Here is a 119654-nt window from a genome sequence, read left to right as displayed (position 1 = left end):
GGGATGTTCGGGCTGAAATGGAGGCGAAAGAGCTGCTTTTGCAGCAAGCCATCAACCATCAAGTGAAGCTGGAGGCTGATGCACAGTTTCTCCAGGGCAAAGAGGCCACCCTTCATGGGAGACTGAACCTCATGATGAAGGTAAGTGAAACTGTCCTGAATTAAATGTTTTCACTCCTTCAGAGGAATCAAAGCAGAAGTGGTGACGAGGCTGGATAACGTGTCTTGCTTTTGCTAGGAAGGGCAGGATTTTATGGAGAAGTTGTGAGTCACATCCATACTACACAATTAAAATAAGGATCTTATTTGCTGGCCAGGACATTATTGAACCCTCTTGGAGTCTGTTGAGAATGATTTGGCCCTTAGTGACACCTGAGCTGATGGCTGAGGCTAAAATTGCATGAAGGAGCATATAGTAGCAGAGACAAAGGTGTCCCTGTGCCTGAATATTATCTTGGAATAATTCGATTTGTTTGGGACCTTTAAAGGTTGTCTCATCCAACTCCCCTGCAATGAATGGGGACATCTGCAGGGCTGGAGCTGGATCAGATTGCTCAGAGCCCAGTTCTGCCTGACCTCCAAGGATGGGATATCTACCATATCTCTGGGCAACCTGTGCCAGTGTTTCATTATCCTCACTGTAAAAAAAAAAAAAAGCCTTTTTTCTTTTATCCAATCTAAATCTCCCCTCTTCTACTTTGAAGCCATTTCCCCTTGTCCTGTCACAGCAGAATCTACTAAAGGGTCCCCCCCCCTTCTTTATTATAGCCCCCTTTTAGATACTGAAAGGCTTCTACCAAATCTCCTCAGTGGCTTCTGTTGATGTAGTTATAGCATCACTGAAAGTGACTAGGTTGATCAGGGAGGTCTCCTTCTTCTCAACAACTAGCACAGACAGGTAGTTTTGCGAAGCAGAGGTCCAGACAAGCCTACAGGGCTGTCTAGCTCTTATTCTATAAAGCCTATGCCTCTGTCTGTTGTTTGGAGAGATGAGCCAATCCCCAGCCCATGTGGCATGCCACTGTCCTGCCCAAAGTGGGATTTCCTGTGAGCAGTGCTGCGATCACGTGCTGATGTGCTAGTAGTTCTGCAGCTGCCCACTGAAGGTCCAAAACTGATAAACTGAGGACCCGCAACGCAAAGAGAATCTTCTCTGCTTCTACTGCAGGAGAACACAGAGCTGCAAAACAAAGTCATGGAGATGGGTGAGAAACTGACCGCCTCTGAGATGCTGGTGTTGGAGCTTCAGAAAGAGCTCAACCTCGTTGTGAAGGACAAGGTAGCCTTTGTTTCTGTGTTGTGTTAAGTCTTCTGAAGAATTCTTCAAAAGGTTAATTTTTTTTTTTTTTGAAATTTGGTTTATTACAGCTCAGTTGTTGTGTTACCCCCCCCCCCCCCCGCCCCACTTTTGAATTCTGCATATTAATAACAACCTGGAAAAAAGAATTACTGTTTTAATTTAGGCCTTTCAGAGCTTGAAAGGAAGAAATTTGCAAGTATAGAAAACTATACAAATCTGAGATTTCCAAGTGAAAATTAGATGTTCAAAAAAATTTCTTCTTAACGAGTATTGAATAAAGGGTTTGTTGTTGTTAGTATTAGTAGTTGAAGCTTCCACTCCAGTGAGGAGCATGAAGTGGATCTGGAAGAGAAATGAGTCAGTGTGCTCGGTTGCTGGTTTGGGGAAGCCAGCCTGTCTGTAGTTAGGTGTCTCTGTCTTAAGAAGAAAGATGTTCTTTCCCCTCTTTCTGCACTTGACCCATCCCACTGGCATCAATAGGAACCTTTCTTCTGAATCTAGGGCTTTAGGACTGTGACTCCAGTGATTTTGTAGAGCTTCTGTCTCTCCACTTGGAGAGATGACAATTTCCTTGATGAGAAGTGTTTCCCTGTGCTTGTGCAGCTGGACCAGGAGGAGCCCCGCAACCCAGAGCTCCTGAACCATGGCAAATACTTTGCAGAGATTGTGCTGGAATACGAGCGGCAATGCCAGGTACCAGTGGGCAGCTCTTCAGCAATGCTGTCGCGATGCATACAGCTGTCATCTGCACATCTGTTGGGTGCTGCAGTCTGGGGCAGAGGAATGGGGCAGTGGTGAACAAAGTGTGAGGGAGTGGTTTTCCTTCTTGCCTTGCTCAGCATCCTTTGGCAGGAGGCAGGGCACAGCTATGCTCCTAGTAAAGGAACCTAATGCCTTGCTCCCACAGCTGTGGGAGCACAACTGTGTGTTGGTTCCCCTGCCAGGTTGAGGGGAATAGGGGTAGGTTGCAAATTTCACCCTTCCTGCTACCCTGTAGCCATGGACTGTTTTGTGTGGGAATCATGTAGTTCCTTATATACAGGCAGACCACTCCAGGCTCTGCTGTAAGGTATTTTCTCTTGAATGGGAAGAGAAAGCTGTGCTCCTTTGGAATGCATACCATCAGCCAAATTCTTCTTTTGTTTTTCCCTTTCTTTTTCTGTTCCCCACTTCACAACCCCTACAAAATTACTGGGCTGTGACAGAGAGTCAAGGTAAGCCTATCCAGGTACTTGGTGCGTGCACGGTCCTGGCATTGGTGTTGTGTGTGTTGCACCTCCTTCTCAGCACTGTGCTGCTGCCCAGAGCTTTGGCTCTCTGGGATGTGAGCACAGCCTCTGTCACCTTTCTATGGTTTCTAAGCAATGTGTGTCTCTTGCATGTTTTGCATGGCTGGGTGTTCTCTGTGTTGGCTCCTGATTGTGCAGTGTCCTGTACTTATTGCGTTGTCTGTGTTTCCAAGTGCTATGTGTGATTGTAGAGCACCACCAGGTAGAGATGGTGACTTACCAAATCTCTTCAGAGGCTAAAATCCGTGCATTTGCAGCAAAGCCATTGACAGATTCAGCAGATAGCTCCTCTTGAAGCTGTAGCTAAAGGCAAACATGCTGAAACGCTATCCAATATAGCAGTACTCCAGGTGGCACCAGAGGGCTGAAGATGCTTGGAGCTGTAATTTTTCCTAGGGCTGAGCTGTCCCAGGGTTGTTGATGCAAATGCAGCTGGATGGAGATGCCTTTGGCTTCATGCTGCCATGTGAGGCACCCAGCTGGGTGCTGAATCCTGAATGCTGGCAGCCTATGTCCTCCTGTCTGCTCTTCTGTTTAGAATGGAGGTTAAACAAACTAGGTGTACTTTTTTCTAGACCTGCTTAGTAATACTCATTAGTTTGGATTGGTGGAAGTTCCATAGCTCGTATTCTTATGCAGCCCATTCATTTTCTGGATAGTGTAGCATACAGGTTGTAATTAGATGTCACTTCAAAGTGGAGGGGAGACAGGATTCCTCACGCGCTCTTGCATCCGGTGTGGGATTCAGAATGTAAAGTGAAACAAGGGGGTTCCCAGATCCAGATGCATGGAAGTGGCTCAGTGCTCAGCGTGGTGTTCATCTGTGAGACTCTTTGCTGTGGGGTGAGACTGGATAATCTCCTGTGCTGCCTTTGGAGCGCTCTGCTCTAAGCAGGCAGTGGGACCTGTTTCATGCAGTGCTTCCCAAGAGCTCAGGTCCTTTTCACCTCGTTTTGTTCCCTCTGCAACCTGGGAACATTCTGTCCCAGTCCTGGGAAGCTTCACAGCTGCGTCATGGCCTGTCTCTGCCTCAGGTGCTGTGGGACCAGAATGGCGTGCTGCAAAGAGAGCTGGAAGAGCTGCGTCTTCAGCTGCAGGAGAAGAGGGCTGAGAGGGGGCTGCTGGCTGGAGGTAAAATGCAGGGGTGTTTGGGGCATCTCTGTTTGTTTGGCAAGAGCAAGGTTTTGTGCTGACGGGAGTAGTGGGAGTGTAGAGTGGCTGCTCCTGGTTTTGGCACTGGGCAGCCATGCAAGGGAAGAAAGGAATGATGGATGGTGAAGGAGCGACAAAGGTGGTTCCAACGTGTGAGCTTGTGGCAGCAACATGAGGACTTGGCAGCTGGAAACGAGCTGGCAGATTTTCACTGTAGAGAATGGTGAGGAAACACAATATAATTAAGTGGGATTGGAGGTTCAAGCTGAGCATTAGGAAGAAACTTCTTAGGATTGGCTGCCATATAGATGAGAGAATCTGGCTTTGGTGATAGTCTTTCTCTGAGCAGGAGTTGGATTAGAGAGCCAGAGGACTAGACTCCAGCACTTCACAGAGTGTGGGGCAATGCTAAGTATCAAGCACAAGGACAGTGGACCAAAGACTGTTCTCGCAGTGCATCTTTTTCCCAGTGTGCTCCTCTCCCAACCATCTGGTTCCCATTTCTGTTTGTGCAGAGACATCGATCACGACGCAGCAGCTCCAAGAACAGCTGCAGGACCTGAAGGTGCAGCTGGAATCCAAGGTGAGTTGTGGGGGGCTGATGTCCAGAATTCTCTGCACAGCTGCTTGGCAAATGGAGATGGGACATCTGTATTCCCATGCCCATTTTAGCAGTCAGGAAGATGCAGAGCCCTCATGGATGGGCAAAAGCTTTGTGAATGGCTCTGTCACCTTGCAAAAATTTTGCATGAGTTTTGCTTCTTACGTGGAACTAGAGATTATTTGTACTTTGCATTGTCCCTGTAAAATCAGCACAAGGACCAGAAGGAGAAGCAGCAATGTGCCTCCTGAGAGCATGGAAATTACCAGAGCTCTGTCTCCCTGTGCTTCCAGCACACTTTTAACCTGCTTGCACTAAGATGACAGTGTGAGCCCAGCCCTCTAGACAGCAGCAGGATAGATTATCCTGAGTTGGAAGGGACCAACGGGGATCAGTTTCCACCTTCACTTCTTTTTCTGCTGAACTAGAGGTCATGCATTCTTACTGGGTTTCCACTGCAGCACTGCAACTGTAAATCCTAAACTGCCACACAGATGACAGACAGTTCAAGGAGCACAAAGCTGCTTGCAGACCTTCTGCCTCTGTTGTGCAGTCCCATCTGTTGATTAGTCCCACCTCGGGTTTTATGATTTTTTGCAGGGAGCTGTGGAAAGCAGCAGCTCCTCACCACCACCTCTAGGGCAAGGGACTACTCTGCAGGGTGGAGGAAGGATGTAGGAGTGTAGAGATGATGCTTCTCCTTTCTCTATGGAGTCCCAGTGCTGCAAACAAGGAGAAAGAGAGAGGTGTGCTGACAGCTGGGAAAACTGGGGTCCGTTTATATTTGCTTCTTAAAGGCTGCTGTGTGCAGCTGTTTATTGTCCTGAGTTCACTAGGAGCAGAAATGTCTTGAGAGCCTCCCCTGCTGGGAGGAACCGATAGGGTGGTTCAAGTCAGAGTTACCAAAAGAGAGAGGGCCCCTCAGGAGCACAGTGCTAATGTCCAACCACTATTTCTTTCCAACAGGTAAACTATTATGAGGAGGAAAAGGAGCTAATGAGGAAAAACTTTGAAAGAGAGAAGGACAGCAAGGAAAACGTCAAGGCTGAGATGAGCAAGGTGGAAGACCAGGAAGAAGACCTGAGAGAAACAGTTTCAAAGTACCAGGTTGTAACTGATGTCATGAAAGAGCAAAAAGGTGTGGAGAGCCTGGAGCTGGAGGAGAGGTTTGAGATGGAGCCAGCCAGGGTTGAACTTCAGCACACTGTGGACATAGGGCATCCAAGGCAGCAGCTGAAGCAGGAAGGAGAAGAGCTGAGAACGCAGTGCAGGAACAGAGGAAGCCTCAGGTATGGTTGTGTTCTTTTCTTGGGTCTAAGTGAGCAACAGAGGGTGAATACATCCCCTGCCTGCACCAGAATGGACCAGGGAGATTTCTTATGAGTCTGGAGAGCTTCTTCAATTGGGGAAAAAAAATCTAGGCATTAGGGTGAGGATACAGTAGTCTGAAGTGGGACATCCGAACTCCTCTTACATGACTGCTTTTATTTGAAGACTTCAGTTTTCCTTTAGTGTTGTGCAGGTGTGTCAGAGAAAGTGCCAGCAAAAACTGTACCTAACAACAAAGAGGGAAACAGGATGGTTTTTATCAGTGTTTTCATATGATATTTCTCTTTCTTGGTCCTTTAGCAAACTTGCTGCTACTTGCTAGATCATTACAATCTGCTGTCTGAAAAGCAACAAAAGATGGCTTAAATTTTTCTGTTTGGCCAAAACAAACTCACTCACAGAAAAGTAAGGTAATCTGTGAATAGGTGATCATCCTCCTTTCCTGTGCTTGTGGTGCCAATTCTGCAACCTTCCTCGGGGTCAGATTGGCTTTGTGAAAGAGATTAAAGAGGAAAGTATAGGAACATTGTGGAGGAAACTGTTCATGCCTGCCCTGTCCTGCTTCCCAGTGCGCCCTACCACTGTCCCGTTTCCTTTTGCCTTGCTGTTTCTTTCTGTGTCTCCACTGCCTCTTTTCAGAATCTGAGACCCCTTTCACAATATGCAGGTGGACAATTTCTCTGTTGCTCTCTGTTATAGGGCACAGTGGTGTGGGAGCTTGCTGTAATATTTAGTAATTTTGCAACCTAAGGAATACTGTATCGTCTCTCCAGCAAAAATGTGTTCCGGGGCTGGTTGAGCTTTTCAAGCTGTGCCTGCCATGTGTGCTATCAAATCCAGGTCAGAGAGATGTTAGTTATCTTTTGGAAAAATGCAGAGGTTGAATATAATCAAAAGCAATAATGGAGTGAATGTCGGTGTGAAGGCAGCTGTAGTGTAGCAGCAGCACTGCTGTGAGAGGAAGTAATTTCTCAATGGTAAATTCTCCCTGCTGGGGAGCAGCGTGCCCAGGAAGGGCAGTGATGGGTCCAGAAGGAAAAGGACGCAGTGTCCCTGTGGAGGATAAGATGTGAAAGAAGGTAAATGGGAAGCAAGTCAAGATGTATCAAATGGTGGCTGTTAAGAGGGTGGAAAGAAAACAAGGTAAAACAACAAAAAACACCAGGATGAAATGGATATAATGTACAAATCACAAAGCTGAGGACTCTGGTACTGAAGGGATGATGTAGCTGGAGAGTTGCCCTCCAGTTGGAAAGGAGCATGTACCCAAGACTTAGGGAAATAGAAGAGCAACTCCTGTTGCAACCTCAGCATCAAAGGAATAGAGAAGAAATGAAAGGTGTTTTGATAGGCTGTTACAGATGTCCATTGCAGCAAATGGACTGCTCAATCCAGAAGCTGGAGCCAAAGCTGAATGCACTTGTCATGGAGAAACAAAATCTTGATAGACAAGAGGCTGTGCTTGGGAAGGAAATAGAGAAAGCAAAGATAGATTTGCCTTCACCCGGCAGAGGCAGCAGGATGTCAGGACATAATGTGATCTAGAGGGAGGTAGAGCAACATAGCAGCACAGGGGGAAACATGACAGTCAGGCTGTCAAAACGGAGCTGCAGAGGGAGAGGAGCAGACTGAAGCTGCAGCTGATGCAGCTCAAGGACTTTGTGCAGTAGTTGGAAAATGATCCCCAAACCTCAAGAGAGCGGTGGGTTTGAGCACTCAGGCAGTTTGCAGAACCGAGTGCTGCGACAGCAAAAGAAGACCAGATGTCTTGTGTAACACAGGGCTGCTTAACACGTTGGTCCAAGACACTGACAGCAGCTCTGTTCTGGCTTGCTGTTCCCTACATCTTTTCCTAACTGGGGGAGTGTGGTCAGAGAGCTGGGATGTGCTCACGTGGCCCTGGCTGACTGTGCACTTGTCTCCTCTGCCTTGTACAGCTGTATGTGGGTGTTGGAGATTCCACAGGAAGAACAGCATGTGAATCCTGATGTAAAACTGACTCAAAGAGCGGCTGCTGTGTGGAGTATCCTGCTAAGCAGGGGGAAGCAAACACTAGGCAGTGCACTAGTACTCCTTGCTTGCTTGGGGAGTAGAGCAAGAACTTCCCTGCTCAGCTCCTCTGCCTCTCACGTTGAGTGACAAAAATTGCAGTGCTGTTTTCCATGTTGAGCTAGATAGGCTCTTCTCCCATGTTCTTCTCTGCTGAGGAACATGGAGCCTGTAGGGATCTAGTTAGCACTAACTGTTGGACAGTACTGTGCTCTTTAACACAGGGCTTACCTGCCTTTCAGCAGATGCCAGTATTTGTGGCCTCGTGGGAGGCTAAAAGTAGAGAAGAAGAGGAAAGACAATGAGGCTGAGAGGTTTCCTTGCATTTGGTCTCATAGCTGGCACCCCTAGCACTATAAAATCACAAACAAGCTGGCTTTTCCTGACATGGCACTCAGGTGTTGGATTTGCCACCTGGTTATCCTGAAATGAAGTCTATGTATGTCATGATGGGCCAAGCCAACAGGTTTGCAAACAGATTTTAGTCAGCTGGAAGCCACATAAATTCAGCATCTTATGCTATTTTTCCTTATTCTCTTTTGTTTTCCTGCCGTCAATACTTATTACTCTTTCTCCACCTTTGACAGTTCTTTGATTCTCCCTCCACATTCTGCTTGAGCTACTGGATGGATATTTCTCAGAATTCTTTTGTTCTTCTTGTCCTCACAACATGGATGGGAACAGAGAAGGAAGACTGTGTAAGATGCAAAGAGCAAACTGGGCTTTTGTATGTTTTTTTTTGTATGGTGTGATTTTTCACATTTCTCTTTCTCTCCCTGCAGGGGAGAGCAGGGCTGGCTTCTGGAGGAGAACAGCTTGCTGAAAAGTCAACCTGGGAGACTCCAGGAAGAGCTGAGGGAGGCTAAGGAGGAGTGCAGCAGACATGACGAGTAAGAGAGGAGCCAGCTGTGGGAAGGCTGGCAAATGGGTGGATAGCTAATATTCGTGAAAGAGACTGCTGCTCAGGTGCATTTACCTGATTTCAGCTGTCCCAAGCTGCCTTTTGTTTGCTTATTTCCAAAAGCCAGCACTCTCACCACCTTCACTTCATGCAAAAGCAGCCAATACTGGATCAGGCTTAGCCAAAGGCTGGGTAGGCCAGAGGACTGGGTTCAGAGCTGCATTTGGAGAAGACACTGGGGGCAGAGATGTGCCAAGTGTGGAAAGCGTGAGATTCTTGTTTACACAAACATTTTTATCGGTGGCCAACTGCTGCCTTTGTAAGCTTGAGAAAGATACTGGTGTCTGTTGCTGCGTAATCAATGAATATTAAGGTGTCATAATTACAAAATAAACAAGAGAGTTAGACAAAGCAGATTATGATAACAAAAAGAGAGTAGATAGAAATCCTACCTGTATCCTGTGCTCACTTTCAAAACTCCAGCAGAGTGGATCTCCAGAAGAGATCCTTCCCCACTGGTCGCCCTGTAATCCACTGTCATTCTCCACGTGCCATCTGACTTTTGCACTGGCCATAGGGGGGAGTTGTATGGGCTGTGTGCAGGTCTCAATATTTCATCTCGCCCACCCGGGAGCCTGTACTGTCTCACGTTAGTAACGCGGCGTGGTTTCAGCAGGCAAACAGGCCCATGTTTTGCATGGCCTCTTAATACTGCCTGCACTGCCCAGACACTGATACATCTCTGTCCAAGTCTGAACTCTCCCACGGTTATCTGGAGAGCCAGACCCCATAGAATATCGATGCCCAGGATGTATTCTTGGACTGGGGCAATAGACATCTTGTACTCCCGGGGTGGGAGACGCCCAACCCCCAATTTTAATAGTGGCCATGCCACTGTGGAGGCAGCCAATTGTCCTTCTTTAGTGATCAGTACATCCTTGTTAAGTCCCTGAAAGTAATCTGCCATGTGATATGGGGAGATATTGCCATAATGCGTAAGGGACCCCATTTTTCAATGATAACCGCTAGTTTATAACAGGGAGATCCCACACATCCTGGGATCTGCCCTGGAATCATTTTCTCTAGAGGGGTATTGTTCTCCCCCTTGACCCATTTATAGAAATTCCAAAGAAAAGACATGATGTAAATTTGGCCTGCCTGGCTCGCCAAGTGTATAATCAATGAATATTAAGATGTTATAGTTACAAAATAAACAAGAGAGTTAGGCAGAACAGATTACAACAACAAAAAGAAGATAGAAAGCTTACCCCTATCCTGGGCTCACTTACAAAACTCCAGAGAGCAGATCTCCAGAAGAGATCCTTCCCCACTGGCAGCCAGCTCTTAAATAGGTCTAGAAGAGGTGCAGCCAGGCTCCACCCCTTCCAGCAGGGCAGGAGAATTGCCTTCACCTGTGCTCCTCTGGCTGACTCATGGCTCTCCTCAGGTGATCAATCAGAGGTTCAGGCTGTGACTCAGCAGTTCCCACACACTTGCTCAACCATAAACCAGGGAGCCAGGCTTCCCCACTGTACTTCATACTCTGAATTTTTGGTCTCTAACACTGTTATAGGACTTCAGGTGTCCCCACCTCTCTGCCCTGAGCTGAAACACCCACTCTGGAATCAATTCAGGACCATGTCTGTTTTGGCCTGGTTTGTCTCCTTTTCCAGACTGAGATCAGCTGCGTAGGTCCGCAAAACAGAGGTTGTGTTTGCTGCTTTCTGTTATGAAGCTAATCATATCCCTCTACCTGACAGGAAACACATGAGCAAGTTGAGCAGAGAGAAGGTAGAAAAACTGGCTGTAGCAGTAAAGTTGAAGAAGTCGGTAAGAAGCCATTAACAATAACTGACAGATTCTTGGATGTGGGGTTTAAGAGGACAAAAACTGCATGGTCTTATAGGGGAGGATGCAAATGTCTTATCTCAAGCAACCGAATCTAATCTTACTTGGAAGAAACTGCTTTGTTTTATAACTATCAAGGAGGGAAAAGATACGTGACAAAAGCCTGTGAAAGTCTTTGCAGAAGAGAAAGGTGGTACTTAATACATCTCTAAAAAGATTAGTTTTAAGCACTTGCTCTCATTCCCTGAGTTTCTACTCAATCCCAGTCTCAAACACTCACGCTCCCAAGCCTGTGAACAAGTGTGTGCAAAAGGCTTGGTCAGAATACTCATGTGATTCAGGATAGCAGGTTTTCAAGTACTCACCCTTTTTCTGGGACTCTTCCTGGCTAATAACAGCAACTTCTCTGGAAATATCTTCACTGTTTGGGTCTGTAATGGTGTAATGCTATAACGTGATGGAAAGTTATAATAACTGCAATAATAGCAAGGTGGCACAATCCTAGGCTGCAGTAAAAGAGACCAAGTCCAAATGCAGCAGCCATGGATGCAGAAATGAAGGAAGAAAAATTTTCTAACCTTTAGAAGGCTTCCAGCAGGCAGAGATCTCCAGCATGGTCACTTTACTTTCACTGCTGGCCCTTAAATGAGGTCTGGGAAGGGGTGGATCCTGGCTCCATCTCTTTCAGTCACTCAGGAGTATTGCATGCACCTGAGCTCCGCTGGGGGTGGTCCTGCCTTCCCACCAGGTGCTCAGTCACTGCTTCAAGCCCTGACTTAGCATTTCCACTACAGAACCATCATCTGCAACTGGGTGGTCCTTTCCTGACCCTTGCTGAGTCAGCTTCCATAAGCCTTAGGCCCAGGTAAACTGCACACTTTTCCTCCATTTGAAGAAAGCTATGTTTGTTACCTTCTTTTCCTGAGAAGCTAACAGGAATGAGGGGGCCGTGAGATGTATGCTGGTAGATGCAGGCTTCCTGCTGACACATTAACCACGGAAACTGCACCTTGCTCAGCATTGCTGCTGAGAGTGTGATGTCCCAGGAACGTCAAGGGGATGGTGCCCTTTGGTGTTGATGGAGGTTGCATTTGTAGCCCTTCTTCTATTATGATAGTCCACTCATACTGCACTGATGCCAATCTTAATATTTCTGTTACATGGCTCTACGGTCAGACCTTAGGACCCCCTCTCTTCCTTCCCGATCAACCTCTTCCAGGGTTGTAATCTGTGTAGGTTTTCCTAAGCATGAGGCTGTTCATGGCTTCGGGGCTTGGTTCAGGTTGGAAAATGAGTTCTGGGTGCACGCAAGGTCCTGTGGTGACAGCAGTGTTCCTATGTAGGGACCCAGCAGTTTCTGCTAGTATTCCCACTCCAAACCTTTGTGTGTGTTTTTATTTTATTTACAGAGTGGAAAGAGCAATGTGGAGGTGTCCCAGACAAACATCAAGGTGAGGAAGCTGAGCCATAAGATCCTGGAGCATGAAGTCGGCTGCAGCGCCAGCACTGGGTCCACCCAGCTGCAGAACCAGAGGCTCATGGAAGTCAAGCAAGTACAAGGAGTGGAGATGGCCATGAGGCCGGAGCACTGCCAGCAGCATGCAGCGTGTCGGTCAGAGATGGAGCTGCTCCGGCAACAGCTTGAGGCATCGCAAGAGGAAGTAGGTGCTGTTTGGTCATTGACAAGGTAGCATGCAGCTGGGTGGTCCCTGTGATGTTGGTGTTTCCCCACTTAGGGCTGTATTGAACACCTTCCCCAGACAGAAAAGACTGTCCTCTTTGAGAGCTACAAAGGAGTCACCCTTCTGCAGCTCCCAGCACTGTCAATCCGTGGCTTTGCAGGCTGCCTGTTAAGCCTACCTGTCAAGATTCTACTGGTCTGCTGTGGCCATGATGACATGAGACCTAGGGTGGAGGCTGAGTGTGCTGCTTAGCCCCTCCTTTTATGTGCAGCACACCTTCAACCTGTCCTAGTGCTGGCACAATGCTGTAACTGGCAACCTTTCTCTGTTGCAGCTCTTTGAAGCCAAAGCAAGCTTGAGTCTGGCTCAGACTCAGCATGCACTGCAGCTGCAGCAGGCCAAGGCACAGCTGAACAATGCGGTGCCAAGGAAACAGTTTGAACAGCTGCAAGCCAGCTTGAAAGAGGAACAGTGCAAGGTTCAGCAGCTCCAGGCAAACCTCCAGCAGCAGGCTGAGCAGGCGTGCAGACAGCTGGTCAGGACCCAGGTAAGCAGGGAGCTGCAAAAGTTCCCTCAAGGGTACCAGAGAGGGAGCACTACCAGCCTGGAATGGAGCTGTGGTCAAGGGCACCAGAGGATTGGATGGAAAATTCTGTACCTGAAAAATGCAATTGATTTTCAAGTTCCAGCTGCAGTTTTCATTCCTTATGAATCTTGTCACCAAACTGTGCTTGATCAGGAGTACACTCCACTTCTATTCATCTACCTCAGACCAGATACCTTGTGCCTAGAGGGCAGGAACCATTTAGGGAGACACTTTGTGTTGGCTTAGGCTGTGGAGAGAAAGCTTGAGCCCTCTACGTGGACATGCACAAAGCAGGCTGGCTTTAAATGTAGGGCACCAAGAAAACAAGGTGTTGGGTTTTAAAAAACAGACTGGTGCTGAACTAGGGAAGGTGGTGCTGGTCTTAAGCACTTCCCACCAAGCTCTTTGCATCTTGCAACACCTCCACTGCTCCCCCATTCACACTTCAGGGAGAGTGCTGGGACCTGGTGGGATGTATACATTACCTGGGACAGCCCAACATAACATCAGGATTTTGTTTCGTGCTGAAGAAAGAACATGAGCGCCTGTTGCAGGCAGCTGTGGAGCAGGCAGAGGAGTCGCAGTGTGACCTAAGGAGTGCTGAAGCTGCGCTTGCAGATGGGGCAGCTCGCCTCAAGGATGCACAGGTGAGTGCAGGAGGTGCTGGTGCCACTTGTCTCTGCTGGGCTGGGACTTCCGTGGAGGGACACTGAACCTTAAGCCTCCTGTCTGTACCGCAGGCTCAACTGTGCAGGAACAAACTGCTGATTAAAGATCTCCGTGAAGAAAACAGAGGGTTTGCAATGGCCCTGCAGGCAGCTGAACTGAAGCAGATGAACGCTGAGAAGAAGAACCACATGCTGGAGGAGCAGGCCTTGGCCTTGAAGAAGCTCATTGAAAAAATCACACCAGCATCTCTGAGTGCATGATGGAGCACTGCTATGGCAGCCTTGCTCCTGAGCCTGGCTGAGGTTTGTCAGGTATGAAAGGAGAAATGTGGCTGAGTAATCAGCTTTGTTCTCTCTGATCTTGCCAGGATTTCCCTGCGTAGAAAGTAGAAAATAGAGATGCTATTCCTTCAATGAAACTAGTCCAGTGGGTAGCTTAATTTTCTTGTTATAAACACCATCTTTGGTGCCAGTCCCAATGGCAGCATGTGCTGTTGTCTCAGCCATTCCCCAGCAGCTGCCATTCCCCAGGAGCTGCCTGCATCTGGAAAGCCAGGGCAGAGGGGGCTGCAGGTTTCTGCATCTGGTGTACTCCGAGTAGAAAGCTGTATTCTGCATTGTGGTATCAGTACTTCCTGCCATCTCCAGCCTCCTCTGAATTTCAGGTGTCTCCTGCAACTATTGCTGAACTTTTTTTTTTTTTTTTCTTCCCCTCCTTCCCTACAGTTCCTCTAGGAGACTCTGAACCTGAAGTTTCCCAAAACCTGAGCCTAGGATCCAAACTAACCTGCTGGTGGGTTGTTGCCTCTGCCATAAGCAGATCAGAGCATCTGAGGGAAGAGTCCTCTTCAGATTTCAATCTCCAAAGCTTGGGGCAGGGCTGGTGTCCCCTGTGCACCACCATACTTCAGCAAGCTGTCCTTATTGCACATTCTCAGGGAGAGCAGGAAGCATGGTAAGTAAAGCACAGCATTTCACCTTCCTTGTTAAGCCTTCACTGGCAAGCTTTCTAAGATGCCACAAAGCCAAGCATTCACATGAGCAGATAACAGATATATTGATCAGCCCAGGGTATTACCCTCTGTACATCATTACACCCTGCCTTGCTCTCTGCCAGGCTGTGAAAGGACTTGTGATTCTCAAGGGACTGTGGTGACTGCTACAGCAGAAAGACTAAACAAGCCTGACTGCAGAGTGGTGACACAGAGCCTGACAGTCAACATAGGCAAAAGGGCTTCAACATAGATCAACCTGTCGTTGGAATGAAAATAAGGGTGGATAAATTGGCTCTTAACTCCTAGCCTGGCAGTGCTGCGATGTTCTCCAGCCCTGCTTCTATAAGGGACAGGACAGGGACAACACCAGGAGAGAGCTGACTGAGAAGGCCTCAGGTCTATGGGTGATTTTTCTGTTGCGGAAGATGGCAGAGACTTCTCTTGTCTTGGGGCAGCCCTAAAGAGTAGGGCTATTGGAGAAGCTGGTAAAGATGAAAGCTCACACAGGGTGGCAAAACAAAGCAGGGAACACCTCTGAGCTACCCCTAGCTTAGGCTGGGAGCAGCAGTGAAAAAACTGCTTGGGCACTTCTCTGCTTGCATTCTTCCTTAAGCTACTGCTTTTTTTGCTTGTCAGATGGACATCAGGCCAGGAAAGCCTGTGGTCTTACCTAGAGCTTATGCTTTTAGAAGTATTATCTCTCAGCAACTATCGAAGGTGAGCAGCTCCACATCTAGCCCCAGAAAGAAACTCTTGGAGCTGACCTGATGGTTGAAGTTCACTGAGACACCTAATGACCTCCTAAGCATCACTCTGCACAGTCAGTCTGGGTTGAACAAAAGAGCCAGGTCAGAGAGCTGTAAAGAACATAACATAGACTCTCGAAGAGCTATTAACATTGAAAGCTGAAGCAGTTTTTTATTTGGCAGCTGTGGAACTCTCCCAGCTGGTCAGTCTCTTATTTTCCAAGGCACAAAGAACTGCTCCAAGCAAAACTGCATTCACAAACCCTGCTTGTAGCTGTGGTGCTTACAAGACACCCTCCACCCACTGCAGGACTCTCGGGCTTACTGTGTTACTGCTACGCACCCTTTGGTCACAAAGTGCTGGCCAATATGGTTTGCTTACAAGCTTGGAGATGATCTTTGTGTCAGGCTGTTATGAGGAGTTGTAGGGTGCTCTAAAATACTGAGGTGGCTGAAGTCCTGCACAGACCACCAAGCAAAGGCTCCTGTCCTGCACGCTTATGACAGAATGTGCTCCAGGATTCCTTGTCTGATTAACTGCTCACATTTCCAGCGGGGCAAGAAGTGCTGCACAGAAACACAGACAGATTTTCCCTGAAATACAGGCAGACTGGATTTGTTATTACATAGCCAATTCTGCTACATCACAGATCAGGCAGGGGTGAAGTGCAGTCCTGGTGCATGCAGACAGCTTGCAGCACACACAAGGGAGCCACACATGGGAGAACTGTGACATGCTGTGAAGCTGGGATGGGCAGGGCTATGTCACAAGAGTGGAAGGGAAGGAAAGGAACAGGAGAGGATTTAAACCTTGTTTTCATGTCACAGGTACCTGGCTGTTCTTCTTCAACAGGACAGTGGTGCCATCATCGATCTCAAATTCTCCATAGTCTCTCAAACACCGCACCTGTGAAGCAGAAGGGTAGCTGTGTCTGCAGCAGCACACCTCCCACAGAAAACATCAGACATCACTGCAAGAGACGCAAGAGTTATGGAGCATGTCTCTGAAGCGTGGACATATTCCTACCCACCTCACACAGCCCTGACTTGAAAATATAAAACCAGATGGACCCCATAGTCTGAGGGCCCTACCTGATGTACTCTTCATGCCTCTGCCTGCAAGATGAAGCACAGTGGGCAGAGCAGGCACTCCAGAGACGAGGGAAAGAGTAGCACTGCACAACAGCAGCATTTCTAGAGCCTCCTCACACATGTAGCAGGAAATGTCAGTCTGTTAGCAGTGAAACAGTTATAAAGAGCAGGCTGGTTGACTGTATGTTTTCTTTCTAAGAGAACACAGCACTTCAGCTACTGACTCCGAAATCATTTTCCACTTGCTTTTGCTTTGTTGTATCAATGGCATAAAATGATTTATAGTCTGATCTGTGAAAATCTATTAAACAATGACAAGAAAGCACCAACACCTAGTTAACAATGCTTAAGTGACAACAAGGTTTCTAATTGATCTGAAGAGGTCTTTAGAAGAATTAAATTGCTACAAACTACAGGCTGCAAGAACTTTTCACTGCCATTCAGACCACTCACCACTACTACACACATTTCCTGCAGACTAGTCATGCATTTGTCAGCATACTTTGTTCACAGGCAGCAGCCAGCACTCGTGCACTTACTTCAATGTACAGGCTTTTAGGAGGCTTTATGTCCTGTGTAAGGTCCAGTCCCTCCTCTCCTCCCACTGACCTCATGTAGGTAGCCAGGGATTTCTTGTACCGATTGAACCATTCCACCTGCAGATGCCAACAGCAGTCCCTCAGGCAGAGCCACACAGCTCATGCTGAAGGACATGTTCCTGATGGATGACACCTGGTTGGTTTGTGCTGTCACAGCTCTCCTTTGCGTACGAGTTCTTCTAAAGGGGGAAAAAAATAAAATCTATTCTGGGCACAGGGCAGTCTGGATTTGGGCTAGCAAACATGCTGACCAGCAGCTCTGTGCTTCAGTCTAGCATTTGACTGACAGCATTTGAAAGCAGCATGAGGAGACTAGGATGGTCAGACCAGATAACCTTACTGGTCTTCCCAACCTTTACGCTTCTATGAACAAAGTTCTGTGGGCTGTGAGTCTGATCTGATGAAGGCGATGATCCTTGAAGTGGTCATGCATCACTGGTACTTATCATGCATTTGGGATTGCATCCTTCAGGCATAAAGAAACAAACTGGTATTTACAGTAAGGCGCATCAGGTGTCTCAAGTTTATAGTAAAGGAAAAAGACGTAATGCTGTTCTGACTGTACTAAATCATTTGGGAGGAGTGAGGGAATACTGAGAGGGAAATAGGGTAACAGTTGAAAAGCAGGCTGACTCACTTCCTCGGCTGCCATGTGGAACTGGATGGCATTGGGCAGAATGCTTCCATACTCCCACCGGAGCGCCCGGATCCGTAGCAGCCGGTCGTACCTGGGGGGGGACACGAGTGGCAAACACGGCATCTTTGCTGATGCAGCGCCTGTTTGCCCTCGCAGCACTGGGCAAGAGCTCTGCTTAGGGCTCCCTCCTTCCTTTGAAGGATGCCGTTTTTGACCCGTTCATTAGTTCGAACTTCTCGAACAGAGGAGAAAGCCGGGGACGCTGCAGGCCGGGGCCCCAGCACGCAGCACTCACAGGTAAGCCACGATGCAGCGCTGGTTGCGGAGGAGGCAGCAGTGCCGAAACCGGATGAGGAAAATCAGATCCGTTCGGCCCGACTTCGCTTCAGACCTGGCGGATGAGGAGCCCGGTTACAGGGCGGCGTTACAGAGCTCCGCGGCCCCGCCCTCCCCATTCAGCTCCCACCGCGGCACTCACACATCCGCCTGGTTCCGCTCGTACAGCGTCCGCATCTCCTCCAGCACCTGCCGCAGCTCCTCCGCCTGCAGCACCGCAGAAGCCCGGTGAGGACGGGCCGCCCTCGGCTCTCGGCTCGCCCCTCGCCCCGCTCCCACCGCACTCACCCGGAAGGGCGGCAGCCGCCCGCCCGCAGCGCTCTGCAGCTCCCGCACAAGCCCGACCGCCCGCTCCCCCGCCATGCTGCCGTGCCGCGCGCGCGGGAAACTTGGCCGCCCCGCAGCCAATGGGAGCCGAGGGGCGGGGCCAGGAGGGAGGCCGCGGCTCCCGGGAACGGGGCTGCGGGGCGGGAAGGGGCGGGCGTTCGACGCTGGGAGTGGGAATGTGCGGGGAGGTGCGGTGAAAAGAGGCAATTAAATAAATAAAGGTGTGTGTATATATATATATATATGTATATATATATATTATATATATATGTATAAAACAGTCATTTTGAATTGACTTTTTGACATGCGTTTTTGAATTGAGTTTTTAAATTGCACTTTTAAATGCACTTTATCATTGGAACAAATGCAGTCAGCGTTTAAAATTGGACCAAATGCGGTTAGCAATATAATGTTTAGAATATAAAGGTGAACCTGTTTTCACTGCTCTTCTGTATGGCCTTCCCGAGGCTGGCCTCTCCCCCAGCCCACTCTGCTCCCGCTGCCTTTGGTCCCCATCCCATCCCCAGGTGCTGCCCAAACCCAAGTCAATGGGGGTGAGGAAGTGGGGGGCTCCTGCAGGTGGGTAGGACATCTGGCAGCCCGAGGCCGGGCACCCAGCCCTGTCCTGCTGTGGGCATTCACTGCCAGAACTGCATCTCTCCGGTTTCATGGGTCTCTACGTTGGCACCATTGGCACACACAGGCAGTGCTGGTGCTTCAGGAGCCCGTCCTGCTGAGCTGGGAAGGATCGCAGTGATCAGCATCCTTCTCCACTTCCACATCCCCAGTTCCATCGGTCCCCAGTTTGACCCATCCTCAGTTCCATCCATCCCCAGTTCCAGCTGCAGGGAGCCACTGGGTACAGCAGCCATGAGCAGGGGTGGTCGTTTGGGGGCAGCTCTTTGCCAGATTAGAAAACATAGAGATAGACAAAATGAATGAAGAATTTACAAACATCTATATTTTGTGTTAGGAAATGTGATAAAATTAGGAAAACGGCTGAAGACACTGATTTGTACAACTCTGGGCTACTTCAGGCAATGAGAGGTTTACATAGCACGGGTTTAACAAGATAAAGCTCTCCCACAAAGCACACAGGTGACAGACAGCTTGTTGGAACCGGACACAACACAGCACCAATACACGTGTGATGTGATGGACAGTGCCAGGCCATTCCCCAGGTGGGTAACATACAACCTCTGGATAAGGCAATTCTTAATTCAAGTCACAACATACCCAGGCAGCATGCAGGGAAAGTCATTTATTTTATACATTGGGATGACACACCTCGCAACGTTTCCATGTTATGTAGCATATAAACCATTCAGATAACATATATATATATGCTTTATATGTATATATATATATATTTATATATATATATATATCTCAAGTCAACAGTTGTCTTTACCGGAATAAAGATTATCTGTTTGTTGGCTTTTTTTTTTTTTTTTTTTTTTTTTTTTTTTTTTTGGTAAAAATAAAACTATTTGAATTCCCTAATTAACAAAATGCACAGTGATCAGAAACCCAGTTCTTCTCCCAGCTGCTGCCCATCCCCATCATGCCACGGTTGCAGATGCTGCCGGGGGCTCCATCCCACACACCCCACATCCCTGCTTCACCCCCTGCACCTCACACTGCTGCCTCCTCTCCACTACAAGTGCATGAGGAGCTGATCCCGACCCATTCCTTTGTCACCAATCTCTGGCTTTTTACCATCAAGAAGTTTTATGACTCTGCTCAGAAGCAAAAAACAAACCACCCGACCCAGTGACCCATCCAACCCAACCCCTCTGCCATACGTATCTCTGGTAAGGTGGGGTCTGATGGGTACAGATAAGGACGAGTTCCTGGTGCAACAAGTGTAAGGATCGCAGACGACGATGGGAGGTGATTTTCTAGCATTAAAAAGCTCTTTCGAGCAGAAACTCTGAGGAAGGATAATAAGACTCTTGTTTTGTTTTTGTTTTTGTTTTTGTTTTCCCAACAAAATAAAGAAATCTCTAATTTCAGAGCAGACGGATCTGGGCAGCTTCACCCCTGGTTAACCTCACACCCACCAGGCCCGGCCCTGACTTGAGGCATTGCAGATGGAGCTGCAAAGCCATATGAGCGTGATCCCTCGGGGGTGGTTTGGGGGGCCCAGCTCATCCCACAGGTGCTCAAACTGTGGAGGGGGCACATGCCCACATCTCCTCCCCTCTGCTGTGTCCCATCCATGACCCAAATGGTAAGAAGTCATCCTACATCTCCCTGTGCCTCCCTGTGTCCCTCTGCTCCTCTACATACGGCTCTGGTTAAAAAGGAAAAAAACAAAAAACCAAAACATGGGTCTTTTTTGTTGCCCTTATATATATACCAAAATAAAAGCAAGTCTTCCCAAGAGAGCAGGGAGAAAGGTGCTTTCACAATGACATTCAGAGCAAAGAGAGAGAAACGACGCTTACAGACCATTAAGAGAGCTATCTTTGGCAGAATATTTCAAATAAATTATTATTACAAATAATTTCCGCAGTCGTATGTTTATTTTGAACATGTCACTTTCAGCTATAGGGGTACTTGTTCACTACTCTCTATGAACTGGGAAACACCACAGATATAAAAATAGATGAGCTCAGCACAATTTCTCGAGGCTGCCACGACTGTCTCTGATGGTTTCAAACGACACAGAAAGCACAGGGTGGCTCTATGGCCATGTGTGGGACAGTCAGCCTTCGGTGGGGACGGGATGTGCGGCGTCACCATGGCTTCGGATGTGGCCTCGCATCTCCGGGTGCACTGCCCCATTTTTGGGCCAGGTCCCGTCCCCATGTCCACAGTCACCCCAAGGGATGCCAGGTTGTCCGGTGGCTGGCCTCCCCTCACCCCGCAAACATTTAGGCTTAAATACTTTGCTTTGTTTATACAGCATGTACAGAATATACAGCACTGGGTGATTGTTCCCCAGTAGACTACGAGCGTCTCCCAAGATGACCTCTTTTATCAACAAATATATATAAATCAACAGTCCGAAAAGAGTCGTACCAACAAAGAGTATGGCTTTTCAAATAGTGTAGCTGCATCGTGTGAGCTGACAAGGAACCGCGCGAGAGAAGAGATGGAGAGGCTTGAGCTGGGGGCTGCCCGGCATGGTGCGCCCACTGGGGCTCGGAGGGCTGAGCAGTGCTGTTGGGCTCTCCCTCCTGCCCCAGTGAGGTTCTGCCTCGCTGATGGAAGCCTCCGATGAGGCTGCAAGAGCTCTGCTCCTGAGGTGGCTCTACCATCATCTGGCTGTTTGTCCCAGCGTCAGGCTGGAGCTCGGAGGAGGGCTCCCCGCTATCTTCTCTCAGTCTGCAAAAAGTCCCATCTGGCCATGCTGCTGAGCTGCGGCCTCCTTGGGAAGCCTGAAGATCCGGGTTATCAGCAGAGCCCAGCCTCCTGCCGTGAGGCACCATGGGCTCAGTGCTCTGTGCAGGGCAGGAGCTGGAGGAGCCTTGTGACGAGGGTGGCCATTGGGGAACAAATACACATTGACTTGGGAAGGAGAGGGAAGCCACGTGGAACAGATAGGTGAGGATATGGGAGGTGCTGGCTTGTCTTTTTGCTCAGGGCAGCTCTCACTGCTCAGCAAGACCAGACCACCACAGAGCCAGCAGTCTATGAAAGCTGGTTTTACCCCCAGACCGGCCTGGGACAGGCTTTGATTTGGGCATAAAAGAGGAAATAAATCCAGCCTCTATAGAGAGGCCAAGGGAGAGCCCTGTGAGTGTCCCCCGTGTCCTGTGAGGGTCCAGGAGCAGTAAGGCTCGGTCAGTACTGAAGTTGCTGCAGCTGGAGGTCTCCCAGCAAAGACATTGTCTCAACCTCATGCTATCACCACGCAGCAGGACTGGGCCTTGATTGAGCTCTGCCCACTGTGATGTGGAGCCAGTGGGTTTTTTAGAACATTTAGTGCTGAGAACAGGCGCTTTTTTGATCTGAAAGAGGTGAAGTGGACCTTGAGCCCCCAGTTACAGTGTTCAGTTTGCTCTGACATGCTCAGGTGGGGAACAACAGCATGTGTGGGCCATGAAGACGTGGAAATTCAGCAGAAACATTGGAACTTCCAACACCCCCTGAGGGAGCGACAGTAAAAGCAATCAGGAAGGGCTCGGTGTGCCCGCCTTCTCCACTGCCACCTGGAAACATGCACGGTGGCCATCGCTTGCCTGGCCTCACGTCCAAGATGCTGGGGAGCATCGCTGTCACTGTGTCCCAGCCATCAGGTGCATCCAGCTGACAGTCACAGCATTCAGGTTGGGGACAGCCCCTCAATGGGGTTTCCAGCAGTGGAGGGACATAGCGGTGCTGCCCCTGTCCCCATGCCAGACATCCAGCTGGCAGCGCCTGTGTCAGCAGCATTCCCGCTCCTTCATGCCAGGGCTGGTGACGAGCTTGGCACCTCCGCTTCCAAAAGAGGGAAGTCTCAAGTCCTTAAAAGGTGAGGAATCTGGCTGTATTTATTGTCCCTCGGCGCATTTTGCAAGAATACAGAGGCCTCTGGATGCTTTCCTGCACAAGTCGAGCTTTTACAAGATAAACAGGCTTTCCCGCAGCTGTGCCTGTGTGTGTGGTTGGGCATCTTGAGAAGCTGGGGAGGCTCCTGGTGCTCTGCAAATGTGCTGCCTGGGATGGGCGCAGGTGCCAAAGCCTGTGGAAAAATCCTGCAAAGGCTTCTCCCGGAATTATTCCCTCCAGCATGAAGCTTTTCTTCTTCTCTCTCCCTCTGGCACACCGGCACACCGGCACTTTTGGGCTGGTAAGGTGTCCGACCCTCCTCCGCAGGCACACACATAGCCCCCAGTACTGCTGCTCTTGCTTCATACCCAAGCGTTTAAAAATAACCCTAACAATAACACACATGCTCCAGCCCTCTCCTCCTGGCACGCAGCAAAAATAAATAGCACACTGAATTCACAGACCACATCCAGTTGCTTGGCATAGTTGAGGCATGTGTCTACCAGAAAGGGTCTCCAGCCCTCCCCTGCCCTCTTGTCCTTGTAGGAAGTGAAAAACATAGGGAGAAAATCTCCCCCAAAACTGGAGGCATCCGGAGCCTGTGTGTCTCGAGGAGCGCGGTTTGCAGGGCAGAGAGGCATCATGCTTTGCACGAGCTCGTTAAGGATGCCAAAAGCATGCGGCTGGCAGAGTAATAGCATAAACAAGGCTGGCGTTAACTGCGTGATTTAGGCCGTGTCCTAAGCAAGCAGTGCTCCATCATCCCCGCTGGAAGGCTCTTTGAGCAGAACAGTTATTTACTGCCTCTTAAAACAGGCCGCTGCACAAGTCCCATTTGACTTGTTAATTACTTCAGTGAGTGCAGTTCATGGCAGAGAAGCGAAGGATGATGAGAGTGAAACACCAGCATCACCTTTCCGGAGATGTAATTACTGGGTCAGGAGAGCTGCTCTGCTCATATAGTTCAGGGCCCAGGGAAAGCATGTGGATGTGAGAGACTGTGCTCGGCTTAATGCTGCTGATGCTCAACCTGTGCTCGTCCTGGGGGATGCCGAGTGCTTGTGGGCAGATCGGGTGACACAAAGCAGCCTTGGATTTTTGGTTAGGAGGGCCAGGCTCAGTGATAGTGTTTGATCCTCACCCATGGGGCAGGAGCAGGCACGTGGGGGCCCTTGTTGGCAGCAGAAACACAACAAAGGCAAAGCGATGAAGAAATAAGAGGTGGGTGCCACGTACAGGAAGACAACAAGGGGGAAGGGGAGGGTTCTCCATAGAGAATATGCAGGAGCACTACTGGGTCCATGAGGAATCATTGCAAACTTTATTTGTCTGTGCATTGTGTACCATTGATAAGGATCATCACAATTAGTGGATCACTGCCTATAGTGGTGGGCAATACACACAATGAAAAATCAACGAAGGCAAACAAATGAAAATGAAGTCATTGTACATAAAGGTAATCACACACCTGAACAACCTGCATCTGTGTTCAATTCTTCCCTTAAAACAAACAAACAAACGAAAAAAAAAAACAACAAAAAGAAAACCACAATAACCCTTCAAAAGTGAGAAGAGGATTGACAAGGAAAAAAAATCTTCAGACTCCTGGAGAAACTCTTACAACAGGTTCACTGAAGTTCCTGCAGATTGTTCACAACGGATACAAATACCCCAGCCCAAGGGTTATGGTGCAGAGGTGCGTTCCAGCCAGGTTGGAGGAGCTCACCAGTGGATGCACATGAAGGGTTTGCCTGTCTGGGCCACTGGTATGGCTGGTGGGAAGCGCAGGTAGGGGACATCTCCCAGACTCTGCGGGCATCCTGAAGTGGCCCTGTTGTGCCCCTTCCATTGGTTTCAGAAGGAGCACGTGCCAGACACGTCTCTTGCTCTGCCTCCTCCCTGTCACCCTGCTCACCAGCCCCTCACCTCTGTGCCAGAGCTACGCCCCAATGTGGCACATGAGGAGAACTCCTTACAGCCCTTGTGCTGAATTATTCCAAATGGCTGTGGGGAAAGAGCAGCCCCAAGGACACGTCCTGAAACGAGGGCTGCCACTTGGCCTCCAAGGACACAGAAAACCTATGTCCGTGTGGCTGTTTTTGCTTCTTGGGGACACATGTACTGAACAGGGAGTGGGGAAAGCTTTCCCTCCTGTCACTCCCTGTGAAGAGGAAACAAACAACCAAAGAACAACAACAACAACAAAAAACCCAAACCTATGAGAGAAACTACACTAACTATAATAAATAAAACCTGGTGAAAAGAAAACACTTATATCAGCAATGCTCAACCCACACAGCTGGAAGGACTATCACTATAGGATGTTATATACAGGTAGGGGTCGTTTTGTTCATGCAAATGTTACTAGTACCATGACAGCATGCCCAGGGAGGGACGAGGTGGGACCTCAGCTCAGGACACCAGACATGTGGCTGCGTCCCCAAAGCACAGAGAACATGGGGAAAGGGGAAAATGGAGCAGGGAGAAAGGGAGGAATGCTAATTGTACATACGTCAAAAATGAAAAAAAAATAAATCAAATGATGAAAATGGTTGTGTTCTATCCTTAGGAGGCTCCCAATTTCCCCTTGTCTTCAGTCTGGTCTCTCGCTTCTTTCCAATAGGGCCGGAGGAGATGTTCCCAAGAGGCGAAGGCAGACGGAGGATGGTCGGAGGTCGGGACCCTTGCTCTCCTTTCCTTGCCCACTGTGTCCACTTCTAGCCAGCCATCGGCCTTCCCTGTGCCGACTCGCCCAGTTGCCTTCGCATCCATCCTCCCGGAGTCAGTGGGAGCAATGGGAAAGGGCTCAGGGGCTGCTGGCTGCTCTCACTGGTAGAGTTGCAAAGAAGGGACCCCTGAGGAGGGGTCCAGCCAACTTTGGGGTCCTGCCTAGTTCATAGGACTCTCCAAAGCTGCTTTCCATCAGCAGGTGTGTGAACATGGCAAATCTCTTTTATTCTTTCTCTGTTCATTATACACAGCATTATATCTATATCTATACCTATATATTGCTCTATATAGATACATATAGATATACATATATTTACTATCTCTGATTGTTCCTTTAGAAGCCTTTTATGTGGCAGTAGGCTTCCAGAGATGAGAAGAATATGTACAAGAGCCAGAGGAGGATAAAGAGTGAGGATGTGAGCAGCTTGGAAGTCCGCGGCCCACCTAGCTCACCTCCAATTTCGGGTCTCCTCCGGTAGAGCAGCACGCCCACACTGATGAAAGCAAAAATAGTGAAGAGAGTGACGGAGAAGGCCAGAGTGCCGGGTGAGACTTCAAAGGATTGTCCATGTGCTGCGTGGTAGATGGCCGCGATGGACCAGGCCACTCCGATGCCCAAGAAAACGTTCACAGCATTGCTCCCGGTGACGTTCCCAATGGAGGCGTCCGCATACTGGTCCTGCGTTGCTGCTACTTTACTGGCAAACGTGTCTGCAAAGGGAAGGTGGAGAGAAACCCTCAGGAAACAGACAGGTAGGGAGAGCTAGTGGAGGGTATCTTGGGGACAGATGCCACAAAGCATCTGGTTAAGGATACAGACTTGTCTACAAGCGTTCTCAAGGAAGGACAGTCAGGGTCCAGAAATTCCCAGGAAGGAAAACTCTAATTCCAGAAATATGGGGCACCTCCCCCAGTATGATCCTCAGATGCCCCATGGTGCTTCAAGCTAAGGCAGCCCTTCCCAGTACCACTGTGTATCGGCCTCCGGCCCACATGCACTGACAGGCTGACTTGGTTGGAAGAGCTTTGTGGGAGCCACAATGGTTTGTCTCTATCCATCAGGTCTGCTGATGTTTGTATTTGCATTTCTGTGTTTGCTTTAATGATTTCTCTCTAATGCCTTTTCCCTCACTAAATTCCATAGCCTTGTGCAGAGCCTAACATTTTGGTAATCAAGAGCTCATCTTTCACCCCTTTAGCAGGGACTAAAAGCCATGCAGATGTGTGCACATTTGCTGTTTCACCACCTCCAACAGCAAAAGATCTGTAATAAACCTGACTGGCCTCTTACACTGCAGACTTCGTGTCCAGTAGACCAGTGTGATGTTCCATAGGGAAGTGCTGGTTTTACATGCAAACCCAGGAGCCCACTTAGCACTGCACCATCTGTGAGCATCTGCTAATTCAAACAAGAAGCCAAATACATCCTAAAAAGAATTTCTCGCTTTCCCTTGTTTCCCGAAATGCCAACTTTTGTCAACAAAAACAGAGGGGAGATTTTGTATGTTGAGGCTATGAAACAGCCCTGCAAAACTCACACGTAGCACTAGTGCCAGAAGACTATAAATTGCTTCTTTCCTTTCCTTGCCCAAATCTGCTCTTCCTTTCGGTTCTTTTGATTCCCTTTTGGGCTTTGATAGTGCTAGGTCAGTTTCAAGATCTCTGAGCACTTAAGTGTTGATCACTGGAAGTCTAGGACTGGTGAGACTGAAGCAGGAGAGTTACAGCCCCTTCTCCGGGAACCAGACTGTGTCTGGTCAGCACAGTGGTATATGGCAATAGAAACTCATCTTTTATATCTCCCAGGTCAGTCCTCAGTCTCTGCTGTCTTCTGAAGCTGGATGACCTGACCAAGTGATCAGAGACATGTCTTTGAACATGTGTGCATACAGGGCCTTCTACAGCTTTTACAAAAGGCATTTCCAGCAGCTCCCCTTGGCTCAGTGGCCTCATCTTGATCAATCTGAATCCCATGCAGAAACGCCTGTACTGTGTAGCGCAAGCAAGCACCTGTTTCACCTGGGAGAGAATGTCAAAGGAGCAGACATTCCAAAAAAAGTGCACGATGGTCAACACTGGCAGCATTTTAATAAAAGACTGATTTCCCACTCTGAGAGCCAATGCTATGGAGGCTATTCAAAGAAATAGAGGCTTCACAGCCTTTGCAAGTGGGAAGACCTTGAAAGTATTTCCAGAGGAGTGAAATCACATCTTGGTTTATCCTCCTGTCTCATCTGAGACTGAAAAACAACTCCCATGTACATCTCCAATTGCCCCTCACTGGTCCTGCAGAACACAGCTGAGGACTTCGCTGGCTTTCCCAACCCAAACCCCGGACCAGACTGGGCAGAGATGGATCTTTCCAACAAACTCTGCTGTTGTCCTTACCTGGCACTGATGTCCCCAGTGCCACAAACACAACTGCAGTGACGGAGTCCTTCAAGCCGATGGTGCAGCCAAAGTGGGACGCCAGGTCACCAATGAATGCTGTCAGGATGCCAATCATGAGGATGGAGACAACGAAGCAGGCCCAGCCGTTCCAGTAGTCTGTTGGGGGCACGAAGGCAAAAAGGACCTTCCAGAAGACGGTCAGAAAGTGCATCACGTAATCAAAGCAGGAGGGCAGCTTCTCCTCCCCACATTCATCATCATCGTCATCTTCCCCTGGAGAGAAACACCTGCTTAGACTCACCCATGTTGGGGGAAGACAGATTTGTAGGCGTCAATTAACCCCACATATCATGACAAAGGAGCTATTGGGGAAAGATAATAAAGCAATGACCAGTCTGGGAAAAGTCCTACTCAGCACCCTGCTGGGTGGGCAACACTGCACACATATCGCTTGGCTTCAAAGTACTTTTGCAGTTCAAGACCAACATGTAAACATGGTTTCTCTAGAATAACTTGATGGAAAATCATGTGTTCGTTGGCTTTAAAACATTGCACTCACCATGGCAGAAGCGGTAGCAAATCAGGAGCATGGTATTATTATTTTGGCTAATATGAATAACCTATTCCTGTGCATTGTCGTGGATATAGGGAATTTTTTCAGCCTGGGAAGCTTATGCCTGCATTTTTTTGCTTGTTGCACAAAAGCTGCTACTGGCAGGATACGCTGTACTATGCTGACATTGTAATTTTGCAGCAGGTATTTTAATCCTTTTCCCAAGCTACTTGGCAGCAAGACTGCTGTGGATCTAGATCTTTAGGGAGATGATAAAGCAGACTGAAAAATGAACATGAGTGCTGCTGTCATAATGCTCATCCACATCTGTCTGTCATTTTGTTAAGCAGGAATAATGGCTCTCTTTTGAATTGCTGGCCAAATCCTGCTGAGGTGAATCAAAACACAGAGCAAGGCTGGGCAGTGACCAGGCAGCTCAGCTCACCAATTCCAGGATGTTTTTGCTTGAGGAGCTAAATCCTAGCAAAAATGTAGGGACAAACTTCTTTTTCCCAGATGCCAGGGAACGGGTCATTTCCACTAAATTATGCCACACTTATTAAATGTCTATTAATCATTCTGTTAGCACTGATGGTAGCTGTATATTCAAGGCACGACAGTGGTGAGGCTTTCACATAACTGCAGCCTTTACATGCGTCACAGAGATGAGATCCGAATACCAGTGATTATCTTTGCTTTAATATGGGATGCAATTAAATAATTGATTCTGGCATAGATTATTTTAACCATATTAGCTATGAAACCTGCAGCGAGGATTGTCTTGCATGATATGTTCATTCTGTATCTGAAATAATAGGAAGCTCTTGGCTGGAGGCTCTAAGAATAACTATGATACAAAAAGAGGGATGGCAATTTGAGGGGATAGCTGCTGCACGATGTCCTGTCCTCATTTTCAGATGCAAAGGGTAAATGGTACAGCCATCACTTTTAATTAATCTGTGCTGCGCAGAGTTTGCCCTGTATAGTAGAGCTCGAGGTAGGAAATGTGTTTCCCCACCCTTTTCAAAGCCAAATTATCCAGGTGGGCTCAGATTGCCTTCCGCTGTGTTTTAATCTAAGCTGGTTGATTTTGCCTTAATGCTTGCAGACACAGAACCCAGGGCTGTAACATCCAGCCACTGAGTTATAATGTCCCCAGTTGTTGAAACAAGATCTACCTTTCACAGAACTGGGGGAAGTACTGGGTTGCAGAGCCATAAATATGGCTGGCTGGAAGAGCATTCCTGTCCTGAATGCAGGGGATCAAGAGCAAATTTATGGCCATCAGAGGGGGATGCAGAGGCTGTCTTCAAGGCCTGTTACCTTGGCCCTTGCACAGACCCCACTGCAGGGAGCACCAGGGGCAGGGAGCAGTACCAATTCCTACCAGCACCATCTGTGCTACTCTGAATTTAAACACAGCATTTGCACCCCAAAGCTCTCTCACTGAAGTCACTTTTCCCTTCTGCCATGCAGTAGCAGCCTGGGTGTTTCTCTGCCGGGCACAACAAATACACTTACTGCAGGAGGTTTCCCATGCATCAGACAGGGTGATCTCACTAAAGGGTTTAATCAACTGCCTTATTTATGCAGACACTGTAAATAACTCTACCACCTGTTTTGCCTCCTCTTGCTCCACTATGATCCATATTACTGCTACAGCCAATCTGAGACATGACTGAGGTTGACTGTAATTCACCTGGAGCCGCAGACCAAACTCACCCGCGCTGACAGTAATAGCCTCAATAAACTGCTCTCTCCAGCTGTTTGTGCCAACCACCAAGGCCAAGTTTGTCTTCTTAATGAGCTTGTCCACCGTGTTCTGCAAATGGAGATGCAGAAGAGAAAATCAGGGCCATGAGGCTGGAGATGCTGGACTAAAACCCACCAGTGCTGGTGCTTACAGCTGTATGTTTATGGATAAAGCTTAGCAGATGCTAAGTTCACATCAAGTACCCCTGCAGTGAAAGCAAATGTAAGCATCAGCAATTCCCCTTATTGCCACTCATAAAGACCTTTCGAACCTGCTCACAGTGGGAGTTTGAGTGGTCTTGGTGGAGGTTTAACAGCAAATAGCAGTGAGATGCTGCAGCTCACGTTGTCCGTAACACCTTGGGAGGACTTTTTACTGGGCTTCTTCAAAGAACTGTAAATAACTGAAACTTGAGAAAGATACTGCCTGTGCGTGCTGCTCAGGAGGAGAAGTTCAGTGCTGCTGGAGAAGGCAGGAGATGCTCCTGGGAAGGCTTCACCACAGAGCCACAATGACTGCTTGCATTTAGGGTATCAGCCCTTTGCCATGGGAGTCCCACATCCGGGGGGAGCACTCAACCATGGTCCCACAACCAGGGACCACTCAAGACTGAATGTAAATAGAGTGCAAAGCATGGCTGTCATAGCAAGGTTATATTTGAAAACAGCTTGCTTGTATAATGGTGATCACAGACTGTCTGAGCCCTAGTGATGTCAGGAGCTGCCCTGCTTTGCTGTTATGCCATTAGCATGTGTTTGCCAACGCTGTGCAAACCCAAAAGCCAGAGGAGATGAAGGATGAGGGCATGAGATGTGAGCAGTACCTTGAACTCATAGGATTCCTCAATGATGACTTCAAGCTTGGTGTGCTCCCCCAGGACGGGGCGCCCCATCTCTGCAATTCGACGCTCTTCCTCCTCCTTGCTGGTCAGTGGCTGCTTCTCTTCGTTCTCCTCTGTAAAGCAAAGAGCCCGCCTGTGAGCCAGGCCCAGACGGCCACTCCCTGGAGCTGGCTTCCCATCAGCTGGTGGTCGGGAAGCCTTTGGGGGGAACATGAGCAACAGAGCAGGCAAGAAGAAGGAGGTCATGGAGCGATAGATAAGGCAGTTTTGCTGGGAAATGCTAGCAAAATTGGTTTGCAACTTGTCCAACCTCAGGAAGAGTTGAATTCGCCCTTTGGGTGGAGGAATTGTGTATTGCCTGGTGACTGCTGCCTCTCCTATGGGGTTGCTTGGGGGAACAAATTGCCCCTAACGCTGCTACAATTCCCAGCCCTTCAGGTCTATGATTAGCACATTTCCATCACCCCACTGCAACCAGACAGAGCCACCTGCAACCCCAGGCCTGAGATGGGCATGAGACCCTCCTGAGCAGGGCTTGACCTTGAGGGAGAGCAGCCTGGCAGTTGCAGAGCATGGGTTTGGAGGGAAGAGCTGGGCTAGCACTGTGTGAGGAGCCCTCTCCAAGGGCATGACTGGTCTCAGATGTGAGAGAGCTGGCAGTGACAGCACTGCAAAAGCCACAAAGCTGCTCTGCACCTTCGCTGACATCTTTGCAGCCTCAAGGCAGGGGACGTTCTGTCATTGTCCCTGTGCGGACCCCCACGTTGCTCTCTGCCAGCCCACCCTGGGGACGATCAGAAGGCCATCATGGTCCAAGGGGGGCCGGGTTTGCTGAAGAAATGGGTTAATCTGCCTGGGTCAGTAAACAAACACACCAATCAGTCTGTGTTAGACCCCTGGGTACCTCGGATGGTGACCACGGTGCAAGGAAGAGGATGCTCTCTAGCTTGTACCTTCCTGAAGACAGGTTTGCCTATCAGAGCGATCAACAGGAGATCAGTCGGAGGCACTGCATGCCCTGTGCACACCCATGTTGTGCTGTTAGTAAACTCTACGTTCTACTGCAAACGGGGTTAGCGTGGCTCCCTCCCGGCTGCCCCACTGCCTGCAGAGAGCTGCTTGTGGCCAGAGCCTTGCTATAGCCTCAGGCATCACTGACAGTGCTCCTGAGGGGCTGCTCTGCGGCCCGCTGGGCCTTTTCCCAACCATCATGTCCTGCCAAGGGCCTCATGCATAGCAGGCTGGGTATGCTATGAGGGGACGCGGTGTGAGCGAGGGTGGCCTCACCACCTGCTTACCCTTCCAGAGTTTCCCTCCAGGGTGGAACAAAAGCAAAGAGGAAACCAAGAGGAAAGAGCAGGATGAGCATACAGCCATTAGAAAGGGAAGGGGGAGGGACAGGGGGAAAGCAGAAATCCATACCTGTGATGGTGAAGCCACCTAGACAAAACCAAAAACAAGAGAGACAGAAAGAGAAAAAGAGAAAGAGAAAGAGAAAGAGAGGGTTAGCATCATCACAGCAGCCCTCTGCAGCCTACAGTGACATGGAGGTCCTTCCCTGCCCCATGTGGGGATGGGGGCTGATTCCTTACTTCTAGCTTGGGGATGGCATGGGGACACCCTGCCCAAAAGTATTTGTAATTCCCTGGCACCTAAAATAGCCTGCCAGGGGCCTTGGGGTGCTTCACTTCCTTCCCTGTCTTCCAAACAGGAGGTATCACCTCTTCCAGATGGGTTGGCCAATTCTGCTGACCCTGTCACCAGCCCACTCTATTTTTGCCATGTCAGCATAGGCGGCTATGGACTAGTCGTGGTGCACTTTCGTGGCCCGGGGTTGTTGGCGGGTTTGCTATGCCTGTTACTACTCCACTCCCAGAAAATGTTCTTTGCCATGGTGGGTTACTGCTCATTAACAATGACTTTTGGGCTTTATTCCAAAGGCTGATGGGGCATCAGATACCTGAGCTTACTTAAATAGTGCTGACCGCCCTAGAAGAGAATGTTGTGAGCAAGGAAAAATGTCAAACAAAATCAATCGTCTTCTGAAAATATGCAGACAAACTGGAAAAATGGAAAAGAAAAAGGAATGCGCGCTTACCAAGCTCATTCAACAACAGCGCTGTGAAGGAGACAGACAGAGACAAACACAGAAGAAGAAAAGTAAATGAATAATGAAATCAAAAGGAATATTCACAGAAAAACTCCAGATCCCAGGGCAGAGCTTTCAGATCTGTAAAACTGCAGGATACCATTAGTGTTGAGAGAGATGCACTAAAAATAAAGGAACGGAAACATTTCATGGGACTGTGGATTTAAAATAAAAATGACTGCAGACATGGGGTGGGTATGAGATAAAAGGCACACTCCCAAAATTCATTTTTCCCCTTTGAATCATATGTGCAAGATCTTCCATTGGTCTCGGGGGCAGTTTTGCCTTGGAGGAGGACACAACGTGTCCCATGTGCAGTGCGTAATGACTTTGACCTCTTCCAGCTGCTTTATGGGGAGCAAGAACTACTGCTGACAGCTGTGCTTCTAACATATGGAATGAGAGGAAAAAAGTCTGGGGCAAAGTTTGGCTCAGGGATCTGCTTACTCAACATTTGAGGTTTTTGAAATGAAAGAAAAAAGCTCTCCCTCGGTGCATAGTGGGTCTTGGCTCCCAAGGCACAGACCGCAGTGTGGCTACATGGCGCAGCAGTGACGTTTCAGGAGTGCTCCCATCTGCAGGTTGTGAGCGCTGCTCACCCCATCTCGCTGCCTCTTGTAAAATCAAGCACAAAATCTGGCTCAACAAAAAACCCCAACACAGCATGGCCAAAGCAGCAAATAGTATCCCTTTAAATCCTGACTAGCCTTTCAACTAGCTAGTTTGCAAAACTGAACATCTCTCAGCTACCCTCAATTTGTGACCAGGAGAGCGAGAAACTGATTTCTTTTTAGCCTGACTCCTCCTACCAGTTCACATAATGCAGCTAGCCACAAAAACCAGCTGGAAACCTGACAGAGAAGATGGCAAAGCTGACCTGCATGGCACCTGTTTGGAAGGGGAATCACTGTCAGATATTAGGCTGAAATAGCGTGGCATCTCCCTGCCTAGCATGGGGACTGCTGGGGACCCTCTCTGTCCTGAAGAGCAGTATGTGCCAGCCCTGTGGCTGCTGCAGGGAGAGCTTCCGTCCCAGAAACCAGACAGGCAGGCCAACCGTTCCTGCCAATTTGTTACAAAGGCTTTCATAAGGGACTGTTGTAGGGCAACTAATTATCTTAAGTAGCTTTAAAATTGCTTCTTGCTTGGCAACCAATAGCATGGAGGGTTAGCCTTGATGTTAATTTTTAGTTAATTTCTTGGGAGAAAAAAAAAAAAAGAAAAAAGAAAAAAAAAAAGAAAGCTTGGAAAACGAAGTGAGCCGTGTCTTTTCGGAAGGGTTTGTAGTTGGTTGAGAAATGTTTTTATTTTATGTAATGAAAGAGGAAATTGTTTTTATTATTCCTATGAGGAGCTATTATCCAGTGCAGAGCCATGAAACTTTATTTGAGTGTAACCTGATTTCTCCTGGATTGATTGCATCTTACGGCATTACCTGCTTGTGCCGTGATTTTGAGCTATTTTCAGACCCTAGTGCCAGCGTAGAAAAGACTGAAAAGACTGCTCTGGCCATGCATTTTACTTCAAGCAGAGGCTACTTTCATCTTCTGATAAAAATGATGCAGCATTGCTTGCTTCTGGAGGCTGAATTGATTTCTACTGAATTCTACTGGTTTTCTACTGAATTGAATGAAGCTGCAGCTGCGGGGTGGTGGGGCGATACGCTCAAAATGTCTGTGGGGGCTGGCGATGCTCATCGTCCCCTGCCTGGATACCAGGGGGAGCCCTTGCCAGCGAGACAGAGTCCCCCCCAAAACAAAAGAGAACAGAAAACAGAGTAAAAAGCTGCAAGGGCCAAGCTTCGAAGGAAGGAGGGCAAAACGGCCGGGAGCCAGAGTGCGAGGAGAAAGGAGTGTGAGAGTAGGGAGACACAGAGAAAAGCGGACGGCAGCGTCTCGAGAGCTGGTCTGGTGTTACTCTCACACCTTTCACTCCTCGTCGTAGCCACACCGGGTCCCCAAGCACAAGGAAGAAACTGCACTCTTTCTCATACTCCTCACGGTCAAGTATTCTAAGGGTAATGAATTTCCTGTGGGAACACAAGACAAAGGCAAACACATGATTGGCGTCGCACGCGCATGCAGTTCACGTCCGCCGTGGTGCCGAGATGGTTGGGGAGGGAGGGAAGCGGCTGCACATCCCAATGGGGCAGGCGGGGAAGGGCAGGAGCATCCCTGGGGGTTTCGGGGGGCTCCGCTCCTGCCCTTTTCCGCAGGCGCTGCGGATGTGAGCTCGGTGTTGCAGGTGCTAGGCATGAGTGAGCCAGACAGGGACACACAGGCTGGGCTCAGCCCCGGAGCACGTCCCCCACCTTTCTTCTCACTCATCTCCACCAGCCGGGGCTCCCCGATCTCTAGGTAGAAGGTCTTGTTTTTCTCATACTCCTCATCATCTATCACCTTGATTGATATCGTTTTGCTGGAACAGAGAAGAAGAAATAGAGATTCAAGAGTAAGGGGGGAAGAGGGAGGAGGGAGACAGGGAGAGGAGGGTGGAAAGGCCAGGAGAAGGAGGCTGCGGAGAGAAAACAGTGGGTTTGGTAGCACAGCTGGAGGGGCAGCGCAGCCGAAAGCAAAAGGCAGAGGCTGAGAGGCCAAGAGGACGAGCAGGGAGGTCCATGGGGTCAGGGTACCTTCAAAAACTCTAGGTGCAAGGCAGCCCCTCGATGGCTTACTCCCATTTAACCAGCCCTGGCACGGCTAATCTGCAGCAGTACCATTGCCTGTTCCATTGGGCTTTGTGGGCTTTGGTGGACGAGTTCAAGGGGGATGCAGCAGTCCCATCTGCTGCATCCTGCTAGGCAAAGCCCCTCTGCCTGGCTGACAGGTATTTGGCAGCAGAGGTGACGTTTTACTCTCTTTCACAGCAAACACTGCCAAGCACTCGGTGGAACAGCCAGGATGATTTCTTGTGCTGTTCGCTGTGAGTCAGAAGTGCATTAAGTTTGCCCTTCATGCTTATAATGAAACCATTTACTCAAGAGCAAGCAATGGCTGTGAAAAGTGTAACAGTGCAGCACAGTATGGGGTAATGGTATCTTAGAATGAATATCCGTAATAATTTGTTCTGTTTGTAATTATTGCTGCAAAGGTTTTGTACGTAGGAAAAATGGTTACCAAGCATGCAGCTGATCTTGCTATGCATTGATGAGTTAGAGGAAATTATTGCGTATTAAAAACCTAATGCTCTCAGCCAAGCTATCAGAGGACCTGACAGAATTAACAGAATGGCACTATTTCAGAAACATTACTCGCCAAATCAATAATTCTCCTGGCAACTCCCATTAAAATGCGTTCTGCACCTTCCCTCCACATATGAAACAAAGCCCTTCTCAGGAAAGTTAATTAAAAAAGCTGTCTTCAGCAATGCTGAGGGCAGCAGAGCCATCAAGACGTAAGCTTCCTATGGGTGTGCTCTGCCTTCCTACATGCGGCATTTCTGAGCCCTGCAAAATAATTCTCTCTCACAAGAAGAAACTGGAAGAAGAAAGCTGCTGCCAGTGCTGAGACTCAGCACCAACAGGACTTGAATATGGAATCTCTGGGCTGAATCTCCCATTGCCAGTAGGTGTTGCTGCAATGAAGTTTTCTGGCTGGCATTTCCAAGGTGTGAGCAAGTGCTCTGTGTCAGGCAGACACGTGCACTGCTCATTTTTTCTGCACAAGGCTAGGAGGAACAAATAGCAAGTCTGCTCACTGGATGCATTTCCAATCAGCAAAAAATTGCTGAGGCAAATTTGTTCCTGGGATGATACTGCAATCCCAGACAAAAGACTTTCCTTCTGATGATGTTCGAGACCACATCTGCTTGAGAAACAGCTATATGGAAATAAGACAGATTATTCTTAGAGCATGGAACATCTTCACTGCACCGCATTTTGCTTTCTGGATTCTGCAGAGCACCCTGAAACCCTCTCCATTGTGCCCCAGCTGAAGTCTCTGCTGGTGAAAGAAAGCACTTGCATCAACCTAGCCATTCGTGATTATTGCAGGGAAGCTGGTGCCATGAAACATCACAGACATTTAGTGCACAGACACTGTGTGCATGGAAGACGGATAAAACGTTGGGGAAATGTGGTTGGTGCCTCCTCTTAGCATTGCCAAAACCCATGGAAGCCATCTGGGCTCAGCATCCAGCTCGGTGTTCATACCAACAAAAAGTTGGGCAAAATGTTGCCAAGGAGAAACCACACAAGTGTCTGCATTTCTGTATCAAAAATTGCTTGTCCCTGAGTCTGTAGGCAAGGCAATCTCTGAGGGAATGATTTTCAGCGCATTTCCATGTACCAGCAATCAAAAAATGAAACAAATCTTGCAGAACTGCAGCTCCAGCTCTTCTTTCCCAAAAGGATTGTGTCTTCATACTCTTGCTCTAAGCCTGTGGTCTCCACCAGGATAACAGCATTCTTTTCAAATCATGCTGTTTCAGTCAAACTGCAGAGCTCTTTCAGCATAGCCTCCACACACAGTCCTTGGTCACTGGAGCTCATGGAAAGCTTCAGTACCAACCTCTTTGTTGGCAGTGCCCTAGAAGGGTAAGTACTCTGTGAAAAACCTCATACATGAGCAGGGACGGGTCCATGCATGATAAGTTAGCACAGACTGGCAGGAGCCAGATGGAGGGCAGCAGAGGAGTATTTCTCTGCAAGTATTTTTTTGACCAAGGCTACATCAGACTGTGGCGGCAGCACAGACGCAAGGAGCTGGGACTCCCACCTCAACTATCTCTGCCATACTTGTCTCTCTTGTGGGGTCAGGAGTGCCTGGTGGCGGCCTGCCTGGAACTTACATTCATTTTGAACCCCAATATGTGCACAGTCACTGGGCAAATCCTCCATGTGCTTGCAAAAATCCTGCTGCTCCCAATCTAGATGGTATCATTCAGTGATGTGAAATGGCACAAGCCCCTCTCATGACTGAGACAAGCACTGAACACAGCAGAGCATCAGCAATCGGCTCCAGAGAGATACAGGCAAGACGTGCTGGGGTATGGCCCCCAGAGCACTCGTCCTCCTTGACAGGACCAGATGTCCAGGAGCAGACATATGTCAGGTCCAGCATGCATGTCTGGCTGTCTGCTCAGGCTCAGCATGGAGAAAGATGGCTTTCATCACAGCACAACACATCTGTTAGCTCTCTTACAGATCCCTAGCAATGCCTTTTTAACACTGCTTTTGTTTTTTCCCTTTTTTTTTTCCTTCCTTCAAGTGAGAGGACAAGGCCAACTACCCCCATCCTTGGAGATGTGCAAAGCTTGCCTAAGCTACTGCTTGTGCTGTGATGGCCTTCTGAGCAGAGGTTAGACCAGAGACCTTCCAAAGTCCCTGCCAACCTTCACCCTGCTGTGCACCTAGATCAGAGATCTTGTGGCTAAGAAAGCATCACTGTGATCAGACCACATAACTAAGTGCTACATGTAGCCAGTCACGGTGTGCCCAGTGGGACGCGAAAATAAACATCTCTAAGTACAGCTGACCAACTGATACAGCAGTCAGCAGCTAGCTCGATGATAAGCACGTAGCACGCTTTTGCTGCGGGGACAGACACTTATTCCAGAATCAACAGAGACAATTATGTTCTTTTGCAGCTTGTCACCCATTCAACTTCCAGCAATCAACCAGGAGAGTTATATGTACAGACTGGAGGACTTCCAACTCCAGATTCATAACGACAACATCCAGGTCAGAGGGCTGTGATGTCCTAAGTCCAAATCCCACAGTAACTAAGCACTTCCCAGCCCAATGGGTCAGTGATGGCAGTAAGAGAATAACCACGAAGGATGCATGCTCTGGAGATGATGTTTTGAAAGCACATTTGCTGGGACTGTCCATTCCAGCCTGTGTTCTTAGACTACTGCAGAAAGCTGCCACGTTGATTTCTCATACATCTGCCTGTCAGCCAGTCACTTAATTAGTCACGGTTAAAGCTAGAGACAGCACGTGGCTGGAAATACTTCCTGCTTCATGCAGCTCACGTAGGTGCTGGGCACAGTGCAGAGGGGCAAGCATGGCACAAGGGGCTGCTGCAGGGCATGAAAACCAGCACCAGAACTGAGTACAACCAAAGCCAGTGGCTAAGGCCAATTGAACTAGACCTAAGCCATTAGAAGCAGGGAGCAGATCCCAATGCATGGCTGGAAATAGCCACCAAGAGCAAAGCAGATCTTTCTCTTCCCATCCCCACCTCCCCTTTTTAGCGAGCTCTCATCTGCCTGGAGACTGCAAGGGTTCAAGGCCCTGTCCGTGCTGTGAAAGATGCAAAGAGCCCTAGCTGCTCCTGTGCCTCCCTCTGCAGTGCACATCTTTTCAGACCCAGATGCTGGAGAACGTTTTTGTGCACTTAGCAGCTTCACTGCTCACACTTCTGACAGCTACTCGAGGAGCGAAGTTGTCTTGTTGCTGGGAAGTAAAAAGGAGGAGATGAGGTTTTTCTTCTACTAGTTGACAACAAAATTGCACCTGATAGCAAGAGGTGACAGCTCTGTGTGCAGACGCTCTAAGATGAAAGTGCTTATCCTGGCTGCAGTTGATGCACAGCTGGCAGTGGACATGTGGGAGGTACATGCAGTGTCTGCTGTGCCAGCGCAGGGACACCTGCTCCTGAGGGACAGAAGACGCAGCTGTGGACCAGAATGTACACAACTACTTATCACATGTGGTTTGTAGCTGTTACCTGGGGTCTCTGATGGAGGCGAGGGTTCATTAGGGTTTCTGTCCCTCCCATGCAAGGCCATGCTCTCTGGAGGCCTCTACCACCCAGCTGTATGGGGAGGGCAGCAGCAGCAGGCTATGATTCTGTGTAGAAAGACACAAAGATCGTGCAGCCCAATCTTGGCTCCATTTCATGCCAACAGACAGGAGATGTCCCTTCTGAGGAGTGTCAGTTCTCTGTCAGCTCTCAGCCACCAATTCAGGCTGCCTAGAGGCCATAAAACGTCTTCTGGGAGATTCTGAGACTCACAGAGCTCAGATTCAGCCTCTTCTCCAGATGCACAACCACTAAAAATCCAATGGAAGGCAGGGGGAGCCATTGCAATCTCCTCTAGCACAAGCATAAAGGCAGAGCAAAACCCCTCATCTCCTCTAGGGCAGGCTCAGAAAAAAGACATGCAGTGGTCTGTAGGGGCTCAGCAACTCTCTGTATCAGCAGCGTGGTGGCCCTGACTTTCCAAGGGACAGACCTGTGGGAGTCCTACAAAAACACACTGGAATAGGGTGGACAAGACTCCCAGAGCCTCCTGCCAACTCAAAGAGCACACATATGGAGTGTTACAGCACCCGCATGTCTAAAGAGAATTTGTTGCACATTTTTTTTTTTTTTTTTTTTCCTGAAGCATCCTCAGTGGTTTTGAGAAGGAGCAGGTGATCAGATCTGGAGGCAGAGGCTGTCCCTTCAGCTCCATCACTGGCAGTGCATGCATCTGCCCTATCCCTCTCGGCGTTGTACACTGAGTCAAGAAACGACCATCTCCAGCACTGCCAGCTTTATCCCAGCTGCACTACATGGGAAATGCTCAGTGAAATACCTGACTTCACTCATCCCCTATCTACCAAAAAGCAGAGAAAGCCCTTATCCTCAGATAGAGCTACAGATCTGAGTCATCATCCCACCAACAGTATGGAGACCATGACGGTGACCGCCAGTAACAGAATCATCCTTGGTTCGAAGATTTTTCCCACTTGAAGAATCTGATCTGAAGAGTTCCTTTGCAAAGACTGCCTTTGATCATAGGTGAAGGAGAGATATGAGACAGAGAGCACACACGGTGCGGTAAATCCGAACTCCCTGCTACATGCGTGCGAAAGAAAGCAGTTGCAAAAGTGGTCCAAGCTTTGCTCTTGTCTATTGCTCAAATCTGGAATGACAACAACTTGCCCAGGTGGTGAGAAAAGCATCTCAGGGCACTGATGATGCCACAGCTCTACTGCAAATGCTGGGGATGGACACTACACGGCTGAGCTGTGGGAACTAGACAGGCTTCCTGGCTTGCTACAGGTCCGACTCCATCAGATTTGAGCTCTGGCGTGCAAAGCTTGCAGGTGGTTATCAACATGACATGTACTTCTTTCCACTGGGCTAATTAGACCACCATGGAGAATAAATTGCACAACTGACTGGAGATGAAGGTCAAATAGAAATGGGAGCATGAGGGAGACAGGGGTGATGGCCATCCCTGATCCCATGCTGATGGGATCCCATATTTGTGTGATGCCCCATGAGTCACCCTTGCAGGGCCCTTTTCAGAACCGGTGCTTGCTTATCCAAAATGTCCGTGCTTGCTGAAAATTTGCCTGAAGCATGCTGCAAACATGACGTGGAGGGCAAAGGAAAGCCTCCCCGAAACTAAGCCTGACACATGCTTTGGGAAGGGTAAAGTGAGCAGATTTGATGAGGCAGCTCAGTTTGCAGGTCCAGCAGCCCAGATCTGAATGGAGCTGTACAGCCTAATGTCTGCAAAACGGTCAGCACACCAATCTGGCACTGAAATCTGTGAAGGGTGGGGAAACAATCATTTTCCCCTCATGTCTGGAGCCAAAATTTATTTGGCTGCTCTTATTTTCTTTGTTGCCCCGCACTTCTTTTTTTTTCCGAGAAATCAAGCTCGCTGAATCAATGCTTCTAAGAGCACAGATGATGTGTTGTCATCTCCCTGGCAGCATGAAACAACTGCTCCTCTGGCCTCAGGATGCGTTAAGTCTAAATGACAACACACAGCTCAAACACACAACGTTGGTCTGTTCCAGAGCATCGCTACTAGAAGAGCCCTGGCAAAGCCTTATCTGTCCAGCCCATTCCCCCACAGCCTTGTGGAGAGGAAAGACATGGCAGGTAGTTTGCAGGGGCAGCAGAATCAATGATTTCACATGCAAGGCTGAATGCTGCTATAATTTCTATTTAGGAAGGCTATATTGGGCAGGATTTGTCAGATAAGAAACACTGCTTTTCTGGGGAATCCCTGATGTTGCCTGTGAATTTTGCACTCTAGCTCATCTGCCAATGTCACATTTTGCAAAAAGCCATGACGCATTCTTGAGGTGCCCCAAAACAAGACCTGAGCCCTCAGTCACACTTAAAGGTTTCACCATCCCCAGATAGCTGAAGGTATGATCATCCCATGGGTCTGGACAAACTGGAGTTTTGCTGTTCTTTCACACTCCCTTAGCTGTGTACATCAAGAGGTGGTGAGCACCTGGCACAGGCTGTCCAGGGAGGTGGTAGAGTCACAATCCCTGGAGGTATTCAAGAAGAGAGCAGATATGGCACTGAGGGACATGGTCTAGAGCAGTCACAGTCATGGACTGATGGTTGGAAGTGATAATCTTAGTGATCTTTCCAACCTTAATGATTCTATGAGCTACCTTGTAAAGATCATTGGGTGCCTGCTGCAGGCAGGACCATGGGGACACTGAACAGGAGACATTCTGTCTACATCAATGTCTGGATCTCCAAGGAGAGCATCACAGACAGTGCAATGCAAGTGACAACGACTAGGAGAAAAAATACATTTAATGTGAATTTGATCAAAAACACCCCCAACAGCAATTGCTTAAGGCGCCTGGGAAAGCTGACAAGGCAGAAATAACTCAACCCCTGGCACTGCACTGCCTTGCCCATGCCAGCTAAAAACTTTCATTATTTCCAAAAAATTCAGCTTGTGCTGCAAGCAAAGGGTTGAGTGCCCAGGGCTCAGTCTAGCCCAATACTCTTGCTGCATATCAATGCTTGCAAATGCCATTTCTAGGAAACCTTCAGAGTTCAGAGCCAAAAGTTGGTACTTTACCTCTTCCCCAACCCCTGGTTGTTCTCATATACATTTTCCCCAAGAGAAAGCACTTGGAAACTCATTCAATTGCTTCTCACTTCTCCCCATATCTGAGCACATAGAAGCTTTTCTTTACAGGCAGGTTCCCTTTACAACAATAATTGCTCCGTTCTTCCAATAAATGCTTGTTGACCTTCTCTGTACGCGCCTGGCATAGTTGCCATGACTATGCTCCTCAAAGGGAAGACACCACTCTTATCAAAATGATTTTGGCACTCCTGAGAATGAATTTCAATGAGCAACAGCCAGCAGAGGGGACTTCTCTGCAGCCTTATAAATTATTTAGCAGACTTTGCTGCTTTTATGCTGAGTAAACAAAACAGAGAGCAGCATGCCAAATTGGGCAGCAAGGCTTCAGCACCAAGAATCAAGGCTGAAGGAAGCCCAGAACACATCTGCTGTGCAGCTCAGTGCTGCCACTGCAGAGAGGTAGTATATAAAGGTCAGTAGTGCTTCCCTCTTGAAAGGTACCTTTCAAACTTCCTGGCATGGGTTTCCATGGGAGGTGTGCATCTGGCTCCTGGTGTTTGGTGCCAGCCCAAAGATCAGCCCCTTTGTTTCAATTTGGGAGATGGAGGCATTCCCCACAGACTTTTGGAGCGACCCAAACGCTCTGACAAGAAGTGCAAAAAGCATTGCACCATCACTACTTTTATCTTCTTTTGCCTGGTGATCAAGCGAGTGGCTTTGAGAGTGGGAATGTGCCCATGGTTCTGCTGTGCTGCTCACACCAGCGTGCCTGCTGCTCTTAACAACTGTTCAAACTTAGCAAAACGTGCGTGCATGTGCACACACACAAGCTGCTGAGCAAAACACCTGCCCTGACTTGCGTGTGCACGTTGATGCAGATGTGATATGTATCTGCAGCCCAGCACAAAGCAAACATCCTACCTCCTCTCCCTGCTGGGGCTCTGCAGAAGCTAATGGGCTTCTGAGATACAGAAGAGCCTTTTGATCTTTTATGAGCTTGTCAGTGAGTGTCACATTGAACTTTTATTAGGAGAAGTTGTAAGTAATTGTGTGTCAAGGAAGGTTCCGATGCAACGCTCCTGTTTTAGCAATTGAAATGACTGGCTGCAGGGTGCCCACATGCTCCAGCCTCCCTTGGGCCATTCACCTGTGCTGGTCCAGACCCGGCTGTAAAAAACACAAAGCCTGTGGGCATCAGCACACGAGATGCTGTTGTACTGCAGGCTTCAAATTCCAGGGATGCTCATTTCTGAAGACAGGAACCCCATCCCTGAGCTTCACCCTGGTGCTGTGCAATGCCATTTCTTCTCAGCCTTATCAGACATCTTCAGACCTCTGGCAGCTGCTATAGCAATTGGTGCTCAGCCCCTCAGAAAGGCATTTCTGAAACTGCCACAAGAGGATCAGAGGACCCTCATGGCCTTCCTGGACTTGAGACAAGTGAGACAAGACTTGTGAGGGATCACATGGACAATTTCAAGAGCCACCACTTGCTGACCGACATGCTGTTGATTTGCTGCCAAGTAAATTAAACTGTGAAATACAGCCCTCTCTGTTGAAACTCTAGGTATGGAAAGTCTTTTTAAAGAGACATCACATCTCCTGAAATCCCCAGTGATCAGTGGGGTTAAAATCTGCGGTGGGAGCACTGAAGCAAACGTTTGCTAATAAGAGCATTTCATTGGGAGACCTTTCATGCCTCCTCCTGGCGCAGAGATAGGCAGAAGGAGGATGAAAGAATTCTGCTTTTCCTTCCCGTTACCAAGGAGACTGTTTAAACAAAGCTAAAAACAAGAGGAACCGGGTGGCCGAGGGGAAGGCGAGCATGGAGGAGCACGTGAGTGCTTTGTCACTGCTTGCTGCAAGCCCTGCCAGGGGCTGTTCCCCTCCTCGTGGGGGAGAAGCCTGCATTTCAGAGTGCATAAACCTGGGTGAAGGTGTAAAGGAATATTTTAAAATGGCAACATAAAAAAGTGCCTAATCACAGGCTGCTCTTTGTGGCCAGCTCAGCACCTCCAATCACCATCTATATGCCCAGACGGTTGATGGATGTATAAAATGCTGGATGAAAAATCCTACTCCATGGAGGCAGATGTGCTGCGTTGCTCCTGTGACAGTCAAAAGCCTGCAGCTAAAGCCCAGAAGACCTTTTGCAAAGGCAGGGCTTTTCCAAGCCCCACATACTGTATGCCCCAGCCCCACCTGGAAGCCATGACATGAGGTGGAAGTGGTGATTCCCCCATCATTAGCAGAGGCCAGGGGCTGGTGGGCTGGTTTCCATCCCGCTGTGAACCCCCTGCTTCAGACATCAGAAGGGAAATGGTTCCCAGATGCATTTTCTCCATCTGATGCTCGTCTCTTATACTTGCTCATCTGCACGACTGAAACCCTCAGGGCTTTGAGATTCAGGCAGAGCATGCCTGTTGTTACACCTGTCTGGGACTTTCTATGGAAATTTTGCCAGACTTTAGCTATTGAGATGGAAACTTTTCATGTGGGGTGGCCACTGCTGAGAGAGTTACAAAGAGCCATCTCACTGAGTGCTCCTTGCTCTGAAGGCTCAGTTTAGGGAGAAATAAGCTGTTTTGCCCATGGATTTTTTTTCCCCAAACACCGCACTGAGTAATTTTCTCCTTATGCTTCACTGCAGAGAATGAAACTTAGCAGAAAGCTCTCTCCAGTGCTTAGGATATGCCAATCCCATAAAAATTTGTTTAAATTAGACTGAGTTATAAGACTCAAAAAACTTTGAAAACACGTAGGCTCCTTTGAACTGGCAGCTCAAGGTCTTGGAAGATTTCATCTCCTCTGGAAATGCTCCATCCTATCCCAGGGCCAACCTGACATTATAGATGCTGTGCCCTCAGCAGGGCTTTCCCTATGTCTGGGAGTTGCTGGGGAGTTCTGGCCATGACCAGCTCTCCCTTTTCTGATCCTGATCCTGAGCTCGACTCTGCAAAAGCCAGAAATGGGACCACGTTCCAACATGCCCCTGGGTGCAGGAGGGACCCAGGGAACAAGCGGACAATTTAAAACAAGATCTAGAGGCACTCAAAACACCAAAAGGTTGAAGAACATGTAAGGAGTGTCTTTGGGAGCATCTAGCCTGGCTCTGCAGTGGGAACTGCAGGAATGGTTTGGAAAATGTTGGATGGAAGGACAGAGAGCAAAGTTGCCCAGAGCCCTCCTAGTGCAATGGCTGGGGTGAAGGCAGGCAGAAACAAAGCTGTTGTTAATTGCCTTTGGTGATAGAAACCAATGTTGCTGTCAATCACATTCACATCAATACCCACCACCTCAATGTGATACCTATTTTTTGACTGACTCCCAATCTGACCATGTATGTGTTTATTTGTTACAGCCCAGTAATGATCCTCTAATTGTCATAGACAGCTGCAGCTCCAACTTTTCACTAAAGCTCACCTTTTTAAAGTTATTTAGGTGTTTAAGGTTAGCTTAACCCTAATCACAACCACTGCTGCAGGGCCCAAGCAAGGCTAGAGCTTCTGGCCATGCGCCTGCAGCTTCCAGCCCTAGCCTGAATCAAAGAACATGCTTTTTCTTTTTTTTTTTAAAGAGAAGGAACCCTTAGTAATCATCCTTATTGTTTGCTAATTCAGAGCTGCCAGAGAGCCTGGAGGATTATTTTGTGCAGAGCTGTAAATGATGCCCCATGATAATGATTGCTTTCACTGATCTTTGGAGGAAAATTCCAATTTCCAATTGTGAAAAAGAGATTTTCCATTTCTGTGCCTCAAATAAACAGCTTCACATCCAAAACCTAGCAGATAGGCTTCAGAAAAGTGTGTTTCCAAGCTCCCAGAAAGCCAGACAGAAATGCCCAAGGTGTATTCCAAATGGATGACGTGCAAAGGGCCTTGCCAGCACAGCAGGGAGCAGACTCAACCTCCAGCCAGCTGGGTTATGTCCCTGCTACACATATGGTGCCCCACATAGAGCAGGACCATGTATATTTAATGGGCACTTGCACACACACAGCCCAGAGAATCAGGCAAAGCTGCAGCAGCCTCAGATATGCATAGCCTTGACACTGGATTGTGTCGAGAGGGTGATGGCACAAGCAGAGGAAACCTGTTTGCAGGGCTATATCTACCATGAATTTTGTCCTTTATTAGGTCTCAGTTATTCACTCTATTATTCATGAGCTCAGCCTTGTTTCCTCAAGAGCTAATCAGGATGAGTAATTCTGGGACGGCTGCTTTGTCAGTGAGCTGCTCACACTGACTCCCCGCCTGTTGTTCCCTCAGACAGCGATCTCCCTGAGAAGACAGGGTTAAGCTCAGCAGGGTTTTCACCAGTCAAGGGGGATGTTCAAGGCTGGATTTATGTTCACTCCTTGGCTTAGGGCTTTGCCAGCTGATCCAAATGTGATCCCAGTCTTAATAGCAGTGCCCATACAAGCACAGCAGTGCCTGGCTGCTCCATTCCTCACTGCCTTCATGTGGCCTTGAGGGAGTCAGGATTTCCATCCCAGGGAAAATTAGCAATATCCAGGCAAATCAAGACCAGCTGTGAAAGTCACTAGAGCCATTGGGAAATATTCAACCAGCCCATAGGGTTTCCCTTTTTCTAGCTTGTTGATAGCTACAGGAAACACACACTTTTTAAAGTTTTCATAACTGTGTTTCAAGAGGACTCATCAGCCTTATTTATTTATTTCTCTTGGCCCTGCCATCCCCATGAAGCTGCCTGGAAGTGAGGAGACATGGCCTTGCCACATTTCAGACTGAAGCAGGCTACAGGTCGGCAAGCCAACGAGGAATAGCATGTGAGTTAAAAATATACATTCACATATATTTGCAATTATTCTTTGTGGCAAGGGTTTGGGAATTTGTTTTCTTGCTTTCATTGGGTTTATAGACCTTTCCAGATTTGATACTCAAGGAAACATCTTTAGTTGCTATATCCAGCAACTATTATGGCATTTTGATTTGCAGTGCAACTGGCTATTCCAGCCAGCGGGCTCCAGACAGTCCATGATAAACAAGAGGAACAAAGCTGGGAAGAGAGCTATGTGGAAGATTTCTTTGTGTGGTTTCTAGCTGTTTATTTAACAAAGATCTTTGCACAGGCTAGATTCCATGTATCACTGCAGCCCAGACTGATGTTGGTCAGTGCGTGCTTTCAGGCTGACTTTTACCACTCTTTCTATGCCGTTGGGTTCAGCTGTGCACTCACATCACCGCTGGGTTCATCCTGTTCTTCCACTGAAAGAACCCAAATGCCTCAGAAAAAATTAAAGTTTCCAACTTCAGAGCTGGCTGTGCACAGCAGAGATTTGCACCGATTTGCATATGATTTGCATTTCATCTCTAATCACTGCACAAATGTGCGGAAAATACTCTTTTAATCATCTGACTGTGGGCCAACCAAGTAACCTCACTCACAGCTGGGAGCTGGCTCTCCCCTGTCACGGCATCAGCAGTGGGCAAGCCAGGCTGCTTAGCCCACAGCCACAAAGCCACCCACCCAGCATGATACACTGAGGTACAGCACTCATCCCAGATCTCTGCTGTCAGACAGATAGATGTCTACAGAGGACAGTGCTCAGGCTGACCAGAGGCCAAACACTGTGATCAACCCACTTTCACAGCAAGGACGGTCTCTCCAGCTCCGTGCAGTTCCTTGGATGTATTCATAGGCAAACCAAGACTCATCGATCAGCCAGGTAGTAAGCTGAACCCCACTCATGCCAGCACTTGCAGAAAGGCTATATTTCCTCCTCTAATCTCAAAAACAGGCCAGTCTGTTACACCTTCTAGAGGTCTGCTGTTAGGTCAGGACAGAAGATGGCAGATTCTTATCCAAAGAGGGAATTCCTGGGGAAGTGCACTGTGACCTGGTTTCTGTTGGGCAGAAATGGATGTTTGTGATCCTGAGGCTGAGATATTCAGCAGAGATCCCAGCTCTGCTCATGACCCACTGTGTGAGGTCTCAGGAGGATGAGTTAGGACAACAATTTCAGTGCAGTCTTTGGAGGAGGAGGATACTGAAGTCACCCAGTCAAACTGGCCCAGTGCCCGGTGGCCAGTGTCACCCCAGTGGGCAACTGGCCAGTTCAGCAGCTCTCTGTAAATAATGCGCCTTTTTGATGAAAGTACTGAACTGGATCTGGATTCCTGGCCCTAACAAATTCAAATTAACCACGGTCTGACTCTAGTCTGTTGCTATTTTCAGCCTCAAAAAATGATCAGACCATGGGCTGCCCAACTCCCTGGTGGTGAATCCTTCCAGCATGGTTTGAATCAGAAACTGATTCAACACCAGCAGCCCTATTTCTGTTACTCTACTATGTTCATGATGCTGGTCTACCTCTCCTTCCCTCAACATGCCCATTCTGGGCTGCATTTCGATTCATGTGGATGCCTTTGGGCACTGGAAGATGGGTTCCCCAGAAGCTGCTTCAGAGTAGCAGATGGCTGATTCCCTGCGAAACTACCTGAAAGTGCACAAATCCCCCCCATATTTCAAGGCATACTTGAAACTTGAGTTCAAGATGCTTGATTCAAATTTAGGAAGAATTTCTTAGTGGAGAAGGTGAACAAGCATTGAAATGGGCTGCCAAGGGCAATGGTGGAGTCCCCATCCCTGGAGGTATTTAAAAGATGTGTGGACATGGCATTAAGGGACATGGTTCAGAAATTGGACTTGGCAGATCAGGTTGATGGTTAGAATTGATGATCTGAAGGTTGTTTCCAACTTAGATCATTTTGTGATTCTCTCATTCTCTAAAAATCACTCAGGTCAAAATGGAAAGGAAGATGTGATGGACCTGAATTGGCCAGGAGGCAGAAACAGCTCATCAGCATTGGATTTGACTGAGCACTCTGGTATGTGCTGGCTGAAATGTCCCAGCCCGGCTGGTGGCACAGGAAGGGCTGCTCACGTCAGATGTCCAAATCTGTCTGCAAAAGTTATGTCTCGCTGGGCTGAAGCCAAGTAGATACAGCCATGGCTGCCTTTCTCTTAACACCTCCAGGGCAGCTATGCCAAATGCCTCTTCCCAGATAGGTAGGGCACAGCAAAAGCAGAAACTCACTGATAATGGAGGTGTGAAAACCAGCACTGAGCTCATGCTTCACAGAAGTCCTGCAGGACTCCTTATCTCTCCTGCTCCATGACAGCAGCCATAGAAGGCTTTGGAAAACAGGTTACGGGTTTTTCCCCTCTTGTGGTCCCCAAAGAAAGATGAAGTCTTTAAACATCTAGGCAGTTATTACTGCTCTGGCTCTGCTGCTCCCCAAATTTCTGACGAGCAGAAGAAGAGGATTAAGTTTTGGTCTGGAAGTCAAAATTCGCCCCTGCTGAAGACCAGGCATCACTTGCCACCAGATCTGAAGTGGCTTTGGGAGCACAAATGGCTTTTGGCACCTTTGGCACCACTTGTGGTGCTAAGCTGGCTCTATTACATCTCCCAGACATAAAACCTCCTTGCCCTGAAGGAACAAGGTGCTAAAAGAGGGTAGATCAGAACAGAATTCTTCCTCAGATATTCTCTTTATGACCCAAAAAAGGTAGTTTACATTTTTATTAACAATGATGCATTGCTCTATTATTCCAGGATGCATCTAGAGTACTTTACACTATCATTTAAATGTCAATTCATTTATAGTCTTAGTTTCTATGTTAATAACATAAGGGTCATAATGTTCCTACCAGTATCTTCATCAGATTCTTGCCAAAACGAATCTCACTTGTAAGGGAGCAACTTCACCATCCTAAATGCTTTCCTTTTCTCCCCACTTGAACGCTGCTGCAAGAGACCATTAGATCACAAAATTACTCGGCCTTCTGTCCCCAAAAATAACAACCAAACGCCTTTCCCCAGTTGAAAGGCGAATTGTGGGATTCCCATTGCTATTTCACCGCCCATCGCAGTTTCCAAGCGGATGGGGTTCAGCTCCACCAGCTAACTGCAGAAGGACTCAGCTATCCCCCCCATAGCCTGGTACTTTTAGAAAGACATGGATGACCTTGAGATGCATTGCAGGATGTTTGTGTTAGAGGCAGCTTCTGCCGCACTGGGAGAACTCATGGAGTGACTTTTCACCAGATCTCTCTGCTTTTCTCCACATTCCTCCATGCTTTCAGCATTGAAGGAAGCCTCTTCTCCAACTGCATGCACTGTGTGCAAAACAGGGCTGGAGCTGGCTGCCAGGAGGTCTGGCATAGCAAAACCTGGGGGCTCAAGGAGGGATTATCATGCGCCTGTTGCGCGTGTGGGACTTGATGTCCAGCTTAGTTAATGCCTGCTTAATCGCTCCTAAGCCACTCTGTTCTGAAAGAGTAATAACAATAATAGAAAACCCTCTTTAGTCTCTTTGCTTTGCTTTCCTGCTTGTAAATCCCAAGGCCTTCAATGAAGCATTGTCACTGCTCAGTGAACTTAACCTACAAAGATCCACCAGTGATTACATCTCTGAAAATAGATTTTATCCCTTCTCTCCACTCTCCCTTACTGATCGACACGCAAAAACGCTTAGTGATTGTTACTTGGCAACCATGGTAAAAATGTACCACAAGTTGCTCAAGAGGATGAAATCACTATCATGAAATTTCCAAAATAAGTACCATAATACCAGAACTCTTACTCCGAAGAGAAACAAATATCTCCCTTCCTTCTTTACTTCTTAAAAAGAAAAGAAAAGAAAAGAAAAGAAAAGAAAAGAAAAGAAAAGAAAAGAAAAGAAAAGAAAAGAAAAGAAAAGAAAAGAAAAAGGACATATGCAAGAATTTTTAATTGGCAATCTTGTTTTCCCTGTTGCTTCTTTGTGAAGCAGGGACTTCATTCAGCTGATTTTTCTCCACTAACATACATATTTCCATATCTATACGAGCTAGCAGGGTTCAGGAAAGTACATACTCTCTAAGTATGATCAGAAATGTACCACCGTGGAGGATGTGGGTGGGCAGGAACCTCTGAAGCCCTCTGGTCCAACCCTTGCTCAAACTCAACCTCAAAGCTTGCTCACGGTGCTCACATATGTCACCATATAGGTGAGTGCACACACAACCATATGGGATATTTTCCAGGCTCTCAGGAGCAAGCCCAGACCACATCATAAGAGGTCAACCCCCATGAGAGTGCATTAAAGCAGATATCACAAACAAGAGCAAAAACTGAGATGGAAATCAGTTATTGATTAATCTCTGCCTGAGCCTACAGTTGTCACATGCCCAACTCACATCGCCCTAAACCCATCCATCCTTTTTTGTATGCCTCAGCTCCTATATTTAATGCCAAGTAACCCCTGGAACTACAAAAAAGAAGAAAAAAAGAAAAAGAAAAAAAAAGGAGATGCAACTTGTAGGAGATAATTTTCCAGTTAATAAATATCTAAGCTTTAATCTTTAATAAAATGTTTTACAGTGAGAAAATGTTTGTGTTGTGGCTCTTGTATGGAAAGCTGTGCCTTTACATCTGATCGAAAGCAGTCTTAGGTTGTCTTTGATTAATAAATATTTCTCTGTTGGTGTCTCAATAGAAATGGGGAAGAATTAATACTTTTATGTCTTTCTCAAAGACAAAGTTCAAAACACTTGGAGGCTGGCCAGCTTCTGGGTAGATAACTCCGTACAATCAGAGAGATCTAAAAGCGATGTACATCAGGCTTAATTTTTCAAACAGGAGCCTCTTGGAGTTTTTCAGTTTCTCACCAGGGAAATATTTAATTCCAGAGATTAAACATTCTGTCTGGAGACTCAGAGGCAAAATGTAATGCTGATTAGCATTTGTCTCAACGCCTAATTATTCACACCGTTCCCCATTTAGGGAACATACCTCTTTCAGGCTTGCACATAAATTTGTGCCCACAGATCTCTTCTCCTCCGATCGATACCCATTAGTTGCAACTTTCCCTAGGTAAGTGCATCCTTTGCTCTGCGGGGCAGTGCCACAGAGGACTGGCCACTTCAGATCAGTCTCACCACAGTTTTCAGTCCAACCCAGCCCCAAAGACTCTGTGTGCTGTGCTGCTGCAAGGACCAGGAGCACGAGGAGATGCTAGTGCATCCCTTCTGTCTCTCCTCCCCTGCAAAGGAAAGGAGATGCCTTCACCCGTAAAGCAACACAAAGCATTGCTGAGGGGGTGAGACCCATGCACATAGGGCAAATTTTTACCTAACTTGTCTGAATCAGCAAGAGAAAACGAGCCTTAAGAAGACCACACAATATTTTGCATCTGTTTCCTGAAGCTTGTGATCAGCTGGTCTCTGAACTCCCCCAGAAAGTATTCCTGCTGCCTGCAAGCACTTTAGGAATGGTTTTGGACACTGGCTTTTCGTCTGGTGAGAGCTGCCAAACCGTATCCTTTCTCCCATACTTTAAAGCCAATTTTTCACAAGTGCACATTTAGAAAATTCTTTCAGAAAATCCCCTAGCCAGCTAAATGCATCTGCTTTCTAAATGTATGGTGCAGACATGCAGAGCTGTGGGTGACTAATAGGTATTTAAGCTAGCTATTATTTTCTTCTGCAAACAGTGGCAAACCACAAGCACTAGTCATAGGGGAGTTCATTAGCTCACATGCAGAAGACTTAGCACTCCAGAATGCTGATGCACAGGGAGAAATTCCAACTCTGCATCTCAAAAATACAAGCCCTAAAGGAGCTGCTCTGAAGAAAGTCAAGCCCAAACCTATCTCCTGTGGGTGCAATTTGGGATTGTTGCCTTGCTGGCATGAGCAAGGCTTCAGGTATTTGAATGCACTGTGTTCTCAGAGGGGTGATGGTGGCCACATCATGCCATATGCAAGGGGAGCTACACTCCAGCCAAGGCTAGCATCCCCTCGTTGTGACATCACCCAAGAGGTGATGAATCACCCTGATCTCCACGGTGCTGTGGGACACACGTGAGGACCAGACAAAAGGACGTCTGTGGCTCCGAAACCACTCAAAGGTAAAGAGGTAAAGATCAGAGACCACAGGAAAGCAGCAGGAGCCGCTGGAGGAGCCAAGGGATGGATTACTTTGCATAATTCATTCCTGCACTTCAAGGGGAGGCTCATGAGCCAAGGTCTCCTCTTGCTGAAGCTGCTCTCCTCCATTGGCGCGCAGCAGAGACAAGATCAATCATGGCTGCTGCAGCTCTCTGGTGACATTTCTAAGTGCTCCACTGAGAGGAGATGAATTAGAGACAGTCGCAGCATAACCATGGGGTGCCCAGGTCTCCCTCCTGGGCTACAGCCTTGCTCTTCTTCCAGACCACACTTCCCGAGACAGATGGGATCAAGGAGATAAGGCTTGTACATAGCGGCACCAATCCTGATAACAAGCTATTAACAAGAAGTGCTTTCAAACTGTATCACTTTTAACAGGAGACTGACAACTGCAGAGTAAATAACACAGAGCAGATAAAAGCTGAGTGCTCCTATGCCTGTGCAGAGCGCTGATTGCAGCCATGGGGCAGAGCTCAGACCATGAGCGAGATACTGGGGAATGCAGCCATGTGGTGTAAGCCAGCACACAGCCCCTCCCTCAGACTTCCTAGGCTTCACTTTCCTTTGTCTCTATGTGTTACCATGGGCTTCGTGAACTGCTTGGGGACCTCCGAGATAAAAGTGCTAGATAAGACCCTAGATATTGCTGCATACGTTCAAGCTGCTGCACGTTTACATTTGGGATGAGTACGGGTGACAGAGAGCAGCGCAGCCAGTTGGGATTTGCCCTTCAGAGCCCTGGATCTCCTGTGTGGCCATTTCATCCCTGTTGGTAGCAGCAGCCCTCTATCAGCAAGGAGCAACCTGCTGCCAGGCTCGTCGCGGCACACAGTGCGCTCCGCAGGGCTGCAGCCACGCAGCGCTCTCTGCTCTCCCAACCGTCCTGACCTGGAGAAGAAAGCCTCCAGCTGCACAGCCTCATCTCCTGGCTTCTGGCAAGGAAAGAACCGAGATTTGTCCGCATCCTTTGCTCCCACCCAGGGCAAGGACCGTTCCTTCCTCAAAGTGCCTGCTTGCAGTGACGTTTCCCTTGGGGGACTGCGCTGCCAATGCCAGATACAGCTTCTAGGCTGCAATTCTTTTTTTCTAACTGGGTTGCTGTTTGTGCTGCACAATGCTTTCACAGCTTTCAGGACCTTCTGCTCCACCCAAGGAGCCGTCAATCTGCTGGGCAGCTGTTTGCACAGCTGGGAAGGAGGGACAGAGCCCTTGGGCTGGATTAGCCCCAGGATGGTGCAGTCTGAATGCAGTACCCTCTGATGCCTGCCCAGAAGCGTGAGGAGATCTTTATTTGTCACCAGCATTTCCTGGGCCACAAAGCTGGCACATGGCCCCAGCACGGCGAGCTAAAAATAGACCATTTCTACTACAGCCCTGGGAAAGAGTGGAATTCCCATGGCATGGCCAAAAATGCAGGGAGAACAGCGGCACCAGAGCTGCCATGCAAACCCCTCCTCCACCTCAGGCAAGTACAGTCTGTGGGCATGCAGATGGAGTCCTACAGGCACACTTCTATGGGGTCAAGAAGGTATGGGTTGGGGAACGAAGTGGGGAGAGGGAAGCTGTGGGAACAGCTTCTGGGAAGAGCACCCAGCTTTGCTCTCAGCTCAACGGGTGAGTCATTGGTGAGCAAGGAAGTTAAATGTCTGCCATCTATCAAATAGATGGCGATGATGTCGCTAATCAGGGCAGAGGACATGAGCTGGTCTCCCCAAAGAGGAATCAGGGTTTTGAGTGACAAGAGGTGGCATTTTGGAGAACAGACACTCATTGCCCAGCTGTGGGGTGGGCATGAGGGTGACAATGCTGCCAAGACTTGCTTTCTTCAGAGGCAATGTTCTTGCCAATCTGAGCAATACAGGATGATGTAAGTGTATCATTCATTATCTCTATTTTCACTTTTGACACAAGGAAAAATTAATTTTCTTTCAAAACGTGATGTATGAAGAACGAAGATTTGCCTGAATAATATAAGAACCTCTAATCTGGCTGTTACCCTTTGTCTGAAGCATTAACATTAGCAAAAGGCAATTTAAGATGATTGCTTTTAAGTTGTAAAGCCAATGTTCAATTAGAGCATGAAATGAAAGACTTATCACTAGTACTGGCACAAAGATTTATTCTCAAAGTATTTCCTTTCAGCCACAAAGATGCTGGTTTTGTCTAAAGTGACATGTTTAGAACAAGCTGCTCTTGTCTAATACTACTAGGAGAAAAGGCTTGGAATTAAACATTTTTATATTTAGGATTATAAGAGCATTTTGTTAAAGATTTCTACACCGCACTTTGAATTTTGGTTACTGAGCTCTCTTTGAGGAGAATCGAAAGAAGATGGGTTCATCTGCTAGGGCAACGTGGTGGGAGCTGTGGTGGTACCACGAATGCTTTTATAACCAAACAGAGCCCTCAGCAGACCAGGTGTTTTAAAATAGTAATTCCCATTTTGTTCACTCCTTTGGATGTTCAACACACTGGGCTTTCCAGTGAGCTTTCAGAGGAAACAGTATGTGGTTGGGCCACTGGCCACAGATGTGGGATTTGCCCCAGGCTAGGCACAGAGTAACTGCTACTGAAATAATGAAAGAAAAGAAAAAAAAAAAGCTCACTGCTTGCTGTGTTTAGCAATAAATAGCTGGAGGACAGCGACAGGGATGAGAAAGCCCAATGCCACTTGCTGTGGGGCAGCCGCGATCTGCTCAGACCTGAGGAAGCTTGCCAGTACGCCTTGTTCCTGCTCAGCACTATTAATTTGGCTAAGCAGTCAGGGCTGGTGAGTAGCCTGCGCAGAGCCCTAACATTGAAATGCAAGGCATGGCCAGGGCAAAGCAGCCAGCACGTTCTGCCAGCCATCCCTCACCGCCCCGCCACCAGGACCCTTTCCTTTTGGAAGTGAAGTTTGTCTGCTGTGGTTTTTGCGTGCTTGGGTTGGCAGCAGTTCAATTTAATGCTATCATACAGCTAGGATTTGGAAACAGGAGTCTGAGAAAGCCAAGCGGATATCTGCAGTCAGTCTGTGCCTGGAATGGACTGAAAATGAGCAATGCAGCCCGCTTTGGTCTTGGGGTGCTGCTCTGGAAATCCTAGGGAAAAGATTAAAGGAGGACAAGGATGGAATAGCTACAAGGGGAGTTTATTGCTACAAAAGAAATCACTGGGTTCATTTATACAAATCTATTTCTCAAGGCTGTAGAGATTATCACCTCACTAAGATATTTTCCAGAGGCCTGAACAGATCAGAATTACACCTTGGTTCTGGGCAGCTTCTGGCAAAAGTTTATATTGCATCAAGAAATGGAAAAAAGTACTAGAAAGTTTCTTGCAATGAGAACATTTGTCACCGAGTTGTTTCACAGAATAAACCCTGGGCAGGGGACCAAGAGAAGTAATTGGACTGGCCTTGCTCCATGTTTAAGATATTTGTCTTAGGCTTTTGAAATATGAAAGGAATATCAGGTCATTCTTCCAGAGAGCGAGGAAGAGAAGGGCTCATGGCATTTGTTTCCTCAGCCCTTGAAGCTCACGTATCCTAACACTGCTGAAGGCACAGGAGGTGACAAACTGCTGGATAGTGTGTGATGTGCAAAGGCAGCTGAAAACTGACTTCCACTCTGGGAAGGTGTTGTTCTTACCTCCTCGTGTTATGACAGCATTGAGAAAGGCTTCCTGCTGGGGAGAGAGGAGATCGCTACCACGACAGCAGGCTCTCTACAGAGGCCAACGATGCTCTCATTTAGCTCTCACCATTCGCTTCCACGTGGCTGTATTTAGCCTCCCAAATGGTTGGTTGGTTTGAAAAGAACTCAAGGGGTGACAAACCATCCTCCTGGTATGAACAGGGGCAAGGTGATTATGGATGAATAGTTCTGAAGAACATCAATGGCTTTGCAAGTACTTCGCATCCCACTCTTCAAACACTACGGGCAGTCTCAGCATTGAGAAATGCATCCTCACAAGCCCAACAAGAACAAACCTGGACACTGTAGTTGACGTCACCCTCTCTGGCATGGGAGAGATGAAAACTTGTTTACTGCCAGCCTGAAAGCCCAAAATGCATATTGCCAGAGCACTCTGTATGCCATGTGGGAGTCACTCTGCAGCACGCAGTGACGCTTGGCTGGGAGTCGTGCAAGGACAGCATCTCCAGAGAGGCACCTCTCCATGTGCTTATGGCCCAGGAGAGCTGGCAAAGACATGCCTTTTGCTTGCTGCTCCCCCTGGCCATCCATCTGTCACCTCAGTCCCAGAGGAGCTGCTGAGGAGAGAACAAAGCCCAGCTCTCGATGCACAACTCCCTTCCCAAATTCATGACAGCTTCTGAGTGATGTATGGATCAGCATATTAAAGACTGCAGCTTACTGATGCTTTATTATCAAGTAGGCAAGTCCTCAAGCATAGATTAATTGCCTCGCTGTAGCAGGTAATGAAAGGGTATCTAAGCCCACTTTCACCCTAGCTGGTACAGACCACAGGACTCAGCCCATGCAACTGCACAAACCCTTTGCCTCCCAAACAGGACCAACAAGCCGAGGACAATGGATTTACATAATATTTGTTTGCCAGCAGAAGGTTCACCATCAATATTTAAAGCTAAATGAGTCTCAAGAGTAGAGATGAAGAGCCCTTCATAAGGCAGCATCCATCATTTTGGTTTTTAATTTTGCGCTTGCTCACTTGCCGCACAGCATTATATGCACATTGGGTAAATGAATAATGGATAAATAATTAATCAAATTGCTCAACCTTTTGATTTTCCCAGTCATCACTGAGCTTGGGCACCGTGCACAGGGATCTTATTCTCACTCCCAATGGGTTTTTGGGGAAGGCACGGTATCAATAGTTTACTCAATGCTTCTGAAATAACCTTGCTAACAGCAGAACATTGCAGGTGCCCAGCCAAACATACTACCTACACACTCTCCAAAAAACACAGCTCTGCTGGGAGAGCGCTCAAGATACTCAGGAGAGCAAACCCAAAGTACTGCAGAGCTCCCCTGGTCCAGCTTTCCTTTCTGGCTACCAGGCACAACTGAGCTGCTGGGAGAACCTTACTCCCGAGCCCTACAACAGGATTTATGTCACCGTTTATGGTGACAAATTGCAAACTGCCTGCTTATGGTGCAAAGAGACTAGCAGTTCCTGCTGGGAGATGCTGCACGCACAAAAGCTGAGTTTCCCCAGTAGCAATCAGTAGGCTCTAAACCTACCTAAAGCAGCTTGCTTTGTGGTCTGACAATTTTACAGCACTACCAGGGCTTTTGCAACCTCTGTTCCCAGAGGGGTGAGCAGGTGGTGTCACCTGCTCCAGTGCAATATCAGTCCTTCTCTGCCTACAGAAGCATTGATTTGATGTGACAGTTCCAGTCCAGGTTTGGTCTGGCCTCAGACCCAGCTTATGAGGTGCCTCCTTGCAGTTTTGTCCCTCCCTGGGTCACTGCAGGGATGCTGAGATATGGGAGCTCACCAGCTCCATCTGGTCAGAGCCAGTCTGTAGGAAATGCAGCTCAGGGCTTTGCAGGCATTCTGTTAATTTGTCAGTCCTTATACTGTCAATAAGCGTTTATGCTTTGGGGAGTAAAAGGGGAGATCGGGAGGTTCACTCCTGTTCCTTCCCCCCACCACAGCTGCAAGAAGAGAAGGAAGAGCCCAGCATCAAAGCAAAACCATTTTCCCTCTGCCTCTCTGCTTTGTTTTGTGATGACCTTTAATAGTTGCAGAAGAGAAAATGGGCTGGTCAGTTTGCATTAGAAATTCACTCAAGTGTCTGGTGCTTTCTTCGGCTTATCAAATCCAAGCCGCTTGGATGAGCCCAGTGAGCAATTAGTGCTACAACCTACAGCCAGAAATTTAAGAAGCCCATTTGCATACAGTTAGGAAGAAAAACGTTGATTAATTTGTTCTGATATGCTCCAGAAAAAAAAATTCTGCTCAAATAGCACCAGGGAGTTTAGGCAGATTATAAACTGCTCTGCTCCAGATTGTAAATATCGTACCCGTGCCTCCTTTTGTGTTTTAAAGGCATCTTCATGGGCTGTGCCTTTGTGGAAGAGATTTGTTTTAATGTTTTACGCAGGAATGCATATTTCATTTGTAAGGTGCTTGTGAGGGAGAGATTTTTAATTTTGAAAAGCTTCTTCAGCTGTGGGGAGAACAAGAATGGATGATACACAGACACAGAACTGCAATAAGCCAGGATGCTGCAGCTGCCGTGAGATATGATTTAAAATGCACAGGGAGAAGAGAAAAAAACAAAAAAACAAAAAAACAACAACACACAAGCACAGCCCTGAGCTTAGAGCCTCTCACCGTATCCCCCAAGGCAGAATAACAAAACCGTAAGTCACCTGGACCAGCTGATGGCCTCTTGTGCAACATAAGCAGCTGATATCATATTTTCTCTTTTCCTCTAAAGTAGGTAACATCAATTAAATTTTTGACCCTCAGGGAGCGATCTTCATAGACCATTGAGAAGTCACCTGTGAACTGTCATAAGCTGCAGGTGTTGGTACTGAGCACAGGATGCATCCCAGCTGGGGTCTGGGCCCTGTCCCCAATGTGCAGTGCTGCAGTGAGTGTTTATTTGCAGGGCTCTGCACGGTGCTAGCTGATGCTCTCCTAAAGATATGGTGTCCTCAAGCCATGGAAATAATTACATTTTTCTTAAAACACTGTACCTAGGAGGTTTCTTGCAGTTCCAGGGCTTCTTAAGATGATATTCCCAACCCTGGACTGTGAAAGCTGCTCCCTTAGGAAGAAGGCTTTCTGCAGCTCCTTGCTGTGGTGGGCTGCAGCTCCAAGCACTCAGCAGTCTGCAAGGGCAGCTCCCAACTACATCATAGAATAGAATCATAGAATTCTCAGTGTTGGAAGGGACTTGGTGGTCCTGAAGTTGTATTGCAACCTGGATGCTTCTGTGATTCTATGATCACTCACAGTGAGTTGGCACATTGGTGCAGAGAAGTGACAAAAACACCCAAGACCCTACCACAGCTGCAGCTCTGAGTGCCAGCAAAGCTTTAAACCTCAGCTGCAGGACTAGAAGGCAATGTGGCCTCTGTGCAGCCAGCAGCATTTTAGGGGGAAGGTTAGGAAGACAGATTGAAAGCAGTGCCTTTTAAAGAGCTGACAACATTTAAAGACTGTATTATATGTATGTATGCACACGTGCTGTCCTCTGAGCACTGCTGATCTAAATGAAGTCCAGCTATGCTTTCACAAACACATGCAGCTCTGGTTTAGCTTTGCACAAAACCTGGTCCTGTAAACTTGGGAAATACAGCCCGCTATGAAAATGGGAGGAAGCATGCAGAGGAGAATGATGCTATGAAAAAACACAGGGACTTCAGCCTATGCACTTGCAGGGTACAGAAACATGTATTTATCTATAGTTATTCTGAGAAGCTGCAGACAAGCAGCTAATTCATCAACCATCCTCTCCTTAGGCAGTTTGTTTTTTTTTTTTTTTAAACCCCCTTTTTGAGGCAAAAACTGTCCACCATGGAGAGTCCCCAGGCTTTTGTCAGTACTGAAAACTAGCTGAGCTGCCCCTAAAAGTCAACCGTGTGTGTCATGGGCATTAACAGAAGACAGGTGCTCAGGCTTTTATCCACCTATCTCTTCCTGAGCAAAACCAGCTGGCTGTCACCCAGGACCCCAAGTGGTGTATGTGTCCAGGCCTGAGGCTCCCAGCACAAGACAGACATAGAGCTGTAAAAGGAGCTCAGGCTGTCTCTCAGCTGTTAGAAGGGCCTTGCAGGGGACACGGCCTCTGGACCAGAGGAGGCAGCTAAGCTGCAGTGGAGAGAGCTGTCTTCACCTCCACATCACATCAGCCCCGGTTCACGTGGAGCAGAGAAATCCTTGGGCACACCCTACCTCTGTTGGAGAGCTCTGCCTGCTCCCCAATGCTGATTTATGGTCTTGTTCTGCTGCCAATGGAGCCCTTTATACCAGATAGCTTTTATCTCAAAATAAGCCCTGGAAAAATACCACAGGCTTTATTTGTCATTCGCTCTGGGAAAGTTTTGAGCTAAAAAATAAAGCTAAGTTATTCTAAAGAGCAGCAGCAGCTTTCCTGAAAACTTATTCAGGGCTCTTGACAGATACAACAATACCTGCATTGCCTCCATACCCGTAACTCCAGTTCCAGCAAAATTAGGTTTCTCAGACTGCAAAGAACAAAACTTTGCAAATCAAATTGCTTCATATTCATGTAATTAGCAATTATCTCCCTGGTGGAAATTGATTCCCCTACACAATATTTGGGTGAATCATACCCAAGTGTGTTTTTTTTTTTTTTCTCCTCCTTTTTGCATGTGCACACACACAAGCTCTGAGGAACATCAGTATCTTAGCCAAGTTTTCCCCTCCTGGCTTTTAATATCCTTCATTTTAATACAGTTCAGATTGGAGGCCTCAGATCTTAAGCCATAGGAGGTTTCCAAGTGCTGGTGCTGCTGCCCCACTGACACTAAAAGAAAAATCACATCCAGGTCAGGAATGCGATCCTGCTCTGTGACATGGTCAGACCAGGACTCCTGAGGACAGCTGAGTAGTTTCTGCATGGTTTTGCAGAGCTGTGTACAGTGCTTGAGCAAGAAGGTGGGAGCACATCATCTCCATAAAGGTATGGCCATGCAGCAGGCCACAGCACCATGTGGGAGAGGGAGTCCTCACCATGAACCATATTTCACACGATAGATAACAGTCATCGCATCCTCTGCTAGGACTCACTACTGCTTCCTCCCTGGTGAAGGATCTGTCACATGAGACTCCCCTCCAGGAACACCTCCATATTTCTGCTTATTCTCCTGTCTTTGTGCCAGCAGATAATGCTTTTAATCCCTCTCCCAGCTGAAAAAAAAAACTTGACAGGGTGAATTTAGAAAATAGACTTTGATAATTTCAAATGATGTTGGCTAAGATTTGTTGAATCCCCTTGCTCAGGACACTAACACAGCAGTAAGCACTCAATACAGCCACTAGAATCACAGAATCAAAGTTGGAAGAGATCTCCAAGATCATTTAGGCCAACAGTCCACCTATCACCAATACTTTCTCACTAAAATATGTTTATTTAATGCAACATCTTAACGTTTCTTGAATGCCTTCAGGAGCGGTGATTCAACCACCTCCCTGGCAGCTCACTACAGTGCCTGACCACTCTTTCAGAGAAGAAATGTTTCCTAATATCCAACTTGAACCTCTCCTGGCACAGCATGAGAACATTCCCTCTCATCCTATTGCCACTTAAATAGGAGCAGGCCAAACACCACCTCACCACAACCTCCTTTGAGGTGGTTGTGGAGAATGGTAAGTCTCCCCTAAGCCTTCTCTTCTCCAGACTGAACAATCCCCATTCCTTCAGCTGCTTCTCAGAGGACCTTTGTTCCAGACCTGCAGGACAATGTATATCTACATACGTACTCACATTCTAGTGGCAACTTCTGGAAAGTTGTGCTTTGAAGACATTTAAATTCTTTAGTTGGTTCAGCTCCTAAATCAGCAACAAAAACACAGACAACTAAACAACATGTTAGTATAAAATACCACTGCCTCTACTCTGAAATTCATAGCCTTAGGGCTCTGCCTTGGAAGTGATGGTTTAAATAGATTTTGCATCTAATCCGAGCCTTTAATCACCTCTCAAAGGCAAAATCCCTATGGTCCTAAGAAGCAACATAGAACATGTGCCCATGAGAGAAATGTAGACTGGGAGCCACAGAAGGATCCACATTTTCATTTTAGACCTGCTGAGACAGGGATCTGAGCGAACAACTGCCTGCCACCCAGCGGAGAACGCAAAGACAGCTCTAGCAAGCAAGGCTGAAGGGTGCTTGGAGCAGTATCACTTTACATGCAGTGCTGTCCCCAGACTTCTTATGTCTGCAGAATGCACCGTCCATCTCCTACGTCACTTTAATGCACAGCTTGACCAGGTCAGCTCAGGATGCTGCCAGCATTTCTGCCTCAAAAGTGGATGCCTCATAAGGTACTTAGTGCTCTTTAATGGGACTTGTTTTCCAGTTTGAAGGGAACTGTGACAACGTTGAAACTTCTGAATTCCACCCCCAACACACACACACATTGCAATGCTGTTTTGGGATTAAAAAAAAAAAGCTCGTAATCTTTTTTTAATGTTCTCTTTCCCCTTTACACTATTTAACATTGTTTCACAATGGCTCAGTGACAGCATGCATGATACACTCCATTTCTCCCAGCATGGTGAACCAGAGTTGTATTTACAGAACCATTTATAGAGTACCTCTTGAGTTGAATGAGAGACCAGCCTGTGCTAGAACAAAACACTCCACTCGCCTTGTCATCAGATTATTTGTCATCAAGGGACTTGCTGAACATAGAATTAGCCTTTTTTTTTTTTTTAATAACTTCATGAAATGAAGGTTCCCCTTAAGGCAAGTCTGAAGCTGAAAGGCTATAAAGTATACATTCCTATGTACCATATATTCCTACATACACGTACCTATAACACAAGGTGTCACGTTCACAGAAGGGGCTACCACTCACCTTCATAGAATCATAAAATCATTTGTGTTGGAAGGTCACATAGTCCAACCCCCCTGCAATGAACAGGGACTCCTATAGCTAGAACAGGTTGCTCACAGCCCCATCCTGTCTGACAAATGTCTCCTAGGACAGGATTGCCCTCCACGGGCAACCTGTTCCAATGCCTCATCAAGATGTATCAGTGGCCACTAGATTCCCCACTGTATCATGTGAAAACTTGCTTTTGTTGTTTCTGGCCTCTTTATGGATTCCTAGAATTGCTGCCCATCTTCCTCTATCAATAGAGGTTTTCTGGTTCTGCTGCTTCATGACTCACCTGGGAAAAATAAGAGCTGTCCTATGTGCAGACTTCAACAGGAAGCAGAAAGAGCTATCTCTTTGCTTCTGAGAGAGTTACCAAGGGGGATTTACATCTGCTTGTGTATTTGTTTATTCGGGTTTTGGAAAATGTAACAGCAGGGCTAAGACTTTCCTGGTATACCAAGACAGGCAGCAACGCACGGTGCAGCACTGAGCCCTGGATGCGCTCAGCCTCATGAGCTCACTGGTGGAGCAGTATCAGCCCTTCAATGTTTTGGCTTTCTCTCCTGCCTCCTTGCACAATAATGTCTAACAATTTCTTTCTCAGTGAGCAAAATGGCTTCAGGCAGTAACTGGATTAGATTTTGAGAGAGGGTGAGCTATCACTGAAGGGGTCTGGTGTCAGAGCAGGAAATTTGATGATAAGAATCTAAGAGCATTCTGTGCAGCACTATCTAGTGTATAGTTCAAACAGCTTCAGTGTGGTCCAGGCCTCACAGAAAGATGGCAATGACAGACAGTGATCACCACTGAAAAGATCTGAGACAGGTCATGGGTTTAAAAATAGCTCAGAAGTGGAAAACAAGGGAGAAAAGCAAAAGGTCTATTTTCCAGAGACTTGACAGTAAGGTGCCATCCAGTTGCACTGGAGAATACAGAGGGTTTTGTGAAGTCTTCAAAATCCTGAGAAAACACACACACACACACACACACACACACAAAGCCATTCATATGTATATATATATGTATATATATATATATATATATATATATATATATATATATATATATATATATATATATATATATATATATATATATGCATGCATGCATTCCCCTCTCTACAGAGAAAGACATTGAAGCCCTGGAGCATGTCCAGAGAAGGGCAACAAAGCTGCGGAGGGTCTGAAGCACAGGTCTTACAGGGAGCAGCCAAGAGAACTGGGATTGTTCAGTCTGGAGAAGAGGCAGCTCAGGAGAGACCGTTATTGCTCTTTATAAGCGCCTGAAAGGAGGTTGTGGCAAAGTGGGGGTTGGCCTCTTCTCCCAGGTAACAGTGATTGGACAAGAGGAAATGATCTCAAGTTGTACCAGAGGAGGTTCAGGTTAAATTTTAAGAAACATTTCTTCTCAGAAAGAGCAGTGAAGCACTGGCACTGCTGCCCAGGGAGGTGTTGGGGTCACCATCCCTGGAGATGTTCAAGAACCATGGAGACTGGCACTGAGGGACGTGGTCAGGAGGCATATGGGCGATGGGTTGATGGTTGGACATGATAATCTTGGTGGTCTTCCCAACCTTAATGATTCTATACATGTGAATTTGACTCAAGCTCAGACTGGGAAATTTCAAATCACCTGCAAAGGGTGGAGAAATAGGAAGACAAAGTCCATAGAAATTAATGCAAAGCAATGCATGCATCGATGGAAAACAAACAAGAAAACTGCAGCTACATACCCTACATTGCAAATAAGCTGTAGCAGCTGGCAAAAAGGGCTAGTGTTTGCTGTAATCAGCCCTGTGCAGGGCTCCTCTTTGACATCAAGAAAACCAAAAAGCCTCTTGGACACGCAAATAGCAGATTGAAAAAACTAGTATCAAGCCAGCACAAATGCCATTTGGTAGATCTGCAGGCAGTGCACATACTCGCTTTTCTGTCATTCTGCCCCCAAAAGAGACAACATCAGTAACATGGTGACAACTGACTAAGGGGTGTAGACATTTCCATAGTAAAGCTGCATAGATTGGATTGGTTTTGATCAAAGATAAAGCAATATATAAAAGGTCTCCCTGACAGTTCTTATTTATCCTTACTTAACACAAGAGCAAATGATCTCAGAGAAATTAAAGCAACAGATTTAAAAGCAACAAAAGGATTTTTCTCTTATTTCTCAAAGAATGACAGAGTGCAGCACTAACTGACAAAGTATTTTTAAGGTCAGAAGATTAGTAGGATTTAAGAAGGAATTAGATATTTACACAGAAGATACAGTGACTTTAAATGCAAATTTAGAAAAAAAAACATGGTTCTTGGGCTCAATAAAAACAACAAGCAAGTTAAGGTCTGGAAAACTCAGCTGGCAGACTGGACCCTCTGCTCATCTAGCAGAGACTTATCTAAACCCAATAGCCCGCTGCTGAATTTGTGCTAAGAGAAGCCTGATAAACTCACATGGTGATTGAAGTGTGTAAATGCACGCAAATAATTAAGATTAAGAAAATTGCTAAACCTGCAGACAGAACAAAAGGACTGAACTTGTGGGGAAAGGGAGCAACTGAGCTTGATTTTCTCAGGTCCATGCAAGACTTAGCATAGCCCTCTGAGAAAGGTTTCCACTGACTCCCAATGAATAGGACTTCGACCCTCATCAGTTGCTACCCTACAGCAGCCCTATTTCCCCATCCTCCTTTCCTAGTTTGACTACTTTCAACCTCGTGCTTCATGGCTGCATGCTTCAGCCAGAAGCACTGGGTTAGGAAATGACTTGCACGCTGCAGAGGGCAAGCAAGTAGCCCACAGTGTAAGTCACCTTTGGCCTTTCCCATGGGAAAGAGCTCTCTAAACCTACTCACATCCATCATCACAGGTTCAGACCCTACAGAAAATTCTTGCCATGGTGTGTGGGGAGGTATTTGTAGAGGAAAGTAGCTTTATTTCTTAGCTGCAGCTGTTGTAGGATATATCAGTTTTTTCCTCTCATGCTATAGAAGCATTAGTAGATGCTGGGACATTGCTACCTCTCTGTAGGTGTGCTCCCCAGCAGGAGCGAGCACAGCTAGCAGCACTGTTCCCATCTACAGAAGCACAAGCAAGATTTGCCTGGTGCAGAAAAAGAGCAACCGGGGCTTGGGCAAGGTAATTCCTGCAGAAGCAAATGGTGTACAGAGCCCCACTGCTCAGTGGGACTGGTGGCTAGCTCCCTTTCAGCAGTCTCCCCAGAAGACGTGGATGCTACTCCCAGCAACTAGGGTAGGGACTATCTCAAAAGGGACTTGTCAAATGTGATGAGAAGGGGAACACAGTACCTTCCTGCATTGATGCAGAGGGGTACCATGCTCCTGAGATGTGACGGATGTGTTACTTGTATTTGTAAATGAGCCATACATGGACAAGACGTGCTATAGCCACTGCAGTAGAGAGAGAAGAATGGCTGTAACTTGTCTCCATGCATATGGAGCCCAAAGAGACTCCCTGCCTCAATTCCCTTTAGAACAAGAGCAGCAGCTACAGCTTCGCATCTCTAAGCCATCAACACACACTGAACATGCTCTCCTACAGTCCCAGTCACTATTTCTGGCACTGGGTTTGCAGCTTCTCCTAGCTATGCCAGGGTGGTGTCCAATTAACTTATCAGTCGCAGCTCTGTGAGCCCTGCTGGTGCAGACTCTCAAATGCATAAATAATAAATAGGAAAATTAACATGCTGTCTCTGTTTCTCCACTCTTTTCAATTGCAAATGCATGTGATGCAGACACCATGGTGTACACACAGACACAATCGTGCACACACACAGGGTAGCTAAGTGCCTGCACTCCAGTTTGATTAATACTGCATTTGGTGATGAGTTCAGTTTGTGGCAAGGCTGCACACACAACTTGACAATGACAGTAGCTTTAATAGACCTAATTTTCATTAATCTTTCTGCTTTTTTCTCTCTGCCTCACCAAGGAGAAAACTGAAGTTAATCAGGAAAAAAAAAAGGAGTCTCCTTCACAGAGCTGGTGGGAGTTCACAAAGAGCTGCATTGGTTATTTTCCATATTCCCCTGGGGCTTATGTAGGAACAGACATTTAGTCCAAACTATATTACTTGGCTAACAAGATTTACAAGCAGTTTGAGATAATGCAATCATTTCCAAAATGAAGGAAAGGCATTCTCTAAAAAGTAAAGCTGAGAGGAGGGAGCGGAGGGCTCATTTTCTCAAAATCCATTATGTGCAGCCTGGGCTTTGCATATGCGAGTGCGCACGTTGCTTTCAGACTCTGAGGACTGATTTAAAGACCAGCTCAGAATATTCCCCACTAGCCTTTATTTGCAACGTTATTTTTCATCTTCATCTAGATTATTTTCCTCCCTCTATCTCACATGAATCTTCCGCAAGCAAACAGCAGAATCAAATCAGGCTGCCCAGCCTCGCCTCATTGCTGCTGCATGTTGTTCCACACACTGTCAGCAGCCATGCAAGAGCAGAGCATGCATCAATAGAAACCGGAATGCTTAGCTAATGCAATAACACCCTGGCAAACAGATGCCTGATTTGCAGCATGTCAGATCCTCAGGGATCGTGCCCACTCCTTATTCACCTGGAGCTGCAGAGGAGCACAATTAGCTTTCCAAAATGATTGACGACCATTGAATTGTAGAAAATAGAGATGGAAAAGTCAACTGTGCAATCCTGCTGCTCCCCACCTCACCGACGTGCACACCCATGCACAGTCTGAGCTCACTGACCAGGCATCACCCACAGACAGTGCCTCTTCCCCAACCCATAAATTTGCACTTGCTCCATCATCCTTGTTATGCATCCTCCAGGTTTCTCCTGCACAGTGAGGCTTAGTAAGCGCACAGGCTATTTAATATTAAATGTGCTATTTATTATTTACACAGCAAAAAGCATGTGCTAAGGAGTGCTTCTAACACAGATGCACAGAGCCTGGCCCCAAAAAACCTCTCTTGCTCCTCCCAGTGCGGCCAAGAGGAACAAAATCTAGAAACATATCCATGGCAGTGAGGATGTATGTAGGTCATAGCAACACAGCAGGCACTGGGGCCATGGCCAGGCTGGGTCATGCTGCCTGGGACTATTGCTGTGGCCATCCTTTTCCCCCCCAAGCTCTTCCAGCATATGCAGGCTCACACATGCTAACATGAAAATGCAAACCACAGCTCCAGAAAATACATATAAAATCAAATTGCCCCCTGCAGGGACCGTGCCTCCTCACAACCAAAACAATGTGTGGTTAGCCCTCAAAACCAGCAGCAGATGCCTACCAAATGGTTTAAGAGGGGTTGGATAAGTAAGTCAGCCAAGTCTCTGGATCACAGGCAGGATGGATTGCTTCATACTCATGCTTACATAGCATGATTAAAGTACTTCCTATTTGCAAGGAACCATCCCTATTCCTTGTGTTGCAGAGGACTCAGATGAAAGTATGAGAATAGCTGCCAAACCCAGGCAACACAAAGCAAAATTTTCATTTGCTCCTGAGAGGAGTTATTCTGCATTCCTGATCTCTGCCATTGCACCGCTATGCAAAACCCTGAATGGACACGTGGCTGTGAATAGTTCAAGAATAGTTATGCCCAGAATTCAAAGACAAACTTGCCCTGAAGTGATGTCCTATGCCCTGCAATGCTGCACTGATTTATGCCCTTTGGAATGCTGCTGAAATTCAGAGAAAAAAAAAAAAACAAACCTGAATGCAGGTTCAGAGACCCCAGGGGAACCTGTGACAGGGGGTGCAGAATCTCCAAGCACCCTTCTTCCAACCCCATCCAGTCACCACCCCCAGCCTGTCCATGCTGCTTCCCTGGCTGTATGCCTCAGGATTTTTCCCTAGGCTATCTCCACTTTGGTTTACCTTGAAAGAGCCATGGCTGCAGACAGGTCTCCACATAATCTATTCCCTACTTTAAATTGCATTAATCACATAGATACACAGACAAGCTAGCAAGAAACTTGCCTTGTTCTCCAGCGGGATTTTGAGTCAGCATTTTTGAAGAGTTTGCTTGCTACATGAAAACTTCTGCTGGGCATGCAGGATACTCAGACACCTGCTCCCTTCCAGTCTGAGACACAGAGACACTGAGTAGAACATAATCACTCCCAAACGTCAGTCAAAGCAGGCCTTAATTAATGAATTGCAGCAAAACATACAGATGCATGGAGCTGACCAGGGGAGCTGGGGCTTTCCAGGGAGTGCCTACCCAGAAGCTTTTGTCCTCCTGCGAGGTTGATGCTGGTCACTGGGTCAGCAGAACTGCCTGTTCTCATGGACGTGAGTTCTCAGACTCCAGGCTGATGTGACCGTGTATGCAGCACAGCTTTTTCCTGCTCTTATCACATCCATTGTAATGCTGCATAAGAAACAAGCTTTTGCTGCAGTCCATATCCAGCCCTCCTTCCAGCTTGTGAGACCTCTTCAGATGGGAGCAGAATACATTACAGCAAACCCAAATGAAGGACTCTGGTTTCACAAGTCAAAATCTTCTTTGAAGCAATGGAAAAACACCTATTTGCTGTGCTAAACTAGGATTTGCACATCTGTCTTCAGCGCCTTACACAAGGAATTATGGCTGCATCATTGGCAGGATTTAGAGCTTTGGTCAGCTCAGAAAGATCATGAGACTGAATTTACTTTCTGAGCAAGGCACTATTTTATGACATCCTCTGCCTCGAATATATATGCCCTTGAGTATATATGCACCCAAAGTCTCCTCGGGCAGAGCTCAGAATACAACTCAGCGAAGATAGTGACCTTTTCCCAGGCAGTTAAGCTCCCAGTCCAAGCCCAGTAGGACTGATGGCACAAGACAGGTTTCCTCAGTTGTACAGTGTACCAGTTCAGGGCTAATTGGCTCTGCCTGCCAGCTTCTAGTATGAAAAGTACTTTAATCAGACATGTTCTTAGAGTGCTTCCGTTGCTCATGCGTGCTGAGGTAAATGGTTGTACACTGCAGTTGTGCATCTAAAATTATGGCAGCTGATAAACTGGAGGCAGAAAAGGAAGATAAAGCTCAAGGAAAAGTCTGCCAAGTTTCTAACAAAATTCAAAACACAGCAATATTTAAGAGTGTACACGAAGCCAGCATTTGTCTGTGTTTCAGTCTGCCTTGAAATCCCCTGAGCAATCAACCCACGTGGAGGCAGCTTAAGGAATGGAAAAATCAGTCACTTCTATTTCTCATGTCTTTTTTAGCCTGCAAAGTATGATATGCAGTGGGAAAATGAGATCCAAACCACTTACTCGGCAACAAAAGCAATTTTGGTTGTCGTCAACTTAAGAAAACCACTGATACATCTTTCTAAGGCCTGTCATGACAGAAGTCCACAGATGCTTGACTAAGCATGTGGGCTGAGGTAAAAATCTATCGTCAGATATGAATGTTTCTCAGAAGAGTCCAGTTGTTCACTCACTCCTCAAATCATCTTTTTCCGTTCTCTGTGGACACACACATTGTGATCCAGGAGACTTGTGAACAAGTCTAACCAATGAAAAAAAAAAAAATCAGTTCTTTCCAGCATTAACTAAGCAATGCTGCATGTCTAAGCACAGGCTTTTAGTTGCTTCATATTTAATATCCAAAAAGATGCACAGTCATTCGTGCAGAGCTGTGGTTGCATTCACCTTGTAAAGACAAGGCCCCAATTTGACCAGTGTCCCTGTACACACTGCAGTGGCCTGAAGCAGAACTAGTGTAGGTGTCCCTCTGGTTTGCACAACTTGCAACTGTGCCATGCACACCTCTGGCAGAGCTGCACAAGGAGGGATCTTGAGGCATCTGCAGAAGTATGCCAAGATGATCATTTCAGAGTATAAGGAACAAGGTGTTAGGCTTGGTGTGCAGAACAGTATACAAGGTCTATGCTATAGCTAGTTTCTCCTAGGTGGCAGGGAAAGCTTACATGCCTTTCCTCCTGACCAGGCTGTAGCTATGAGAAGTTCCACCCTTCTATGTAGGAAACAAGCTTCAATCCCAAGACACAGTGAGAACTTGCTGTTGATAACAACACACCACTCTGGTCAAGGGAGACTCAAGTCTCTGAGGCAACAAAACCAAGATCAACGTGAATATTCAGAGTGTAGAGAGCAATAAGATCAGCCTCCTGCATACCATAGCTCAATTTCACTACTTGCTTTCACCCACTATAACACTAACTCATGATTTGAGTGGTGCCTTACAATCACAAATACCTCTGCTCATGACAGTACTCTCTCAGGTACTAATTGTCCTTATGGTAGGAGTTTTTCCCAGCTTTCCTAGGGAAGGGAGCTCAGACTCTTAAACAAAGCAGAGGAAATCACTGTATTTGTGTAGAATGCAGTGATTTGGCTTATGAAAAAATTATTTCCTCTGAAACTCCGCAAATCTCTTCAGAGGAAGAAAGTTACTACCAGAGCTTTTTTTTTTTTTTTTTAAACAAACAAACACAGAAACATGCTAGAAGGTTTTCCCTCCATGAAAATTATCACTCAATTCTTTGCTGAAATTTCAAGCCCTCACCATCCTTAAAACAAAGTGTTTAAATGCCACATTTTAGCTGCCTATTCAATTCCTTTTAGTTCTCGTTCTTGCTTTTTCCTACCCATTTCTTTTACTTCCAACTTTTTGAAACTGTCAAGAATGCAGGGGAAAAAAGAAGGATCTGTTCTCCCACTTCTTGTATGAGGGCTGCTCCAAAATTAATGCATCCCATTTTATTATGGGAATCCACGATGCCAGAGGCAGATGATGTTATGGCAGTAGAGGCTAAACCTTCCCACCAATATTTCTGTTTCATTTCACTGCTGTGGGACAGACAGCAACAGAGGGGCAGTCTGACACAGTGGGAGTGCATATAGAACAAAGGTGTGGAACTGAATTCCTCCATGTAGGGAAAAATAAATGGCACCCATTGACACAGATTAATGCTTGCTGAATGTTTCTGCAGACCAAACTGGATGTGTGTACAGTGAGGTGGTGGGTGGTCTGTTCCAGCAGTGGCAACAGAGACCTGAAAGAAATCACGTTCTGGATGGCCATGCAGATTTTTTGAGCACAGCATGTAGGCTCTTGTTTACTGCTGGCAAAAGGAAAAAAAAATAATGTGTAGCTAATGGTGGTGACTATATTGAAAAGTAGTGCTTCGTAGCTGAGAACTTGCTTAGTGTTACTGCATTCCTTGTTGTCGTTTCCATGGAAATAGGAGGCATTACTTTCAGAGCAACCTACATAGTTGAAAAACCTTCTAAAGCTGAAAGAATTCTAATACACTATAGAGTTTCAACAGGCATAGTTTTACTTTCTGTTTGCCATATCAGAACTTTCTACAAACCCAAGGAATTCTGGAAGAGCAGACAAAGCAAAAAAAAAAAAAAAAAACAAAAAAAAAAAAAAACAAAAAACCTTAGAATGAGAAGGAAAAAAGTAAGTTACTTCCCCAACCTTCTGTGTGACTTGGCAGTCATTTACAGTCCTAACTGGTTAGATAAAATAAGAACCTGGAAGCAAAACCATGAGGATTCTAGTTTGGGGATTTTCTTTTTTCCCCCAGCACCATGAGGTTTTATATTTTCAGTTAAATTTCTTTTCTCCCTTTTCAACCAGTCCTATCATTTAGGCTGCATAATAATTTCCCCTGTTTAATATTTTTCTAGCTCATCTTGCATTTGCTTTCAACAATAAGGCTCAGCATTAATTATTTTTGGTTCTGGGAATAATTAACTCAGACAAGAGCCCACCCCATACACAACCTTGCTCCTGCCTACACACTGCATTGTGTCTACATTTATCACATCTGAACACAGTTTACGATCCTTTGTGCAAAGAAAACCATAAGAAACGGGGTCCCACGCCCTGCCCTGGTATTTTGGTTGCCCTCAGCTCCAAGTGCACCCTAAAGCCTCTATACTGGTGAGCTTTGTGTCTCCAGGGACACACTACCTTATACAAATACACTAAAGAAGTTCAGTGGTGGGCAGTTTCCTAGTTACATGGTGTTTGCCTTCCGCACCAAGCGTCCATCTAGCGCTGGTGAGATATGGAGAATGAAGGCTCTGGGGCATTATCAGCCTATGTCAACACACTATTAATAATCATTACTTCTGCACTGCCTATTGCTCGGCACCCCCAGCCGGATTAGCTCTGCTTTTTGCATCTCAGCTGTACACATGCTTATTACCACACCACCTTTACAACCAATGCAATTACTTGGCAGATTACTAAATGCTACTGATATAGCAGGCTTATCTCTGAAACCATCACAAAACCTCCAGGGCTAAAAAACAATAATAAAGTAATTGTAACAGAGATTAACTAATTTCCCCCCCCCCCCTCCCCATATGCTTGAGTGTTTGCTTTTCTTTCAGTTTGCATGGAGAACTGCTCTGCTTGTTCTGGTGGTGGCAATGATAAGCACTGAGAGAAGCAGCAGGCAGGAGCCTGCCTGGGGTGGATGTGGCCATGAATGCAGTCACTCCACATAGGACCAGGGCAGGTGTGATGGTGAGAATTGCTGCCCCTTCTTCTCCACCTCCTGGCTATTTCCAGAGCTTGACCGAATAAGCTTGTCTGCTTTTTGTTCACAAGCATAATATTTACAAGTCCTTTCAACTGTCTGAATTAAGAGGGAAAATAAAAAGAAAACCTGAAATAAGGACAAAGCAAACAAATGATTCTCACAGAAGCCTCTCAATACCTCTCAGTGTCCCATGCCAGACAGGAAGAGAAACGATAAGATCTTAAGCTTTCCTACTTTGAGGATGTGCCTGCCCAAGGCAGCAGTGGAGTCCCCATCCCTGGAGGTGTTTAAGAGACAGGTAGACATGGCACAAAAGGGAATAGTTCTGTAATGGGGCTCCGAAGGCCAGGCTGATGGCTAGACTCAGTGATCTTGAAGCTCTTTTCTAATCTGGATCATTCTGTGATTCTATGGGCAGAAAATCCTGGCTCTGCAAAGGCACCCCCACGCACTCTGGTTCATTCCCGTTCACAGTCTCAGGCAAATGGGATATGCTGGATGCCAACTTGAGCTACACATAGCAGGGCAACGATTCTCCTCGCTACACTGACATCTATTTTTAAACTACTGCATATGTTTCCTTTCATTACCAGTCACACTCATTTGCTTTGAAAGGAGGTTACAAATAAGGAGAAAGCCCCTCATTAATTAAGTGACTGGATGGGTCCATACTTTTGGTGAAGAGATTTATTGCCTCCTCCCTCCCTCAGCAGCTACACAGGCTTAAAGGCTGCACAAAGAAGAGCTGCTCAGCTCTGGTTTTAAAACAAACTGGCCAAACACCAACTTCGAAAGATGGGACTGACCCAAATTCTCCTTTTAACCTCTTGGCCTATTCGAATCAGACAGTTTCGGAGCAGCTGAGATAGGTCCCTCTGTAAGGATACTAGGAAAAATTTCAGATTGGATATTAAGTTTCTTATGGTGGTGAGGCACTGGCACAGGCTGCCCAGAGAGGTGATGGAGTCACCATCCCTGGAGAAGTTCAAGGAAAGGGAAGATGTGGTACTTTCAGGGTTTAGTGGGCAATATTAGTGGTAGGTGGACAGTTTGACATGATCACCTTAGGAGGTCTTTTCCAACCTTAATGATTCTATGAAGGCCAGAGAGTGCCACCAGGAGCTGGGCTTCCCTGCGCTGTGAGAATGGGAGGAAGAAAGGGCCTAAGGAAAAATGTAGAAGGAATAATGTAACACGAAAAGGAAAATAAAGTTTCAAACAATCCTCAACTCCCCTACTGGAAACAAAATAAAACAATCCCAGCCTCCAACAAGGTGTTCAAATGCCTCGGTTCTCTGTATCTGGAGAGCTTGGGCAGACAAACATCTGAAGGATGTTATTTGGAGCAGCTTGCTGGCTTTTCCTGGAGTTTAATAATAGCAACCGTATTTATAAGACTAAAATGTTTTTGTTAAAAGGCTAAGTAGTGGTATGTCACGCTAGTCACTTTAATTTAAAATAAATTCTAGAAGTTCTCACTGGAAAGGCTTGCAGCAAACTATAAATACATGCAATATGCAGATGGATTTTTTTTGAAAGCAGATTTATTCTTCTTTGGAGACTGCATGAGGGCCCAGCTTTTCTGTGGCACAGATTTCCAGAGGCCCTAGGAGTCAGGATTTCTTACTGATATTGCTACAGTTTTGTTTTTTTCCAGCTCTTCTGCATGATTCTGCTCATTCTGCTACAAATTCCCAGATTCCCATAGCATCCATCCCCATCCCTGGCAGAAACTAGTGGAGAATACAGATGGCCCTTCTCACCACACACATTCACCACCTCCTTTGCAAGCCCAACATTCCAGATCCCAGCAGCTCCCCTCTGTTCATGCTCACAGGGAGCTTCACAGTGTCGCTGATGGTCTTTCTTTGGCTCCTGAGCTGGAGCGCGTGACGCCAGATGCGTGTTGCCCTAGCAGCAGTCCCACAGCAAAGCAACAGAGCTGTGGCAAGGTTGGCAGAGGTCTGCAGCCATGCAGGGCTTTGGCCCCACATCCCTCCTGTGCACCCCATGGTGCAGCTCTGGGGCTTACCTCCCTTGAATGCCCTTTATCAAGGGCAGGGTTTTTATTGCGGCAGTTGTAAGAGATGATGCCGGTGAATTCCTTAGAAGGGACTGAAGTCAGGCTGCTACCAGATAGCAGGAAATATTTATAACAATCTCTTCCAACTGCAGCCTTTCATCTAAAATCTAAACAGAAAGCTGAAATCCCCGGGCCTGTAAGTTGACACCTTGGCTATATATGGTCAAAGAAAAGGATGCTAAGTCCCTAGCAATGAGATCCATTAACCTCTGTTAAAATTAACAAGCCTGCATTGTCAGCCAGCTTCAAGGCTGGGTTGCCATGCTGTGCATGTGAAGAGCTCTGCTGCCCCAGGGATGTGCCAGCATGCTGTGCTCACTGCTGCATCTGCAGCAGCCTGATGTGCTGGTAACACACAGAGCATCCCCTTGCAGTTGATATACAGCAGTCATTGCTATTGCAAAGCCACTGGGTGACCCACAGGGCACTGAAAGCACAGCAATGAGGAGCAGAGGCATTTAGCAAGATATTTGAACATCTGAATTTCAAAAACAGATTGTAAAAGAAAATGAATGCTTCATCTTTTCAGTTCTAACATGCCGTCTCAACCTGCTTATTGTTACTGGGAGAACAGCAGAAAATTCATTTCTGCATGTGTCCCTGCCATATGCAGTGACAAAACCATGAGAACCATTTCTATTTAAACACGAGCCCTCTTTTGTTTCTCTTCCTGTAACTCACACTTTAAAAAAAACACCACCACTCAGTCTCCAATCTCCATTAGTGCTATGCCAAAAGCAATGCCAACTGGCTACACCACAGGAAATGGTGAGCACACAGGGCAGAAACAACCATCAGACACAATAAGACTCTTTACAGCAAGGATGCTGGCTTGAGAACTGTAGTTTAAAATACAACCCACCACAGCTTTTGCTGGTGGTGATAGTGTGGGCTGAGTCACAATGCATATTTGTGCAACAGAAGCATCTTAAGATAATGCAGGAGGTGAAGACAATCCTACTGACATGCTGGGTTCAGCATTTTTTCTGGCTCCTCACAGCCAATCTTCCAGGAAACCACCTGGTCAGGGTGCATAGCCTTCAAGTGCCAGCATCTCTGCTGCACCTCTTGACAGGCTGTCTGCAAGCCATTTCTCACTGCTAAAAATACCTATCTTCATACCCACAGATTTACAGATAGACAGCTATCATTTAGCAGCTCCCTGTGACCTTGCTTTGCTTCTCCAGAACCTGGGAGGAGCACAGGACCATAAAACTCAGAACATGAGCAGGGGAAACCAGGGTTGGAGGAGAGGTTTGGACATGGGTGCAATAGGAAAAAAAAGGGACTCTGTGAGAAGAAGGATGGACAATATTTTCCACCCTCAGGGGGAACACCTCAAATAGGGACATGGTGTGGTGATACACTGATGCCTGCTGACCCTTCCCAGCTTCCCCATCTGTTCTAGAGCCACTTTGCCATCAGGCATGATTGTTTCTGCACTCCTCAGAAGCCTGGTTACCTCTGACCACTGGTTGGATTGCAAGCCCTTTGATTTTTTTTCCTTAGAAATTTCAAGAACTAAACCCCAGGGGTTTAAACCATAGAATGGCTTGGAAAGGACCTTAAAGATCATCTAGTCCTCACTCCCTAGTAGGAGAAAATTGTCCAGGCTTATCTTGTTACTCCAATAATAGTAAAGTACTCTAGACTTTAAAACAGGAAGTGGTTGACAATGAGAAACTAGGTAATGAAAGCTCCAATATAACTCATACCTCTGTCTTTTTCCTGTGTGAATTCCAGCCAGTGCAATCACACCTAAACGTGACATGGCTACATATGCTGAGATCGCTCAGAATGGCACGTACAGACCACTCTGGTTGTCTCCTTATGGGGAGAGCGTTGTACAGGCATATTAGTTTCAGTCCTACAACAGCTGAGGCCAGTGAAATACTTGATTAATGGTTTTCCTCAGAAGTTCCTCAGTGTAATTCCTCCTTTTAGTGGAAGTGAGGAACATTGGAAACTTCTTACAGAAGCCTAACCTTTATTTTTAAATTAAGGATTACAGAAGGAAGAATCACAGATTTTACAGGGTTTGTTTTTTTTTTTTTTAAAGCAAAGACACCTGGAGCAAAATAAAACATCAGCCTTTCCCACACCTGTTCTCAGTGGCAGAAACCCACAACACAACACTGCCAGTAAGTGACCCACAGCCACATAACCTTTAGACCAGCTATGAGACAAAGCCTTTATTTGCAAGCTGTCATTGGTATTTAAAAATTGATGGCTGCCATTCTGACACAAGGAATTAAACCTCACTTTAGTGTGAATCATGGAATCATTAAGGCTGGAAAGACCAATAAGACCACCATGTCCAACCATCAACCCATGTCTGTGATCGCCCCAAACCATATCCCTCAGTGATACATCTCTACAGTTCTTGAATACCTCCAGGGACAGTGATTCCCCCACACCCCTGGGCAGTCCGTCCCAGTGCCTCATCACTCCTTCTTAGGGTAGATGTTTCTTACAATTTAACTTGAACCTCTCCTAGCACAACTTGAGGCAATTTCCACTCATCCTATCACCGTTTCCTGGGAGAGAAGGCCAACCCCCACCTCACAACAACCTCCTGTCAGGCAGTTGTAGACAGCAATACTCCCCTGAGCCTCCTCTCCTTGACTGAAGAACATTCCAGCTCTCTCAGCTGCTCCCCATCAGACGCATGCTCCACACCCCTCACAGCTTTGTTGCCTTTCTCTGGACATGATCCAGGGTTTCAATACCTTTCTTGTAGCGAGGGGTCCAGCCCTGAACACAGCACTTGAGACACAGCCTCACCAGAGCTGAGTGCAGGGGAACGATGCCCTCCCTGCTCCAGCTGACTGCACTGTTGTTGACACGAGTCATGATGCCATTGGCCTTCCTGACCTTACACGCTGCTGGTTCCTATTCAGCTAGCTGCCTCTGAGAACACTCCCAGATCCTTTTCCTCTATGCACCTTCCTAGCCCCACAGTGAGTTCACACCACTCTGTGTTAATGACACTTCTTTTCATATTAAAAGTCATTAGTGCTACAGTGTTGAGAAGTTGACTGCTGCCAAATCAAGGCCCTTGCTCACAGAAGCTGGTGCAAAGAGATCATCATTTTACTTCATTTTTAATGATCCAAATGCAAGCCTGAAGCTACCCATGTTTAAGTGTGTTAGCAGAGCTCACCAGTTCCCTTCTAATTAGTACATGTGCTTAAGCTCCAGAAGAAAGAAATGAATATAACCAGTGGCACAAACTAAAGAGCACTGTGCCCTACTTCCCACAGCTGCTGCTGGACATCACCACCATGCGCAGTTCCAGGCACAGAGCTGGCATGCAGCCCTGCTACTCCCTGCTGCTCCTTTGTAGGATTTTCTATCACCTAACAAGGGTGCCAGGAACAACTGTTTGCTTGCAAGGAGCTGTTGCAGAAACTACACGACACAGCATACACCTTTTTAACCCTCTGGCTTTTACATAGGCAGAGATGCAATGTTATTACTTTGCCTTCTGCCATAGTAGTTTTAAAACATTTGACTAAAATCCAGCTCCTGCTTAAGTTTCCAGCATTAATGAATGAAAGCGAGGCTCAAGTTGCAACTTGAACTTTTTGTGAAGTAGTAAGTTAAGAAAAAAACAAAACAAAACAAAACAAAAAAACACAACAAACCACCAGAGTTCAATTAATCTCTTCAGATACTAATTTAGTCACTTGCAACATTCCTAAAAGGTAAAGCCTTTTTCCTGAAGTAAACGCTATTGCAATGGAACAGAAAGCACAGCAAGACAGCAGAGCAGCAAGGTCCCATGCCATAGCAAGACACAGATCCATTCAAACAAGACAGCAGTAAGTACAAAACAAGATAAAGAAACTGCTTACCTTTAGAAGGCCTACAAGGTCCTCGAGTAGATAGGGATCCCCAGGTAAGACACCCTCACCTCTACTGCCAGACCTTAAATGAGGTTTGGAAGTGGTGGATCCTGGCTCCAGCCCTTCCAGTCACTCAGGAGTGTTGCATGCACCTGAGCTCTCCTGGGTTGGCCCCACCTTCCCACCAGGTGCTCAGTCACTAGTTCAGGCTGTGACTCAGCATTTTCACTACACCTGTTCACACAGACTGGTATATATTCCCTTGATTTTTCAGCAAAGTGATTTTTAATCTCTGCTGTAGCTGAGAGAGATCAACACAGTCTTAAACATGGAATTCTTCACATTACCTTTTTCCTTCCTATCTCTCGTGAGTGCATACACATAATCACCCACAAAGAATCTGGCTACCCTGGCACCAAAATGCTGAACAACAGCAGATTAATTCGGATCACTTTAGCTCTCCCTTTCACATGCACAATTTGAAACTGTGTTGGCATTGGTGGCTATTTTTCTTCCTAAGCCCAAATTAATTTTCTTTTTCTTATTGCTTTTATTATGGCTGTCTAGCATCAAGCAAGGTCTTTCCCTGCAAGCACAATGAAGCTGAAATATCTGCAGTACCGGTTCAATTAATTTAAGACATGGACTATGTAGCAACAGCCCAACAGTTTTTCATAACCAGCCTCTTTTCTAATTCCCAAGAGCCTAGCTGTGTTTTCCAGAAGGTCTCATGTGTACCCTACACATGGCAAAGTGTTCAGGTAGGCTGCTGTGGCTCTCCCTTCACCCTGTTCTCCTCTCTTCCACTTTGCATCTGAGACATGGCCGTAAATGGTCACAGCATGGTATCAACATGCTAGCAGCCTGGCCATGAGTTGATGGTGACTGGGGCTGGGGGTCAAAGCCATGTTCACCAGCACAGCCTGGCACAGAAGTGGTGCTGGTTTCTCTCACAGGTTTCCCCTTTGTGCCGCTGAGCCTCTTCAGTGGCTTCCTGGGATCTCCACTAAAAATACACTGCTTTAGAAGCATAATGAGCTCCCCAAGTCGAGTCTTTTACTGACTCCCTGCAAATCACTGAAAGGACAAACTGCTGTTTCGATTCATTAGCAAATGCTTTGTAGAAATCTGTATATTCGCAAGAGACCAACGCACTCATTTATGTCAGGCCCAGGAAGACTGGCACAGAGGAGCCTCTCCCCTTCCCTTCCAGCTCTGCAGGGTGGACAATGAAGATCAATTTTCCTCCTAAAAGCATAGCAAATTCTCCCCTGGCACAGTAAGGGCCAGACAGGGCTCTCTGGATGTTATTCAGCATTTTTCTTAAAACCTCAACTCTGGGAGCTCTGGGATTCAACGAGAAATTTAATTTTCACCTAAAACACAATGCGTAAAAAACCCCTGGAGGGTTTAGTTCTTAGCACTGCAGAGGAAAACATCACCAGAAAGGCTCAGGCAAATAAAATAAACCTCATGACATTGGCATAATTTGCAGATCTTGTACGATTTAAGCAACCAAATCACCACGGCAGCTGTTTGTTATAATATTGTAAATGTGACCCACAGAGACCCGTGCAGGACCTACAAGAAAGCGGAGGCAAAGACCAGGCAAGAGAGAGGAATACTAGGAGACAAGAATGCAGGAAATAAAGCTCTAGGCTATTGCTTGGACTTTTCAAACTCACTGCCTTCGGACGCTTAATATTTGCTAATTAAAACAAGCACCACAGCTTTGACACCCTAAGCTGAGCTAAAGCTTTCCATAAGGGTTTGTGGTTGCTGGAGAAGAGGAATTTCAGAAAACTTCAGGTTGGTTCAGCAGTTCTCTGCTGGATGGTACAGATTCATCCCAACTTTCCCTCATCATCTTTTTTACAACATTAACATCCAGAAGCAGCAATGGGATTAGAAGTTACCGCTGCAGCCCACAAAGCTTGCTGGCTCAGTTACCTGGGGTGCAACAGCATGTGTTTGAACCCAAGGCAGGTGCTTTGCAGGGAGAGCAAACTCTCTTCCTACCTTGGAGAGGGCAGGGTGAAGGATCAGAGGTTAGGGGTTATTTGCATTAGTAAGACAAAAGAACAAGGAAGGGAAGTAACTGTGTTAGGATCTGTGCTCAGATACCCATAGGAGCAAAGAAATCCCCCCACACAGTGCCAGAGCACTGGATTCCCATTACCCACTCTGGGAGAGGAAGGACACTACGCAGAAATAAGAAGCCAGTAGTCCAAGTGAATTTTCCAAGGTCTTCTAATTGCCAGGTGAAGTTTAATATGCACAGCCCTCAGTCCACCACCACCTTCAGATCAGTTCATTAGCACCTTTGGGAGCGTTCTCCAAGACCGCCAGTTCTCAGGGGGCTGAGATGCAGTGCTTTAATTGTATATAATTAAATACTGCTCCCTTATCTAGATTTCAAAGTTTGCTGCTGGGGCTTCAGTACCAACACTGTCTTTCCCTCTAATTAGCTTCCTTAATCTGTGCAGCCTTGCTTCTTCCCCCACAGGGACAGGGCTTTCCTGCAGGGAAGCTTGGATTGTGTCTAATTATTAACAAAGGAGACAGACGGCAGGCGAGCACCATCCCCATCCCAGATACTATTGGGAGCAAAGAGCCCATATGGGGTAGCCACAGGGAAGCTCTGAAGGCTGTATGGATGGATTTGGTCTTTGCTCCATCTGTAGGTTGCTTTGCATATTACCCCACCAGCCATTTGCAGCAGGAGATCATGCAGGACGAAGGCCTCTTGACTGAAGTACAGCTTACACAATGGATGCTTTTGCCTGGCTAGCATGTAAAAACAGGAGAGGGAGAGTTCCCAAGACCTCATGTGACCCAGTGCTGTCCTAAAAGAGACAAGACACCAAACACTTCCAGTATCAATAACAGCTTTCCTCTGTTATTGATAGAAATTGCCCACTCCCGAGCTACTCTGGGTGGATCTATACATGCAAGGAAGGAAATTCCTTCCTGTCTAATTTGAACTTCCTCTGCTACTGCTTCAAGACCCTGAAGACACAGATTGCCCTTTACATAGCTCAAGGCTTAGATTTCTCCTAGGCCACTGTCTAAATTAAAAAGTTCTAGTTCTCTCAGTCTTTCTCCTAGGGTCACATTTCTCAGACCACCGGTCATTTTCTGTGCTCAGGACTCTCCTCAACTTTTCCTGGATTTTGTGAATATCTCTAGGATGACGTCAGCCTCATTCATTGCAGAAGCATGACACTGTGAGCTCAGATTTGGCTGCTGGCTCATGATGGCCTCAGTCACTCCCCTCCCACTTGGATCTGTGCTTATGACTTTCTTGCACAAGCACTTGTCTTTAAAATGTCCTGCTTCCTCTCAGCCTATTTCTCAGCCCACCTCTCTAAATCTCTGTCCTAGCTACAGTACTGCTTCCAGTGTATCCACTCTATCTGCGTGTTTAACAGCAAACTTTTCTGCTCCCAACAAGCTTCAGTTCAGGATAACACCTGCTGAACACATCTTCACCCTTGTCCACTGCCACATTTCTCTCTTCACACAGGTGTGACCCCATCACCCCAGTGGCCTGTTTAGCCAGCACCTCTTTACAGAGATACTGAACTAGGTAATATTAAAAACACTTCTGAAGTTGAGTTATGTGACAAGCACTGTTTCCCTCGTACCCAAAAGTCTGGCATAAAAGGAAATTAGGTTGGCTTGATAAGATTTGTTCTTGACAAATCTGTGCTGGCTGTTACTCAACTCCTTGTTATCTTTGAAGTACTTACAAATAATGTGTTGATTTATTCTAGACTCTTTCAGGTATAGAAGCAGACCTAATCTGATTGAGCTGCTATTGAAGGCAGCGTTGGAGCTTGACTACAGATGGACTACAGGGGACTGCTAGGAGCTCTGAGAGACCCTCTGGCATTCCCCTAACAACACAAAGCGAAATGTTAGTATCCACACTCACTCTGAGAACAGGTAGGTTAAATCATCTCTGTCCTCCGCATGCGAGATTCCTGGAGGGGTTTCCTGACAGCCCCACAAGAACAGCTGAAGCATATTGAGGGAGGGATGTGCTTCTTGGTGGGAGCTGCCATTCAGCTCCACTCTCCTTCTCCCTCTGCGCTACTAAGGTGTGGGCAAGACATCTCCTTTCCCTCTAATTCTCATCCAGCTCCTGCCCAACCTGACTCCAACCCAATTGCTCCCATGCAGCGCTGTTACATTCCTCCCTACTGAGCCGGCCCATTTTCTGTTTTTGTATGATTCTTTCCAAGTTCCAGGTCACTGGAGAGCTCATGAGTCAGGTAAATCTCCTGTTACAGTTCCCTCCCTTTCCCCTGCAGTAGAATCATTTGTGCACAGGCCATTAATACTGACTTTGTTTATATTATTTTTAACCTGTGCAGAAGTGATATCTTATCCCCCTAGGTCCCATCACACATCCAGTCAGTAGGAGGAACATAAATTTCAAAAAACAGTCCTGAACTGGGAGTGCAGACCTACTGAACTAAGAAAAGGCAAAGCCCTGTGCAGTCTCTGGTGCTAGGCAAACCCTGCTCCCCGCTCAAGCCAAAGCAGTACCTCTCCTCTCAGATCCAGTTACCTGTTCCCAAAAAAACCAGCCTGGGAATGCTCAACAGGTGACGGACCACTTAGTGGATTAGTATATTTCTACTCCAGATTGTTTGCAAAGGCCCAATTTATAACTGTTTTATTCTCCTAGAGGCAAGCAACTTTATTCAGCAGAGATTGAAAAAGAGCTCCTAGGAATAAAGGAACTTCCTGGCAATGATGCCATAAAATGAAAACCACCTCCATGAAAAAAAAAAACCACCATCCCACAAAGGTAGTATCATATCCACTAGGCCTCAGAATTAGGGACCCTTCATCCCAGTTCCGTATCTGTTCTCAGCAATCTGGGAGCATCTGTATTGGGAAGACTTCCTCTGGAAAGGGTTTTGCTCTGATCAGCTCCTTCTCTCTCCTCCTGGCGCCCAGTTCGTGGGGATCCAGTCTGTGCCCCAGTTCTTTGCCAGTGCTTTGTTGCTTGCTGCCAGGCACATTTTATTGTCACTGTGATTGTGTAGGAAGGCGTCCAGGCACTATGGAAATGGAACCATATAGGGACTGGACAGAAAAGGCACATGCTGGTCACCCTCTCATTTGCACAGCAGTGGGAATATTTGTTCTCTTATGCTAAGATATTTTTAAAACAGAGAATGCTGTTATTATTCGTTGTCACCCAGGATCCAGCATTGCCATTCTTGGAAACCAGCACAATGCCTCCTGTTTCAGCATCAGAAACGTTATTAGCAGACTTTTTGATATCTCCCCAGATGTTATCAGGTTAAATGGCATTTGGGACACGGACAAGGTTGGCACGATATGCAACTGTGCCTGTGACCACAAAGCAGAGGACGTACCCCCACCAGTTCCAGTGCAGGCAGCCATGCACTCAGCCATTGCGTACTCTGTGAATGACTAACCTATATCAAAGCTTCTGGCCTGACAGTGTTGTAGGGATACAGGTGGTTAAGCCAGACCAGAGCATGGGTCTGCTTCTGACTCAGCCGCCTGTCTGCCAGGGCCAGCTTTTCCTCTCTGCTTGGCTTTGGATGACAGCAGATGTTTCTCTGCCCATCTGCTTGGATGCTGGCTGTAGTCAGCTGTCTGCTTTTTTGTTCTATTGGTCTCACATTAAGCCCACAAAACTACTAAATACGATCCACTGAGGTCAGGCCTAGGGGAAAACTGTCAGAGGGAAGGAAGCCTATTCCCAAGGAAGGGGCACAACTTGAACTCAAGGGTGCTGCACACATTTTTGGGTTGAATTTACCCAGGATAGGATCCCATGTGGACGGGAGGGAGAAGGGTGGGTACATGCTGCAGCTGGTGCCAGTGCCACTGCCAGCAGCGCTCAGGCCCATGGCAGGGAAGGAAAAGCACCTGCGAAGGGGGACAGGGCTTCTCCTGCCCACTGTTCTCATCTCCCCACCAAGAAACCAAGGAGCCATGTTGTGCTACAGGATGACTTTCCCATACCAACGGGCTTTGCTAGGATAGCTGCTTTAGTTTCTTAAAACAAGCCTAGATCCTGTGTTTTATAAATTACTACAATGCTTTTAATAGGTAGCCTTTTCATAAAGGAGCACAGTGGATGTGTACACAGGCCCTGATGAAGCTAATAACTGCCTCTCAATAGCTTTCAGAGAGTTATTACATATTTAAGATCCAAGCTCCCTTAATCAACCACAGAGATGCAGCTGGCAGCGGTAAATTGCCAACAACAGCTCATTACAAATAAGGAAACATTGTTTTTTCAAGGACAAAAACTGTGTCAGTCCTTCAGCAAGAGCTAACCACTCTTGTCTTCACCCCTCTTCCCCCCTGTCCCCTCAAGTGATGTGCTGGCACATCTCGCTTCATCCAATAACACAGCCTTGCTGCCTAATCTACTCCACAGGGGACATCATCAGATCAAGTTCCTAGATCTCATGCACATGCATCATGACTTATTTGGGCAAACAGCACGGACTGCATACTGCGCACACCCTCCCCAGGCAAGCCACGGGCAGGGCTTGTCCTACAACACCACAGTGACTTGCTGCAGGAGCACACCCACTGGCTTTCCTCTGAGGAGGACCAGATCAGCCCAAAAGACACATAGAGAAACTGTTATGACAAAGCACATTGTAGGCTTGAGACCTGGGAATGCTTTTCTGAGCCAAAACATATATGCACAGTATCCACATCACCTCATACCCAGCTTGCGTACACAGGCCAACAGCGAGCACAAATCAGGCCTAGTGAGGTGCACGTTCAGCCAGCTCTTAACATGCCTCAACATCGGACATGCACTTTTAGTGGTCCTCCTGAGATGACTGAGAAAACAAAATCCAGCACCCAGCCCTATGCAACACAGGGTTTCTGCTGCAGGCAGCACCATTCCTCAAGGCCCCACACTGCATTTCCTTCTCCACCCTCCCTGCAGCACACAGCACAGTTGCCACCCTCAGGGTATTTCTGCCCTCAGATCAGAAAGGCTTCCTGAATGGTAAAGCCATATGGACTCTCATTTTCAACTAGCGGTGAATTTCCTTTCTTTCATGCCAAATGCCTAGCCCCATAGTGCTTTCATTTTGCTCAGTGTTGGAAGACTCAGACTGCCCTAAGCAGATCAATCCCCCTGAAGAAAATATTTCAAGCTTGCTTGGTTTCCTCCTCCTACATAGTGGTATCAATCTGTAAAGCACAAAGCTTTACAGAACTCCACACTACGTGGCCTTATTTTCCCTACTGTCTCCTAACATGGCATTCTGCTGTACAACTAAGACACGAGCACAGCAACTTAAAAGCATTCAGGAAAGGCTAAACGTGTCAACAGAAAGGAGAAAAAGAAGAGAGAGCTTATCCTATTACAGTTGCGTCTTTCCCTGCTGAAGAAGGGACGATCATCTCAGGACCCAAAGCAAAGCTGCATTTCAGCCCTAGAGAACTTCTACTTCCCAAAACTCCTTTGGAAAGGGAAGTAAGCCCCTGTGACATACCACAGCCTTGCACTACCCGTATGCTCAGCTGTGCTCTGTGCCACCTCCAGCGGGCTGGATCCAGGATCCTGGGTGCTCATGCCAAGATCCCAGGATCTAGGTCCTGGTTGTTGTATTTGAGCTGTGTGCAAAGCCCACTGAGCCAGGTAGGACTGCTGCTGGCAAGGGGAAAATACGCTCCAAAGGCCAAACTGGGCAGTAGAAGCCAGATGAATAAGTTTAATCTTTGGTCAGTTTTGCTGCCTCATGCTGTGCCTCCAGCTATGAACCCTGTACAAGCCAGGGTCTGTGAGGGGACGCACACCAACCAACCCAAACAAAGAGAGAAAGAGAGAAACAATGCTTTTGATGACAACAAATGGAAAGTGGAATGTTTGCTTGATTCACCTTCAGCCTCATTTACACCAAACTCTCTGCCACACTAGGTTGGTCCCTGCTCCTCAACTGCATTCTACTGTAAGGCTGGCAGTGCTGGAGGTTTCATTTCATCTCCTGAAGCTGTAAGTCACAGATGCAAAGCTGAGCTAGAGAAGGGTGAGCCAGGATTTTATTTTTTGCTATTTCTGTAGAAATACCTCACTCAACTTTTTCTGGAAAAGAAAAGGAGAACTTAAAAAAGCAGTACTACTTGGTTTTCCCCTCCTGCCACAATCTATATTTATTGACACTGGCATTTTTAAAGAGCCCTTGGGAGGGACATTCGCTCTGAGGATATTTTCCATACAAATCAGAGAGTTTAGCAGGTGTTTATGTCACTGTCCTAGATTTGTGCTTCCAGAGAAATACCAAAGCTGGCTTGGACAAGAAACTTTCAATGGGCCAAGAACTTCGCTCCCTAAGCCAGCAGCAGACACCTTTTAGAAAAACAACGAAACCATACATTGTAAACAGCAAGACATATTAATAAAAGATTGTACATGCATTTATACAGCATAGCTGAAGTACGTGTAGAGTTGTTTATAATTTAGTCTAACGTCTTCCTCACTTTTAACTGCAGAACAAACTTTTCTGCTCAGTACTCAGGGGGAGGCAGACATCTGGAGTACAGGTTGTAATAGTTCTCTAGTTGCAATGACAGCTCTAGAAAAGCTGCTATTTCTTGCTATTTCTTGACTGTGAAAGAACATGTAGTTTTCTTGCAGCTCTGCAGTCACATCTGGAAGAGACGCACCTCTGGAAGTTTGAAGACAGCAAGGAGAAGAGATCCCATCAGCTGGGGAAAAGTTTGCTTCCTCCTCCAAGATAGGAGGCTAGATTCCTTTTGAACTATTTGGCATTCCATCAGGGGATAAAAATACACTGACTAGATGAACCCCTGTCCTCTCTGACGGTTACAATACCTGCAGCAGATGGGTGTGCAGGAAAAGCCTGCAACTGCACATCTTACTAGTCCACGTTCTCATCAAGAAAGCTTTACTCATCAACAGAGATGCAAGACAAGGCCAGAGACACCTTGCTGAGGTGGCCCCAGAGGAAAGGGTTTCTCTTAAACTTTACATCATAGCCCCTTGTCCTAAATGTATGTCTCACACCAGAGGTCCCTGTGCAACATCACTGAGATGCTGGCTTTACTGAGATGTAGGTTGGAAATCTATAGCTTTCCCACATAACTTGGGATGATCTTTTGAAATGCTCAGCAGAGGCACGGCTTCAGCATTTACACTGCAGTTTTGTATATTCTGAGAAAGGAGAAATCAACAGATTGCAAAATGGGAAATTCTGGTATCCACAAACAAATAACATGTTACGTAACTGGGCCTTTTGGGAGTTGGAGGGAGATCTCCAGGAGATCCAGGCTCTCCCAGCACTTCCTAATTTTAGTGGGACTTACCAGCAAGCCGGTCCTCTAATTTAAATACAGTCTTCCACAGTGTTTTCTTTCACCTTCTCACCTTCCTGCACTTGCTCTACCCTCTTTGTTAGTGTCCCAGAGAAACATATCTTGCTCAGTTTTATTGAACTGATCGATACACCCTAGATTGGCAGAGCTGAAGAAGCACTGAAGACATTTAGAATGAGCAGCAAAGCAATTTCTTGGCCAGCCAAGCATGGGAAATATTAAAGTTTTAGAACTTTGACTTTACTGAGTCAAGTACTACGGAATGGCAGCACTCTACATAGCTGTGATTTAGCTGAAACACCGCACTAACACCCAGTGATGTAGTAAACAGGCTTTATCCCTGTAACCCGCATACTGTGCTAGCACATCTTGGATTCCTGTCAAGGCAAGGGGAGAATACCTATAAGCAGCAGCTCAGCTTCAGGACCAGATTTGCCTTTGTGCTGCAGAGCTCTCCTTAACTTGCACCCAGGCAAACACGGACTTGTGGGAGCTCTTCTGCAAGTCAGATCATACCATCCAACACCTGAACATGGACTGTAGTAGTTATGCTTCAGAAAAACGCCTACTGCCTGCCAAGCACATGGGCAGATGGCAATTTGTAAAATCGGTGCCATCAACTTCCCGAAATATAAGATACATGCATGTCTTCTCCAACCTGAATGAAATAAACCCCAAGCTCTCATCTGCTCTGGGCTGCCAATCCTAAAGTGCACACCAGTGCTTCCCATGTACCGTCCCTACAGTATCAGCAGAAAACAGTTTAAAGACAGCAGAGATATAACGGCAATACCTTGGCATTTGCGCAGAAAGAAAACGCACTAAATTTTCTAAGAAAGCTGTTTTTCCCATTTGTTTCATGGTGTGTACATATAGATGACTGGTTAGAAAAGGAAGGAGAAGGCTTGCAGTGACAAAGACACAGCAGTTCTTCCTGAGAGGTCAGGGAACAGCAGTGGCAGAATGTGGCCAGCCCATTTCCAGACTACTACCTGCTCACTAGGCTCTCAGCAAAAACCAGCAGTGAGGAATGGGTGGAAAGTCCACCAGCAGCTGTCCCACTGCCTGGCCCCATGTCACGAGCTGAGCACTGACAGCAGGCATGGATACAGGTGATGCCATATCTCTTCAATAAGGGATGGCACAGAGATCCCAGCCAGAGCACTGACTCCAAGACAAAAGGGAAGTGAAATCAAACATCAAGGTCTTCCTGCTGGCAGTCACATTTTGCTGGTAGTGATTTGGTTAAAAACTAAAGAGCCTTTGGTGGATATCCTTATAGACTAGTTCACTGCATCTCTGCAGATACCTCCCTATGTCTCCTACAAGGAAAAAATCAAATCCAGTAACTAGATTCCTGTCTACTATGACTATTGCTCAGGAGCCTGGACCAGGAGCAATAGCGTATTGTGTGCTCCTGACCGTAGCAGGAACAACATACACATTTTGGCCTCCAGAATGCTGGAGCTGTGAAGTCCTTGCTTAGCTATTTCTGAGAAGTTGAAACACCATCTGGTTACTAATACCCTGCCTAAAACTTATGAATCACCTTTTTATTTCCTGTTGTTCCTAGGAGTTTTACGATTCTTCTGTTTGTGTCATTCTCCCTATTCACATGGAGCAAGTATGAATAATGGACAGAATGCACAGCCTACTCGCCACAATCACCTTGGGTCAGCCCCAGCTCCCAAAAGACCAGCTGTGCAAGATGCAGTATCCAAGCCACTGTTTAGGTCTCTCTTGACACAGCAGTGCCCTTTATCTAGGACTGCTCTGAGTCCTATGCAGTGGTTCTGTGCTACTGTGTCTACTGTTGGCAGGGTCTGGTCTACAGGTACAGACTTCAATGTAGGAGGAATCTGATGCTGGGGCAACACAACTCCAAGCTCTTGCTCTCCCAGAGGCACAGCTGGGCAACGTGATGTCTTTCAAACATACCAAAGGACAAATGTTTTCAGCTGTGATTTACTGAGTTAACAGACATTCTCAGCATAACACGATAAACAAGGCAGAGCACAGTTTTTTCACTGGCCACCTAGCAATACTTCATCAGTAGATATTCATCTTTTAATAATTTGCAAACAGCCAGATATGGCTCCACTTGCATCCTAACCATGAAGCTTCTCTTCATGACAATACTTTTTCAGGAAATGCATTAGACAAGTCACCCAAGCCCACAGTCCTTAAAAAGGGAGGAAGAAGAAGTGACCTTCTCCAAATTCAGCAGCACTGAAGGGAGGAGTATCAGTGGCACAGGCCCAGAGGAACTCAGGCAAGTAGATGCAGTTACCACAATTCACACTCTTGATTTAGACAGGTAACTTCATGGAACTGGGGGGTAACAGCCAGCTTGGTGTTCTCTCCTCCACTATAGAGCCAAAGCTATAGAGAACTGCTTGGCTCCTGGATAGAAGGTGGAAGGCTGGCCTTACACACCAGTTCCACTCTGTTCCTGGGAGGATGGAGCGCCTCTGAGTAGGCACAACTCTCTGACCTGCTATCTAAGCAGGACCATAGCATTTCAGACTCCCAGAAGCACACAAGAGCATTCAAAGCTTGCTATAACATACTGGCACCTGCACAATGCCAGTGCAGCTCTGGTAGCCATGTGCATTTAATTTCAGGAGAATGACAGACTATAAGTTACAAATAAAACCTCCACTTACACTATCTCATCATTCTGGAACTCCAGCTCCCCACAGGTGTCTTCGAAGTCTTCTCCTCCACCTTTGGCTGAGCCTTCAATGGTTTTATAGGGCACAATAACATTTCCTCGTGCGCCGGAGGTTCGCAACACTTTCACTTCCATGGTCCCCACACTCTCACTGACATGTGTTACTGGTTCCTCAAAGGTGAATATGCCAGCATGGTCATCGTCAAAGATGGTGACAGTGGCAGTAGACGGCGAGCCCAGGCAGGCAAGCGTGGAGACACGACTGGCCTCGAGAATACCCTCATCTGCCTCAGTGCTCACGCGGACGTTGCTGAGATGGACCAGAAAATTCTCATCCTCCTCAAATATGTCATCATCGATTATGCCAACACGGATTTCCTTCTGGGTCTCTCCAGGCTTGAAGACCACTGTCCCTTCAGTGAATTCATAGTCAGAGCCCGCGTTGGCCGTCCCATCCTCTGTCCGGAAGTCAACATAGACTGTGTTGGTCAAATCGCCACCCCGACGAATGATGGTCAGGGCAACGGTACCACAGTTCTCCAGACACTGGTAGGTACCCTGTTCAAAGTATAGCTTGCTGATGGGATCAGTTTCTGCCACCTCACTGTTGACCTCATGCATGCTGACAGCTTTGCGGGCCTGGTCTGCAGCGTGTCTCTTCAGGATGTTGCCAGCTCCTGTCATAAGTCGAGTGGCCTGGATGCGATAGAAAGCCCTGCTCTTCTGCTGCTGACTTAGGACCTGGTAGTTGGCCAACTCTATAAGCTGCTCAATTTCCTTGTCAGGGTGCTTTTGTTTCAGTTCTTTCAGAATCCGAGCCATTTCCCTCCTGGCTTCCTCATCATCCTGGTCTTTTTCATCTACCTCCAACACCAGTGTCCCATCTAAAAAGTTCTCCACATGAGAATTAGCAACCTTTCCGTCCATCTCAATATCAGCTTTGGAGGAGGGTCGGTCACCCTCATGCTCAATGATCATGCCTCTCTGTTTGCCAGCTCGGTATTTCTTGTAGACGTACTTGTAAAATAAAAGCCTCCTGTCAGCTATCCAGGCAAACACTACGCAGATTGGGAAGAAGAAGAAAGTGAGCAAGCCTTCCCAAACCTCTACGATCCCAGGAGAAGACACCGATAAAATAATGTAAAGCCAAGTGTAGGCAAAGATGCTCCAGGCTGCTGTAACAAAAAACACTCGCAAGTGCTTGATCTTCCTTATTTCTCCATCAGGAACAACATAAACACAGATTGCAATGATGACAAACATATTAAATGCAGCACTCCCCACAATTGTGCTTGGCCCCAAGTCCCCCGCTGTGAACCCATGGCCACACACTTCAATGACGGACAGAAGGATCTCAGGAGCGGATGAGCCCAAGGCCATCAGTGTGAGGTTGGAAACAGTCTCATTCCAGATCCTCACTGTGGTTTTGCTGGTCTCACCATTGGGCTTCTTGATGGTTATTTCCCGTTCTTGGGATGTGATGACTTCAATGGAGGACATGAAGCGGTCAGCTATGATGGATACTCCCAGGAACATGTACACCATTGCTACAAAATACACTGTTGCTCGAGCTATTTTGTCACCAAATGAGGGATCTTGGGGTTCCCATATTGGTAAGATCACACCCTTTTTGCAGATGTACGAACCTGTGCACACCTCAGATTTGTTTGCAGGCACTTCACTGGGACTTTCTGCGTGTATGCTGTCTGCATGGAAGAGCAGCACCACCACAATGCTCAGGAGTTGGAAGTTCACCAGGAAGGTGGGTGGGTGAGTTGTTTGCGACATGGCCGCTTCCACTCAGCAGTTCCCACACGTTCGCAACCTGCAGAGACAAAAGGAAAGACACACTGAGGCTGGCAGGAGACAACAGATCTTCCTCTCCATCCAATTTTTTTCCATCTTTCCCAAATGTATGATCAAATTACCCTGTTGCTCAAGAAGACCCATTTAATGAGCCCTAATTGTGTTATGATCACTGCAGTTTTCCATGTACAAATCATCTTCAGATCAGCTATCTGAACAAGGACTTAATCAGATGCTACCAGTGGGCTAGCACCTACTTCCTTCAGCTATACTGCTGTTTAATGCCTCTTTCTCTCTCTTTGCTGGAAGCCTATTTCTTCTACTATATTTTCTTGGTTTCCATCTAATTAGAATCCATCATTCAACTTAATAGCTAGCAGAAGTATTTCGTATTTCAAAGTTACAGAGCATTTACGCACTGGACGTCAGGGTGAGAGTAGAAGATGACAGGGAGATCTACTACCCTCCAATCATCTTTTCAAATATCTTTATAAAGCACATGTTTTACAGTCTTTTCTTGCTCACAGACCTCCCAAGCATCTACTCCATATCCGTACAAAGCAAGCTCAAGCCTTGTCAAAATCTTGTTCTTAACTGTATTTTGGTCATAAGGCACACCAGAAGGGCAGTCCTTAATTAATGATTTTGGAGCCATTTCTTCCACAGTGCATCACTTTGCACCTTCCTGAAACTGGAAAGAGCCCCATGTGCATCCAAGCATGATTATCTTGGCATGCTTCAAGAGGAAACCTGTCCTTACACTCTTTTCCCACTAGGTCAGCTTTGCTGGCTTTCCCTGCAAGGGCCTTTCTCACTCCATTTACAACATCAGTCACTAAGCATGACAGCAGTATTTGCGCTTGTCCTGCCTCAGGATTTTCCAGCAGTGTCAGGGAGCTGTTAAAGAGGTTTGCAGTTAGTTAACAGTGCATAAAGCTACGGACCAGATGTCTTTAAGTACATAGAGATCCTTAGTGCAAATACCCGAGCATGCTCAGTGTTAAATTCTCAATTTTACTAGGCAATAGAAGTTATTAAAGCTATATTTTCTTCTCAAGGAGAGCCTTTGCTATACTTCATTTCTCCATTCCAAGTTAATTTAATCACACAGTACTTAAAAACATTTCTATGAAGAGAAGGAAATGAGCATGTCAATACCTTTACTTTGCTGTAGCCTACAAAAGGCTGAATTGGTTTTGCTCATAAAAAGAAAACAACACTCCAGAAACAAAAATGAAAAGAGCAAAGCTGTGGAAGACTTCATTTTTTTAAGAGAAGGATGGTATTTCCAGACCTGTTCATACCAGAGACAATGACATAAGCAGGAGGTCAAACCAGCATCACTGCCATGCCTGGCAGGTCTTGCCCCCCACATGCCATCTGCCTGGTCTCTGGTAAACACAGAGGGCGTCCAACAGATCACAGGGTCACAGAGTCATCTAGGTTGGAAAAGACATTCAAGACCATCAAGTCCAACCATCAAACTGACCATCACTAAGCCATGTCACTTAGCACCAGATGTACAGCTGCATGCAGTTGGAGCTATAGATGAGTTAAAGGCTGCATCTCAGTTGCCACTTGTGCCTACGTATGACCTGAGTGAGGTGGCAAAGCCACTCCTCTTCCTTCTTGAGGAGGGCTGTTCCTCAGCACAGCCGGGAGCTAGGCTGCTCTACACCCAGCACTGCTGATTGCATTCCAGGGAGATGCATTTATCCTCCTCAACAGGGACACACCAACACCTACTTAAAGAAGAGTGCCTGATCACCACCACCAAATGCAGGGGCATTTTATGCAGGGACAGGCTGTGTGCAAATGAAGAACTATCTGGACGAGTGAGTACCATCTTGCACCCACGCTATAGAATCTACTCCTCAAAGAGATGTCGTAACAAGGGATGAATTTCCTCTGCTCGGTTTGCTTTTATTGAAGGATGCTGTAGTAGATAATTGATATGGAAGAATAATACAGAAAATATATTAAAACAGTTTTATGTAAATGACATCTCTTCACTGGGAATTGTTGGTCTGTGCCACAATCCACTCCTTCAGTTTTCTAATTAAGTAAAGAAAAGGATACACTGAACAGGAAGTGAGCAATTCACAGAGTTAGGTGCTAAGAACAGATAAGATGAACAAGATGCTATGAAAAGCTCTTATTGCTGGAGTCAGAAGTCTCTAATCCCTGTGCACGTTCTGCTTCTCAGAATGCAGGCACGAGTCGACTACAGATCTGAAGTAAAAAGCTGGAAATGTGATGTTTGTAAAGAAGAGTACCTTGCTGCATGCCATTTGGTAGATAGCTATGTTGAAGCAGAAATGCTTTCACGGTCATTGAAGTTTAGCCAAAGCATGACCCAACATCTGTAATCCTGACTGTGTTTCATGCTGCTTTAAAGCAGTCTTGGAGATGTTTGATACAGGGAAACACAGGCTGACTTAGAATCTAATCTGTTTATCCCAGATATCTCCTAAGTGCTTCTTTATTGTTAGTATTATTTTAAAATATGTATGCTTAAGAAAAAAATAATAGGAGCATAAAGTATTACTTATCTTTGTGGTTCTTCACCATCTCTTTCTAAAGGGCAGTAGTTTCAGCAGAAAATTCAAAACATCCACCTGCCCTTGTTTAGTTAATTTTCTCCCTGTGGCAAGTTATATCTCGTACATGTACAATTATTCAGAGCAACCAGGCATTGTGAAATCCCTTTGGCAAGAGGAGAAAACAGATGGTTCTAGAGAAAATATTATGCTTTGGGTCACTGATTCAGGTCATAAAGAATAGGAGAGTCCCATCACACTTTAGACCAACTCTGCCGTCTTAAAAGGATTTGAGCACTGGAATTCTCAGCCAGAAAAAAAACAAAAAACCACCCACTAAATCAGATTAATAAGTCACTTGAACCTTATTTTCCATCTTCTTCTCTTTCAAATATTCTACTACAATTTTTTTCTTTTAATCAAGTCCCATATTTTGTTAAACGGGAGGAACAAAAGCCTAGAGGCTTGCATCTGAACAATCCATCTTTCTGGCCTTCCCATGCAGCTCTTCATGTACAAACAATGTTTTTCCCTTAGACTGCCGAAGACAAGAGATGTGGGACTTTTCTGGAGGGCTCAGATGGGTGGAAAAGTGCTGGACCTCAATAAGGAAAAATATGCCAGCCTTGGCAAAGTGCAAGTGGCTTTCTTTGAGTGGCCATAGCGCCCCCCAACTTTGCACTGGACACTCCAACATTCTGTGGTGCAGTCATCAAGAAAGATTCACAACCCACCTCCTCTTCTCCCCCGGTCCTCCTGGAACCAATTCACAATCAATGTTATTAACACCAGACTCAGAAATTATGGAGGGTTAGAAACTGCTTGGCCACAACATGCTGGTTATGCGTATACAACTGGAGTCTGACACGCAAAATCTCTTAGAGAAGCAGCTGCTATAAAATTAGCAGTGTTTCTTTATTTGCTCAATCCAAAATAAACAGCTCAGTCCCCGGAGACCCTCTTGCTCCGCATTTGCACGGGGTCTCGGCCCATGGTCAGCACTCTGCTGCAGAGGCAGCGGTAGGAATATTCCCAGACAAATCATTCATATTATTCTGTACCAAGAAGCAAGGCTACCGGAATGCCAGCTCTCCCTTCAAAGCCAACTTTGCTAGCTTTTCATTAAGGTGTCTCAATTGCATTTCCCAGCCAGGCCATCAACAAGAAAAGCAAACGCATGAGCTGGCTGTATGTGTGTGGTGACGAGCCACAAGCCACCACCCTGGATCGGCACAACCCTGCCAATAAGCATTGCCCTTACACCACAAAGCAGACCCAGAGTTTATTTTCTTGTTGGATCTGGTGCCTGGGGTCTTTCAAGCAGAGCTGGAGCTAACTGGGAGCCAGCCCCCAGCTTGGCTCCCCAAAAGCTCTCAAAGCACTAGCAGCAGCTTTCACATAGTCAGAGGGGAAAGCCTGCAGGAATGTGTGATCCCTTCAAGGCAAGCTCAGCTTGCATCCAGACCCCAGCCAAGGGACATTTGTCCAGCTTTTATTCCTGCCTTCAGGGTTGTAAAACCCCAGGAGAGCAGCTTCTGCACAGAGCGAGGCTATGAGGGTTGCAGAGATATTTGCCTTTCGAATGGAAAAGGGAGCTTGAGTTTTTCCCCCAGACCTGGGCTTTACAGATTGGTAAACTAGGAACTCATGTTCCTAGTTCGTGCTCCAGCCTGCAACTCAGGAGAAACCAGATTTTGGGACCCTCCTTCGATCATTCCCTGGCAGGAATACTCCTTCAGGTTGGCTGCTTGCTGCATGCAAAGCCAGCCTGAAAGCTGCTCTGAGCTTCAGCAGTGCACAGCTTTTCCTTTGCAGCAGCCTCTCCAAAGTCCCGTTCCCGTCTGGGCACTTCGCCCTCACCATGTCTACTTTTAGATCCAGTACCTTTGCGTGATCAGGTTTGCAACCAACTGCAACAGGCAGCATTGCTATTGAGAGCACTGAAATAATACTGCTAGCTTGGATGCCTTTGGTATAGGGTTTGGGCAAGAAAGGTTGGGTTCACGAGGAAGGAGTGGCTGCACAAAAAGACTTTCCATGGGAAATATTTTTCGAGCATTCGACAACAAACATTCTGCAACACATAGCAGCTGTAACCCAGTGGCATTCACATCATTACAGCCAGCACCACAGACAGATACCCAGCTGTGCCTGCCCCACTGTACCATCAGCATGATGGTGAATTTGGTGCCAGCTTGTACAGCATTCCTATGGCTGTGCCACCAGTGCAAGATGGGAGCAGCACTGTTTGAAACCTGTCTTATTCAAATCCTCACACCCTTCTCCCAGGTTGTCTTGCAGGCAAGCAGCACCCAATAGTCAAATGCAAGCCATTTCCCTTTGGGAAAGCTCTGCACACCTCACCTCCATGGCATCTATTTTGTCTCTCCACCTCCAGAGGACTAACAGCCTCCTCCACCCCCCTTCTGACCCTTCCCGGCCGTGCTGCATCCTGCACACCTGCACCTTGTTGAAAGCAGCACTGTGATTTACAGCAGAGCGGCTTGAGCAGATCCTGCACTGGGAAAAGATGTGATAACTGTAGGAAAAAGCACCAACAAATTGGTTGTCTGAGCTCTGAGAATCAATCAGGAAATCAGCAAGGAGCCTACCTCCAGCTTCCTGAAGCTGAGGGACACAAAAGGGATGCAACAGGCTTGATCTGGACACTGCCCTATGGCACAGCTCCTGCAAGCTGTGATTTGTACCCATCCAAGCAGGAGAAGGAGCTGAATACCATGCTGGCCAGACATCTGAACCCGTGGAGGAAAGCTGCTGTGTCCAAATGCACTGCAGAGTGCGATGTCACTTTAAACACAGCTTGGAAAGCCCTTGGCTCGCAGCCCTGCTCCTTCTTCTTTCTCCCAGCTCTGCCATGCTGAAGCTGTTGGCATTCCCTGCCCATGACCCTCCAGATCTCCACATCAGGAAAATGATTTCCAGGCTGTCAGCATCCTGATTGCATCAGTACAAAAACCATCAAAACCTTTCCAAATATAGTCAGAGGCACAAGCCCTTTACGAAGCCAATTGAGTAAAATACACATCAGACCACCCTGTTTTCTGTAAAGGCCATTAAGAAGTTAGAATAATTATCAGTCTGTGACTGATTTTTCCAAGTATCCTATCTATCTCTTGCATACAGCATCCAATTCCCTCCTACAATCTCCCCAGCAACTTTCCAAAATAAACAGATAAATAGAGAAAATAAAGCGGCCCCGATGTAAAATTTCAGCCAGATTGGTTGAATTTGGGGGTAAGCCTGTAGAGAATGAGCTTAGGAGTGTTTGTGAGGGAAACTCCAGCTTTGCTTTTTAATGTATGCAGACCGAGTGGCGAGCTGTCCCTTCTCCTGTGATACACAAGCTCAGCAAGGAAAATGCCAGGAAATGAGAAGCAAGGGAGAAATCCTTAATTTCTTTCTGTGCTGCGTTGTTGTTTTTTAACATCTCCCCTCTTCATTGCTTCTGTCTTCAAACCATTTCCCTATCCTCACAACGCCTTTTTGTCTTTTATTTATTGAGCGGCATCCTTTCCCACTATAAAATGACTGTTTAGAGGATAAAAGGCTGTCAACAAGCCCGGAGCTCCCGGGTAGCCTGGGGGAGGAATCATCTGCCCAGACATGAGGGCTACCATAGGACAGGAGGAATTAGCAGGCCTGTTGCTCTCCTCGTGCCTGCCTGTGCCCACTTTCCCTCGGATTGGCAGCTGTGTGTGGGATCCTCTCTTGGGCTCCGCGGCAGGAAGAAGCAGAAGGGATTGGGGATCCCTCCTGTGTCCCCAGCTCCACCCGGATATTAGATCTCTAGATCCCAGGAAAGGCAGCTGAGCCCCAGTGCCACTAGGTCAGGCCCCAGTGCTGCCAGGCTTACCTCATGTCAGGGTTGGCCACCCCTCCACCCCACTTTGCCCACCTTCTCCATCTCCACAGCAGCAAATCTCCTTAGGAAGCCAGGCCTATGAAATCACACTTTCCATGTCTGTTTGTCCATCCCCCCCACCCAATTTCAGCTAAACTTGCCAAAGGGGTACAGATAACAGAGAAAGCCGAGTTCCTCTGAGCTTCCTGGAAATAGCTGGAGAGGTTGCAGTCAGCACCAAGCGCTTAGGCTGCTTATGGTGCCCATATCACAATCATTTGTGTTGGCCACGAGGAATTTGGTGGTCCTCCAGTGATGCCAGTGCCTTGGGCTTTATTACAAGATTCGAATTTCATTGGGATGCTGGAGAACAGAGGCTTTTCTCCCATAAGCTGGCAGAACTGTATGGCACCAAAAACAGAGCAGAAAACCAACATTTGTCCTACATGGAATGCTAGAAAACTGTAACCATGACAGCCCTGAGCAGAGCAGGACACCACCAAAGAAAGGCCAGGGCAACCAGAGAAGGGCTTGTGCCTACATGGCATCATGAGAGCAGGGACGTGAGACAAGCTCATGCCATATACAGCAGTGCCCAGAGAGCAAACCCGTTCAGTCTGGGCAGCCCCAGAACAGCCAATGTTACCATCTCAGGGGAAATATACAAATAAGACCTCAAAAAGCTCAATGAGGGCAGGGTAGAAAGAAGCAGGGAAAATTTCATTGGCTTAGAACTGCTATTTGGTGTTGGCATTCAGGGATGCTAGGATGAAAAGTGAGCGTATCCTCAAATATCTTGAAGACAAACCCTCGTACAAAGGGAGCTTTGAGCAACACATTTCCCATCCTGGGCTTTGGAGCTGTTTGTATCTCCAGAGAAAATGAGCTGGTGCAACAAGAGAGGAGTCAGGCCACGAATCAACTTCCCTGGGGAGACAGAGGGGGGGTTCTGGCTGTACAAATGCTTGGCTGTGCCTTTGTTTGGTTTAAATGCTGTAAGAGGGGCAAAGCTGTGATTAAAGAACCAGCTGGAAGGAAAGGGGGGAGATGGAAACGTTTATCAGACGCACCCAAGTGAACACAAATGCCTTTCTTTGGTGATGTCCATTGCCCCAGCCAAAGCCACGCAGCACAGCTGTTTTTTTTTCCCTGCTGCCATCACCACATCAATGTGTGAGCATCCCAGCTTCCCTCCTCTGAATAAAAGCACACCTCTTCTCTTCATGGTGGCGTGAAAAAAGCATCAGAAAGCCAAAGCGGGAACTGGCAGAGCGCGTGGAGAACCCCAACCTCCCTGTTCCTATCACCCGCCTCACAGCTTTCCAACATCTGGGACCGGAGGAAAGGCTTCAAGCAAAGCATGAGCAAGAGGAGCCCTGAAATCAACCGCTTGCACCCACACGCCTGTGACCTTGTGGTTTTACTACAGCTTTCATTTCCAGACACCGGTTCTCCCTAGCGCTTGCTGCATTTCTACAACATCTTGGCAGTTTGCTTTCGCCCTGGAGACAGAGCAGAGCGCGAGGTTGCTTAGAATGGCTCGGCGGGAGGGAAGTAACAAGGCTACGATTGAAGAATTAAACTAGAGATGACGGAAGAGCCCCAGCCATGCTTCCACCTAGACAAAGCCTACGTGATGCATGCTGCTTCATGCCAGCCCTTCAGAACGCGTGCCGCTCGAGAGGAAAAAGGGAATTTCGGCGTGGCCGCAGGTGTCTCTATCGCTCACCTCGGGAATCGTTTCGAGGCAGAAAACCCCGCGGCTGGAGGAAAGCAGCCCGGCCCGGGGGAGTCCGCAGCGCTGCTGGGCGGGGGCGCGGCTCCCCCCGCGGCAGATGCCCGAAGCCCCCCGGGGGGGGCGGCTCGCCGCAGCCCGCTCTCCTCTCCCGCATTCCCGAGTAAGGGGAGGCGCCCTCAACGTCGCCATCGGCCCCATCGCCTCGCCTCAAGGTACGCGGCCGGATCGCAAAAAGCATCCCTGGGGCGGGGGGCGGCATCCCCCCTCTCCGCTTACCCGGCGGCTCCCGTACGGCTCCGGCTACCTCGTCCCCGCCCGGTTCCGGGACCCCCAAATGCGATAGGGCGGGGACCGGCGACTCGCTGTCCTTACCTGGCGGTGCGGCGGTTGGGGGACGGCGGCGGGTGCGGCCGGGGCCGGTTCAGCAGCGGCGGGGCATCGCGGCGGGGCGCGGGGCGGCTGCCGGAGCCCCGGTGCGCGGCTGCGGCGGCAGCGGGCGGGCGGGCGGGAGGGAGAGGGGAGGGAGGGAGAGATGGAAGGATGGATGGAGAAGCGCACACACGCGCAGCCCCGGGGATGCGCTCAGCCGGCCCGCCCCGCAGGCAGCCTCCCCTCCCTCCACATCCCCCCGCGGAGAAAGCCGCCGTCCCCCCTCCGCGGCTCCAGCCCTCCTCCTCCTTCTGCTGCTGCTGCCGCTATTGCCGCTGGAAATATTTCCCGATTTCCTCCTCGGAGCGAGGGACTTTGAAAGGCAGGGCTGGCTGCGGACCCACCCCCGGCCGTCCTGCCCGCCCTGCCCTTCCCTGCCCTGCCCGGGGCAGCCCCCAGCCCTGTCCTGCTTGCCCCCAGCTCTACCAATTCCCGGTCCCACAGCCCCGGCTGCCCTGCAGCCTGCCGGAGCAAGTACGACCCCATTTGCACCCTGCAGAGTAAGGGAGCAGCTGGCACAGCGCTCCCCCCGCATCCCCCCACTCCCTCTATCATTGGGTTAGGAGCCCTGGGAGGAATGGAAAGATAGGCAGCGGGGTGCAAGGAGTATACTGTTGTGTCTGCCGCAGTCCCCTTTGCTGCTGTGTGGAGGCAGAGAGGCCAGGAGAGTCCCAAGGGGCCCGGGTTTGGGGTTCACTCCCTCCATCACATTCCCAGTGTCATGATGTTTGCATAGGACAGTAGGTGTTATGGGGCTGTGAGGTGGCAATCAAGGGATGCTCCAGTCATTTAGTGCCTTGGGAATTTCTTCTGCATCTGGCCACATCCAGGACAGACACTGAACCCTCAGAGCCTTCTTTCCTGCAGGGGTTCAGTGGAGTTGGGGGGAATCGTAGAATCATAGAATATCCCAAGTTGGAAGGGACCCAAGAAGAGAACCATTAGATCACTGAATCATTAAGGCTGGAAACAACCACTAAGATCATCATCCCGACCATCGAGGGATCATCACGCCCAACTCCTGGCTCCACACAGGAGCCAAAAATCAGGCCATATGTCTGAGAGTGTTGTCCAGACCCTTCTTGAATTCTGCCATGTTCAGTGCCATGCCCACTGCCCTGGGCAGCCTGTTCTGTGCCCACTGCCCTCTGGAGCAGACCCTGTCCCTAATCCACAGCTGCCCCTCCCCTGACAGCTCCATGCCGTTCCCTCAGGCCTGTCGCTGTCACAGAGAGCAGAGCTCCGCACTTCCCTCCGCTCCCTGTGAGGAGCTGCAACCGCCATGAGGCCTCCCCTCAGTTCCTCTGCTCTTGGCTGAGCAACCCCAGGGACCTCTGCACTCCTCATACACCTTGTCCTATCTGGGACCCTTTCCCATCTCTGCATCCCTCCTTTGGATGCTCTCTAATAGTTTTATATCCGTTTTGTGCTGTGACACCCAGACTGCACCCAGCGCCGGAGATGAGGCCACACAGCACAGAGCACAGGGGACGTGCTGGCCGGTGGCAGCACTGGGCCTGGTGCCCCCCAGGTTGGCCCTCCTGGTGCCAGGGCACACTGCTGGCTCCTGTGCAACTTGCTGTCAGCCAGACCCCCCATCCCTTTCAGCAGGGCTGCTGTTCAGCATCTCACCCCCTGCCTATACATACAACCAGGGCTGCTCTTCTCCCCAGGTGCAGAATCGGGCACTTCTGTTAAACTCTATGGCTGGTGATTGCCCAGCTCTCCAATTTGTCTAGATCTCTCTCTGAGGCCTCTCCACCTTTGATGGAGTCAACATCTCCTCCAAAATTAGTATTGTCAACAAACTTGCTTAAAACACCTTCGAGTCCTACACCCATGTCATTTATGAAAACACAAAGGAGAACTGGCCCTAAAATGGAGCCCTGGGGAATCCCACTAGTGACCAAGGCACCGGCCTGATATAACTCCATTTACCGTAACCCTTTGGGCCTGATTCATCAGCCAATTGCTCACCCATCGATTATATTTTTGTCTACTTCTGTGATGGGCATTTTGTCCAGGAGGATACCGTGGGAAGGTGTAAGAAGGTGCTTCCTATCAAAAGCTTTGCTGAAGTCCAAAAAGATACCTTCAGCTGGCTTCCCTTGCTTAACTAGATAGTTGTCCATGGGAGATCCTGCGGGAAGCCAGCAGCTCCAGAGAACTCAGCCAACGTAGACGTGCTGCACCTCAGGCTGACCCAAGAGTGGGCAGTTCACCTCCTGCGACGCCTGAATGACTCCTCCACCCTCTGCTGGCACCAGCAAGGACTAGATGAACCCATTGTCCTGCCCTCCAGAAAAAACTCCATCACTTTAACTACTTAAAGTAGGACCAAAGCTAATGACCCACAATCTGGTAGCTGCAAGTACCCAGTGACCTTGAGCAGCCCTCTGTACTTAGGCCCTCAGGTGCAGTGTGAACCCCACAGAGCCAGAGCCACACTCCCAGCTCTTGCACCTTCCTACACTTTCTCCTCTTACCTGGTCAGCCATGTGTGCAATTTATGTTGCCACTGACACAATAGCAAGCCAGAATCCTTCCTTCCTTCCTTCCTTTCTTCCTTCCTACCTTCCTTCCTCTCTTCCTACCTTCCTTCCTCCCTCCCTCCCTCCTTCCTATTTATTTATTTATTTATTTATTTTCTGACGGGGAGGATAAGATTCCTGCATCACCATTTTCCCCAGTGAGGATAGGAAACCACATTTCTCTGGTTGGGATCTGGTGTAAGACATGGATAACATCACAAAACCCATTTGAAAAATTCGCTGTGATGAACAACAATGAGTTGTTACAAGTGTTGCCACAGTTATTTGTATGTAGTTCTGGTTTCACTTTAAGAACTTATTACTTACACACTGGATGAAAAGCATTTCCAAATACTTTGGTTTAGGGAAGACCCTTTTGTGTCCAGTAGTTGGATCTGGTTTGGCAGCAGTTGCTGGGTGTAAGGCGCTGTGCGAGCTGGCACAAGCTGTATGATCTGAGGCAAGTGGCTCCCTTGCAGCAAACACAATCCCTGCATGCTGAAATCTAATCGGTGCAACAGTAAGCAGTAGAACTCAGATTTTAATTAGCTGTCAGCTGTGAAATTCTCCCTAATGCTCCTCGTTTCTCTCAGTTATGTTGCTGACCTACTTCCCAGCTTTATCACTGGATATGGTACACAACTCCTCTGGAGCAGGGAGATATTAACTTGGTGCACCCTGCTAACTGCTGGGCTGCTTGCTCAAGAACCAGGCATGTCCCCAGCCTGCCTTTCCCTGCCTTTCAGCTGACTCCTTCCTCACCCCCAGGCTTCTCCAGCTGGAAGATCTTTTGTGATATCGGAGGAATGGGGGAATGAAGAAAACCAAAGTCTGCCAGTTGATGCTCATTAACCCATAGAAATGTGCCCTTCACAACACCCAGCCTGAACTGCATGGAGACAGGAAAAGCGAAATCAAGAATTATCTCACCCATATCAGTGAGTTTCCTTCATCTATGTGAAAAGTGCCTGGCTGGGAGGGCCATGAGGCTGATAGGCTGGGAGAAGATGTCTTTCATTCTCCATTCCCTCACACACCTCTTTCCAGGCACATCCAGACCTTTGCTTTCCAAAATTGCCATTTAAAATGTGGAGCTGGGTTGGGAAAGAAAAAGCATAACCCAAGGGGTAGCTATCTTTCTTCCCTGCCTCTCTTTGCAGCCATGCAAGTGAACATCTACCACTGCAAACATACTTACAACCACTAATTAGTGGTCTCAAAATCATGGAGATTCTCGTGCTGATGCTAAGGAATGGTTCATTCATTCATTCACTCATTCACACACACCCACAGCTCCTTCCGACAGCAGCCTGCACCTCCCTGCAATTGCTGGAGGAGGTTTTTGGATATTGGCTATATATGCAGAGCAGAAAGATGATTCCTCCCTGCAAATAAAGGAGTTAGTGGACTGTGGAGTCTGCAGGACAGATTGGTGCAGGCCAAATCTCCACTCAGTACTTTGTGAAGACACCTGAGTTCCTGCATGCTTTGGAGGAGGAAGACACAAACATCTAGATATTTCTTGCATTTAAAAATCTTGCCCCAAATGCCCTATAAAAGACATATTTCTGAGCAGTTGCCCTACCACTCTTGTCCAGCCATGTCTGGAACATCTCAATGGGATGTTTTAGTCTCGGCTCTCTTTTGTGGGTACAAATAATGTTGGAGTATAACCAGTGAGCCCTCAGCTAATGCTTAGTCATTTCTGTCCACGTGTTCCTTGAGTCCCTCAGGAGGTGCCAGGGAGATCCTGTGGGAGCAGATGGGATGTCACCTCTGGCTTGCCATCCATCTGTCGTTGCTCCTCCCTGCAGCAAGCTTGTGCGTGTGCCCACTGAACCTTCCCTTGGCTCTCCTCTGTCTGTTCTTGGCAGAGACCTGGAGATCCCTATGAATTGTGTTTCCAGAAAAGATATTTCCCAGGCATAGTTTCCAGAAATTATGAACATTCGCTTTCAGTCTCACCTTCACACCTGCCTTTGCTGGTTGGAGGATAAATCAGGCATTTAGAGACACGATGGATGGAATGGGGCATGGCAAAGAGCAGGAAGGGCAGTCCTCTGCACTGTACCTTGTACACTTTTGTTTGAGCCCTCCAGGCAGTGCCTGCCTAGCTATTTCCCAGCATATGGCACAGTCTGAGTCCTGATCGTCCTGGGGAGGTCTGAACACATGGCAGGGGTTCATTGGCCTGACTGAGCCCTTGGATGTGGAAACCTGCCATGTGGCTGAGCAGAAAGCAGAACTTGTAGGGCACAGATTTGGGGGCTGCACATATTTCGCAAACATCTAGCGTGCAAAACCACATTCACACTTTGAACACAGCCTCAGAATCTCACTTTTTTGGGGGTAGAAGCTCTAAAGCCTTCTGGCAGCTGTCATTTGTCTCAACAGCACCAGCATCTCACTCTCATCCCTGTTCCACAGGCCAAAACCGCCTCCTAGCCTGAGTCACTGTAAAATGAAGGACCAGATGTCCCCTTCTTGACTGCCTGTCCCTTAGCATCTTTTCCCACCACACAAAAAAAGAAAAAAAAAAAAAAAAAAAAAAAGGAAAAAAAAGCAGCTTTGTTGTGCTGTTGCAAAACTGCAGAATACAGGAACTAGAAATGCAGATGCAAGGCAAGGTCAATCAAAGAGTGTTTCTCAGTGAAAGCAACAGCCCAGGGACTCTGCCTCCAGAGGAGTCTACATCAAGGGGCTGCAGAATTGCAGTGTGCCAGCTGGGACTTCAAGAAACAACAAAAGTGCAAGCACCAAGATAATGTGGCAAGACCTGGAAAGCCACGGATTGCCACTTGAAGACTGTATGATGCTTCCTCAGCAGCTCCAGTGTCATATGAGGCCATATCCATCATTTGATCTTCCTGCGATGGCTATCAGTAGGAGTGCCAGGGCAAATTAGATGTAGTGCATAGCTCTGGCTGTGGCCCCTGGTTGTGAAGGTAATTTGGCCTCCTCAGCACCATCTGTTTGCCAGCCCTAAGCTAGGCTGTGTACTCCAGGGAAAAGAGACCTTTTCATTAGAAGTGAAGAGTGACTGACCTCAACTGCATTGAGGCACCTTCTCTATATTTTATTTATATATTCCAAGCCAAGAAAGCTGCTGGAACACCTCGCAAAACTCAAGCCTATTAGAAAAGAGGAGGAGAAATGACTTCTCTCAAAGGAGAAGCTGAATGAATGGGCTCTAACTCATGCTGCACTAGCAGGGGGGTCCTGAGATGCAAGTCCAGGGAATAGGGACCTCTACTGGAATGTGATCTTGCTGTTTTGGAGGAACGTTCTCTCTTTTGCAACCCTGAAGATGCATGGACCAGAAATTCTCTGTGCTATGCATCTTGTTCTAAATGTAGTAATTGAAGCCCTGCACATAGAGAGCTTGCAAACAAAGAAGAAAACAGATTTAACTTCCTGATAACCTAGTGACTTTTTTTTTCTTCTGGGGGATTTTGGAGAAATGAAACTACACTATTTGTGAGGCTATATTCTCTGTTTCAAATTCCTTGTGAAGCCACGTGCCAACCTGCTCTCCAGCTGGAATTTCAAACAGAGCCTCTTCAGAACTGCTTGGAGTTGAAGAGCTTTCCAGATTGTGCAGTGCTTTAAAACACTGGGAGATGATACTTTGCCAACCATATCAAGGTTAGAAGACCCCAGGTCCGTTGTGAAAATCTGCTCCTATGGGAAGCTGTGCTTCTGGCAAAGCAGTTTGGGTTGTGAGGCTGCATTCCTGGGTTTGCAAATGCAGGAGAGACGTGGGTGGGTTTGTGAAGGAACGCATGCGTGCAGATGTTTCTTAATGCAGATTGTGCAAGACCCAGCTTCTTCTCTCTGCATTTCTGCTTATTCAGACAAACTCCTTCTCTCCCACGGGTGCTCCCATCTCTTCAACAGGTGAGACAATTTCCTGCACATAGCTGTCAATCTGAGAACACAGGTTGCTGCGATGTTGTTATTTATGTGCAGCACTGGGGGACAGAATAGAACAGAGACTTGGGGATTCACACACGCCTTGGCGCTGAACCAAAACCACTGCTTCACCTCCTGCCTCACCTGAGCTTTTCTTCTTCATTTGTCTCCCTTCCACGTGGTTCACACACACACTAAGAAAGCTTCTGGGTCCTGCAACTTCAAGATATCAGTGTGTTATTTCTGGTATTTGTGCCAGAGCTGTTAACAGTATCTGGCATTTGTGCACTGCAGAGTTAATAGCTGTATTTACATGGTCAGTGACATCAGGAAGGTGGGAATAAATAGGAGAAGTGAGAGGCCTAGAAGATGTGAAGAGGAAACACTGAAGGAATGTGGACTGTCAAGTCTACGGAAGACATAACCTCATAAATCTGAAGGAATAGATGTTTCCCACTCCACTGTTGATAAAATAAGAAGTCAGGAGGTTAATCATCAGCTGGGGAAACTGAAGTTTGATGCGCGGAAAAACTTTCCAGCCATGAGAGCAATGGTGTGGGTAGCTGGATTGTCTGCAGAGAGTGAGGAGTCTGCGTCATGGAAAGCTTTCAAGATCGAATGTGCAAACCTCTAGCGTGCTCAGATCAGGTGTCAGCAGCCCAGCTCTCAGCATCGTTTCATAAAGAAGGTGACAAGCAGATGAACAATCAGGAGACATGCATCATTTACCTCTCTTAGCAACCTCTTCTGATCATTTTTGTGCTTGAAGCTTTCCCAGATGCTTTCAGAAGCAGGTGACACGGAAAGACTTGTTTTGTGAATATCTGTCCTGCCTCAAATCCTTATCAAGTCCTCCACTCTCTCTCCTGCCCTCCTGACAGCTATATGTAAGGTGGGCAGACAAATTCCCTGCCCAAGCTGCAGCATGAGGAATGGCTGGCTGTTCCCCAGAGCAACGTAATACACCATACAGGAGACTAACTTAAGGCATGTCACAATGAAATGGTTTGAGAAGCTACCAGACCCCACTGGGAATAAACAGAGGAACAATGTCTATGCAGCTGAGTATCCCTGACCAGTAGTTACACTAAATAGACAGCAGCATGAAAAATGGCAGAAAAGAAACATCAAGTGTAACAAAAGCAGACCACCAGCTTAGCTGTTGACTGAAGTAGAAATTACCAAGGCAACCATATCATGAATAACAAACAAGTGTAGACAGTCAGCAACCCAGGGCCGGTGAGGAAAGAATTAATATGTATGAATGGAGGGCTTGTCTGGGAGGAGCTGAACTTGGTAAAGAAGCAGAACCTGGGGAGATTCAAAGGGGCAAAAACAATACCATAAAATAAAGCACTAGGAATGAGCTGTATCAGCCAGGTCTGAGGTCTGCCGGGCCTTTCCCTGGCTCATTGCAGGGTCCAACACATTGTGGCGAGGGCTCTAGGAGGACAGAACTGGCTCGAGTGGAGTGTTTGCACAAATCACAGTCAAAAACGTCACATGAAATCCCCTCCGAAGACAAGCAAGACAGCTACAAGTCAGGATGTAGGCGGGGAGTTAGCATGGTGAAACATTAGCTTTATTAAGGTTAAAGGCTTCAAACTTGTCTTGTTAGTTTCTGTAGGCTGCATACATCAAGGCACATTTCAAGATAATCAAACTGTCTGTTTCAAAGAGAAGAATGTTAAAATTGGATACGTTTTTATCAACAGGGACAGAAAATGTCTAGGAAACATGAGTAGTGGCACATCTTGAAATGCTTACAAACTTGCCCTGTTTTGTAGCATTCCTCTAGGTTTGCGCATCAAAGCGTGCTTTAAAAATAGTCTGCCAGGCTATTTTTAAGGTACCAACACTTAAATTGGATACCTTTACATTGCTAAAGGCCAAAGATTTTCTAGTGTACCATCACAGAGGTGCATCTTTAGGCATATTGAACACATACCAGGCATACTTGGAGGAGGCTTACCCTGGCCTCTAAGAATGAAAGGACTGTGACCACATTATGGATCTTCAGGTGTGTTTCTGGGGATTTAAAATGGAGATTTTCAAGCAGCTACAAAAAGAATGATCAACTGTTATGAAGTACTCATGATTTGTCCTGAATCTTACCCAGTGATTGGTTGCTAAACAAACAATTGCTCACTCAGCAGATTTTCACTGATAGCTAGTACAAAGTTTTTCCTTTTTGATAAGGAGACATGACAGGTCTGTATACACTTCACTCCTCCATATCATAACAGACAGCTTCATTCATGCTCACAGCAGCAAACCTTCAAGATTAACTCTTTCATTTAGGTTAGGATGCAGACCTGTCATGCGTCAGGGGAGCGATGAGGTTATCAGCACAGCTCTGAAGTGCTCCAGTATTGGTTGCTGTTGTTCTTAAGAATTCACTTCAAACCATATCATCTCAAGAGAAAAGGTAAATGTCTCAGCTGTGGAGAGAGATGCTTCCTAAAGCATGTATTTTCCACAATCAGTGGCAAAAAGTTTTTAAAAATGAGAGAATGCATTTGCTTCCCAAGCTTTCTGTGGACTGGGTCCAGTGCACAATGTGGCAGCAGCACAAGCACAGGGTCTGCTGTGGTGCTGGGATTATTTTATTTTTTTATGTTAATCTTTGAGTAATATATCCAAAGTGCAAGGAGGGCACCTTTCACAGGTGTACAACTGTATTTGTACAGGATTTTGCCCACAAATTAACACTACCAATAAGATTTGGGAGACCTGCTAGAATGTTTCCACAAATATTTGGTTAGGCTGCAATTTTGAAAGACATGCAGGGGAGGTGAATGCTAAGAAATTAAACCTATATTAGGTGCTCAGTCAGGATGGGGATTCCACCTTGTGCCAGAGCACTGGTATAACATGTGGCTAGCATTTGAAAGCTGTCCTAGCAGTCAGCAAAGCAGTAAACACCACCATTCTGGATGGTCAACAGAAATGAAGACCTACTTATCCAGCTCAAGTTGGGGCAATCCAGAGCATCTGTCTTGCTTCTGAATCGGCCACTTACCCTGAACAGAAAATACTTTCAGAGCTGTTCCTTGAATAGCTAAGCTCCAAAAGAGCAGCCTAAATCCAGGAGGTCATCTTAGAACAATATTTGGCGGGCCAAAGTGACTTAGCATGCTGTAAGGGACCATATGGAATAAGTTATGCTGCAGTAAAACAAACACTTGTCTCTCACATCCAGTGTTATTGTTAGCAACTTATTTGACCGAGCGTATTTCTCAGCAGCGACAATGACTCACTGAATAACAGGATAATACCACGAATTGCTAGCATGTTGTGGTCTGTGGCCACAGGAAGGGTTTTACTTTTACAGTATACATGTTGGCAGTTTCAGCACACTAACAGCAAATCCAAAAGTTTATTGCTGCATCTAGAGCAGAGGCACAAGATCTCTGCTTGGAGCCTTTCTGTAAGCCAAAAAGAAAGCATGGGAGTATTTTTAATGTTATGCTTGCCAAACTGCAGCAAAAGCAAAGAGCTGAGAATTGGTTACCAGAAGAGGAGACGTCACCTTTGCTTTTCTTCATTCTTCACTGTGTGGATATGGTGATCACTGGAGCTGGGAACCAGCATGAGAGCAGGCTGTCCCAAAGAGATGGACTCTGTGGTCCCCATATAAATATTCAACCTTGCTGCAGGTTGCTAATTTTGAACGTGGACATCAAAGCACGCTGGTTTGGAAGGATGAAGAGGTTGCAGGACAAGAGATAAGACTGGTCCATCAAACCCCACTCCAATCATTTTGTAGAAGAATTTGTATCCAGTGCACCTCAAAGCAGAGAAGAAAGCAAAAGGGAAGCATCTGTTGTGCAGAAGTTTCCAAGACAGACTCAAGGAAGTTTTGGTGGGAGGATAGAAAGGCAGCAGCTTTGCAGGACGCTTTCCTGCACTTAATGTATTTTGTTATTTACCCATTTTCACATTTTCATTTAGCTCACTGCTTTTACTTATGTAAGAGGAAAAAGAAAAACAAGCCAAGTTAATGTTCCAGTGAGAGGAAGGACAATTCTCTGAAAGGACAGGAAATGATGTGTGCTGGTGTCATGCAGGAGTAGTCTGCAACCTCCAGGGCATGCTGTGGTCTGCAGGACAACCTGGGAAACATCCCAGAGACAAAACCTCTGCTGAAACATCCTGGACAGGATGAAGGAAGGGCTTGAAAGCACTGGGAGACTGAGGAGAGGAAAAGGGCTTTACACCTCATTCCATATAGCATATTCCCATGGGAATTAAAACAGTCCCAACATGTATCTCCCAGTCCAGTGGGGAAAATTCTGTATTCAAACAGAACCCCTTGGCAGAAGAAGCTCTAGAATGTTTGTCTTCTTTGGATATTCACAGAAAAGTCATTAAGAATAATTAAGCAGAGTTGAACCCAACCCAGTTTGGGGCATGTATCTTTCTGCTTTACTGGAATTTTGGCATTTGCTGGAATCCCGGTTCTGTGAGTGCTTTCCCTTCCACCTCTGCCCACATTTTTGTACAAATAAACTGATGTGGAGTTCTCCAGAATCTGGAAAAGGCCCAGATGGAGAGACCAGAAACTGAAACCTGTATTTTATGTTAGCAGTGTCAGAGTTCTGCATTCCAGGGATTTGGGAAAGATCCTAAGAGCAAACATCCCAAACTCAGAAGGAAGTTTAGCACTAAATGCAAAAGAAATCCAAATATATTGAAGTATGGAAACTAAAACAACTTCAGCTTTGCCCTGCAGTGACCCCATGCAGTAAGAATACAATTACGATTAGATCACAGGAACAGTTGGAGCCCTAGATAAGAATAAACCAAGTTTTGAAGGCCTCCAGACATACTGCGTTGATTTGCCATATTTTCTCCCAGTGTAGTGCCAGAATAATACAGAGTTCCTTAAAGAATCGATTAAAAACTGAGTGTCAACTCAGAAATTGCCTGATTTACTTGTAAATTGGTGGAAAACAACACCACTACTTAAGGCTGTCATTTTGCTGCCTCCCTCCATAGCAGCACATGGAAGACTGGGGGGGATGATAACAAAATCTCCCTCTGTTTGTAGGATTAAATGTTTGGTGACAACAATGTCCTCTTCAGCACATATGGCTTGGACCACCTCCAAGCAAACCCCTTCCACCACCTGGGTGTCTGAGCATGTTTCCTTTGTACTTTTCTGTGCTCTTCTTCCTCATGCATAACTGAGAGGTCTCCCATTCCTTTCTGGAAAAATACCTCTGTGCATCTTAGGGGAACGACTGCACTCTGACCTTGAATGTCTTCACATCAAAACTGAACTTTTTAGGTAATGCAACTCTGCATTCATGCCATTTTTTTCCCTCTACACTTGTAAAGAGGCTTCCTCTGTGCACTGGATACCTTGCCTACAAATCTTTGTCCCTGGGTTTCCCTTGTATGAGCACAATTCAGCAGCACCATGGCTCAGTACGCTAACAAAATCCCAAGTCCTGAAAACCGAGTACCACAAAGAACTGACTTGAGTCTGCATTAAAGGCAACTTGTGTCATGGGACAGAAGTTTGGAAGTATTTTGTGTCTGTAAAGTGACTAAAAAGGACAACTGGATTTAGACCAGCGGAACGTTATTTACTCATCTCACCAAAATGTGCAGTTAGTTATTATACATCAAAGTTTTATAAAGAACAAAAAGCTTGTGAAGCTGGATAGCACACAGTTTAGCACCATGACACAAAAATGGCAGCAGTTTCTCCAAAGCAAAGGCATATAAGTGTATTTTTAAGTCCCATTTGAAATGCTACGCTTATTTGAAAGATTGGTGGCCAAGTGCATGAAAGATGTTGAGTGGCTTTGTGCAGACAGCTGCACCAGGTGGCAATTGCAGGACATACTGTAGTGCCTTCATGTGGTGTTCACAGCCTGCAAAGCCAGACTTTTCCCCAAATACCATTCATTTTGGAAAACTGCCCGTGCTGTGTTTGAGTCCCCTAGTGAAACCTTCCCCAGGTCAATCGCTGTCCCACATCCTGAATATGCAGAGAAGAGAAAAAGAGAGCATGTTCTGGGCACAAGAAAACCAAAGAAGACAGCGGCACTTTTTCACAAGATTGTTGAAGCCTTACATTCCTCAGACATCAGCTTTTTGGTAAAATCAGAGGCAGGGCCATCCTGTAAAGGGCCGTCATAAAACACCTTCTGACTTTCTGTGGTATGTCTTGAATGGGGAATGGTCACTCCTTCCATCTCCTTACAAGCTGGATGTGACACATCCTACAAACTGTTTTCCCTAGAAGAAAGGCAATAAAAAGTACTTGGCTGGATAAGCAAATCAGTCTGTTAGTGTGTCCCCAGAATCTGCTCCAATCTTCTGACTCATTAAGACTCCATCATTCAGGAATCACCATAAAATATTGAAGTCATTGAAGGGAGGAGGATGTACACTTGGACTGATACAAGCCAGAGCCAGTTTGCAAAATCCTTGCTGAATGACATCATGGCATAGCCCTCCTCCATGTGATTTATTTTGAGGACTGTCTCTTCTTGGGCATACTAAACAGCACAAATGTCCCTTCCCACAAGAAACTCTGCATTCAGGACCAGGCCAACACAATCTCACTTGCTCCAGGTGCCACCAGAGTTGAGACAGCTTTCTCTTCCACAGCACCAGCAAGGACAGCCTCCAAGTGTGGCTTTGCCTTTGATGCCTCACTCAGTGAGTTTTGTGCCCAAGCTCAGCTCAGCGTCCAGTGGGCTGCTGGTGAGGAAGAGGAGCAGTGAGTGTGAGCACCTCGCAGTGGGTGTTCAGGGACCACTTGTTGTGACTTGTTGCTGGTAAAAGGCTCCCTAGCAATATGACTACAAAGGTGATTTGACTATTTATTTTCATGCCCAGGGTCTCAGAGTGAGATCCTGCCAGCTTTGCAAAAGAGACCAAACAAACACCAGCAATACCCAGGACTAATTGACAGTAAATATTTATAACAGCTAGTATGCTGATAATAATAATAAACTTTAGGGATGAAACAATCTGTATGGTATTGCTGCTGATGGAGGAGGACACAAAGGAGAGGTCATTTGCAAGGTCTCAGTGCAGCTCTACCCAATGGCAGTGGAAGCAATCCCAGTAAGCGAGGAGTGTAGGAGTGTCCTTTCATTGTAATAGCAGCATAAAGGGTTGTTTACTAGCGGCTTGATAGTAATTAAAAAGCTATTGGCCCCGTTTAGTTTAGGATTAATTTCCGTGCTTGCGTTTCTATAGAGAGGCGATAAGTGCTTGAAAGGTACTTGTCATAAAAAATAGAAGTTTGTCTGGCACAGACAAATCTCAGCTGCAGCCTAATTGTGAACATTTCCAGCACATGGGAAGAAACCAGGCAAAGGGAAGATAAGCAGCTCAGTGAGTGTGAAAGCCAGGCTTGTGGGAATGTCCATAGAAATGCTTGCTAAATAAGGGGAAACCAGGGCTGCACTCACAGACCCTCTCGGCAGCAGACTTTACTACGGAGTTTCAAGTGAACGCTCCCATTATATTCTCCTTATGTAACAACAAGGGAAAGCATTTTCATTCATGAATGGAAATGCTTATGACATTTGTGGTCTAGTAATTTCCCTTTATGATCATCTGTCATTGTATCTCTGGAAATCTGACAATTTCAGTCATATTCCTGATATTATGTTCAGCTCTTTCTGTATAATTTCACTTCACCTGCTCTGCTGTTTTTTCCAGTCTATCAACCATCTGAAAAATGAGAAAGCTTTACCTGGCACTTTACAGTGTGAGCATGAATACCACGTTTTAACACCTGAAAGCACATGAACCGATGTACAGATGCGATTCTCTAGCGTTTAAAGAAAAATCTCATGTTAAACTGTACGGCCCCAAACCAGCAAGATTTCAAGCCAAGGCTACAAGAGGATGATTGTGCGGTGTGTTTTTTTTTTTTTTTGGTGTGTGTGCGTTCTGTTTAACAAAACACTGAAGTGGAGAAAGCCTTTCTGCCAAGGGTATGCTTTGCTTTTTTTTTTGCCAGTGCCCAGCTCAAAGAGCTAACATGTTTCCCCGTGAGTTTGAAGGAGAGCAATTACTTCTGTGCTTTGGAAATAGTCACAATAGTGCACAGCTGTTTTCACTGGGGTCGACTTCCACCACGCTGTAATGACAGTTCAAGCCATACCAAAAATCCTCGCACAGGATGTAATCAACCTCAAATCTGGAGAGAAACATTGAGAAACTGCCTCTGAGTGCCAAGAAAAACAGCAGCCGTTTACAACATGCTTTTCCTAATGTCCACTCAGCTCAACCCACACGTCAAACTGGACGTCTCAAAGCGAAAGTAGGGCAGACCAGAGGAGAAAAGCCCCTTGACTATTGTGAAGAATTTTCTAAGCAGTAACACTGCAGGGCTCAGGCACTGGGAGCCACCTCTGATCCCTCCTACCCCTTCACTGAAGCTCTAGCATGGGGTGTCCTGAAAGACCACATCAGGAGTGTTAAAATGCTTGTTTTCCAAGAATTTTTTTTCTTGCCTCTTTCAGACACTTGGAAAGTTTCTGTCCCTCCAACAGGAAAGCTGCTACACGTCGCGTTCCGCGCTCGGAGCTTAACTGTCTATGCTGCTACAGGAGCCAGCCCACAGCACCAGATTTACGGGTTTTCTCAGGATGCCGCGTTAACCAAAACCCTAATTATTCCCGAGAAATGCTCGAATCCATTTTCACTTACCCCAGCTGAGTCTCAGCAGTTGTGGATACAGCAGAATGGAAAAAAGCCCTCATATGATAGTGTCTCTAAATTTACCAGAAAGAAAGGAGCGGGGGTACTTGTCCTTTAAGTGTCTCTAAAGATGGTTTGCATAGCTGGATCTCAGCTTATCTATGCTTTTCTGCTTTTGCTTCCATACATGGATCTGTTCCCAACAGTAACTTCGAGCTGTCGAAAAGAAGCTATCTGGCAGCTTTCAGTTTCACCTGGCACATCAATGAGCAGAAATAAATAAATAACAATCTTTTCTGCTAGATCCCCTATTTGATTTGTACCCCTCTTTGTTTATTCCTTCTTTCTTCCTCCCTCCCTCCCTTCCTTTACCTCCCTTCCTCCCTTCCTTCCTTCCTCTCTTTTCTCTCCCCTTTTCCTTTTTTCTCTCTTTTTTTTCTCCCCAGATTAAATTTTTTTTTGCTATTATTTCCAAAGTGATCCTTAAGTGGGGGCAAGTAGAAACGACCAAAACAGATTTTTCTTCCCCCTTTCCTGCAAGCTCATGCACTTTATTCTCAGAAATATCTTTTTGTTGCTGTTGTTTTTTTGCTTTGCTTGTAGGTCAGGGTTTTGAATGTTTATTACTTGGAAGCATTTCAATGCAATATACATCATGTCTGCAGCAAGGGAAGGTTAAGAGTCAAATTTTTTGGAGAGAGGGATTATAGAAGAGCCACGTGACTGCTCCCAGATTAGCAGCAGTAGCAGGAGGAAGCATTCCTCTGATAATACAGTAACTACCATGGGACATGCCTGAAGCACCAAAGAGTGGAAGCTGTTGTTTGAAAGCTTCTTGCAGATGTGTTATGATTAAATTACTCCTCGTCCTCCTTCCCACCCCTCCAATCTCACCAGGTTTTTGTTTCAAGAAGAGCTGATACTGGACAAAACAATTGTTTTTTTTTTTTTTAACATGGGGAATACCATGCCACAGGTCGGAAAACCAATTATAGAAGGGCTGCTCTGAAAGTAATGCTTCTAATTTCATTATGTTGGCCCACAGCATCAAAGGCAGATGGCAGTTGGTGGCATGGCAGTAGGGGCTGAACCTTCCCACCAATATCCCATTACATTTTGTTGCCATGTGACAGATGGCAGCAGAGGGGCAGTCTGACACAATGGCATCTGACATGGAAGTGTGTCTGGAGCAAAGGTGTGGAACTGAATTCCTCAGTGTAAAAAAAACAGCACCCACTGACATTCATCAACGCTTGCTTGAGATTTTTCCTAAATATCTGTTAAACGCATGGCAGAATAAAAGTTTTTTAAGATCTCACCAGCTCCAGCCCTACAATTAGTGACAAACTGTAATTTTGTTATTAC

The 119654-nt window shown here is 47.0% G+C and overlaps 2 protein-coding genes across 3 annotated transcripts; both read right to left on the bottom strand.

Moving 5' to 3' along the window:
- Positions 1–15643: 15643 nt before the first annotated feature.
- Positions 15644–18172, bottom strand: GINS1 (GINS complex subunit 1; the record flags this gene model as incomplete). The annotated part of the gene is made up of 7 exons (XM_079550522.1): positions 15644–15712; positions 15978–16052; positions 16777–16893; positions 17474–17564; positions 17769–17864; positions 17952–18016; positions 18098–18172. The coding sequence occupies 7 exons, from the start codon at positions 18170–18172 to the stop codon at positions 15644–15646; spliced, it is 588 nt and encodes a 195-aa protein (XP_079406648.1).
- Positions 18173–25679: 7507 nt separating this feature from the next.
- Positions 25680–118351, bottom strand: SLC8A1 (solute carrier family 8 member A1; the record flags this gene model as incomplete). 2 transcript variants are annotated; one of them, XM_079532444.1, is made up of 8 exons in its annotated part: positions 118299–118351; positions 92785–94617; positions 35311–35450; positions 31788–31856; positions 30866–30996; positions 30012–30111; positions 27734–28009; positions 25680–26056 (listed from the first exon to the last, which is right to left on the bottom strand). In XM_079532444.1, exons 2-8 carry the CDS (start codon positions 94578–94580, stop codon positions 25680–25682), a joined length of 2889 nt encoding a protein of 962 aa, XP_079388570.1. In that variant the 5' UTR covers positions 94581–94617; positions 118299–118351. The 2 variants fall into 2 exon arrangements, with proteins under 2 accessions (XP_079388570.1, XP_079388571.1); XM_079532445.1 differs by lacking the exons at positions 31788–31856; positions 35311–35450 and adding exons at positions 32306–32323; positions 34958–35061.
- Between the last annotated feature and the right edge of the window lie 1303 nt (positions 118352–119654).

The sequence above is a fragment of the Tetrao urogallus genome (assembly GCF_951394365.1).
Source record: "Tetrao urogallus genome assembly, chromosome: 2".
Taxonomy (NCBI): domain Eukaryota; kingdom Metazoa; phylum Chordata; class Aves; order Galliformes; family Phasianidae; genus Tetrao; species Tetrao urogallus.
The sequence above is the reverse complement of the archived record's forward strand: the minus strand, read 5'-3'. Positions and strand labels throughout refer to the sequence as shown.